This window comes from Atractosteus spatula, chromosome 6, assembly GCF_055471065.1.
Source record: "Atractosteus spatula isolate fAtrSpa1 chromosome 6, fAtrSpa1.hap1, whole genome shotgun sequence".
Classification (NCBI taxonomy): domain Eukaryota; kingdom Metazoa; phylum Chordata; class Actinopteri; order Semionotiformes; family Lepisosteidae; genus Atractosteus; species Atractosteus spatula.
The window spans coordinates 16,731,684-16,875,862 of NC_142711.1; the positions used below are offsets into that span (position 1 = coordinate 16,731,684).

The following is a 144,179-nucleotide window of genomic DNA, read 5'->3' on the forward strand; positions in this document are numbered from 1 at the left end:
AGGTGTCCCATGTGTATAAAAGGTGTTAATACAGTAGGTTTTCTTACTCCTCTTGCTTCTTAACCACTTTCCACTCACCACAAAAAGCCCTACACCTGTGAGAACATATGCAGTACAGTGTACTAACACTGTGCATAGGTTTCTGTGATTGGCCTGTGTTTTTACAATTCGTCACATCCATAGCAAATTTAAATTATGGAAATAAATCAATATCAGAATATTTATTTGTATGCGTTTAAAGGCTGTTTCCTGGATTTTGTGTGAAGTCATGCATTTCACTATACTGTACATTTCTTGTGTTGGTGCTGGGCAAACCTAAAGAGAAATGTAACTGGCACTGATCATCAACATGGGTTGGTACACATGCCTTTGTTATCAAATTCAAATACTTTCCTCATGGCTTCAGTCCACATTAATATGCAAATATTTATAATTGCTGTATGATGCATAATTTCTAACCAGTTTAGCTCTGTGTTTTCGGCAATGATGCAACTGAACCTTTTCAGAGGAACGAAATAATGAATTCCTTTGAAACTGACAAAACATTCCGAGTTTATTTTTATCTGTAAACTAAAATACTTTTCTATCCTTTCATGGGGCTCCAGGTGAAAACTCTCAGGTTATATGTAGTGCCAGGAGTGTGTTTATGATGATAAGTCGCACTTGGATAAATACCTAGGTCATTCATTTCTGAAGCAAGAAACATCATAAGCAACAACAATAATAATGGTTCAAGTGGGTATCTGCGTCAGCATGCGTAGGCTGCAAAGGAACAAGCAATATGTTTATTTCATTCTGAAAAGAGAAGAAAGAAAACACAACGTTTCGGTCGTGGAGCCTTCTTCAGGTGTCTTCAGCCTTCCTCACACCTGAAGAAGGCTCCACAGCCGAAACATTGTGTTTTCTTTCTTCTCTTTTCAGCATGGAATAAACCTATTACTTGTCCCTTTACAATAATAGTATAACTCTTCAGAGGGAGGAAAACCCCAGTATTTGACTAACTATGATCAAATAAGTGCTATAAATACCAAACGGGCTGAAGGGCCTCTTTTTGTTTGTAATCTTTCTTATGTTTTTTCTTATGTTCTTTCTTTGATCAAGTCTGCCCTTTGATCAAGGCCGTAAACAATCGTTGTGGCACAGAGCAAGCCATGGGTTTTATTTATGTCTCCAAGATTTTTAATTTCCTTTGCCTTGTCTGTCCACTACTTGTTCCTCTTATCACAAGTTCTTTGAGCCTCTGCCTGTGCTTGTTGGTGAGTGAGGGTATACTTACAGAGTCTTGGTCACCCTGTAATAAGAAGAAGGTTTTGTGCTTGTGGAACATAAGCTCCTTCATCGTCTGATTCCAGACACCAGTCTTGGTGTTGTCTCATCCACATTGGCTGGATTCCCTCAAATCCAGGTGTCTCTTTGTAGGCATTGGTGGTATGCGTCTTGACTGTTTCCCAAGTGGCAGGCACATTTTTCTTCTGTGCTCTATTCAGGTTTGAGAGCTTTTCCCTCATGCACTCTTCAAAACATTCTGTTTTGATTGGATACAGTGCTTCCCTAAGTCCCAAAGTAGTGTTAGGGACCCAGCATGATAGCCATACTTGAACAGATGAGCCAGTAAATTATGAGCTCCTCTCAGTTCTCTGGTTATGTGGATATCTTTGTGATTCAGGACAAAGACAATGACATAGTCAAGTGCTAGTGTTGAGCCATGGATGTTGCCAGGATGGTTCCTGTCTGTTGCCTGACAGGATATTGGTGATGAGTAACCATAGTCTATTCATTTGGTAAGGAGAAGAATACCTTTGGAGCTGACATTTCCATGTCCTTCCTTGCCAAAGATACTATTGGTATTTCTTTAAACTTTTGGCATCTCCAAGTAGATTGAGTCCTCCTTTGGAATTCCAAGAGAATTTGGTCAAGAATCATACTTGTTTTATTGTCTGAATCCAGAGTGGGGACATACTGTATGTCCATTGTCATTGACCCCATAAAGAGCACCCTCCACAGTATGGAGTAAAGTGAGATATTGTCTAGGCTTTATTGGTAAAGTCTGGCTCTAACTATAGGATGAATGATGATCATCCACTTCTGTTAACTGGGGTTTCATTGTCGTACTTTACACACAACTATGTTTCTATATTCAATAGATTTTTGTGGAATATTGTAGTCTTAACTTAACATAAAAGTGTTTTTATGTTCTCTGTTGATTTGTATCATGTGGGAAGATGTAATACTATAACAATTATACAACAGGAAACACTGCAGAATGTTATATTCAAATGAAGTTCCCTGGAAAAACATCCTGCCTCGACTGGCCCAGCACGCTTAGGTGTGCGTAACTTAAAACCCCATAAAACAACACAGTCCTCCAGTTATTCTGTTTAGAAAAGACTGACCTTTGAGACGGGCGCAGAGAGAGGATAGCCAACAACAGCAGTAACTGTACCTTGCTGGATTATAATTGAGGACCACAATTTTAAAGGGGACTGACCTGCCATGGCCTGGGTTTCTCTCACAGGCATCAGCCTGCTACTGCCTGTAATGCTAATGGTGAGTAGAAACGGTTATCTCTTGAAGTAGAAAATAAGGGTGATTGTTTTCGTTTCACTATAGTTTTATTCAGCATGCAAAAATAGCACTCGTGCGCAGAACTGTGTTTTTCATCTAAGCCTGAGGCATTCATCAGCCTGAGACATCAGTATTCACAATTCTCAAAAAGGCATGGACAAAGACAACCCAACGAGCAGCTTCAGAGAAGACCCAGCTAGAAGACAACTAGAGGACACAAATGGAGACTAGAGAGACATCTGAGAACAGGAGACACATTCACTGTCAAGCTCCTCAGAAACGTTGTTTCTAGACCCTGGGTTTTTTCAAGAAATTATTAGAGGTGATCCAGGCATCCATTCACTGCTAGCAACCAAATGGGCTACTGTAGTTGGGGGAAAATGTGTTAACCTTAATTGCTACACTTTTCAGATGAAAAATAAATGGAAAATTCTGTTTTCAAACAAACACATTCTGAATGCTACACGATTACCCCTAGAATTCAAAACGTTCTAAATATTTAAATGTAATTTTCATTACATTTCACATTTTTTAAATATTTAATATTTACAAGTCATCAATGATCACCAATACGGTCTATAATGAGGTCCTGTATTTAAATATCTGCTTTCAAATCTTTGCTTTTCTCGGATACCATTGACCAGTTACTGCTTTAGGAAAGGATTGAATATAAAGGTTGGTTCAAAGCTGTTTCCGTGAGAACTTTAATCATGGAAATGCACTGATTATTATAGCTTTCAGAATTCCTGTTGTTCCTGAAAAAATTAAATTGGCAATATTATTTTTTTTAAATGGTTATGTTACACTTGCTTTCATTTGCAATGATGCAAGCACAATTATATCATTGGATCATGTAATTTCACCAAATGTTATGTCACCAGTTGTAAACTGATATCTACAGAATTTGCATGTATTAATTGGGTAATGGGGACTTTTTCCCTTTTATCCTTGACCTTGGTCTTTATTGCAATCATAGGGAAAGTGTTTATATACACATGCACAAACGCAGTGTAACACTCTAGTCTAGTGGATTCTAACAAGTTTTTAAAATAATTATTACATAATTTGACAAATCAAACAAATTCACAAAAAATGAACAGAAAACACATACTGTATATATTATAGGTGCTGGTACAAAAGTACACAATAGATATGTAATAGCAAGTAAAGAGAATGTCAATACTTAACAATAATTCTAGTAATTCATTATCTAAATTTATCATCAGTTTATCATGGCTGAAAATAATTTCTCTACATTTTTGTTAGATGTCGAAAATGTATTATTCACCTTTGAAAACTGGAACCTTGGTTATAGCAAGTCAGAAACGAAGCATTCGTTGTCTTGTTTTCTCCTAGCAGTGCAACATAATTTATTTTTATGGTAAAAAGCTACATCCCTGTAGTCATGTTATACTATCTTCGTAAAACAACGATTGGACAATCTGTGTTTGAATAAAACTGTTATTTTAATTCAACAATTCAATTAACGAAGTCATTGTGTCAAAACTTTGCCCAATTGTCATGTGATGAAGTGGTTTCATCTCGTAAACATGAGAAATGTATGTGCTGGTCTTATTTCAAAAGGTGTTGAAAAACAAAGTCGAGGCAAAGGAAATTCTCCAGAGGCAGAAAAGGGAGTGGATTATTCCTCCTGTAAATATAACAGAGAATGAGGACTACACACATAAGGACTATATTGCCAGAGTAAGTATTTGTAGTAATAATAATAATAATAATAATAATTATTATTATTATTATTGTGATGATGATAGGAACCTCAAAACATTGGCAACTTGTAAAACAGCAACCCATCCTGTGGTCAAACACATACTGTATAAAGGACTAGAATTTGGTTAATACATGACTCATAAAATCATATTATTGTTTGTTCCACTTTAATTGACCCTATTTAACATGTTTTCTAATGTTACAGCTTTTGAAGTGGTTGTTGTGGTGTCTCAGTGGTCATGGGGGTCCGGTATTTGTGGTTCTCAGCGTCAAGGCAAGAAACGGGAACTGAGTTGTCTGCTGAGCAGTAGGAGAACTGAAACACATTGCTCAAAGTGTCTCGAAAGTTTTAACTTGTTTTAGTTCAGCTAAATCAACGTCCTACAAGACGAGCCACAGCACCACAAGACTACACGATGGGGAAATTAATTTAAAACTGTGAACAGGGGGCAGGTTTATTACACAAATGTCTCTGAAATAATCTACCGACCCTTGTAGTCAAAGTCACCACACTGGGTTCTTTAATAAAAATGGCTGGATGAGATCTTCAGATACAGCTATGGAACAGGATGACCTGGAATAACTTGATTTTAATGGTCTTAGTATGAGCTAAATCTTAGACCCAATTATGTGTTAGTTGTAAGATGAGACAACAAATGCATATAAACAACTGGGGATAACAGGGTTTCTTTTCTGTAAGAAGAAGAATGGCCTCCCTAAATCTTGTACTTAACACATACGACGTGTGATAAAATACCCACCTGAAACAGTTCTGATCAGCAACGTGTGCAACCTGGAAGAATTACAACAAGCTGTTTACATCTATGAAAACTGCTGCACATCCCTGTTTCTCCTTGAAGAATTTACATTCTGTACATAGGAGAAGAAGTAATTGAGATAGAGGTCCTGGCGAATACCAAATTCTTGGAGGTTCTCAACCCAAATTGTGAGAGCACCAATGTAACTTGACATTACATCGCCAAACCAAACTCCACTCAATATCTAAAAAAGCTCAGGACAGCAGCTCTCAAGATAATTCCATCACAGATTCTGAAGTTCAGGCAACAGGCACGAAATCCTCAATAACCTCCAGGCCCGCCAAAAGTCAGTGGAGACTCTGTTCTTGGAAACACTTAAAGTGACCAAGGACCCTGTGCCCAACAACAGTATGTATTTTCTTTTGGCACCAAAGGGTCATCCAAAGAGCAGACTGCAAAGGCAGGTGGAGACCCACCTTTTTGTCTTTGTGTTTGGATGAGCAGCATTGGTGCAAACAACGCAGCTCTCCACAAGAAACAAATTCAACAACCTTGAAAAATGAACAAAAAATCAGTGGCATTCTTGGGGGAGCCCACCTGAACCCACTGAACAGTGAAGACATACACGTATGGTTGTGTGTTCCTTATGGTACTGCTTCATGTTGGTGATATTTAAGGGTTTTCTTGCATGAACAGCTCATTTCAGGTTCTGACATATAATGGCTCTAACCGTGATGGCAAGCTACAGTGGTCCAGAGACAGCAAAGCAGCCCGAAACCTTGATACTCCCCACCACCATGCTGGAGGGTCAGGATGGAAAGCAGTTTAAGTTTTGCCACATAAAATGTTTCTCTTTGTACCTAAAATTTAAGTATTTTGACTCACCTGTCTGGAGAAGACTCTAGTCTTCTGGATTATCCAGATGATGTTTGTCAAACTTGAGACAGGCAGCAATGCTATTTGAAAGAGCAAAGGTTTAGTCCTGGTTCTCTTCCCATGAAAACCATCCTGACTTTTCCTGATGGTTAACATTGTCCATAGAATGACTGTCCAGAACTCTGTACTGCAGGAAATATGATATTACATTGCTGTCCTGACTGAAACCTAACAAGCTGGAGGGCAATTCAAGGAGCGTGGAGGTGACTATATCTTCTTCTTCAAGGGAAAATCCGAGGAATAATATAAGATTCATGGATTCTGCCATCAACAATGAAATCCTTCCAATGTTCCCTGTTGGAATCAATGACTGCTTTATGACTCTGTCTAAAGTTAGCAGGGAATATATGCCTATGCTCTAAATTCAGACAATGAAACAATGGAAGTTTTATGTGCCAATAGAGAATAGACAACGGAGAGAGTAGGTGGGGTGGAGTGGTGGCTCTGTGGCTAAGGATCTGTGCTTGTTGCTGGAAGGTTGCTGGTTCATATCCCGCAGCCAGCAGAGGAATCCTACTCCGTTGGGCCCCTGAGAAAGGCCCTTAACCCCAACTGCTCCAGGGGGGCTGTACAATGGCTGACCCTGCACTCTGACCCCCAGCTTCTCTCCCTGTGTGTGTGTTTCATGGACGGCAAGTTGGTGTCACGTATGTCCGAAAGGACGAACCGTGGAATGGCAGGAGAGCGATAAAGACCCTATGTGTAACAGCAAGACGGGGGTTAGCCCGGGCTCAGCAGTTCAGGAGAAGCCATATAGAAACCTATGCCCTCAGGCCAAGGACAGGAGTGACCTGGTGCTAGGCGGGTCTCAGGGCAACTGAACAACAATGCTGAGCAAGTGGCAGAGCAGAAGCAGGAAATAAATAGGCTACACAACAAGACACACCAGAAAGACATGAATAATCACAGAGAACTAGGAACAGAAGGAAAGTAGAGCGCCCTCTAGGTGTAATGAGTGTTGGGGTATGTGAAAAGACAAATTCCTAATGCAAGAAACTGTATATGGCCAATAAAGTGAATTTGTTTTAGACATTCCTTTTGGAGACTACAGTGTCAGAGTTGCCAGTCTATGAAAAGAAACCAAAATGCACAGAGCACGTTCTCATCTTTACCAATGCCCTGTTTTTCCACAATGACGCACAAAATATCCTTTCAACATCCACAGTCCGAATATTGTCAGTTTCCATGCCAAAGAAAGCATCTTCGGAAGGGAGAAGACAAAAAGACAAAAGCTCTAATGCGTCGATAACAAACAGAAGAAACATGGCCACAGTATGTAGAAAGACCTCAAGACGATTACCTCCAAATTCCTGCAAAGAGGCCAAATGTATTCCATGAAACAACAATATTATTTTGACAAAATTGACCATGTGATCAACAAACCTTATATCAATATAAGCATAACTAAAGAGGACATAGCCCCTAAGCCACTCACTGCCCTACCCCCACGTTTTGTCATACCATGGCCTAAGGACTGAGAAATACAGTGCATGTTTCCAGTACTGTACATTCTAATCCTAATGTGTTCAATAATAATGATTTGTGTTATGTGTATGATAGGATGCCACTAGGAAATCCAGGAATCCTTATGTGTTGAAACAGTGAATGCTTGTCTTTGAAGTATTTTTACAGACTGAGAATAAAACTGTTTAACAGCAAAACTTTGAACACTCATAAAATAAGGAAATCAAAAAAAAGATTGTCTTCCTGCAACTCATACACAATAATTTATAGTTATGCTCTTGTACTTTTGAATTAGACTATTTTTTTACGCAGTACAAGCTAAACAACATACAGTATGTCATCTTGCTAATTTTAGCTGGTATCTGCTTATTCATACAAGAATACCTTCTAAGGTGGGAAGATAATTGGTGTCTTTAAACATAACAACTGATTATGCCATCAGGCAGTGATTTCTTAGTTGAACTGTTAATCAGCTGTTACGAACTGGCTGAATTCTTTTTCAGTTGAATTGTTAAATTATTATTTTGATTACCTGGATCACATCAATAATAACACTACATGGAGAATGTTCTTGGCTTTAGATTCGAACTGACGCTGTGCCTCTTTCTGGAAAAGTCCTATACTCGATACATGGGAATGGTGCTGATCAAGACCCTTTGAATGTCTTTATCATTAATCCATACACCGGATATATTAAAGTAATGGACATCCTGGACAGGGAGAAAATCGCAATGTACAATGTAAGTAATCTTTTTGCAATTTAAATTTAAGTTATTGCTGATAAATGTGCCTGACGACTCACAGTCATTCCTCACCATGAAAACAGCATTTTATAATACAGTACTTTGAAATCATGGTTTTCACTATGTTTATTTTGATATCATTTCTTTTCAGCTTACAGGGATTGCAAAAGACACAAAGGGGGAAATCCTGGAGAACGAGATTAAACTTCGTATTGCAGTTATAGACGAAAATGATTGTTCTCCCGTGTTTGAAGAAGACAAATATGCAAAGGTGTATGAGCTGAGCGAAAAAGGCAATGGATTCTATTCTATTTGTTTTTGTTTTAGCTAGCTAAGCTAAAAATGCTCATTCAGAGTGTGCATGAGGTTAGGGTTTAATTTAAAGCTCAGTTTGGCACACCATGTACTGTAAGTACTGAGGCACATACATCACATCCCACACTTCACAGCAAATGCATGCAAATATATATATTTTTTTCATTGTCATTGTATTGTGTGATTTGACATGAGGTATTTTGCATCTGGCTACTTCTGAAAGGAGCTTCCCTAGAAATTAAACCAAATTGTGCCACACTGAACTGAACATGGGCATGATCTTACTTGTTCTGATTCTAAAATCAGTGGATAGCCTTTATACAGTATAGCACCTAAGATCGATGCACCAGTCAGTAACACATGCACTCATAGAATAACTGTGTATGATGGATCAGATACAGTATGCAAAGACCTTAGTTTGAATTTCATGAATGTTTCAAGATTTCAAGGCTAATGTTTTTTTACAGGAAGATCCCCTTATTTATTTCTTAAAATGGACAATTGCCTTCATTACCCAAATAAACTGAACAAGAATTTTTAAAAACTCACTTGATTTTAAGGCACAAAACCTTCCCAACCTTCCTATTATGTGTTTCTTTTATGTTTTAATTCACATTAAAATTTTGGCTTAAAAGGAAATCGCAGATAACAAGATTTTTAAATTATTTTAGGTACTCCTGTTGCGCGAATGACCGCCACAGATGATGACGACCCCGCTACAGACCACACTAAAATTAAATACAGCATCGTGAGCCAGTCCCCACCAGAGCCACAGATATTTGGCATGAATGAAACAACAGGCATGATTTCTGTTATAGAACCTTGCCTTAATCGAGAAGTGAGTACCATTTATGTTATACAAGATTGATTGAGATGTCCTTACAATTATGAAGTAACTAGACATATTACATGTACTTTCTTTCAATAAAGCATCTTTTTGTCTCTGGTTGCATTTGGATATTAAGGAAATGTTTATATTTTTACAGACGGTTTCAGTATTATTCCATTAATAAATTCAAACACCAAAATCCTTAATTTGGCATACTATTTGAAAGGAACACACACACAGTGCGTTTACAATCCTATGACAACACACATATTTACAAAGATGGAAAAGTAGAAATATTTATAAGGAAAGTAAAAGTAGCTGTCTGGTTTCCCTACTAGTTACAGAACTTGTCAGTAAAGTGAGGACTAATTGTGAGGCCAATTAGTCAAGGGAACAACAGAAACACTGGAACAGGAACTGTTCACATTCCAGTCCTCGGTGTCAACGAGAATGAGTAATGCACTTTACTATGATTTAGAAGACTGTAGTTGCAAAAATTGCCGAGCCTGTTGGTTCGGGAAAGCAGCATGGAGTACTGATTTGGGCTGTGGACAACCAACCAGAGGTGTTGTGAGTTCAAATGTCAGGCTAGATGCTGCTGTTGTTGTGGGTGTTTCACCCGGGCTTTTCCACCTAATGTCCTGCTGGATGCTCATCAGTTCTTGACTGTCAATTTAATCCCAACTGATTTATCTGGTTTGGTAAATGAGCACCACTGATGTGTGGCCCCTACTTACATCCCCACCCGGATGATCCCCAGAACGTTTGGATTTTCTCCATGCTCACACTTAGCAGCAGTCTTGGTCCAGACACAAAGCTTTTTAGTCTGAAAAGTTGAAGAGCAACTGGTAATAATATGTTATAGTGCAGTGACTTGATATACTGCATGAAGATCTGTGGACTGTCAAATACCTGTAGCTGTAAAGGCCCATTGAGTTTGTCGTATATAAAGTGTTCTTCCAATGTTTATTTCTGAGTACATAAATACTGTCTATTTTATGTAATTGTTTGATTTTTTTTACCTTTTATTTTTACAGGAACAGTCAACCTATACTTTGATTGTAAAAGGCACAGACATGGATGGAAAAGAGAATGGAAACACTGGAACTGGAACCGTTCACATTACAGTCCTCGATGTCAACGATAACTTCCCTACACTGGAGAAAGATGAAGTAAAATATATTTACAGTTTCTGTGTCTTTTCATTGCATTAACTCACAACTTTCTATGTTTTCACTGTGGCTACGATGGTTTCTACACTTCTATGTTTCTATTATGCTACACTTCATTGTAGAATCGGTTAGAAAGAATCGGCATTGATGAGTACATTTCAAACCTCGATAAAAGTTATATGTACACAGTAAGTTGTAAAAGGTCTGATTTACATCACAAAACAGATGAAATTTCCATGTATGCGCAGCACCGTGTTCTGTGATTCAGAATGAGGAAACAAAACTTCCAGTGACATGATGCGGCCCCATGACATTGTAAACAAGAGGGCCTGTTAATACAATTTCAGTTCCACAGAAATATTGCATACTGTACTTTTGCAGACAAATACTACTTACTTGTTACAGTAACTCTTCGTGCGGATCATGTTAGAGCATTTCTGTGGTGAAATTTCTGCTGCACAACCTGTACTTTTTTACTCATATATCACATTAGTCATTACAGTAACTAGTGAGCAGGAAGGGCGGCATCATATGGCAATTAGTGGGAAACTGAATGCAAGTTTGCAACAACATGGCAACTAACAGTACTTTCACAAAATTCATGGCTTTGTGGTTAATTCAATATTTGTACATTTTTTCTGTAACATTAATGAATTTATTTTGTTACAGAGATTGAAATAACCAGTCTGAGAAATTTAGACTGCAGTTCCCCTTCAATATCAAATATTTAATATAAAAAATGTGAAAGTTGAGAGCATACTGTAGGTTTAAATCTGCAGTTAAGTTCCAGCCTGGTGATGCGACTAGCAGGTTGTGAATGAGAATCCCAAAGCGCAGGCATGCAATGAGCTCACCACCATTGGAGGTATAATCTTGCAGACTGTCGCACCTTAGAGCACAACTCCGACCCCTGCTATGTCCCAGGGGCCTGCAAGCTTCTACTGACTTTGTTGAAGGACACTGTATGTCTCTGTGGAACTCATAATGTGTCAAAAGGGAAGGTGGCCTAAACAACCTTTCTGCATTATCACATAGTCCATTTGTGGATACAAGGGTCACTCCTGTGAGCCAAAACACAAAGATGCTTTGGTGATTCCAAACCAATAATACAAAATAATTGGGAATTCTGAACTTGTGACTTCCACACATTCGTCTGGGTGCTAGTACTTGAGGTTAACTACTCTCCCAACTCTTCTTTCAGTATTCTGGCAGTGTGGATGAAAATACAGAAAATGTTGAAGTCATGAGGATAAAGGCCTTCGATAAAGATCTAGAATTTACAGAAAACTGGGAGGCAGTGTTTGACTTTGTGTCAGGAAACGAAGGGGGCTACTTCAGTTTTACAACGGACACTAAGACTAATGAAGGAATCTTAATGTTAAATAAGGTAGGCAGTGTGGTTTAATAAACAATCTTAGTGTACTTAAAACTTTATTTATTCTGCACAAGTATGTCATAAAACCATTCAGTTCCTGTTTTTTATTTCTTTCTATGTACAATTGTTCATAATAACAGATGTTTAATATATGAAGGTCAGTTTTGCTGTCTGGAACCACGTATTTCATACACAGAATAATATCGAGGCCTAAATCACATCAAAATGAATGGTGTTTTACATGAATAGGCAATCGTGTAATGGGCATTGTTTGACATGTGGTTTCTTCTTTCCTCTCTCAAACGTTAAAGGCTCTGGATTATGAAGCGATACATAGCCTGGAACTCAGCGTGGCTGTTAGAAATAAGGTGGTTATTCATAGCGGAGCTGCTGCAAGTTTCAGTTCAGGAAAGAAAATGTACCCACTTAAAATCCACGTTAAAAACCAGCCTGAAGGTCCCAGATTTATTCCTAAGGTAAAGACTGTCTCAATTTCAGAAGAGACAAAAAAAGTGAAACTCAATAGCGTTATCACGAAATACCTGGCTGTTAACAGCGATACCGGAATGACTGCGGAGAGAGTCAGGTTGGTACAGTTTTCCTGCTCTGATTACCAGATTTCCTTTTTTTTTACAATGAAATCCAAAGTATTAAAAGAAATCACAATTAGTAGCATCTGCCATTTAAAAAACAAATCTATAGCTATAGTTGTTTTATTATATAGCAGGCAGATTTGGGACTCCTACAGTAAAAAGGTTTCAAGTAATGATAAAAAGTAATAAACGTAATAGTGCTATAAGACCACTCAGCTCGCCTTGTTCAAAATCATCTAGCCGTCTAGCAATGTACTGAATTCAGTAACATGCCTAGCTGTGTAAATCAGTACAAGTAACACCAGGTCACTTTCAATAAAGCACTAGTTAACTCCTTTCCTCCTGCTGTAATCTTCATCTCTAGGCTGTTCTGCTGTTGATGCAGGACATATGTCTAGATCCTTTCAGTATCCTGAGCATCTCTTTAAAATTTTACTTGCAGAAATATTATACTGCTTTATACTGTTAGATGGTTACTTATATCCCAAATTATGTTTTACACTATTTATTGTCTGACAGCCGTACTCAGTAGTACGTGGTATAATATACTGCAGTTATACATTTTATTTTTTGTCATCTCTCAAAGAAACATATGGTTGTCATAAAAGGTGCCTAATGCATGTTATATAACTGAATGTGCTACTAAACAAAGAGTGTGGTTTTGAAATAGCATATGAAAGCAAAGCTTGGTACACTTCTGGTAAAGCTTACGGGTGTAGATGTGCTTGTGTGCATTGAGATGGTGCTCCATCATGAGGAAGTCTTGTGAGGTCAGCCAGCCTGAGGGGAGCAGCCATCTTTATGGCAAAACTACCCACTATCTCATGCTCCATCGACACGCATGCAAGCATCTTGTCTGACATTAAGTGGACAATGAATGAGGCATGCTTGCCAATACAATATTGCATTTAAACCACCTGCATCATAAGTGATAGCGAAATTCCCTTAATTTAGTGACCTGCACACAGATTTCATTGTTGCTGTATCATTAATGTTATTACAGATATGCAAAGGCATTTGATCCTGACAACTGGCTGTCAATCGATGAAAGTACTGCGGAGATCAAACTGAACAAGCTGCCAGACCGGGAGTCCAAGTTCTTGGTTAATGGCACATATTACGCAAAAGTAATGGTCATGACTAATGGTAAGTAAAAGCAAATTGATGGGAGAGTGAAAGTAGCATCTGAGTTATTGAACCTGTTTCTTGTGGTGGACACGTACAGCAAGCAAAAGTAAATTAATGGGAAATGAGAAAAATGTGTGATACCCGAAGCAAGGTTCTAATTCAAATTTTTCTCACTTAATATTTAATTTGAAAATTTCTTGAATTTTTTTTCCAATGCATTTTCTACTTATTAAGTTTAGAAATCATTTTCCTTTTCTCATTAAAACTAATGGCACTGGCAAGAAGTCAGCTCTTCTCCTTGCAATGTGTGGAACACGATTATGTCAAGACCAATGAGAACGCAGCAAAATATCAAACTAATTGAAGGCATCAGTCTTTGTCCCTTTCAAAAACATTTTAAAAAACAATCCTATTTCTAACTGACTATCAAACGAGCTACAGTGATAAGCTGAACGGGCTCCCCCTGTTTTCCAGATTTACCTGCCAAATCCGCCACCGGTACGATTGCTCTCCAGGTGGAAGACTCCAATGACCACTGCCCAGTTCTGACCAGTACCTCCCAGGTTCTGTGTACTGAGAGCACAGCTGTGTTTGTCACAGCTGAGGATGAAGATGCTGATCCCAATGGACCTCCCTTTGAGTTTGAAATCATTCCTGAAGGTACCAAGGGCACATGGATGGTTGAACCCCTAAATGGTAAGGTTTTAGACCGCATGTAGTTTTAATTTATGTATGTGTGAATGTGTGTAGAGGGAATGCTGGGAGCTTAGTAAAAGAGATTCCTTCTAGTGGTAATCAATTTAAAGGGGACTGCAATGCTATTTTAATATTTCAGGAATAGAAAGAATCAGCATTGATGAGTGCATTTCAAGCCACAATAAAAGGAAAATGTACACAGTAACTTGTAAAAGCTCCCATTTAAAGTTAAAAAATAGAAAGGAAACACAACGTTTCGGCTGTGGAGCCTTCTTCGGGTGTATGAGAAAGTGTGGACCTGAAGAAGGCTCCACAGCCGAAACGCTGTGTTTCCATTCTTCTCTCTTCAGCATGGAATAAACCTTTACATGTTATTTAATATTTTGTCAATTATTTTCCCCTGTAACGGACCACATATTTTTTCTCTTAAAGATACCACTGCAATCCTGCGAACCCATGATAACTTGTGGCCTGGTTCATATGGGATTGCTGTGGAGGTGAAAGACCAACAAGGACTATCCTGTCCTGATAAGCAGGTTGTAAAGATAGACGTCTGCACCTGTAATGAACAGAAAACCTGTGAGGCCACAAGAAAGACAACAGGTGCTGGACTGGGATTTGCTGCCATGGGTCTGCTCATCCTTGGGTTCCTGATGCTGCTCTGTAAGTGAACAGTCCATCAGTGCTGTACTCTGTAAGGTCTTTTTTGTAAAGGTGATGCTACTGTAGGTGCATCCATCTGGGAAGAGGTTTGCCCACACTTTATCATAGGACCAGTAAGTGCTACATGATTACCCCAAAGGGGTGATGTGTCTATAGCTGATGTTCCCAGAGTCACTGTGGGGAGTTCATAAAAGTGAAGGTTTATGTGATTATTTTCAAGAAACCTCAGCTACAGTACTATCCTAATGTCTGCCCAGCAGTAGACTGGCACCCCATCAAGGGCGTACCCTGCCTTGTGTCTGTTGCTCTCCGGGATAGACTCCGGCTCCCCCCCCGTGACCCTGAATTGGAAGAAGCAGTTGGAAAACGAATGGATGGATTCTATCCTGAATTCCCCCAAGGAAATGTCAGACCTGGTACTATAGTTTTCATTCTGGAAGAGGAGTACTAGCTTATGATGCAGTTTAACCAGTCAAATACAATTTCTATTTAGATTTTTTTCTGTTAAATTTGGAACTTAACAATGTTTTAAAAAAGGTTTAAAAGTTCAGATGTATTGGTCTGTGCCTTCAATTTGGTGGGGGCATCCCATCCTACTTGTGAATTTCCTTGTGAAATGTAAGAGGGTTTTATTTGACCAACTTATGTGCTTTCATTGTACATCAGTGTCAACCAGCAGTCTCATACTGTATATCACTGTGATATTCTTTTTCTACAATGTACCATCTTTGCACAATGATACCACCAAATCAATAGGAGGGGCTGGATGGGATCTATGATATACAGCAATATTTCAGTGATCTGAACAAGATTAATTCAGAAGTACCCATAACACATCACATTCAGTGTTGTGCAGTATAAAATACTCTTTTTTTGTAATGCTTGATATGAGCGTAAGATTCACGTGTCTATATTTCCATGCACCTTCTTTAAACAGATATGTTCTTTAGAAGTTTACCAGAATACATCATTTGTGTCTAAAATGTGTGCAGAGGTGTTATTTATTGTCTATGTCTGCTCAACAGTGGTGCCTCTGCTGCTGCTGTTCTGCTCGTGTGGCGGGCTTGGGGTCGGAGGAAAAGGAGGGGCTTTTCTTGACATGCCTTTTGACACCAAAGAGCATTTGATTGCTTATCACACAGAAGGACAAGGCGAAGACAAGGTACCCTTGTTGCTATAAATTTATCTGTCTGGTCATGCATGGTTTAGGACAAAAGTACATTATACAGATTTTGCACATTGATCAAATATTCTTTATATTGTTGAATTGACCATCCATGACTGTCCTTGATGTAAAAGTATGATGAGGTGATTCATTAGTGAGAGCTGATTGGTTGAAGATGATGAGAAGATTTAACCTAACAATGGTCAGGTCTGGTGACATTTTAAAAAATTTAAAAAACTTATTTGTCCGTCTTATCAAGACAATGACACTTATTGTGCCATTGGATGTTAGAGCCTGCACAAAGTTGCCTCTGATGGACTCTCCTACAATGCAGGCAAGATATCTGTACTGATATCCATCAGGGCTGTCTACACTACACCTTGATTCACCAGTGAGTCTACTGCATACTGTACATGCAGAGTGATATGTTAATTGGTGTGAAGAACAGACCGATTCAGAGGGAGGTCCAAGCATAATGGTCTGGGCAGGAATGTTTAGTCATTCCCGAGCTCCCATCTGGAAATCTTTCATCCCCTCTGTCACCTCACTCCCAAACACTGTCAAGTTACTTTTTTTTTCTCAAACACTGCTCTACCGTCTTCTTCATTGGTAATGTTTTGTTTGATTTTGTTGTATTGGACTGTGCTGTAAAACAAACTTCCCCCAGTGGATAAGAAAGCTTGAACTGAAACTGAAATGAACAAAGACACATAAAACACACACTCCTTCATCATTTGCTCTAAGAAACATTGTTTAGCTAGTCACTTCCTCTCTCTACAGGATGCTGAGAATTAATTCACATCTTCTTCTCATGTATGCTCCTATCAAGACTTTCCATCCACACTTCAGTTAATCCAACATGACACTGTTGTAACATTAAATAAAGCTAAAATATATAATGTTATAACCCCAGTACTGACTCCTAATCACCTATAAAGTTCTGAAACTTGGTTATGTCTATACATGTAGATAAGAATGTGCATGTCAGTCTTTTAATTGAATCACTGAAATACTAGTCATCTAATCAAATGAAGAAGAATAAAGTGCATTTTTAAATTCTCAGTAACTATACTGCGATGTGTTTTTTTTACACAGGACATACCACTTCTGAGTGCACCTTTGGAAATTGTCCCTGGAAGATTTTATTTTGGCAAAGAAGAGTGGGATTTCATGAGTAGTAAGAACAACTTCAGGCACGACAATAGACAATTTGATAGAGTTTGGCATGACAATGTCCATGTGAAAACTGGCAACATGTCTCAAGAAGAAATGCTGAAACAAATTAGGTCAGGAACTACTTATTCAATACATGAAGATTCCTATGTTGACACAGCACTCTCTGAAAGATACTTGGAAAATTACTACACACAGGTAATTGACTTAAATAAATCCATTAATCTCATTATTACAACACTGTATGTGGGGTTATTTTATATATGTGTATAGGTGTATCCACATTGCTTATCCTACATTTAAAAGAGGGGAGATACTGTTCATAAGACTCAGAACTACCTTGAAACTCTATGGCAACATTCTGATGTCTGCCAGCTTGTCTCATGCCTCAAGTGTTCCTGCAGAATGGTAAGGTTCCTACCTATAATTAATATATTTGGGTCACTATGATTGTCTATACGATGTAGAGGCTATGAATAAGAGAATAACTGTACCTCCAAAAGTATTGAGACAGAAAAGTGAAGAGTTATTTTGCTTTTCAGTCACACAGGGTGTATATGTGATAAAAGGATTACTATGAATAATAAGCACAATGTGCTTCTATGTTTTGGCTAAATTTGCCTACAAATGTTTTATTCATATTAAAACCCCTGCTGAATGAAACCCCTACATTGTGGGTGTGTCTGATAGTGTAATTCAATTAATCAACTAGTAAGATCCATTTAGTCCGAAATAATTTCCAACAAGCTGAGGAGAGGTTACATAAAGTTCTGTTATGATAAAGTTGTCGGAAATGGAAGTAGGGTATTTTTAACATTCTGGACTGTGTAAATAAGTAAAATAAACGTCTAAACAAGTAAATAGATTAAGTCATCAGTTAGCACTGGAAATTTAGGACTCAACTGGAATGAAAACCTGAAAACCTGCAGAGTTTCTGCAGAACCATACAGAATATGGTTAATGTGCAGATTAAGCTACACATGGGTGAGTGCTTTTACTAGTCTACTGTATATAGTAGACTAATAAATGTATTTATATGTATATAAATACATTTACTAGTATATGTATTTATATTGAAACAAAATTACTTATTTGGTTCTTGTTGTCTTTTCTTTGTAGAAGTCTAAGTACATTACAGAGCATGACAATAAAAGAAAGGAGGAGGCGCTGGTTTTTTACTTTGAAGGACGAGAATCCCCTGTGGGTTCAGTGGGATGCTGCAGTTTCATTGAAGGAGACGATGATTTGGAGTTCCTGAACGACCTGGGACCCAAGTTTAAGACCCTTGCCGAGATCTGCACGAGTAAAGAAAGCAAAGCGGAAGACTCGGTCATTCCATCAAGGCCTACCAAACAGGATAGTACTGCTTTAAGTCATGCAGTGAGCAGTGAAGAAAATGTAGTGACAACTGAAACTAAGACACCCAGCCCAGTTTTGCCAGCCATGATCCAGCAAAGCACTGAATCACCTTCTGCCATTTTTAAAACCACAGACATCAGAGAAAATGTTGCAGTTTCCAATTCAGCATATGTCACCCAACAGCCTGTCTATTACACTACCACCCCAGTGGTTCAACCCACTCGGTACATTGTGGAGCCACAGGTCCACAACACGGTGCTTGTCTCAGAAAGGCCAGCTTCTCCTAATGTGCAGGGTGTGCTGCTGGTGAATGAAGGCCCAGGCTCTGAGAAGGTCCTGTTTCAGGAGAAGAGAGTGGTGTCTGGCTCTGCTGTGCAGGGCGGAGCACTGGGTGTCCTCCATTGCACCTTGAACAGTGGTGAAATCCCAGGCTCTCAGAATGTGGTGTTAGTGGAGAGGAAGGATGGGTCAGGGCAGTTTGTACAGGAGGGGATTGCTGGGCTTAATCAAGGAGCCATGCACAGGGTTGGACTGCCAGGCTCACAGAATGTGGTGTTAGTGGAGAGGAAAGTTGTGTCAGGACAACTTGTGCAGGAGGGGATTGGTGGTCTTAATCAAGGATCCATGCACAGGGTTGGACTGCCAGGCTCACAGAATGTAATGTTAGTGGAGAGGAAAGTTGTGTCAGGACAACTTGTGCAGGAGGGGATTGGTGGTCTTAATCAAGGAGCTGTACACAAGGTTGGACTTCCAGGCTCACAGAATGTGGTGTTAGTGGAGGGGAAAGTTGCATCAGGGCAGGTCAGAGGTGAAATATCTGGAAAACAGAGTATGATGTTTACAGAAAAAGTGGTATCATCTAGCTCAGGTGCACAAGGTGGAATGATGAATGGAGGTTCCTTTTACATGAGTGATCTGCCTGGCTCTCATAAAGTAATTATGAAAGAGAAAACTGTCTCTCATCAAAACATGCAAGACACCAGTTAAAAGACGCATATCTTGGTTGTGATTGGCGACAATTAAATGCATTCATTTGATTATATTAATAGTATGTTGATTTCATAATGTTTGAAACACCTTTCATGTGTTCTAAATGTTACATGCAGTGAAATTTTCATTTCATAATAGGGCAGTTCCTTTCAGTCCCATAAAGCTCTTATATAAAAATACATCCAGTCTTAAAATCTGATATCATCAACGTTTTAGTTCATGCTATGATAATGTTCAATACATGTTCAGTGTTAAAGGTTTGTTTTCTACTAGGTTTGTGAACATAAGTCTGTGAATGTAAAACTATTGCTATCTATGGAGGATTTACACATAGCTTACTTTCTAAGAGTTTGTGCAAGAGTTTTAATCTGAAATAGTAGTGCTTTTACTGTATATAATTAATTTAAAAGTAATTGAAAGTTATACATCCAAATAGACATGACACATGGCATAACAGATGTACTCACTGTGAATAATGTTATTTTTATTCATTTGAAAGGGGTTAATATGAAAATGTTTCAGTAATGATTAATTACTGAATGGTTCTTATTTAAGCGTTCTTAATGTGCGTTGCCTCGCTTTAAGTATACAGTATATACTACTGCACTTCTTAATTTAGCATTCTCACTTCAAAGTGCTTTGGCGCAGTAGGTGTTAACCCAGTGATGGAGTAAACGATATACTGTATATGCAGTTTAAGAGACAATATAAACAGAGATTGAAAATTTCGCGCAATAATGAAAAGAACTGCTTCCGTGACAGAAACTGCGAGACTAATGTGTTAATCCAGACACTTCCAATGTTTTACACTTGCTAAATAAAACAATAAAATCTCTTTACCGTTTTAGACTTATGTTTAAACTTTATAAAGTCTTAAAGAAAATTAATAAAACCGTAAAAGTATGCTTCCCTGTAAATGAAATGCAGTGCAAATCATTTGTAAATAAATCTCCGTTAGTCATTCAAAAAACAACGAAAAAATATCGTCAATATCGCCACACCTGAAGAAGGCTCCACGGCCGAAACGTTGTGTTCTCTTTCTTCTTTTTTTCAGCATGGAATAAACCTATTACTTGTTCCTTTGCAGCCTACGCATGCTGACGCAGCTACCCACCTGAACTACTATGTTTAATATAGTTCAGGTGGGTAACTGCGTTAGCATGCGTAGGCTGCAAAGGAACAAGTAGTAGGTTTATTCCATGCTGAAAAGAGAAGAAAGAAAACGCGAGTAACAAAGGATTTTTTTAAACTTAAATCTGTTTCATACTACCTTTTTGTGTTGGATTAGACATATTTGTTTCTATTAACAGATGTTTTATTTTTAACGAAGTGTGTGGTGAAGGGTTAATTAAGGTAATTAAGCTCTAATCACGTTACAATTGTTCTCCTTTCAACTTGTAATTGTTTTCTAAGTTTCTTTCAGTGTGTTATGTATTTTTCTCGCCGTACCCGTTTTGTACACCTTGATACTGTTTTTGATAGTGAAGGGTGATTTACTTGTTGTACCTGGAATAGACTTTAAGCAGTAAAAATAAAAAGATATGTACTCTGTACAAGTAATTTAAAAACCTACACAACTGCAATTGTAAAAATCAACACAGTAAAATACTGTAATAGAGACGGTGAAAATAACAATCTTTTTAGCACAATCTTTAATTACAATAGAAAAGATCATTTACATCGTAAAGCCTACTGTACATTTAACAATGTGCTTTGATTTGTCCTAACTTTTCTCTGCTCTTTTAATCCAACTTCATTAAGCAATATGTTTATGGTTTCTAGATATGCAGAGGTTTTTTTAACAGTGAACCATTTGCATGCTATTTTAAAATGTGTTTTTACACCACAGAATGTTTTTTTCCAGAAATTACCTGAGCAGAAAAAAAACCGTTTGTTGTTCCTCTGACCTTCTAAGCATTTCTATTGTTTTAAGGTAATACTGAACATTTCTTTGGCACGGTGTGCCTTTTGCTTACTTTAGAGAACTTTCACTTTCTCTTGAAATAAAGTTTTCTCTCTCTCCTCCTATGTCAGTAGGCGCTTACGTTTCCAATTAAGTTGTTTTTTAGTCAGTTCCAACATCTCCCTTTCAAAGTGGGGAAGAGCTCGCTGGCGTGTGGTTCTGCTAAGTCCTTTACGACGATATCTCCCGACACCTGTGCACACTCCTACAACATTACAAGAGCAGTGCTATAACAGGAGTCATCAAAACGCACGAAGCCACATTGAACGAGCTTTTGGAATTGTAAAGCAACGCTTTGCCTGTCTGTCATTTGGTTGGCGTACCAGTCCATCAAGAGCCAGCATCATCGTCATGGCATGTGCAGTCCTACACCACCTTGCGATTGACTGGGATGAGCCGCCTCTTCCGTCTCCAAGGCATGCAGCACACTCTGGCCGTTTCAACACAGTCGTTACTGGACCACAGCCACAGGACAGAGAAGGGACAGTGTACCGAAAAACTATCATAAACACTTTTAAGATGCCAAGTAGGCTTGCATTTGCCTGCAGATATTATTCTCTGTACCACCCATTTCCTCATTATCCCTGCTTTCCTCTGATAACCACAAATATGGAGACCCATCACAATAAAATATTTAACAAATCTATTCAGACTTCCAGATTTGATAGAACACATTAAAGGCTCACGCTGCATTTATATAACTATTTGCTTAATTTCTGTTCTCTTCCCTCCCTAGGATATCTTAAAATCCAACAGCTACTAATAATGATTGACATTAAACGTACTGTAATTATTAGTAAATGACACTTTTGTTAATACACACGTATTAATAAACTTCATTATTAATAAATGTGGTATGAGTGTTAAGCAATTTTAGTTAACCATTACAATAATTTTCCAAGCGACGGATTCATAAATTCAATACATAGTGACGATATTATATTCGGGAGCCTTCTAATGCGATCCAGCGTTACGCCAAGTACGGTATTAAGCTGCTTAAAACCATATGAAAAGGTGTTTTAAGTTAGTCCGCTACTTTAGTCACCGCTAGAGGGCAGCAGTTGTCTGTGTTCGTTGCAATTGAGAACAGGTTTAGCACGGTGCTGCGGACCAAGCACAGCGGCAAAGGTCGTTGCAAGTGGTCTTAAGGTGGAGCACAAGTTTAAACCGCAGCTGCGTACTAAGCACGGGTTGAACTGCTGTTAGTACGCTGCTTTCAGTTCGTTGTAATTGACCCGTCAGGGTTTGAGCGAAAAACGAATGAAACAAGGAACATGGCTGTCCTAGAGCACACCCTTCTTGATTCACCCAACAATGAAAATTCACACGTCAGCATTGTTGACCTAAAGGACAATGTAACGTCGGGAGAAAGAGAGAAACTGTTTAACCCTACAGTATGCGGTTTTCCAGACGAGGTGGAAGGCGGGGTAAAGACACAGAAGGAGAAAACAGGGAGTACTCATCCAAAGCTGTAGTTGTTAACTAGTGCAAGTCGTTAGCCAGAAGACCAGAAAAGCAACAGCACAAGGGCGCAACCTGAAGTCGTAGTCGTACAACAGATCAGGACATTTAGCCAGTGGATCAGCTTGGGAATCATACAGAGACACAGGGAAGACACGAGAGAGAGAGAGAGCTCCGCTTGTTGACCCAATACTGAGCGCTGTGAGGAGGGTTAAGAGTCCTTAGGTATTCTGGAGTTCTAGGGGTGCGGTAGTGATCGAGGAGTGTGATTAGGTCATTCGTCCAGACAGCATCGTTTGCGGGAATTGACAGGTGCTTGATTATGATTGTTCTTATTCTGGATTATTCTGATTAGGCGGAGCTGGTGACAGACAAGGCCAAAGCCACACTGAGCCGTCTGTCAAGAAGAGGGAAAATGCCCTTAAGTGTCCCAGTTAAAGTAGAGATTTGAATCTTGATGATTAAAGTCCGGAAGAACTTGTCACTTTTGCAAAGCAGGTAGAAACGTCCAAAAATACTGAAAGCAATAATTTCTGCCAGAAGTGCCTTTGAGGAATACTTAGGGTGATAAATAGTGTTTTTCTACCCCTTAACCTTCTTCATATGTAGCAGAGCTCAGTTTGATCATTAAAGCTTGAATAAAATTTAAATATATATATATATTATTTTTAATTCATCATAATGTTATATTATCCAATAAGGAATTCCTTGTTGTCTTTTTTTGGAGGAGAACAAAAACACGAATCTGAATAGGTTCAAGTGGAGAGTGTGCCAGCTGCAAGGGATCAAACAGTCTCCATGCTGAAACCTACGAACAGAGAAGAGCAAACAATATTCCAACTTTGGAATACCTTTAAAACCTGTGGGAAATGTGGTGCCACTTGCAAACCCTGGCAAACATCCTGTTGTTTGCACTTCTGAATGGCTTTACTTGCTACTGCTTGTGTGAATATGACGCCAGTACAATGGGATTAACTGTTTTCATTTTCAGTTCTTCTCGATGTTTTTTTTTTAAGTTTGCAGTGTTCCAGTCTGGGTGTGCTACCCCTGCTGTAGTACAAATGTAATTCCTTGGAAGTCATTTCTGAAGCACAAGGCATTTTACAACAGAAACTATTATGTTCTACCACAGTGATCATTACATGAGATTGATACGTCACGGGAAACAACAATAATACTTATAGAACATTACAGTAGCTGTGCTTTAACAGGTTTTGGCATGCTTTATGCAGTGTTTGCATTTGGGAAGACAAGAAAGAAGAAAACAAGTCTGGACAGACATGTTGGAAAACATATTTAAGTTTGATAATTCCCTGCTTATTGTGCTTGACAAAGAGTAACCAACAAGCAGTGTGTTCATGATCTAGCATTAAGCTGCATGTCGATAACCGAGCACACGAGGTTAGTAATTCAGGGAAGTGATCTGAAAGAAGAAACAAGCATGGTGCAGGTTTCTCGTACTGGCATCAGCCTCTTTCTGTTTGTAATGTTGAGGGTAAGGAGAACCGCCATCAGTTGTTTCTTTTTTATTATCATTTTTTATATTATTAAGATTTTAAATAGGGAGAACCGTTCATTAAAACAGTTGGGTAAGCGTTACAAAAAAAACATACTAGTTAATTACATATTCATTTTTTTGTCCATAGGGTTAACGTTTTTGCCAGTACACAGTGCCAAGGGGAAATCTGTGTGAGGCTTGTGGTAATTTAACAAAGTGTAAATGCAGGGCGATTTCCCCCCCCCCAATAGTTATACCCTTTCAAGCAATTTCTGTAAATTCTGAATTTCTTCTGGGGTAAATTTGAATTTCTTCTGTCAATTGTGATGACAGCTGCATCATGTCCTGTGCTTGTTAATATGCTCAAGAGCAAGAACGTGGAAGAATTCTGTTTCGGGAAAGAAGAGCAAGAAAAAGCAACGCATACAAACATAAACCGTTTACAAAACTATGTGAGCTCACAGCCTGAGTGAAAAAAGAGGTAAAGAGCTAAGTTAAGGTTTAAAAGATGAGAGGAAGCTTCTGACCAAGCTGGTTCGCACTAGCAAAATGTAACCGTGGTTCTCATTTCTGAAGGGCCCTTTTTGTGAATGAGTGCTCCACCTAATCTACTAAAACAAATGTTTTGCTTGCAGTTTCACCCACCATCAAAAGATGTGTGAACATGTTTTATGTCACAAGGGACAAGAACGTAGAAGAATCAGATGCTTTGTGGATGTTTGAGTAATGTTGGAGGATAGTTCTGGCTTAAGCCACTTGGGTAGAGGGCAGCCCTCTGGCCAGAGGATGAGGAGGCTCCAACTCCCAGCAGAGAAGGACCTTGACCGAGGGGTAACTTGCAAGATGAAGGTGGCTGGAGGAGGAACGCATGAGATGGATGTGAAAAGAAGTGTTCGTGTTAGACATTCAGTATAGCTACGTATTGTCAGCAATGATTAGGAGCAGATGGGTAGGGTTGACTTGTTGTCGTTATCCCTCCCGAACTTCCTTTTACTAAAAGGTGACACCTGCACACTCCTCGGAACACCATGCGGTTCATTTCAAAATACGTTATTTTTCATTTCCGAAACTTTGCCTGGGATAGCGGGGTTGGAAAAGGTCTTCTTCATACGCTGTGCTTATTTAATATTTAAAGGCCTTCAAAAACAGCGTGGAGGCTATGGAAAACGGGCAACAACAGGAGCCTGAAAAACAGTGGATCTTGCCTCCAATTAAAATCACAGAAAATACGGACTACAGAGAGAAGGAATGTATTGCCTGGGTAAGTTTTTCAAATGCCTTTCTTAATGTTATCCTTGAATGTAGACTTTTCTCCTGGAAACGTTTTCTAGTGAGTGACCGATTACAAAGATAGTTCCTGACAATACATACTGTAAACACCTTGCCACTTCTATTTAGAAAACCCATAAAGAATTTTATTGTACTGGAATTTTCCCAAGTTTCGTGCTCTCCTTTTATGGTATTAATGCTGCAGTTGTGAAACTACCAGGGTTTAAATATGCTCCTTATTTTCAATATAAATTCAATTATGACACAAAATAAATATGCTAAAATGTACCGTAAGTTAGAATTCTACTTTATATGGCAAAAATAGATTGTTTCTTGTGCACAGTATTAATTATGAATGTTGAGGAGCAAATGGCTGTGAAGCTCTGAGTTAAATCTGTGAGACAGTACCTGGAAAATACTAGTGGAGTGACACTAAAAGGCAGGGTCATCCTAGTGAAATAAATCTGAGGGAACAACTAAGTGCTGTTTTTGAGGTCAGAAAAAGCGAAGTTTGTTCGACTATTTTGGGAAGAATGTTTGACTAAGATAATGCAGTGGATGTTTTTAGTGTATTTTCTTTGAGATTGTGCAGTCTGGAAGTCTGTTTGGAGTTATTTGGAGTTACTGAAAAAGTGTTAAGCACACCTTTTCTTTCTGATTCTCCTACAAGTAATGGAAAAAAACTCAATTCCCCTTTGCCATACTGCCTCCGTTTTTTGGTGATTTTGTTAATCCTTTATTTTTCCATTTGCTATTTAGAAAAAACAACCCAATGTATTTACATCGGTTGTTTTAGCTCTTCATTCAACACAATGGTATTACTGGAGACACATTAACTGTGCGTGCCTATTACCTACTGACTGGCAATCTTTGGGAGGTGTCGCGGTTGTCACTTGATACTACGGCAACAGGTTCAAACGCATAAACAACACCCTGTTGTACCTAATTGGTAATGACCAGAAACAAGAAACAGGAAGAACATGAGAGAGTAATTCAAGAACAAATGGAAATTTAGGGCCGGATGCAGTGTGACAGAGGCTCTAGAGGAAGCTCAGGAGCAGATAGCCGGTTGTAGGGAGGAGAGGTAGAGAGCTCCAGGCAACATAGAAACATAAGAAAAGGTGCCAACGAGGAAGGCCACTGAGCCTGTTCGCTAGATCAGAGATTAATCATTTAGCCAGCATGGATGATTAATCATCATGCTAGCAGCCATATCACCCTGCAACTCACAACTGGCAGCCCACTGAAGCTAAGCAGGTGTGAGCCTGGTCCGTACCTGGATGGGAGACCTCCTGGGAAAAACTAAGGTTGCTGCTGGAAGAGGTGTTAGTGGGGCCAGCAGGGGGGTGCTCACCCTGCGGTCCATGTGGGTCCTAATGCCCCAGTATAGTGATGGGGACACTATAGTGTAAACAGGCGCCGTCCTTCGGATGAGATGTAAAACTGAGGTCCTGACTCTCTGTGGTCATTAAAAATCCCAGGGTTCTTCTCGAAAAGAGTAGGGGTGTAACCCCGGTGTCCTGGCCAAATTTCCCATTGGCCTGTACCAATCATGGCCTCCTAATAATCCCCCTCTATGAACTGGCTACATTACTGTGCTCTCCTCCCCACTGATAGCTGATGTGTGGTGAGCGTTCTGGCGCACTATGGTATTGCAATATTCAGGTGGGGCTGCACATTGGTGGTGGTGGAGGGGAGTCCCCATTTCCTGTAAAGCACTTTGAGTGGAGTGTCCAGAAAAGCGCTATATAAGTGTAAGCAATTATTAATTATAATTATTATCCCAGGATCTCAGCTAGCTGTTGTTTGAAGGAATCACATGGCGGAATAGCTTGTTCTTTGTGTAAAGAGTCTTTTTTGTTCCCAGTTTTAAAGCACTTCCACATAGTTTCTGCTTGTGTCGTCTGGTTCATGTTTCACTGCTCATTCTGAAGACCTCTACTGTGCTGAAAGAAAACCGCTGAGCTGACTTTGTCCGTGCTTTGAGGGTTTCGGATATGTGGATCAGTCCAGTTGCTTCAGTCTTTAAGTCCCAGCATGTATCTGATTGCTATATCATTTACTGTATATGGCACAGTGATGCAGTGCTTAACACTGCAGCTTCGCAGCGCTGGAGCCCTGGGTTCAACTCCTGACCTGGGGTGCTGTCTGTGTGGAGTTTCTATGTTCTCCCTGTGTTTGTGTGGGTTTTCCCCAGCTGCTCCGGTTTCCTCTTACAGTCCCAAGCCATACTGGTAGGTTAATTGGCTTCTAGCAAAATAGCATAATTGGCCCAGGTGTGGGTGTGTACCTGTCTGTGTCTGTCTGCCCTGTGATCGACTGGCATCCCCTCCAGAGGGTACCCTCTCCTGTGCCCGTTGCCTGCTGGGATAGGGTCTGGCTCTCCCACGACCCTGAATTGGATGAAGTATTAGGTATTAGGTAAGTCCAAATACAGATGCAGCTGGTCTCCTCAATTTAAAAATTAATCACTTATCTGTTTTCTCTGCTTCGTGTTTTTTAGAAATCTCTATTTGTTATCTATGCATTAGCAATTCTGCAGTAGATTAATGCTCCCCCTGTCTTGTTTCTCTCTTGTTTTCTTGCTAATATTGTTAATGGGATGAAAACATGACACCTAAGTAGCAAAGGTTTTTTTAATTATTTTGTTTCAAATGCAAAGATGTTTTGTATTGCAGAAGCCAGTACAAAACTTCCTGGCTCAAAATAGGACTTGGACCGTAATATTGTTGCAGCAGCTGCTACTGCAGTACAAAAGACGAGGCAGTATGAGTCATCTTGCTTATTTGACTGCTGGTAGCTTATAGATCCAAAAGCATCACACAGATTTTTGGAAGATCCAAGTGAACTAAATTCTATAGTGTCATAAGGTAGCATGTTCCAAACACTTCTCTTTTAAAGAAAAAAACAAATTGCGTTCTTTCTTCACTTTGCTTTCACTTTAAAGCCTTTGCTCAGTGAATTTCAGGTACTTGTTCTGTCCACATTGTGCATAAAGTACACAGTATGATTTAGTTATTAATGTAGAATATGATCTTTTTACCAAATATTGTCAGTATGCAATTTAATTTTTAGATTCGATCTTCTTTCGAGCAAGACACAAGAGTGGTCTATGGGCTGGAAGGCAAAGGAGCAACCGAAGATCCTTTCAACGTATTTATTGTGAATAAAGATAATGGTAACATCCAAGTCACAAAGATCTTGGACAGAGAGAAGTTTGCAAAGTACAATGTAAGCACGATTTTATCAGTTCCATTTTTTTTTTCAATCCCAGATGACGAATTGTTATTTACAGCAGGTAGATTGCCCTCTTCTTAAGAAAGCCCCATCGTGTCACTGTGTTTGTGTTCATTTTGTCCATTTCAGCTCACAGGAACAGTGAAAGATCTGCATAATAAACTCTTAGAGGAGCCGCTGGAGATTCAGATTATTGTTGAAGATAAAAATGACTGTGTCCCCGTCTTTAAAGACAACCAAAAAGGAGAAGTTCTTGAACGGAGCCCGACAGGCAAAAAAAATATTTTCTATATTTCAAGTTTTATTGGTTTTTTTTATTCACACATTGCATTCCAGATTTCAAGCGCTGTCTTTGCACTTGTGACACATCTCTTTACTTACTTCTTTTTGCTCAGCTGGCCTCCACAGGTCCTCTGTGGCCTAAGTCATTAACTCACTGTGATGGGATTCCCTGTGTGACACAGCAGGCTGCATGGCCCTAGTGTTGGGTGGGTCTTCTCTTGTCAAGGGCATACTTGGCTTGTGTAAGTTTTGCTGACACTGCGGGGCTCATTTTGAGACACAGAAGATGAATGGTCTGGAAGTGCACCTTCAAATGGAAGGTATACCAAGACTTACATGACAAATTTTTATGAACTTTCCAGAACAAAACTACAAACACCTACTGTAAAAATATACAAAGAAGGGCAGTTCACACGAACAGGTAGAAGAGGGGGATAATTAAATGTGCTTGAAAATCACCTTGAGCTAAGGTCCTCAACCTGTGGGGTGCATTCGAAACCGGGGTGAAAACATGGGATCTGAATACCAGTTGCTTCCGCTCAATATACAGTAGCTGCATGCTGGCTGTGTAGAGGGAAGACACTGGGAAGATTTGGAATTGTGAGCTGCACTGAATATCAATTTCTGACAATCCATTCATTCCCTCTGGCCTTTGAGTCTCAAGCTTCCACTTAATTAAATTATTTACCAGAAAATTGAATTCTGGAAGGCAAAAGAGTGTGATTGTGTGTGGGGGGTTAAGATCTTTTTCACAGTTTGATGTATATTTCTGCAAATGTCACTCCTTCCTAATATTAAGAAGATACCTAAATGGACTTCCAGCTGTACCTCTTTCCAAAGCCTTCTGCTCATTATCTAGTAGATGATGTTTCTGTCTGCTTAGAAAAAACAACTTAAATTAAGAACCTAAGACTGGCTACAAATGAGAGGAGACCATCTGGCCCATCCAGAAGCCATCTGGCATTTGGGCTGATCAGCACCCCTGCAAGCAGCCTTGTAATTTTGGGGTGGCACCTGATATTGGGATGGTATGCCTGAGTATGATGCCTACTATGTAGAGGTCTGCATGGGCATGAAATTGAGGCCCGAACCCAGTCCGTACCTGAGACCTTGAGACCCGACCCGACCGAGCCCGAATGGTACTGCCAATTTGAAACCCGAACCCAAAATCTCTTTTCCTCTCGGAGCGAGGAGACACATGTGGCACACACGGAGGTGGATTCTCACAGACGTGGTTTTGCAATGCTTTGGTCGGCTGCTATGCGTCTGAGTTGATAGAAAAGGCCGTGCGCTAAGAAAAACTGGTATTTTATAAACCTGTAATACTTTTGAAAGTGGGGAACGGCTGATAACCGTTAGTTAGGAAGGCTCTGTTTCACACATAATTCATTTTCACTCATTAGAAAACAAACCCGAACCTGTCCCAAACCCAAAGTTGTAAGTGAAAAACCGACCCGAACCTGGCCCGAAACCCGATACTTTGTCGGGCCCTGTTGGGCTCGGGTCAGGTAGCAGACCTCTACTACTTGGCCATGGTAGGTCCCATGGTAGTGTCAGTAAGGATAGGATTGTTCACGCTGGTATTCTGGCTAAATTCCACTTTAGGCTTGTTACCTTTCTCTCCTTAATTTAATTTCTGATTCTAATGGTGATCTGCTGTGAAGTGGAGCTGCTGGTGCACAATGTCCAGTCGTGCACTGTCCAAGTGTGTGCTGCGCTTCAGGGGTGGATGAAGTGGCTCTCCTCTACATGTGAAGCACCTTTGGTGTCCTTAGGGATGAAAAGCACAAAGGAATTTCAAGGACTTATTTTCTCCTGCACTAGTGAACAGACATGGGATCACAGTTAGATTGCTGTAGACCGCAGTGATGGACTTCGTGACATTTGTAACATTATAATCTCTGAGGCGTCAAGGTTAGTGATAAACTTCTGAATTGGGATATGAGGTAATGGTGTTTGGGAGAATGTTATCAATCATTGGTTCCTCATACATATTTGGGTGGGATTTCTAACATTTATTGATGGCACAGAATGTGCAGAGCCTTGGCACAGCTCAAAGAGAGATACAATGTATGACATTGCTGCCAAGACTGCCTTCATGCCATCAGAGGATACGTGAAAAAATGTTTATTGATCTGGTTGTGAATCTCTTACACAATGAGCTCCAAAGTGCCTTACTGCACAGTTTGTATCATTTAGTGGAGTAATACAGCATTCGCAAGTGTCCAGCCAGAACCAGCTATTGTCACACCCTCTACCGCTGGAGGGCGCTCCTGCTCTGTCCTGTTCTTAGTTTCCCTGTGCTGTTCTTGGTCTTCCAGTGTGTCTTGTTGTCTGGGGTTTTATATTTCCGAGTCTCCCTATCCTCTTCGCTCAGCATTGGGATCGGTTGTCGAGAGGCTCGCCTCACCAGGTCGAGAGGCTCACCTCACCCAATGTCCGCTACCTAAAGGCTCTCGTCTCGTTCTGACTCTGCCCGATACCTTGAGCCCGGAGCAAAGATCCGTGTTTGCTTCGATCCTGCCACTATGCATACGGTCCTCCCGTCTCGCCGGTCTCTCTCCACGGCTAGCCCCTGACTTCCATGACAGTTATTCCATTTGTATTCAAAGCTGCCCACAACCTGTCCACATTAAGTCCATTTCACTCTATTCAGTTTGCGCAACAGTCCTTAGGGTCTTAGCCTCTCTGGAGACCTGAACAAAACCTATTCTTCAGAATTCAGAGAGTCCTGATTTTTTTAATCTGGTGGCAAAGTGAAGGCTGTTTTTGTTTATTTAATTACTCTGTTCTTACTTTTACAACATATCAAATTTTGACAAAATAAAATGTTTGTTCATACTTTTAGGTACTACCGTTGTGCAAATAACTGCTACAGATGATGATGACCCTGCTACCGATCATGCCAAAATTACATACCGTATCACAAGTCAGTCGCCACGATACCCAGATCAGATGTTTAAAATAAGTGAGAGAGGCATGATTTATGTTGATAAACCTACCCTTGACAGAGAGGTAAGTATTTTGGTTAAGTGATTTTATTTTAACTGCATTTCTCAGATCACTCTATTTCCATTTTGCCGTGCTAATGTAAAGTGATAGTCCATATAGAATGCCCTTTAGCACAATCCTTTTTCACAGGTAAAAGCAAATGATGGAAAGCCTAGTAATGCTAGTATTACTAAGTATTAGTAATAAAGAATTAGGGCTCATTGCAAGCACGCGCCCTTCCCCCATAAAAGCAGATAAATCATACATCGCTTTCAAAATCATGTGGCACTTTGACTTTTCCTCTGATCACACTTCATGGCACATGTAGCTTTGTGTGTTTGTTGGTGTATAACATCCATCAATTTATTTGCTAAGCACTTTCTGCAGGTCAGGGTCACAGGGGAGCTGGAGCTTATCCTTGCAAGTGCTGGGCATAAGGTGGGGTCCAGCCTGGACAGGACACTAGTCCTCCTCAGACACACACACAGAACGTCTCTAAATAGATCCAAGGATTTGAACCCGGGGACCTAGTGCAGCAAGGCAGCAACGCTAACAACTGTGCCATCATGTTGTGCCTTGGTGAATAATATTCCAAAAAATTCATAATAGCTCCATGCTCAATCAAGCCAACCCACTGAGATATTCTGTTTCTTTTTCCTGTCATTTCTTGCCTTTATGAGAGTTTGTTCCAACATGGTCCCTTTCCATTTTAAATTAAAAGGACACATATTGTACAAAACATCCAGACTATCTTAAGATTTTATTCAAATGGTTCCAGATAACTGGTGGTCGATTTTCTTTTCATTTCTGGATACAGGGATTTCTGGATATGCTATCATGTGCTGCTGGAATGCATTATTAGATCAGATTTGTTTTTTCATTAGACGTCTGTTCACTTTATATTTGTCTGCAATTGAAAACATCTTTGAAGACATGATTATACCAATATTTGTCAATATGTATAAGATATAGGGCTGTCAAGTGGGTAGTTTGTCTGTATATTGTCTCAGTAATGACTTGTCTTTATGTTTTATAGAGGCAAAATAACTATACTTTGATTGTACACGCTATAGACATGAATGGAGCACCCAATGGCAACACTGGAACAGGAACTGTTCACATTACAATCCTCGATGTCAACGATAATCCTCCGACGCTGGAAAAAGATGAAGTAATAAGGATTTTAAAATTTGATTTGTTAGTAGATATAATATGCTTTTAAGATTTTCATAAATCGCCCAGCATTCAGAATCTTGGTTCATAAAGATAAGCCTTATGTCTTGCCAAATTCATCATGGATTGTGTATCTGGTACTCAAAGGCATTTCAAGAGTAATAAATAATATACAGTACTTGCAAACTTGCAAATGATAACGACCGTATATGACGAAGTGACATATGGCTCTTCATGGACATTTTTTGAGTAGAAAATATGATTACTTTTTGTCTTCCAGAATAAGCATAGCCCTACCTGAGCTTTGAAAGGATTTATATGAGAATGTTAGATTTCACTCGAAGGAGACATCAAAGGTGGCAAGAAAGGTTGTTTTTGAATTCAGTCTTCATGGGTTCCTACATGTGTAACCACAGTGAGCTATGATGTGGTTTGCATTTAAGTTCTAGGATATTTAGAGGTCATGGGTAAGGTTTCATTTGTTCATACCAGAACATGTAATGCCCAGAAACAATCTGAGAACACTTGGGTGTTTAGAAATGGCTGTGTAAGCGTCACCAGACAGATGAGCCTCAGCTTTGTTTTTTCGGAGGACCTCTGGGGACCTCTTTTGACCTGTTGATTGGCATGATCTGTTTCCATAAGCCAAATGGTAAGGACCAATTTCACAGTGTTTCTGACCATTATACAGGACATGGGTGTACAGGCTCACTCTTTGTTTTATATGTTACCCAATTATTTAATCACCGGATTAACCCTTTAATTGTGCTAGGTAAACTAAGGCTTCCCTTTTTATTCCACATCCACTGATTCATAATTATTTTTTTGGTTTACATACCATTGCATTTCAAAAAACACTGATATGGTGGTATATTTACACCATTTTGGTTACTGAAGAAATGACAGGCTTCGATTAAACAAGGGTATCACGGTAACTCTTCACTGAATGCAGAAAGGGTTGTGTATAAATGGAATACATTCAGACTGCCATGTTACTCTATCAAAAATTGTACTTCTATGGGACCGAATTGCTCTTAAGGTTCGATGCAACAGTGTTGTAACCATTGTGAGGGTTGAGTTGTTTATTGTCAGCATTGAAAAACAAAGTCACTGAATTTTGGGTAGGCCAAGTACAGAATGCCTTGAAATAACTCAATGACGATAGTGCTGTATTTTCTATTTTTCTATATTCTATATTTTTGAATATTTCCATTGGGTATTCAATGATCAAAATCATCTAGGACTTCTTATATTGTCAATATCTCAAATATTTGTCTTTCTGGTCAAAGGGAACAATTTATGTTTATAAGGAACAGGTAACAGGTTTATTCCATGCTGAAAAGAAAAGAAAGGAAACTTTGGCTGTGGAGCCAAACCCGTTACCTGTTCCTTTGCAGCCTACGCATACTGACACAGCTACCCACCTGAACAATTTATGTTTATGTTTATATACAGTATATATCATGTAATATACTGTATATAAGCGTGCTCAAGATAAAATTTTCACAATACTCATTCCAAAACAATCATACAAAGTATTTATTTTCTTGTTTATTTGGTTATTGTTCATCGTTTAAAGTTAATACAGTGTCTTGTTTTTTTCTTTCAGTATTCTGGCAGTGTGAAAGAAAATAAAGCAAATGTTGAAGTCATGAGACTGAAGGCCTTCGATAAAGATCTAGAATTTACAGAAAACTGGGAGGCAGTGTTTGACTTTGTGTCAGGAAACGAAGGGGGCTACTTCAGTTTTATAACTGACACTAAGACTAATGAAGGAATCTTAATGTTAAATAAGGTACTGTATGTACAGTACTGTATTATGATTTGTTATGCAATTGATACAGTGTACTGTAGTTGGTCACATTTGAGTATTATTCCTTTACAGATGTACATTAAGACAATGCAGAGTTCATATTCTCCTTTTTATTTGACCCTTTTCCCTCCATATGTTAATGTAGTGTTCAGTTAGTTATGTTAGTGATAATACAGTAATAGCTGTTTGGTAGCAGAAGGATATTGCTGCTTCCGATAACTATTTTAATGAAGGGCCACTGTGATGGATATAAATCATGTAGAAATGAGTGGTTCAAGATATAATTGTAATGTACTTATAATTAAACATTCTAGTATTGTATTTTTATTTTATTTCTCCTTCTTCTGAACTTTTAAGCCACTAGAGAACGAAGCTGTCCGTACCCTTGAGCTTGGAGTTGCCGTTAGAAATCGGGTGGCCTATTATGATGGAGCAGAATTCAGTCCAAGAAGAAAAAACTATCCCGTTAAAATTCAAGTTAAACCTGAAGGTCCCCTGTTTATTCCTAATGTAATGGTTGTCTCAGTTTCCGAGGAGAGGAAAAAAGTGATCATCAACAGAGTAATTGCAAAATATCCAGCTTTTGATCGGCACACTCGGAAAATTATTGAAAAAGTCCGGTAATATTTTATTTTCTTTCTCCGATTACCAGACTTCTTTTTGAAAAGTGTGAAATCAAAAGTGTTGTACTAGCATTTCTATGTGAAAATAATCACAGGTTCTTGGCTTCAAACGTTGATAAAATGAAGGTATCCGCTATGCTGGATTTAACCTCTGCTTATGCCATCTCAGTAGGTTCTGCCTGATTTCTTGAGGTACGACCATGTTTAACTGAGCTTTATAACTATTCACAATTTTGAAAGACTGACAGACCTATAGATATTGAGGAGCTGTATGAGTATATACAGGATATTTGTAATTATAATTTCTGTGGAAGGGCTCATTGTGGAAATAATTGTTCAGTCTTGCTTTGAGAAGTGTTAATTGTGTGCTTCAGCCTTTTGACTGGAGTACAGAAACCTTCAGGTAACTCAAAATTGTAATCCAGTAGCTAAAAGATAATTAACACTGTGTTATTAATTTCTAATGTATCTTTTCATTGGCACCACCAGTTACAATTATAAAGTATCATTTTTTCTTATTGATTATTAATATCATTCACTATTACTGTTAACTAATACTTCTTTCCATTAACAATGTGAATGTGGCTCTGTATTTATTTACTTTCATCAATAGTTTTTCAACATCCTGCCTTTGGGAAAAAAAACATTACTGCCATAGCAAACTGCCTGTCACATTTATTTACTACAGTATCACACAGCAATGATGCTTTTCATCTAAAAGAAAAAAACATCTCAAATCACTGATCTGCCGAGAAGAGAAATGCACCTTGTTATTTGATGTGCTTATTTGTTTTTGGGTGGTAGTACTAAAAACACTACTGAATTGACATTTCTCTTAACTGGTACAAAACAAAGATGGTTACTAGGCGATGTGTTGGATAATTAACAGGTAGTTTCTTAAATAAATACTCATTATTAAAAAAACAAATGCTTTTCGACAGTTTTTCAAAGCTTTGTTGTTTGAGGCTTCTTTGTCGTTTGTGGATATGGCGGCCATCTTTACAGTACCCCTATTAGTGTGACATGCAAAAAGACATGGTACTAAGCGGTCAGTGAATGAATCATACCCTTCTCTATAACATTGCACATAACACATTTTTTAAATTATATTAATGAGAATAAGATTCTCTATTTGTATATATCCTGTTTACACACAAACACATAACATCATTCATGTTATTACAGATATGCAAAGGCATATGATCCTGACAACTGGCTGTCAATTGATGTAAAGACGGCAGAGATCAAACTGAACAAGCTGCCAGACCGGGAGTCCAGGTTCTTGGTTAATGGCACATACTACGCACGTGTGTTGGTCATAACTGAAAGTAAGTACAAGAAAATCGATAGAAGACTGAAAGCAGTATTCTATTCATGTGATGTGCATATACATGTTTTTTTTGGGGGATTCTCAAAATGGTAAAATTAAATGTGAATTTATGGAGGAAAGTGGGGAAAAAAGTGTGAGTGCCAATTCTAAAAAAACAGAAAGCAGCACTTTTTGTAATAGCATTGAACTGATTATTTCATAGCAAAAATGAAACTAGTTGGATTCTGTCTTCACTCCTTTTAAAAAATATTTAAACAACAAATCTCACTTTACCAGCTACCTATTGAGCTGGATGGATTGAAGTGCCTCTTTTTGTAATCTTTCTTTTGTTCTAAACTATTTAGCAGATTTCCCTGCCAAAACCGCCACTGGTACGATTGCTTTCCAGGTGGAGGACCACAATGACCACTGTCCAGTTCTGACCAGTACCTCCCAGGTTCTGTGTACTGAGAGCACAGCTGTGCTAGTCACAGCTGAGGATGGAGATATCGATCCCAATGGGCCTCCCTTTGATTTCAAAATCATTCCTGAAGGTACCAAGGGCACGTGGAGAGCTGAAAAACTGAATGGTAAGGGTTTTCCCTGCAAACAAGTTTTGGCTGTGGTGTGGGAGTAGGGATGGGGTGATTAGAAAAGGAACTTTGCATCCCAGGTGTCGTAGGTTTGTGGTGTCGTCAGTGAGGGATTCACCATTGCACCAATGAGTACTGAATCTCTTCCCACTGGTGCTCAGATGTCCTGTGTGATTAAAGAGTTTGAGGCTTAGAAGAAGAGACATAAGAGGTACAATTGCTGTTTTCAGATTAGGTGCAGTGCACTTTAGATTCATTCACACTCCCCCATGAAACAGGAACCAAAAGCACCATTTAAGAGAATGATTTGTGAATTGGTTAACATGTCTCACTAGGAACAATTCTAGAAATGTACTGTAGTCACCATAGCACTACACGGAACAAAGTCATATTTGTCATAAATAATTAGTGGAATTCCAGAAAAGAAGAGGACCAATTTTATTCACAGCTCAAAGTATTCCTTTAAACAAATCTACAATAATGTTCTGCTCATTAGAACTACAATTTAAGACTTTGGAATTATACCAAGGCCTCTGGAAGGACTCCAGTGTCCCTGTCGTATTAAAGGAAGTAATAGAATACATTTAGCAGTGGCAAGCATCATCGTTCTGAAGGTCAGAGAACTCTCTGGAGTCTGCAGGCTAAAGTTCATTAACCTCACCAGTTGGGTGATGGCTATACAGGAATCAACAAGAACTACAGCTTTCCACCGTAGTGTCCATTATGAGGAAATCTGGGGCTTTTGGTACTGTGGAAACCCCTGCCAGAAAGAGGACAATTGTATCTTGATACCACAGGCTGTGAGACAAGTGCTTAAGGAGGCGGCCGCAAATCCAAAGACAACAGCTGGAGATCGCCAACGCCAACTGGCATCTGCAGGATACAAATTCGATGAACAACACCTGAACGAGAATTGGAACCATGTCTAACAGTCCGATGAGAGGAAAATTAAACATTCTGTGGCATGTCCATCAGTGTTATGTTAGATGTAAAAAAGGTGAAGGCCCTGCTGAGAAAACACTCATGCCCCCAGTGAAATGTGGTGGGGTCTGTCCTGTTTCAGCATTGTTCTTCTATCTATAGAGACTTAAGAAAGGGGGAAGCATGAATTCAGGATATCTTGGCCAAACACTTGTTTCCCTCTGCTAAAAAAAACGAAGCTTAGCTGAAAATGCACATTCAGCAGGGCAACGATCCAAAGTATACATCCAAATCTAGAAGGAAGTCCTGACAAGTCCTGACTGGAATTCTGTTCAGAATTAGCTAGAAATTCGAGAGAGCTTGGGCAACTCTGCCAAGAAGAAAGGGCAAGAAGCAATGCCTACGAGCAATGTTGGCACAGACTCGCCCAAAATCACTTGCTGCTGAAATTGCAGCCTCAAAATTTTGAGCTCACTGGTCTGAACACTCATGCACGGCACAGCATTATAATATCTTTATTTTCTAATTTAATACTTACGACTGCCCACTGTTGAGCTCTTATCAAACTGAAGCTGTCCTTGGTTGCTTACTCTTGAAAAAACAATGTAACCCTGAAAATGTGCCTTGTTAGAACACCAACTACATTTCATCTGGATACTTCTGTTTACTAGAACAATTGATGACACTTGCATACGTCTAGTTTTCTTATTATTTCTTTTTTTCATGTGTTTAACTCCTCACTGCAGAAAATGGGGTTAAGTGACTGTGGGTGCATCCGCCATTGTCTATCTGAGACCTGAAACAACATTTAAGGAAGCCAATCCACACTTTTACATTCAAAATAAAGACAACAGCAATTGTATTATATAGAAATTAAAGGTGACTAATCAAAAATCAAATTATTTTCCTTGTAAATAATGCATTATATATATATTTTTTTCTCTTTAAGAAACCACTGCAATCCTGCGAGCCCTTGATAAATTGTGGCCTGGTTCATATGGGGTTGCTGTGGAGGTGAAAGACCAACAAGGCTTTGCCTGTGCTGATAAGCAGGTTGTAAAGATAGACGTCTGCACCTGTAATGAACAGAAAACCTGTGAGGCCACAAGAAAATCAACAGGTGCTGGACTGGGATTTGCTGCCATGGGTCTGCTCATCCCGGGGTTCCTGATGCTGCTCTGTAAGTGAACAGTCCATCAGTGCTGTACACTGTAAGGTCATCTTTGTAAAGGTGATGCTACTGTAGGTGCATCCATCTGGGAAGAGGTTTGCCCACACTTTATCATAGGACCAGTAAGTGCTACATGATTAGGAAGAGAAGGAAGGAGTTTGTCCCACAACACAAGGTTAGAAGAGAGGTCTAGATTTGCCTCCAACCAAAATCACTGCAACATTCAATCTATTTGATTGGTTTCTCTTGTCTGGACTCCATGGGGGCAGATTCTCCTTGGTTATTACTGGGTGTCCAGGTTTACTGGTTTCGCTTGTCCATTAATTTCATAAACGAAGTTAACGATGCAGTTTAAGTTTCATATAAAACAAGAAAGATGTTTGTGTCAGCAAGTGAAAAGGGTAAAAAAAACCTGCATATTATTTATCATTAAGTATCCTAATGATAACGCAAATTGACCAAAGTTTAATTTTCTCTGTGGGTACAATTCCTGTCTCCCAAAATCTCACTAATAAGGTTGCTGCTGGAAGAGGTGTTAGTGGGGCCAGCAGGGGGTGCTCACCCTGCAGTCCATGTGGGTCCTAATGCCCCAGTATAGAGACGGGGACACTATACTGTAAACAGGCACCGTCCTTCGGATGAGACGTAAAACCGAGGTCCTGACTCTCTGTGGTCATTAAAAATCCCAGGGCGTTTCTCGAAAAGAGTAGGGGTGTAACCCCGGCGTTCTGGCCAAATTTCCCATTGGCCCTTACCAATCATGGCCTCCTAATAATCCCCATCTATGAACTGGCTACATTACTCTGCTCTCCTCCCCACTGATGTGTGGTGAGCGTTCTGGCGCACTATGGCTGCCGTCGCATCATCCAGGTGGGGCTGCACATTGGTGGTGGTGGAGGGTATCCCCATTTCCTGTAAAGCGCTTTGAGTGGAGTGTCCAGAAAAGCGCTATATAAGTGTAAGCAATTATTAATTATTATTATTATTATTATTATTCCAGAGGGTAGTGAGATAGTTATTCTCCTTTGTTGTGATACAGTACATGCTGCATTTGTACTGTAAGTGTGAAATTGTAAACATGCAGCTGAGCCCATTCTGATTATTATATCCTTTTCCTGCAACAAGAATGTAATGCATAATATAAAATGAATAGTATATAAGAATTGGATGGGATTTGTGTTGTATTAAATTTTGTTTGGGGGTCCGGACAAAGTTAAATTCATTTTCTATATTAATTAAATCAAATTAATTAAATTTGTTATATTCATAAATAATACCTTTCCTGTTCTACTATTTGATTTCTAAAAAAAAGTTTCTAGCTTCTTATTATATATATATATTATATAATATTATCAGTCGTGTTCTGTAGAATTTCATTGATTGGCTTTGTCTTCTCAACAGTTGTGACCCTAATGCTGTTAATTTGCTCATGTGGAGGGTTTAAAGGGGGTGAAATTGCAGATAATCAATTTGTTACTGAAGGGCTATTGATGCCATTTAACACAGAAGAAAAGGGTGAAGACAAGGTAAGTGGTTTAATCTTGCTGCATCCCGTTGAACAACGATGGTGACGCTCATGCGGTGTACAGTATGTGTATGAGTTAAGTCATGTAAATCAGCCCTTAATTGTTGTATTGGGTGTAAAATATCAAAGGGCATCTCAATCTCTCGCAACCCACACAAAACCAAAACCATCCGTCTATTTTCGAACTGCCTTCTCTAGTACAGGCTTGTGGAGGGAGCCGAAGCCTATTCTGGCAAGCGACAGGCGCACCACTGGATACATCCTGAACAGGATGCCAGTCCATCACAGTTGCACACACAGACAGGCACACACTCACACCAGGGCCAGTTTTCCCCAAAGCCAAATAACCTACCAGCCTGTTTTTTGACTGTGGGAGGAAACTGGAGCATCTGGAGCAAACCTACACACATACAGTAGGAAGATCATACAACCTGTACAGCATGCCAGTTCTGAAATAGATCCCGGGCTTCAGAGCTGCACAGTGCTGCTTGAATTATATGTTTTTAAATATTACATGAATTCAGGGTCCTAATGCCCCAGTATAGTGGTGGGGACACTATACTGTAGTGGGCGCCGTCTTTTGGATGAGACGTTTAACCAAGGTCCCGACTCTCAGTGGTCATTAAAGATCCCCGGGCATTTCTCAAGAAGAGTAGGGAGTTATCCCGGTGTCCAGGCCATATTTCCCCCCTCGGCCTTTACCGTGGCCTCCAGATTGTCCCCATGTATGACTGGCTTACACTTGCCCTGCGATGGACTGGTGTCCTGCCCAGGGTGTACCCTGCCTTGCGCTCGTTGCTTGCCAGCTAGGCTCCGGCTCCCCACGACACTGTATGGTATAAAGCGGTTTGGCAAGTGACATGACATGACATTAATTCAGAAATTATGTCTGTAAGGCATAAGGATCATACATTTCTAACTATATTAAGAACATATTTTTGCGCAAAGTCCCTATTGCTTCACCTGATGGAACAAGGGTCACAGTAAAGCTAAGCTGATCACCATCTGCCATATTCGGATTGGTGCTTGTGAAAAGAAAATAACTGATTACATCATAAAAAAGAATACTGGCAATCTAACCAAACGAAGGAAGAATAAAGTGCATTTTTAAATTCTGAGTGAGTGAAATTATTATTATTTTTTCTACACAGGGTGTTCCATGTCTGAAAGCACCTCTGGGACCTGTCTTTGGAATATCGCGTGTAAAGACAGGAGAGGGTGCTGGTCTACACAGGCAGTGGTCAATTAAAAAAACATTCAGAGACCTGGATAAAAGATTTGAAGGGTCTAGGACTGATAACATCCACGAAGAAGCTCTTAGCAAAAAAGTTCTGAAAAAATCGCAAAGCTCTTATTCAAGATTCGAAGATGTCTGTGTTGACATAGCACTCTCTGAAGTGTTTTTGAAGGCTTACTATTCACAGGTAATTAAATAAATCGCTGATAATCACTGTTATCAGCACTGTATATGTGGCCATTTAATGTTTGTGTAAATGTGTGTCTTTATCATGTATCCTTTATTTTTTAAAAAGTGTCATTAGACTCCAGGATGCAATACTCTGACGTTTGCCATCTTTCTTCTAATGTTATCCTTGTGTCTCAAGTATTCCCGCTCTGTGGTAAGCTGTTTGTACCATCATATGTAAACTGTACTATTTGTTCCATAAGCAAATTTCAGTTACAGAATTTTTAGGGTCAGTGGATTTGTGTCACCATGAGCCTCAAGGAAAAAGCAGCTCTGAATAATGGATTGTTTATAGAGGGGTGAGCATTAAACACTAAGCTAAAGGAAAACACAAGTTTAAACAACTTAACCACCTGCTGGAAAGACAAATTTCTACAAATAAAAATGCTCTCGGTTGTGTTACGGTGATTTTCGATCTCACCTTTAAGTATTAGTCAAGGTTTCTGTGGAAAATTCCCTTTGTGCAGCCTGTATGGTGCAATAAAAACATGGAAAACCTAAAACTATGTTCCAACCTGCAGCCCTTGACTGTTTTCCAAAATCCAAAATGAATTATATTTTAAAGAAAAAAAATCTTCCAATTAACAACAATAGATTAATTTCATCTTAAATGAGAAGAAGTGCTTCATTATAGTATTTACTTGCATTTTAGAATCCTCTTGTTTTTGCTGTACTTTTATGAAAGCTGAACAAAGAGATCACTTTATTGGCCATATGTAATTTCTCGTATTAGGAATTTGTCTTTTCGTATACCCCAACTTGCTCTCCTTGAGACACAGACAGGGAGAGAAGCTTGGGGTCAGAGCGCAGGGTCAGCCATTTATACGGCACCCCTGGAGTAGTTGGGGCTTAGGGCCTTGCTCAAGGGCCCAACGGAGTAGGATTCCTCTGCTGGCCACAGGATTCGAACCAGCAACCTTCCAGCCACAGGCGCAGATCCTTGGCCACAAAAACCGCACAAAAACATCTCAATAGAATCTATGATAAGAAGTATTAAAACTGCTTTTAAAAACAAAACAATGAAATGCAAATCAGCAATTGCAGAAATGATTGCTTGTACATGGGTGGGTGTGTTCAAGGGTGGCGATGCGGAGATAGGATTAAATGAAGCCTTCATAATTTATATGAAATTATATGAAATTAATTAGTGAGATAAATAAAGCATGTTTTGTTATTGTCTGATCCCTGTACTAAGATCTAGGTGTAGGGCAGAAGGACACCAGAGCTGCTCTAGACAGGCAAAGTAATTTGGTGAGCGCTTTGTTTGAATATTTGCATCTGCACAGTTACTGTGCAGTGCTCTGGTGGGCACGTCCAAGGAGAATGATTTCGGCCAGTGAATTTCTGTCAGTGTGTCTGTAGAAAAGAAACTGGTCCAGTTCACGTCAGCAACTTTTATGTGTCGTCTGTCATGTCTAGACAACAGTAGCAAGCCCAGTTGTCTTCCTCAGGGGAGTTTGTGCGTCTCTAATGTGCACCACAAAGGAGGCAATGACAAGAGATGCTGCTGGTATGTTGGTACCCATGTGACCAAGGCTCCAGGGATGTCTGATCTTCTTAAGTTGAAAAGAATCCCGTGTACACATATAGTACGGTAACTGGCTCCTCAGCTGATTCCAAGGAAACATGACTTGTGCTGGGGTGCTTCTACATACAGTATTGTGAACAGATAATTAAAAAATAATACTAGTACTAGTCTAGTACTTGTCTTCTTTTTCGTTATAGAAGTCAAAGTATGCTGCAGAGAAAGCCCTGACAGTAACAGATGGCGTGCTGGTTTTTGACTCTGAAGGACGAGAATCCCCTGTGGGTTCAGTGGGATGCTGCAGTTTCATTGAAGGAGACGACGATGATTTGGAGTTCCTGAATGACCTGAGACCCAAGTTTAAGACCCTTGCTGAGATCTGCATGGGTGAGAAAATGAAATTGGATGTTCTGGTCACACCATCAAAGCCTGATGCTAAGAGCAGTAGTCCCATAACTCACTTAGTGAGCGGTACAGAGAATATGGTGACTACCTCGAACAGGGGTGAAATCCCAGGCTCACAGAATGTGGTTTTAGTGGAGAGGAAGGCTGGATCAGGGCAGTTTGTGCAGGAGGGGATTGCTGGGTTTAATCAAGGAGCCATGCACAGTGTTGGACTGCCAGGCTCACAGAATGTAATGTTAGTGGAGAGGAAGGCTGGATCAGGGCAGTTTGTGCAGGAGGGGATTGCTGGGTTTAATCAAGGAGCCATGCACAGGGTTGGACTGCCAGGCTCACAGAATGTAATGTTAGTGGAGAGGAAGGCTGGATCTGGGCAGGTCAGAGGTGAAATATCTGGAAAACAGAGTGTGATGTTTACAGAAAAAGTGGTATCATCTAGCTCGGTTTCACAAGGTGAAATGATGAATGCAGGTGCCTTTCACATGAGTGATCTGCATGGCTCTCAAAAAGTAATTATGAAAGAGAAAATTGTCTCTCATCAAAGTGCAGAGTCTTAACTCACCAGTTCTGGTTAAAATGGCCATGCCACGATTGTAATTGAGATTTGATAGCTATTTTTTCCTTTGTAATCATGAATTGTACATTGATTTTAAAAAAGCTGAAACACATTGGTTCATGTTACAAAAAGGTAGTTCAATTCACTTCAAATGAGCTCCTATCTACAAATGCATAATCATAACAATAGCTTAACATTTTAGTGCAGTTCCATACATATTTAGTCCTGCATGTGCAAATTAGTCTATAAATGAAAGTAAAACTGTTAAATATTGCTCTCGGCTTTCAGGAGTTACAGTGACTAGGAGTTTAATCTATTACATTTTAAAAATATTATTCTTCTCTGGCTTTTAACTTGTAGTTACTTTCTAAGTGCATGCTTTGTATTATGCCTGTTTCTTTTAAATGTATCTGCTTTGTACACCACTCAGTAATTTGAATATAAAGGGAGCTGTTTAAATATTTTTACTATTATTTCATGTTCCATTACCTAGTATTCACATGAAGTAATACAATAAAAGTTGGGTATTTACTGACTACAGGGTATTCAATGTCTATGTATTTCAAAGATTTGTTGGACAACATTAATTGGCACATAGTTAATGATACCGTATTTACAACAAAAATATATTTTATTATTTCATTTCATTTTTAAAAGTCTTTTTGATCATGGATAAACTGCCACATTAGCCTGGTAAAAGTATGAATGTTTTATTTTAATAACATTCTTCAATCATTATAAGCTTTGTACTTGTTAATGAGACTGTTCAAATACAGTGTAGCTGTTGTAAATTTTGACTGTGTGATTTTGCTTTGCTTAATATAAATATTTGTTTCTCAACAAAACAACTATAATTTTGATTTTGACATTTTATTTTCAATCTTTTTTTAAATAAAAATAAAGATAAAGAGAGTTTTTGATTTGAATTTCAGTAGATGGTGGCACAGTAGTTAGCATTGCTGCTTTGCAGCACTGTGGTCCTGGGTTCAATTCCTTACCTGTGGTCCTCTGTGTAAGCTCTCTCTGTGTCTGGGTGCTCTGATTTCCTCCCACAGTCTATAAACTGGTACTGATACTAGTAAGTTAATTGGCTTCTGGGAAAAGTGGTGCTTGGTGTGAGTGCACGTGTGTGTCTGTGTCTGTGTGTGTCCTGCAATGGACTGGCATCCCACCCAGGGGGTACCCCGCCTTGTGCCTATTGCTTGCTGGGATAGACTTTGGCTCCCCTGCAACCCTGAGTTGAAGAAACTAGTAAAAAGATGGATAGATAGATTTTCTTTATACCAACATTTATTCATAACAACATTTTTTCATACTGAAGGAAATGGTATCATCGTTGATTAACAATAATTCCTTGTCATAGTATTGAACTGCACCTCCCACCACAATATAACATGCAGCAGCCATTTGGCAGCCCACAGCAGACCAGGTTAAAATCGCTGATCATGTTAAGGCGGAATTTTAGGCAGGCAAGACTGTGCAGATCCTGAGTGGAATTTAGCCAGGACACTGGGGAAAATTCCTCGACTCTGCACAAAGAGCGCCACGGGATATCTAATGCCTTTGTTATGAATTTACAGAGTTCCAATTTGGTCTCAAGTGACCACACCACCTTTTGCTGCTTTTTGGCACAACAGGATTACTCGGAGGCTATGTTGCCAAACTCCGAGTGGGACATGAAATGGGTTTACCTCTCGGCAGTGCAGGCCAGCTTTGTGGAGGGACTGGAGTACAGCGGACTCAAGCACATTTTTGTCCCACCTCGGCCATTTAGCTCTGTAGCTCTTTCCAAGCTGCTCTTAGCCTGACAGTTGCATCCCTCGCCAGTCTCTTCCTTGCCTGGCTGCTCAGGCCGGAGGGACGGCCTGATCTAAGCAGTGTCTGGGTGATACCTACTGTACGCTCCCTCCATTTCTTGATGATTGAGTGGACTGTGCTCACTAGGATACTGAGAAACGTAGATATTTTGGTACTCATCTGATCTATTCTTTGGGATTACTTGATCCCTGACTTGCTTTGAAAGCTCCTTGGTCTTCATGGTTCAAGGGGGAACTTTCAAACAGCTCTTTTTAATTTCGGGGTTAAAAAGAATCAGCGACGACGAGTGCATTTCAAACCACGAGGAAAGTAAAATGTACAAATGTAAATTTGAGTAAAACCTCAAAATTACACCACAGTAGACTAAATGTTCAGGTATGTGCAGCTCTATATTGCCATCATTTTATGGGATTCAGCATGGGGCAACAAAACTTCCAGGGACATGTGGCAGCCTTACTACATTGTAAACAAGCAGGCTTGTGAATACATCTCTTTTAATCCAATAGAAATATTGCTCTCGACTACGAGACGGTTCTGCAGACAAATATTACACACTTGTTAACTCTGCATGCAAATCACATTGGAACATTTCTGCAGTGAAATGTCTGCTGCACAACCTGTACTTATTCGCTCGTACATCACATTACATTAGCGATTACAGTGACTAGTGAGCAGGAAGGGCAGGTTTCAGGCACAAGTCTCGCGAACACTCGCTCTCGCCTGTGATGAGACCTGCAGTTTGTGACAACATGACGACTTATCAAATCTTTAATGCTTTTGTAGTGTATTTGTTTTAATATAAAGAGTAGTCTGCAACATATTAATACATTTTTTATTGGAGTTGCAAGCAGTACTAGCTTTGACTGAGCTAGATTAACAATCATGCTGTATTTTTAGTACTCCATGTGATCCACTGTCTCTTTGCTTATGCCCAGGTTGAGCTTTTAGCAGCTGTAGTTTTCGAGCTGCGGATCTTTCATTGCTATAAAAAATATCACTAAACAGATCTAAGAAAAGTTATTACTAGACCTGTGTCAGGAAATCTGTTTATTTTCTGAATTCTTCTATGGACTTTAGGCTTTTCAATCATGCAATTTATGTTTGCTAGGCTAAATAATTTATTTTTTATTTATTACTTCATTGCCTACATTTGCAATGTTTGTCTGACTTCTGCTCATCTAGCAGTGTAACTGACTAAGGAGTTAAGTTATTCATTTAGTTCTTCTTCAGGAATTCTGACTCGTTGAGCATGTCAGTAATTCACAGACAATAACAATGTGCACAAACAGTGAATTTAATTATTTTTTGGTTGATTTTTATGACTCCTTAACCAGGGTTGGATTCCAGTCCCGGACTCCTTCTACAGCATTTGGAGTTCGAAATCTGACTGCATGGCTTTTCACCAGGTGCTGTGGTTTCCTCCCTCAGTCCAAAGCCACACTGACAAGGTTAAGAACCCTTTCTAAGCTGACTAATGGCCTCCGATGGATTGGTGTACACCACTACCTTTCTGGGTATAATTCTGCCATTCAATCTACGCCTTTTAAGAACACATTTGGATACATCAGTAAGCCTGCACTATGATAATCAAGCCTACAGAAACAAACACATGCATGAGCTTATATAGCAATACACTCGGAGAGAGCAATGTTGCAGGGATGAAAAAGGACACATTTACAACATCGCAAACATGAGCTTCTGATGCAAAATTCAGATCAAAGATGACATCAAGATTCCTGACCTGTGTATTTGGATGGATTCCAGCACTGTCATTCATCAAACAAGGAGAGACGATCAGCATAACTCAGTCTTGTCAGAGCTCAGAAGTAAAAATGTTTTTTACAAGAAAATGCTTCTTGTTTGATGTTTGATTTGGTGCAAAGAGAAATATGGATGTTAGCAGCATAGAAATGAAATGGAGACGATACTTCTCTGATGTCTTTAATTCACTTTTTCTAACTGCTATGTTGGAAATTATTTTAAGGTGTCATACATATTCAAAGTTACAAATGAAATCTGATGAGCACCAGCCACTGGGAGGCAGCAGTCTGCATTTATACAGTATTTAAAAAAGCTGTTTTGGTCTGTTCCTTCACCCTATAGTTCCTTTGTCACTGTCGGAAGCTTGAAGTCTAAACTCACAGTTACAATAAAAAGGCTTTCTTTAGAATGGTTTAATTTATATTCAGCTTGTTTAGCTTTAAATCAAACTGGTGCTTTGCTACAGTGTCCTGCAGTGAGATCTAATGCAAAATAAGGCAATCCCTGAATCAACTAGACAGGTGCCTGAGGAGATCTGGAGTGATCAGCCTACATCTGCCTGGGTGAATCTAGTGATGGCAACACTAACGCTGGCTGATTTCCTAAATGGTCAAAACCCTAGTTCACCCGTGCAGTGGGTAGGTCAGGTTTAAGACCAGAGGCAGATGATCAGGAAAGAAAGGAAACACCTTGCTGTACCAGAGGAGTTCCGGCTACACAAGCCTTAGACTATGACAACACAATGCAAATTCAAAGACAAACAATGGAGCAATAACACATGTTGACAATATCCAGTTTCTAGAGGTATTTAGTACATTTCCTGTGTGATAATCTCTGTTAATAAAAATCAGCGTTTGCCTTGCTCATGGCTACAATTTCTTATTTTTTGAATCTAGATTAGTACCAATAAAGGGCAATGCAGTGCCCAGAGGTTTGATTATAATTTTAGAATTAGAGACCCAGAATGTATGTACCGTATATATAAAGTATATACCAGTACTGGTAGAAAGTATATAATAGTATGTGCTGTATATGTAAAAAGAATTAGATAAAAAACAAATCCAAACAGAACAAAGTGACAATAATGAAGTACCTTTTGCTAGTATGAGTTGTGCCCAGTTGGAAGAAATTGTTTTCTCTCAGTCACAGAAACCAAAGCAAAGCAGATGCAGTAAGACGAACAACCCTCTCTAACCAATTCAATCATTTGCTTTGATCGGGACCAGGACAGAAAATGACCAAAGAGCAGTCAGCAGAAAATCGTCAGTAACCCTAACATAAGATGTTTGAAGATTAAGCATCAGTCTGGACCCAGTGGTCTATACATCTTATTTGCACATAGAAGATCTGGTACCTTCTGCACAAAAGGTAAGTTAGATATTGGTTGACATTTATTTAAAATTCATTAGTTAAATGTTTACGTTTTAACAGAGGAATAATAAGTGTTAGTTGAAGAGCCAAGAAAACAATTCCACACATTAATGATTCAGTGATACTATGCTGACATTTGGAGAGAGAATTGCAAAATGTAGACAAAACAGGACAGCAGAAATAGGATAGAAGTTACACATGTAATATTTTATTTCAATGAAGATTTCAGAAAGCTGCTGGCGAGACACTACATGAAACTCGACAGATGAAGGGAATTGAATGCTGTTAGAAAGATATAAATTTTAGGGTGAAATTAATAGTAGAGTTATTCACTGAATTTAAGAGATGATGATTGTGGATTGTGATTGTGGATCCAGGATTACGTTCTCTACTAAAATGCTCTGACCTCAAGACTGTCAGTTCATCATGATAGGACTGTTGTTTGAATATCATTTCAAACTAATGCATGTACTATGTACAGACCCCATTTTAGGTTAACAGAAACAGTATGTGGTGAAATTATTTCAATAATGGCAGGACAGAAGCTCAAAATAAGCATCTAGTCGTGAGTCTATGCATCTCTTTTAGTAATGGTAGCAAAGGCACAATTACAGAAGGCAGAGATAAAGCTTCATGTCACTGCAGATCAATATATTGACATATATCACTATAAGAGTAATACAGATTCTTTAACTGCTGCTAGTTAAAGATTTGGGGCAGACAGACTACAAAGAAAGAAACACCAAAAAAGAACAATTTCTGGCTTCATCAAAGAATGCCATGGAACACATCCTGAAAATAGGATATAAGCTTTAGCATTCTGCTGTTCTACATTTATGTAATACTGGTGCAGAACAGACCTGGACTGAACTTACAGTTTTCATTATTTGAAAAATGTGTATTCAAAGGCATGTTCAGAAAGACAAAGGATTATCACTAGGGGATTAACTAAAGCCAAATCTCCTTTTTATAAGTTTCTTACAAAGCACTCTTGCATAGGTTACTTATTCGCCTGTTATTTACTGAGTCAATAATCAGTGTCAGCAGGTTTCTAATCACATGGTCAGTGGAAAATGCAGACAAATATAGTGGAACATGGTATAAAAATCCACAAGGCAGTCCCAGCATTCCAGAGGAAGGATCTTGCGCCGACATCAGAATGGCCCGCACTGTCATCTTCATCTTCCTGACCGCAGCGATCTTTCTTTGCGATGCAGCGCCAGTGGTAAGTTCACTTTGCGATGATAAAGGTTTCACTTTATGGGGTTTTCAATGAGGACTAAATATTGAAAATGTATCTAGAACCATTAGTAATGCAAAGACTATACATTTATATTGAGTGGAGAGCTGTGTCAGTGTGTTGGCTGCAAAGCACCAAGTAAGCTTCTATAAGCAAGACAGTGAAGGTGAGAAGAACACTCATGATTTCAATTCAAAATACTCATTTTAGCTTTTTTTAAATATCATTGAACAACTAGGTATTAAAAACGGTATTTATTTAATCTTATAAATAACACTTCAGAACTAAAACCTAAGCACCTCATGTTTTGTTTAAAATAATACCATGTAGGCTCATTCAAATGTAATGAGAAATCGCTTCAGGTTTAGTCCAATGAAACATGGGAGCGTAGGTACTTACATGACAACAGTAACTAGGCTAAACACGAAAAAGTGTCACATATTGCACATAAAGTCCTTTGGAATATGTTAAAAAGCTAAATGCAACATTACAACACAAACTTAAAAAGCAGCCTTTCTCAAAGGAAATGCAAACTGCAAAGATGCATAAATAATATATAGTTTTTGTCATTATTTTTTTCTTTGTCATGCGGTAGAGTCAGAGCACTGCTTCACTGTGCCTGGAATCTATGGGAGCTCAGTATCATGTATTTTCCCTTGGAATTTGTGGGCTATGATGGAGCAGTTAGACACTGAACCTTTGGAATGGTCTGTGAGACAAGTTGTGTGTTACAATTCATGAGAATCCAAATGTTATATATTTTTCTGATACATGGTGTTATTTAGCAGAAGTTCAGGAGTTCAAATTCTAATGTCACACTCACACTTACACTCTGTGTATACAGTACATACATATACCGGCTGCCTATGTGCATCTTTTCTAGTGCCCCCCTTCCTCAAACTTCATCATTGTAGCTGCCTCCCTGGCTCATTCCTCATAAGTGAGGGGGGTTGTGACAGCGCTGATCTTTAGCTAGCATTGTCAACGTCAAAGTATTAAGTACATTATTCCTTTATATTTGTTGTCTGTTTTAGACACTATCAAAATTTGATCGAACTTTGTGAAACCTTTAAGTTTGCTTCAGGTTACCTGAAAATAGGATGCTACGTCATCTAATTCATTTTTTCTAAAAATTTCCTTGGCTGTACAATGTTGCAGAATTTTAATTTTTCTGTTACAGTCACCACAGTACCACTGAAGACCATACAGGAACATTTTCTTATTCAAGAGAAACAAAAGAAAAGTTTTTCAAAACTAAAGAATAGAAATGTACATTTAAACTCACTTTTTATTGTCTTATCTGTAATATTTAAATTTTTTCAGTCCAAAGGCTGTTCTTGATTTGCAAGGAATTACGTAATGTATGATTTATCACAATTGAAGAATTTTGAAAATAAAGATCACAAGAAAGTCTAATGAAAATGAAAAAGAATTAAGAATAATTAAATATGCATAGATTTGTGTTAGAAATTGTACAGTTATTACAATAGATTGGGCACTGCAGGATAGGGAGCGTTCTAGAGGTTCTGTTCTTCACTGAGACATTTATCGGGAATCTACACAGTGCCTTGAAGTGTTGGGGTTACATTATAACCAGCAGCTGTTTGTAGAAAGAAGGCACTTCGCTAGTAGGCACATTAGATGCTGCACATCAGTGAGGAGATGGAAAGATGTTTCTTTGGCATTTTTAGCAACCAGCCTTTGTTATGCTACTAAGTTTTCATTCTCTCTGGAAGCATAGGCCTCTTCAAGGTGGCCTTCCAGGCTCAGCCGAGCGGAAATCTCCCTACATGCCTTCCCTGGTTTCTTCTATCAACTACACATCACTTTCTAAACACTCAAGAGTTATTCCGACATTCCACACTTCCACTTTAGGTACAGGTAGCACTTAATACTATTCATTATTCATTACAGAACGGCACAGTGGTGCAGAGGTTAGTGTTGTGGCATCGCAGTACTGGGGCCTAACTATTGTGCCACCGTGTCACCCACCCTGGTAGTAATATATGGGACTGAAATGCATAATCTATTGGTTGTGTCAGTTTTCAGTAGGACTGGGATCTTTGGATTGGTCTCTGGTCAGAAGATGATGAATACTATATAATGTATTGTGATAAGTTTAACATCAACAGCTTATGGGGTACATACATGCTGTTGTTCACATGTTGTCAAAGAGTGAACAGATGGGTTTATGAATTAAATAGCATTCTGCTTTGGAAAAACAATATACTGAGCTTGAGTCATACAAATTCCTAAAAATGCCAAGTGCTCAGTGTTTGGTTTTTAGTAGCGTTAAAATCGCTCAAATTAATTAAAAATCTGCATGAGTAGTCATTGAAAATGACTCAATTCTTTATTTATACAAGAATGATGAAAGAAAACTTGTCCTGCCTAAGTAATGATCATCTCCTAGGGGCTATTGGCATGACTGGAATGCGATCTGTCTGTGCGAGAAGTTGTTCGGGGAGTATGTGATTCCACAGTTAGCAGACTAGCACTGAGAAGCCAGTCTCAGATCTCCATCATGAGATGCAGGACATTTGCTAGAAATCAGAGAGTCACCACACTGACCCACAACCATCATATCTGGCTGATCCGTGTATGTAAACACTTTCACACTGTAACAAAACCAGAAATTCCAGGAGGAAACAACCTGCACGACAGCACTGCTGCTTGCCGTCTACAAGGAAACAATCTGCGTGCTCCAAGACTGTCCTGGGTTATTAACGGACAAAATCTCCTGTCATCTGTGGGCCACTGTGGATCTGAGGAGTTGATGGAGAGTGGTGGAGTGTTTTTATCACCACTGCACTTGACAAGGCTTGACAGAAGATAGCGTTGAAAGATGTCATGGTGTTATCCTGACGTTTGCATTGTTCTGCTATTATTGTTCAAGCAACGGGTGGAGGAAAGGAATCTGTTTCTGGTGACTGAGAGATATCTTACTGCTCAGAGATGCATTGACAAAGTCCCTGAGCCGTCAGCCAGCTGGGCAGTGCGAGGATCCACAGAGCTGGCATTCGAATGATGTGACTTCAGGAAAAGAGCAACAAGGTGTGGTAGCCAGCTTCAGTTCCTACCAGCCCAGCCGATTCCAGCAGGAAATCTGTGAGACCCACTTGAAAAACCCATCAACAGGAGACAACCACAACCAGCCAGCCTGTCAGGATCTGCCCTGAACGAGTGCGGTCTTGAAGACGATCTGCTCTATGCATCAATACTGCTAGGACAGTGTTAATGCTCAGGGTGGTCACATCAACTATGTAATGTGTAATCATGATCTTCTGATCTTTAGTTTTGTTAATGTTTACTGTGATTTTGATAGCTGTTTACAATATTTCAATAAATCTGTTAGACATGACTATTGGGAGATATTTCTTTTGTATTCTAGGACCAGGGTGACCACAGTGCCAACGACAAGTGTCCACTAATGGTTAAAATTCTTGATGCAGTCAGAGGAATGCCAGCTGCCGCAGTAAAGCTAAAAGTCTCCAGGCAAGCAGAGGACAAGACTTGGAAGGAGGTTGCTACTGGGTAAGTTGTGTATAACAACAACATATCAAACCAAAGTTTTTAATGAGCTCATTTTGTTCTCAGTGCATTTTGCAATGTGTCTCTACCTGGCTGCTAAGCAAATTTCCCATCTGGGACAATACAGTAAGGTTAAGTAAAAAGACACTGCTCATTGATATAGAAAGTGCTTAGTCCCAAATCTCTAAAAAATGTCGTTATATTTAGTGTGAAAAGCATGTCAACTTCAAGTCGCGATCCAGCTCTCTTTACATGCAGAGTTACAGATGCAAAGGGAGAGGTCCATGATTTAATCGGAGAAGCTGACTTTTCTGCTGGAGTTTACAAGGTGGAGTTTGACACCAAATCCTACTGGAAAGCTGAAGGCCGGATCCCTTTCCACGAGGTGGCAGATGTAAGTGACATGTAACAGATGAGACTGAACACTCCTAACCACTTCCACCAGCTCACTTCCTTAACAAACGTGGAAAGCACGGGGAAAGCCGTGGCAAATCCACTGCTAAAGACATCAGAGAGGAGGCCCTAATGTGATATTTTCACAAGACACAAACGCAGGCAAACAGCAAAATATCTAGCATATTTCTGAAATTGTTTTTTAAATATTAATGTGAATATTCTTAGTAGTTCCAGCCATTTGCTATCTTCTGCCTCGGATTTTACACATACTGCACACAGGTTTGATTTGGGCTTGGGTGCACCATCACATTTATGCATCTGCAGCTGAGGAAAGGGTCACTACAGGGACTAAATCCTTAAGAGCAAGTCCAGACACAGAAGAGCAGGTTAACACATGACCATCCAAAATGGGCACCGTTCAAGCCATCTCTGCCGCTGACAAAAGATCCCGATATCCAAGATCTGACCATCCCCAAACCGAAGCCCGATCACTGCAGAATAGTCTGCGTGATGAAGTGCAGGTGCCTCTTTGGCTTGGAAACCTCTGAGGGGTTTGCCTGCGACCGTGGATTAGAAATGACAGCTGGCCCAGCCTATCCTCGACTTGCTACACAATCAGTGACTCCTGTAACTTCCTGGAAATCCTGTAGTTGTCACCGAGACCTGCAGATTCCTCCTGTCAGCGCTACCCCACCTGCAATTGTATGCGACACTCTGCGAGTAAAAAAAAAACGAACGACTCCCAACACCATTCACTGGGCTGATTTGCCCATTCCCATGCCAGTATAAGAGCCAGACCCAGAAGCAAAGCTGACTTTGATGAGTAACGTTTCTCACACGCAAACATTTGCCACACCCTTGACGTGCCTGTGGACATTATGCCTGTATGTTCTGTTTTCAGGTGGTGTTTGAAGCCAATACTGATGGTCACCGCCACTACACTCTCGCTCTTCTCCTGAGCCCCTTCTCTTATACAACTACTGCTGTCATCACTAAGGCACACGAATAAAACTGCTTCTTTCACACGAACTCATGTCAACGCTTAAAAGAACCACACCATCATATCACAGATTCACCTATACAGGAAGGTGTGAAGGTGCCACTTTTTTTCAGCATTTATTAACATAAGAAAAACAATCATACACGTATGTATTCCCCCTCTCCCCCCCACATATACCAATAGAGAGGTGATAATGACCTTTGCCAGAAACACCAGCACAAAAATAAATCAGCCAGCTCATACAATGGAATAGAATTTTCATTGCTTTGCTATCATTTATGCATTTATTTTCATAAAAGACATTAATGATAAAAATATACAAATATTATATAAACAAATAAGATGAATAGTCCACAGGGAAATTTATTTGCAGAGGTGTTACTCCACTGTTTCAAAGCAAGCCATTACAAAGTGTAATTATGCAGTTTCAAAAAGGTAAATCTTCACAGGAACAGAGCAGCGAGACATTTAAACTGGCCTAAAGACAGATATCCCTCTTTCACATACAGATATGTCAGGTTTATGCTTGATTGTATTGTTTAAATGACAGTTACACATGACCAATTTAACAACACCCAAAAGGCCATTATGTTGCTTGGAAGCAAATTTAAAATGTCCATAAAACAGAAGTTCATTTGCCCCTATAAAAAGAGTTAAAAATGCCTGCTGGCATTTTATTGCAGAATACATTGCATCTCCATTTCCAATGTTTTAATATGTTTTTAAAAAAAGGGCCAGTCCAACCGTGCAATGGGAATTGAGATCATCAATGAAACAGAGCAGAAATACAATGCACGGAAAAAAAGGTCAATTACATCACAACAAATGAACATGTTCTCCCAGATTTACAAAGAACTTGCTACAATGGCTGCTTATATTATTCCGGCCAAAATATGTATGGTCTCCAAGAGGATTTCAAGCCAAGTGCTGCATGAAACATTCGAAGTTGAGAGTATTTACTTTTTTGAAGGGTGTGAAACTGAGATTACAATGGCCATCAGTTGAAAACTCTTTAATCCTCACTGCATATAACCTCAGTAAGCAAATTTAAGACTAAAGATGTAAACACTGGAGATTGTACAGTGCACATTGTCAAAAGGCTTCACTATGGCAGAATGAAACAGCTCAGTTTTACTGCAAATGTGTTTCCCATGAACCCTGGAACACCATTTTCTCTCTTCTTGACACAGCTTTCAAATACTCAGAACTGTTAGAGCAGGGCTCCATTAAAACAAATCTAAAAAAAAAATGTGTGCACTCGAATTTCAATATAGAACAATCCAAGCCATAGATCACAGCCAAGTATGTAAAAATAGATATATTTTTAACAGTACAGTAGGAAATAAAACACCAAATAAACCCCGCAAGGCACAGATACATGAATACTGCAAAATTGAATACTCTATATTACAAAGGACCTTGAACGGTGAATATAAGATTTCTGTAAATAGGGATAATTAAGCACAAATTGTGTGGTTATGTTAAGAGCTTGGGGTATATACAGGTATGTTAAAATTGTTATGCCAATCAGGAATCATAACTAACCTCTATACCTTAGTTATGTTATGAGCAAGTAAACTCCAGGAGCTATGCAATGTTGCAAATGTTTGTTTAATTGAATTTCTAAAGATCAGTTTGCTTAAAATGTGTTTTCGGTTTTGCACTTGCATGGTTTCCAGAATACAATATCGAACTCAATCAATACTTGATGTTTCAAAACGTGCTGTTGGAAGATTTCCAATTGCCAAATACTTTAGAATACTTGGTTCAGCAGGTGTTTAAAGTCATTCCCTTATTGTACCTAAACTAACATTTCAGTGTACTCTGTCCTTAACAGATCATTTACAAGCAACTACAGAGTTTCTCAGAGAATACTGTACGAACCACAGCAGAAACTGCTAGAAATGCAATCAAACTGCTTAGATCTTGCTCCTTCCTTGTAACATGCAGAAAACCCTCACTTTTGAGCTAATGAGAGCCACTTGGATATTTTCTATGTACCAATTGCATGCTCCTTCAGCTTTGAAACAAATTGTTTATAAATAAATTAAGAAAAAAATTACTTTGGCTCAGCTGCCTGCCTAGAATGTCATTCTCCCAATATCTACCTCACTGATACAGGCATTGACATTACTGGTTTGGTACACTTTGTCCACGTAATATTATGTTAGGGCACTGTGCAAATGCGGTTCTGCTAGAAATTTCAAAAAGCACCAACTGATTAATAAAGAGCGTTAATTATTTATGAAAACTAAATAGCAAAAAACGATCCATTTTTTTAAATCTGAAAACAAAAGGCTGCAATAAATACAAAAATAAAACCATTTACACTTTTTTTTTGCCATTGCGAGTAGTGCTCAAAACCTTAATATTATAAAGTTCTCACGGCCCAGATTTATTCTACGTGCCATTCAAGGACAGACTGAGTGTCCTCTCATTCTGGCTCATCTTGAAAGTCTTAACAGCTTAAAGCAGAAATGTAGACTCAAGTCATACTCAAATCTACAATCCAACCTGTGAAGTTTTTTTGTAAGAAACATTCTGGCATATAGCAGCGCTGGAACAATAATGCTAAGGACACCGGTCCTCCAGCACTCTGTGACTAACCACCATGCTTTCATTGTACAAGTCATCCTACATTTACTTTACAGTGCACTTCAAAAACAGATTGAAATCAGTATATGCAACAAAAAGGCAAAATTAACACAAAATGATATAGAAACATTAAACAAAAGTAAAATAAATTAAGGCATGCAGAAAACGTTGTCAACCTTAAGTCAAAACCTCTGCTTACATTGATATTGTTGGCCTTCCCCATATAGAAGACCACTCAAACGGAACTTGCACAGGATACCTAGTAAGGCTGTAAGAAATTCGTGATTTTTTTGGTCCAAAACATTGGGGGGGTGGGCACAGGTTGTTTTTTTTGCTGTTTTTGGCACAGTCAAAAAGATACAGACAAGTACACAAAGAGACGAAGGGTATATCTGTGTGAGACTGAAGTCCTGCCTCACTGGTTTGTCAAGTCAGCGTTTGAAATGTTTGAGAGGTGTGGAGAACTGGCAACTCGCAGTCATAACCAAGCACGCACAACAGTCGCGCCCGCAAAACGGCAGCAAAAGGGTCATTTTCGAAATTCCACCATAACGGCAGGACTTGCAAAAAGTCGGAACTATGAACTCAATCCACAGTCGAGCCAGACGGCCCTTGCTTTCCTCATTCACGAAGCATAATGTACTAGTAAAACACAGACTCAAAGTCCACACTGTACTGGAAAAAGCCCTGTACACTAGTTTGCGAGACCCTCACTAATATTTGCTTCTCCCAGCACAATAAACACCAGGTAAAAATGCAGAGAGGGAAGGTATTTTCTTGATTTTAAACAATATTGCGCTGCCGCTCAGAATCAGTTTACCATCTAGAAATTAAGAGCAATTTTGGCAATTATTTTGCAGGTCTTAGGAACATGCCTCTCACATTGCTGATGTTTAAAAAATAGTACTTTCTGCACATTCATTGAATGAGTGTTTTAGAATACAACGCAATGCCTGAGCATATAATACCCCTGGTGACTATTCTCTAGTGTAGTATGGACTACATTCTGTTGCTCCTTTGACATTTTGCTAAACTATTTTTGTTGGATTCATTTAATGTCTTTCATCATTAAGTGTCCTTAATTACCACGTGTAAAAACAAGGCAAAATGAAAAAAGATCATCACTGAATAGTTAAGAAATAAGGCCGTGCCAATCTTCTACTATCAAAACATACATTTTTACCTCCGTTTTTGTTCTAAAACGGTTTCCCCAACAAATTCTTGGCCTGTGATTCTCTTACAGCCCCAGTTATTCAATAATGTGAAAAGGTTATAGCTGCCAAAAAAAGATGCATTGGAATATGCTTAATAATTTGCTAAATTCTTTTAAAAAGGCCTGTATTTACACATGTTCTCTTCATGCAAATGGTCTCTACAGTACACTATACAGCCAGAGGAATGGAAAATCCTTACATATGAACAGGAGTGCTACTAAAAAGTAAAAATCCCCAAAAAACAAAACAATTACAACACGTAATGCAAATTTACATCACATATACAATCACCTGCACTTTTTTTTTCTTAAGGAAACAAATTTTTTGCTGCAAATAAAAAAAAAAAGTGATATGTAAAAACAATAAATGTTAGGACAAAGTTCTCTATTGGCTCCTAATGTAACATTAACTTGTTTACTTTAGTGGCTTTTCATTTGAACAAATATGGTGATACAAAGCCTACAGTTTTCTTTAAGGCTATGCAGTAAATGTCTTATTTGCTGATGCTGGCATCCTTCCTTTTATAGTGTGACGTGAGTTTATTAGCAAAAGCCAGCACAGACACTTAACATGCAATGACACACACGGAATTGTTCGATTACACAGGCCCTAAATCCGCTCATAAAACCTTCACAAAATAAATTGGCAATGTTACACCATGCTCCAAATACTGCGCGGACATGGGTTTCCACCCGCGATCTTCATCTGTCCAGGAGTGCGTTCCCGCTCGAAGCTGATGACGCTTCAGTAGTCCCCAACAGGAGCGAGTTCCGGAGTGAGGTTCACAGTTATATTTTTATACAATTTACTCAAAGTGATTTCTGGGGTGTAGTTCAAGTTATTCAGACCATCCAGGTGCTGCCGTTCTTTGGAGTACCTTAATAACTTGTACCTGCAGGATTAAAAACAAAACAAAATTCAAACTGTGTTCAGATAAAATGGCTGATGTTCTCAAAAGCGGTTCGTAATGTGTTTACAGACTCCAAACGTTTCTCACACCTTACTGCTAAATCAGGAAAACACCTGGAGTTGTACACGTTGATGCTCTGAAATACTGGCAGTAACAGCAGAAGCTGCGATATCGCCAAGGTGGGATGATTTAAGAACTGGCCGAGATTTATTTGAAATGTACACGAGTCTTTCCAAGAAAATTCAATTCACGTTCTTTTGTAGACCTCCTTGTCTTCAGAGTGGTCGATTTTTCTTGGCACTTGAACCCATGTCATATTCCTGCCATGATGCTGAACCCTAAAATCACTTTACACCCGTTATCCCTTGTTTGACATTTCATATTGATCAGACCCCTCCACTTCATGTCATGGATTCGGTTTTAGAAAAAAAAAAACAGATGTAATGTTCCCAAAACAAAAGCATTCTTAAAGTATATCTAAGCAATGAAAGAGCATTTTAGAATGGCACATATAGCAAACATCGTTTTCATGATTCTCAAGTGGAAACATCTTTAATTTGAAATATTTATGATATGTGATATGGTGAAACCTCCAGCTTGTGGAATCCAACTTTCAGACCATAAACCAAGCAAACAAAAGTTTACATATTTTAATGATAATACTGGGCAGACATTTGGAATAGAAAACATCAGAAAAAAGAATGGTGGTTCAAATTCAAATAATGGCAATTAAAACACATTTAAACATGTTAAACTCTGAATTATTTCATATCTTCCAGTCATCACTTGGAAAATAAATTCTTAGCTTGTGGAACTTGGTATTCAGCATAACATACTTAAGTATGAAGTCCTACAAAATTACTTTGCAAAATGAAGCTATTAATTATATCAAGAATACACTGTTCAGTGTATTAAGGTGTACGAGTTATATGCAGTATATGCTCTGATGCTTACTCAGAACAATCAGACTTGTAAGGTATATTTGTCTTTCCAATGTTTTCTTATACGTATGTTTTCCTGCTCTATTCTTATATCATCATTATTTCAAAAACTATTCTTGTTGGGCAGCACAGTGCTGCAGTAGTTAGCATTACGGTCTCACGGCTGGTCTAACTGGGGCCCTGGGTTCAGTTCCACACCTGGGCTGCTACTGGTGTGGAGTTTGTATGCTCTCCCCAACTCTGTGTGGGTTTCATCTAGGTGCTCTTATTCCCTCCCACAATCCAAAGACAAATGGGTAGGTTAATCAGCTTTAGAGAAAACTGGCTCTGGTCTGAGTGTGTCTGTGTGCTCTACAATGGACTGTTGGCCAGTCCTGGGCGTGTCCTGCCTTTCTCCTGTTGCTTCCCAGGATAGGCTCCAGCTCCCCTGTGACCCTGAACTGGATGAAAAGGATAAAACTGGATGGATGGATCTATTCCTCTGTTAAAGCTTAATATCTGTCCATTGGGTCGACTTCTTATAATCACTAAATGCTGAACACATATGACTCATTTAGCCACGTCCTTTGTCACCCAGGAATCCCTGTTCCTATCCTAGGATATTTAGCCCAGATATATTCTTCTCTCAAGATGTCACCACACTTGTATTTGCTGGTAGCGTAGAGAACCAACAAAATGTCACAAGGTACATGGACATTCGAATGGTGTGGCCCAATTCCATGAAAACGTCCTATTCTGCAAAGAGACTGGGATAACTGATGACGATATTGGTAACGGTTTCCTGAGCACAGCAAACACTGTCTCTTCAGGTTCTAAATACTTTGATGTCTGGAAGTTAAAATGAATAAGTGATTAACTGGACCAATTTACCCATTCTCTCCTTAAATTGTTGAACTAGAGGAAGGATGACTAAACATTGGCCCTGATGAACCCCAGATATTCCTCCAGGTCACCCCTGAATCACCTGTTATATAAAGATTAGAAACACTTGCTTAAGCAACTGATCAATCCAAAAAAAATGTTTCAATGCAGGAAACCCCAGGCCTTGAGGGCTGAAGGTGAAGGATATACTGGTTTTTGTTCCTAATGATCTCCGAATTACTTCATTGAACACACCACCTGCTCGATTAATTACAGTTCAACTGTTCAAGACCTTTAGAAACTGACGATTTAAAGGCTTCCAATAAAACCTGCAGGACTAGCTCTCCCCAGCACCAGGGCTTGAGACCCCTTGAGACCCCTGAGACCGACATGCTAAAACAACACAGCAAAGCACGTAACAGAACACGTTTCTCCACCAACATGTTCCTTAATGACCTGATAAACCATTCTACAATTTAATAAGTATGAACTTCTCTAAAAACAAAAACAGTTCTCTATAGTTAAATGACCATTAAACATCTACCAGTACTATAATTCCCAAATAAAAGTAACTGTACTATTATTTCCTCCTAATATTATCCTAAAATGTTCTTAATATCTTAACTGGTAAATGAAGATAGGTTCTTTCCAGAAACTATATTGCATTTCACGTTGATTACAATATATTTCATATTTTCCATCAGAAGAATGTAGTTCATGACATATAATAAATAATGATAATGATGATGATAATAATAATGAAATACTGGGCCTCACATTGCTCTTACAAAAGTCAATCCTGTTTCATTTTGAATTTATTCATACTATATATTCAACATATACAAGGTCAAAGGTTTTCAGTGTTTCATAATGTTTTTCTGTCTCTTTTATGTTGCTTTTCATTGACAAAGCTTATCTGGTTTCTTTAGGTATAAGTGAACATCATTGAGATGAAACAATTATTAGATGCTGTCAATTTCTTTCTAAAGTTGATCTACAGGCCTCTTCTTTCTTAGTGTGCGCAACTCAGCCCCTGGGCATCAGCAGTACATCCTCCCACACTGCTTATCTGGCATTTTCTGTTTCACTTCCCTGTCACAATTGCTCGCCTTTGGACCCTAGATTCAAGCTGTAATAGACAATGTAAACTGCCAAGTCCGGTCCTACTATGGTCTCTCATCACTAAGTGGTTTCTTCTTCTACGTATTATCACCCTCTTCTCTCATCTTTTGACGATCACCTGTTTACACCTGGTCTGGGTTCTCCCACTTCTTGTGCCTCCTAAATCTCCCCCCACAGTCCTCTGCTGCGACACTGGCTACCTCCAGGACTGCATCGTCTCCAACCACCGACTGCCAGCCAGCTATTCAAAGCAAGCCTGCATATCCTACATTATGCCATCAACACTGGACATACGCTTGACAATAGCCATTACCATTTAGCATTACTTGGCAAAGTAAAGAACAGTAGGTTCTAGCAGAACAGCAGAATAACTAAAAAAATGTTAGTTTTCAATTTTTTTCTGTTACTATTAAATAGCTGAAGTCAAACCAAAAGGGAACCGGGAACATGCACTAGATCTCGACTACAGAAGGCGTGGGACTCAGCAACAACTCGGCATTACATATCTGAAAATCCGATACTGACCTCCCCAAGAACTGTACTTCTCCTCGATGATGATGTGGAATTGATTTGTATTTTCCTAAGTCTCCCTCAGGCCTCGTCACGTTGAGTCCTGCATATTGCACTCTGGAACAGAAGGTGTTACGATTGAAATTGGGGAACATTTACACATAAAAGTTAGGAAAATCTGGTCCGTAGTCATTTATTTACATTTCTTTGCATACAATAGTTTTGTCACTGCTGATTTAAATTGAACACACAATTGTTTTCTGAATTGCATTTCAGAATGCAATTTCATTCCTTTTGACATATAGGAATATACAATATATATGCAATATATTCCTTAGCAATCCTGTGACATCAATGTACTTCTCCTTAATTTACCAATTTTTTTCCAAAAAATGTTACCGAAGTCCTCCTTTTACAAGTAACTTGTTTCACATTAGATACCACTTGTGTTAAAATGGAATTTATAATGAAAGTTTGGGAGGAGGGATGACCGCAGTCAGGTGCAACTGGTCTCAGCTGTCCTAAATCACAGTCCTTCCTGTCATGCTCACGTTGAAAGAGCTATAAATGGTATATGCAAGCCCCTTCCCTCCTTCGTATTTGCTTTCCTACATCCCTCCTCTACTCCATCTCCGCTTCCTCGCTCTGAATGGAGTCTCAGCCTCCTCGCCCTCAGACCTTTTAGGGAGAAAACCACACCACACCACTGGCTCCTCAGACAAGCAGACACCACATATCTGACCCTGCAGCTCCTCTTGTACTGAGCAGGATTACCGTGGCAACAGCACAGCATCAGTAGGGTAGAACTCACCTGTCTCATGACCGTCTAAACCCAGCTCAGCCGAGCAGGTTAAACCAAGTTTATTATGACGAAAGAGCTCAAACACACTTTGTGGGTGTTATTATTCCTAGTGCAGTGCCTTGTGCCTCAGTGAAGTCGGATGAAGGAGGCACGAGTGCCCCTCACAGCAGTAACCACATTGTAATCAGAACCTGAATCTGTCACTGGGAAACCCGACTCAACATCACATCAGCTCAGCTGTCAAAGAGCGTGCACCTGATGGACAATGACTGCACAGAGATTCCTGCTGGTATTTCCTCGATTCCTCCCAGCAAAGCACATCAGCCCATTCAATCTGATTCCAAAGGTTTGTACGAGTGAATCATTTACTGTCAAGCCTGGAAAAGTGAGGGGAACATCATGCTTCAGACAGGAGGGGAAGCACAGCAGTCTCTTTCACATAGACACTACAGAAGCATAGTCTCTGAGCTCTTCTGATCGCTTTCGAAGTGACTGCAAAGTCGCACAGTTCAGATGAGACAGATTTCAGCCCCCATTCGCAAAAAGAAAACAGAACCGATAGCAACACTTTACTGCAATCTCTGGCATGGAGGTCTAGGACCCCCTGTAATAAAGTCATTAAAACTGGGGAGAGTGAAAATCTGGGACAAGCCAGCCGCTGAAAGGCTCAGCTGTTGCTTCTGTCAGACTAGAGCAGAAAGTGGACAGGAGTCCATGTCAGCTGGCTGGTGTACAGACAACAGTGGCAGAGGCCAAAAGAAAGAAAACAAACAGAAGGCAGACTGACTGTTCAGACGGCCAAGGCTAAAGGTCTCCTGACCTGAAATAAACTCCCCATCAAATCTCTCCATTTCACAGCGAGCAGCAACAAAGTCTTTAAGAAGCAGGCACTGGAAGAGGACATGAGCTGCCTCTTGTCGTTACTGAGCATCACGAAAATGCACTGCTTATATACATATAATAGTTATATAAATATTATACTAATATTATACTATAATAATAAACTATAAGTTCTTATTATTATTAATAATAAAACTGAAAAAATATCAGGAAAATGTCCATCTTCCTTGTATCAGGTGCATGGGACTTTATTGGATATATCACAGAGTACTGTGAAATTCACAAAATGGAAGCATTTTTTGGAAGCTGCAGATCTCAGGCACATCAGGTAGAACTCAAAATACTGCCACCACTTGAGTCTTACACACCGCTGCTATCAACATGCTGGTGAACATTATAGCTGCTACAATGTTACTGTCTCCAAGAATCATGATGTCATTTGTATGTCATTTTCAATGTCAATGTTATGTCACCTGTTGTGTCATTTGTCGTGTGAGGAAAACACACAAGTTAAGCATTTCATTGCACTCAGGTACATATGACAAACTTGAAGCTGTTAATGCAGTCACATGGGATTCTGTCCAGAATAAGGACAAGAGCTCATTTACTGCTTTCTGGGCTCTTGGGTGTCACAAATCATCCCAACTCTTCTCTCGCGAGTCAGACAAGCCCTCACTGGGCCTCTCTCAGGGAACCTCTGCACTGCAGCCTGGAAGCTAGCGGGCACAACGGAAATAACAATTCTGAATCCGCCATTAAAAACAAAGACGCGCTTTTATTTCACCCAGAGGGTCCTCCAGAGTTCAAAATGTCCAAAAGCCCATGAAAAACCATGACTACTGAAATCCATCCCAAAATAGTTAAAAACTGAGCCATGTAATAAAACAATCTACAGTCTGCAGGGTTTTTAATAAGCAGCCAGCAGCTCCGTCACCCTGCAGCTCTGGTCTGCCTTAATACATCTCAGAAATTTCTGACTTTTCCAACCAATGAGTTCTTAAAAGCAACAACGAGCGCATAATCGTGCAGGTCTCCTTCATGCTCACTCCCGCCAACCAGGAGGGACTATACAAAACCCTGATGAATCACTCAACAGGCCTGACGCTTCCAGCGGCGATGCCAACTCACACCACCTGTCTGTTCAGCGATGAAGGCTGGGGAGCAGTGCACAGCGCAGGCAACGACACAAGCACATGGTGCTGCTTCCAGCGGGATCACAGATCCGGGCAGCTGATACCGGACTTATGTTTGTCCAAATCCGAAAAGTAGAACATTTCGCTAAGCCTTAACTTGAATTTGAAACATGCAGTTGGCAACAAAATCGCCCCCAAAACGGTGGCCCTGGGAATCTCTTATGAGACAACACATCAGTAAAAACAAGTAACCTATGGAAAAACATACAAAGCATCTGGGTTCAAAAGCTTTTTCGTTGTCTCTGCATCTTCACAGAAGATGTACTTCTATATACTGTTCCAGTATTTTTTGGATACCACTGCTATATCACCTTCCAGTCCACGGCCATCTAACTTGAAATGATATATGTCTCGTTGGCCTGGAGTGCGCAAACATCTCCTTTCCCCAGTAAGCTCCCTTGCCAAATGCTGATATTCACTCCATACAGTATGTCTTGCATGATGATATGTAGCACTGTCACCTAATGGCATTCTCAGCTGTTCTGCTGCTGTTTAACAACTTCTTGATTTATGGAACAGTCCCACATTGTTGCACCCGCACATCACTGTACTAGCTCTAATTTTTCCCTGTAGGTGAGACCTAAGCTTTGGTGCATTCCCAGAGTCTTGATTTTGATAGTAAACACGCGGCACAAGGCATCAGTCCGGCAGCAGAGTTTGGTCAATTTTGGAAAGCTCGGCAAAGGAGGAGGAAATATTCTGTAAATCTAAAAGTTGAAAACATCCAAAATTCACAATTTTAAAAGCAATACATTCCCCAGCTTTGTTACCACCTTCCCTAACTAATGGAGTGGATAGCTCTGCTGCCTGATAATTATTTAACAACTGCTTACTAATTGGTAAGAATAATAATACAATAACGACATGTGAAAATAAAATCACAACAAGTATTAAGGAAAATGCTGTGAATTCTGCTTTCATTACTAGAACAGAATTTTGCAAATGTAATTCTTGGATCACTACAGTTTTACATTTTTACTTTAATCTGACACACGATAAATGATTTAATAAATGATCTGTAAGATCTCTGCCTGGAACTGCACTCATGAGTTCAAACACTTTGCTACATTCTGTTCCAGCACTGTTCACTTTGAAGAGGGTGTCAATACTATGTGTATTGGTGTGTTTGCATACACTACGGATAAGGGATAAGGGACCTCTTCAGAGACACTGCTGATGACTCACCTGTTCCAAAGATCATCGTCCTCTCCACCCCAGCCCCAGAAAGCATTCGGAAATCCATTGATCTTCTGGAACTGCTCCACGGTCAGCCCACTCACCCCTCCAAAGAACTCGCTGTAGGGAAGACTGGGAAGGAAACAGCGACACTTAGGCACACTGATGGAACTTCTTAAACAAACGGGCAGAAGAATGAGGTGTTGGAATAATTAAGTAAATGGATAAACTGTATACTAGATAACTTACCTTACACATCAAATAATTTATGCACTTTTGGAAATAATTAAAAGAAATAATAAGAATGCAGCACCTTACCATATCGGTGAAGCACTAGGCAACAGAGAACAATGCTGAGCGTGTGGCTACTTCAGAAAACAAAATTCACCGCTTTATTCAACACACTTCCAGTATATTACTACACTAAACAATCCAAAACACTGACGGACACTTCACATACACTGGCTTCATTTGGAGGGGTCTCGCTGGGATTATAGACACAAAGCACAAGCAGAAGTGGGGACTATTGCCCAGGATATATCCAGCAAGGAGGGCTGTGTCATTGTCAATTACAATGACAAAGGCAAGTTATTTTAACTGGCATCTGTCAGAGATAAAATCTCCTCAAATTTACCTCCTGTGTTAATAACAGTTAATAACGCAAGCCCCACTATGTCTGGCTATATCCTGTGTAACCTACTATGACGCTTATCCTCAGGGTCATGAGCTGCATGTTGGAAAGAACTGGGAGAACAGATTAAGAGCAACCAAACCAACTCATTTTCTCAAGACAGAACATATCAGGCACAGCAGTGCATATCAAGCGGATATGTCGCAGCTCCAGAGAGCCCCACAACATCTTCTCAGGCTCAAGCTGACCCTTTTTGGGTCCCACAGGCTGAAGCTTGTACTGCTTCACCCGGGCAAGCATGTTATCAGGCCTTCCAATGAGTCTATCTTCATATGGCAGGCTCGGCAACCTTTTAACGTGATATGGAACAAACATTTCAGTCCAAATGATTACAAAGTCAAGCAGTGCCAGCTTAGGTCTGAAAAAAGCGAGGGAATGAAAACAAAACAGAATTAGAACAGAGGAGGAAAGTGAACAAGTTGGACTAGAAACAATATCCAGAATACGGATCAAGGTTGTTATATATTTTTGAGAATATCACTGAATGTCTTCACATCCCAAGCAAACATGACAAACATTATGTTTCTAAAAAGCCCAGTCAAATTAGCACTTAAAAGTACACTTCAAATATGAGTGTACAAGCTGAAATAGTAGTGTTCCGCTTTTATTTGCAAACGAGAAGGCCCGTTTTATTTTAGGATAAAAAAAGCATGAGAAAGCAGTGAAACTTACTACACCGCCCTAACCTCAGGCTGAAGTGAAACAGCCAAACGTCTTTCCAAAATAACTAGCACATCACCGCTTGGAAAATACATCTGCTGTCTGATTCAAGTTGTTGAAAACAAGCTGAAACGTTTGGAGATTTTAGTGAGTAAATGAAAGAGCTAACCGTTTCGTTCGGGAATTTGAGTCAAGGGGACAGCACGCGAGACTAGAACCTGGTTTTAAAAGAAGCAGGAAACGGTCATAAAAGCTAGGAACTGCTCGATAAAAACGAATAAAAAAAAAAGAGCCACTTACATATACATATACTTGTCGAGTTTAGCAGCAAAGTGCCGGGGCATTTGTCCACAGCCATAGTAATTCCGATCGTTCTCTGGGATGTGGTCCACGTCGTGGAAGATGAGACAGTCCCAGTCTAGGTCCTTCATGGCCTCCTTGAACCCGACGTTGAACAGCATGGCACGGTTAAAGGGCTGGGTGCCAGTCTAGCGGAGCAGGTACAGGTCATTAGCCAAGAGTGACGCACGAAGAACGGAGCAAACCTTCCCTTCAGACCTCAGTGTATATTATTACTAGCTAGAATGCCATGCATTAGAAGTATCATTTCATGCGTTTCCTAAGGTAAACAGGAAAAAAAAATCTAAGTTCTGTCATTTTTAAGAAGCTGAATCCAAACGTACAGTATATCCTCGATTTAACGGACTAATTGGGGGGGAGGGGTGTCTGACACTGCTGAATGTCCGTTAAATCGCGTCTTTATGAAACCAAAAGTCCGAAAAATATATTTTTTGAAGTACAAAGCCACCCGTATTTACGTGAAAAACGACCAATTTCGCTATACATTAAATAATAATACATAATAATAAATATTAAACATAATAATAAATTACCTACCCTATTTTAACAAGAAAAAAAAAACTGAACATCCGACATATCAACCAGACTTTTATGCGGAAGTACCGACATATCAACTGGAAAATAACGGGGAAGTACCGACATATGAACCGTAGAACTTTGTCCCTTAAATCCGAAATCCATTGAATCAGGATCCGTTAAATCGAGGATTTACTGTAGTGGGGATTTTGTTTCGTGTCCCAAATGCTTTCGAAGCCCCCCTTTGAAACCATTAAGTAGTTAAAAAGCTCTGAACAAAATGTGCGGGAAAAATAAGGAAATAGTGACATTTCTAAAACTGACCACTAGATGTCAATGACTGCACATAAGATGAATTTCAACAAAACTGCAAAGATGCTGCACAGTAGCCTTTTTTTAAACCTGTATTTTGGTTCACCTTATAAACAATCATAAAACACTGCAGAGAAATTTAGTTCCGGGGCTTGATTTTTCCAGTAACAGCTCTCAAAATGAGAACAGTCTCACCTGCTCAATTACATAGATGGCAAACTGCAGGCGCTGTCGCTGGAGCATGGGAATCAGGTGTCGAAACAATATGGGGAGGTGTTCATGGCGGTTTCGGAAAGGAATGAGGACTGCCACCTGGAAAAAGCAATTGTACAGACTGGTTACGAATTATAATGCAACTGCCCTCTCACAAATACAGTATCTATGATTGCTTCAAACTCCTTTTTCATGACTATTTTCTTCTGTCATACGACTAATAGCATATGTATGCCAACACTGTGGGCATGGGGCAGTTGGTAAACCTTGTAAATATAGTATATTTCTGGAACATATTAGCCGGTGTGGCAGGTTCAGCTGCAGACTGGGGCGTCTTCTGTGTGGAGTTTGCATGGTCTCCTCAATGTCATGTAGGTTGTCTTCAGGTGCTCTCTGCTTTCCTCCCACCTTCCTGCCTCGGGCCCCGCCAGTCCGGGGTACCAGTCCCACCTCGGGCCCCGCCAGTCCGGGGTACCAGTCCCACCTCGGGTCCCGTGTGTCCAAGGTACACTCTAGGCTACCACAGCCCTTATCACAAATAAGTGACTTCATTATAATGCTGGACAAGCAGGCGTGCGATTTGTCTTTCTTATCAGTTATAACTGGGAAAATTTCTAACAATTTATTTGAATTTCTAAGAGTTTGCATTGCTAAACATGCAAGAGCTTAAAATGATGTATTTTAAAAGAAGCACTTGTCTTTGAGTTCAAACAGCATTACACTCAAGACTACAAATGCAAATACTGGCTAGTGAAGACAATCACTGAAGCTGGTATTATGCTCATGGCTCCTTATTCAACAAGAAGCGGGCTGTTAAAACTTGTTTTGAAATCGCTAAACAAGGAAACGTTCAGAAGAGTTGTGCCATTTATTATTTAACTGATGCTTTTATTCCACTTAAATAATTTTTGTAACTGTTTATACAGGTAGGCATTTTACCAAAGTCTTCTTACAGTGGCACAGCTGCAGATAATCTACCCAGGAAGGTAAACAACAGCTTTCCAATACTAATCCAGTTCCCTAACCAGCACACACTGCTGCCTGCAGCCTGGACTGGAGCTATTAGTCACAGCGCATCCAGACCAAGCACAGTGTGCCACAGTCTGAACGTTTTTTAGAGAAAAGCCTGAAGGCACAGCACATTGTAGAAGGGTCATTACTAACCTTCCAATGAGGTTTGCAGTCTTTTGGCTTCCAGTGCCCGGCGGTCTGAATATCCAGGGACTTGCAAAATCTCTGGTGAATTTCTTCCATTGTTATTTCTGTCATATTGACATCAATACGACCCTCTGGAAGAAACAAGAGGACAGCATTTTTTGTCAAGGTTTACAATCCGGTATATTAGTCTTATGGTTCCCAAACACCAGAAAGTTGCAGACAAATTACAATTACCATTACTCTATTTCACACTGTGGCACTTCAGAAAGTCAAAAGGGGCTGAATACAGATAATGACAACATCTAAAAACTCAGCTAACCACAATCATTGACGTGTCAAATTGCTAAATTTGAGGTTTTTAACTTCAAGACAATTTTCATTCAGACACTTGGGATTTAAGCTAAAGCCTCCTGAAAAACAGAGATTATTTTTCTGATACATTCCTTTTGCAAAACAAAACTAAATGTTCAGAGGTGCAGACTGATAAGACTTAGTGCCTTTCAATCTTCACCAGCCTCAGAAATAGATCTTGTTTTCTTGCTTACATAAAATTTCAAGAAGTAAAAAAAAAAATCTGTTTTAAATCTGGAAATAATGTAACAAAAATGTCTAGACTCTGCACTAAGTACTTCAAAACTACAATGTGCATATTTAGGTTTTCAAACAACTGCTCTTCCTTAAAACTATAAGTCATTTTGAAAAGTAAGGTTTGAATGACTTTGTTGCCTGACAAGTAAACATAAGAACAGAGCATTTTAAGTCAGGCAAAAAAAAAGGCATTTTGGGAACTGATTTAATACCCCCGACACCTCTGTTCAACAAAGGAAACATGTGCCAAAGATAAGAATGATGCTTTGCTCTATTTAGTCTCAGCAGTGCCACACAAATCCTGATCCTGTCTACAAACTGTATATTACAACACCTTCCAATACTCACTCATAGAAGGTAACTTCTCAGGACAAGGGAGGTTCTGGGCATAAGTAAAATTCTCTGGAAGGTATGTTGTAGGTTGAGCGATATATTCACTGGAATTACTGCCATCAGGGTAATCTGAGATAAGAAGATTTGGAACACACAATAAGCATTGCTTCATGCTGGCATCTGGTAAATAAGTACAACTCTGACTTCCTCGTTTTCAAACACCGTGGTCTTCGTTAGTTTTTCACATTAACTTCAATTCCGAATGGTTCACATAGGGGCGATACTATAAAATGGTAAAAAAGAGGAAGAGTGAAGGAGGGGCTGCTGACATTCTCTCCTGGGGAAAAAACCTTAACAGCTACAATAAAAGTATGTATTTTTTATACTTATGTATTGTCTAAAATTCCCTGGGTGTGTAATTCTTAAAAAAAATGTGTTACATTAATGTATATTCCCACAAAGTTAAGCATATTATACAAATATAATATTAATGTTTTTGTGCAATTCCATCTATATGTTATGCATCTCAATAAAGAAAAAAGTACAAAGTGTTGAGGTTTCAGCTTTTTTAAATACTGCTCATGACACAATGTATAGCAAAAGCTGAGCTGCACATCAATTTCTATTGTGCATATTTCACAACCCTCCATATAACTACATCTATAATGTCATTACCTCATATTCTTCAGTTTCCACACACACAAGCCTAGCTGTCTGACATGTGCTTTTTTAACATTAAATCATTAAGCACAGCATGGAACTGGCTAATCAGAGCACAGTGATGTTCTGAAATTGCCTGAGGAACACCCCATCCAACTGCAGCGAGAAATTATGTACACCACAAAATCAGACACACTTTAATGAATAGCAATGAACGAATAGTACTAATGAATAGCAATTGAACTACAATTAGCACTTCTTTTATTCTGTTAGCAAAAGTACAAATCTCTTAAGTGCATAACATTGGTGCTTTTCCTGGCACGTCACATGTAAAAAATGGCATAATTGCTCTGAAAAAGATAAATTTTTAGTCCTTGCCCATAAATCCAGCATCGCGATTTTACTTTTATAGCACCAGCTGTTGGTGCCTAAGCTCAGGAGACAATATAGTTATTGGAGGCCAAAAACATACACTTCAGTATTCATTATTTAAATACATCCCTAATATGGAAAATAACTGGATATGGAAAATTTACTAGTAGCCTTTGGATCACGGGTGATCCTGAAATATGTCTGAATCGAGTCAGCTAGCTCTTATTCCATCATGGGATGTTCGTACAGTAAGCATCCACTCGGATCAAATCCAGAGCTCAACCGGCTGCCTGTGTCCTTTCCTGTGTTATCGCCCCCTGCCCCTCACAGGCATTCTTCTGTCCCAGATCGACATGATTCATCGGAGTCATGGGACCATCCTCAAGCGCTGCGGAAATCCCCGGATCTGCAGGACATTCTCGTCCCCGGTTATGAACGCCCAGCAGAGCGTTGTTCTCCTGATGTCTAAGCAATCGGGGGAAGTTGGTATCTCTGACATTCTGAATCTTATTTTAATCTCATTCCTGGAAATGCTCTTCAGAGGGAGCATGTCTCCCCCTCCGCCTCTGCTTAGGAGCACTGTTAACGAGCGAGTTAAGAACAATCGCTAAGACAAGACGAGCAACCAAGTGATGCTTCAGTGTTTAACGTGCATTAACCTTTCAAAACATAGTTCACTTTGAAACAAACAACAAAATCTCCTTGACTACAGGCCTTTAGTGCCATCTTCAAACCTAGGACTACCATCTTCGAAAACATGTGCAAGATTATACTGTGTATTTACACGGGGTCTGGTCAAGCATCACAAGAAAATCATCTCGGATGAAAGGTAACCCACCTGTGCCATTAAGAGTGCTGTTCTTGATCGTGTACAATCTGATCATATGTCCTATTGTTCTGACGTTGTCCCTCAGCATCATTCCTTGGGCTTGAACCATGAAGAAGTAGGTGTTTGCTGAAAAACAAGAAATTAAACATGTTTCAATTAATTGCACAAATACATCTCATTAAAGATTATAATAAAAATTTAAAGTAGACGGGTGTTTTTGAATATGTAAAATAAATGTAACTCTTTGTCATTCTACAGAATACCAGTTGCCAGCAAAGGATTCTCTTTCAGCATCTCAGCCTGTCAGTAATATAATCTTTTTTGGTAAACTTTCCATATGCAAAGTAAAATACACTTCATTGTCATTCATCATAAATCCATTAGATAGTACAGATCATAACAGAGATGAATTTCTACCTTGGACGACAGCAATTTAGAACATTAACCATCCAGACCACTTCCGGTTTTTAAAACCATACAGAGTTTAATCCGAAAATTGGCAGCTATAACAGACTTAAAAACCCACACCTGTTGGCAAAACAAGGTCCAGGCTTATTCAAATCAAGACCAAGGTCAAGGCAAGATCGACTTGAAAGCAAAAAATAATGAATCTGTCATTTTCATTAGTGATCATCAACACACTCAATCGGTAAAAGAACCCCCAAAAACTGATGTCCCACGTAGCAATAAAATAACAACACAATTAAACAACTCTGTATCCATCCACTAAAAAGGGTAATCAATTCAACTCAAGACGAAGTGATCTCACTGGTATGACTTAATTATGGAAGAAGGTGTAACAGCTCAAAAGGTTACACGCACTGTAGCACTGTTCCAGGTATAAGATATTTATTTAGGCAAAGCATATCTAGTCTTTAACTTAAGATCTCTTTATACGCCTCACAGTACCAATACAAAATGTACAATGTCGTAAATCCATTTCAATCCAATCTATGGCCATCCAGGGCAAAACGTGTTGAGAAAAACAGCCTCATCTCCAAACGCAGTTCGCCCAAACAAATAAAGCACAAGAGGTGCGAGTTTCTCAGGAGTGACTCTGTACTGAAATAAACCTATCACAAAGGGCAGCACGCCTCCGGTGGCAGGAAGAAAAGGCAGGGGTAGAAAAAGGAGATGTGGCAACTGAATAATTCAGGACGAACCGCGTCCCGCACCACTCAATAGCTGTTCACAGCACAGCCCTCCTCCTGGATCCACACGCACCACACGGCTCGGCCCCGCACTGGTTCAAACGGCAGGCGGGACTGAAAAACGCACAGGCAGCAGGGCGCCGTATCAAGAAATACAGAGACCTCAAACTGGGGGTGAGGTCATGACTTGTAATGAATGTCACGGGCCACAAGCAATGCAGGCCCTGGACCTCAGCCCAGGACTGGCAGGAGTGGCAAGAAGATCCAACTGCTGTACGGTATGCCTTGTGGGAAGATCACATACAAAGGTAAGCCTACAGAACAGCAACTGCACTAGTCTTCTTGAAGAATATCGCACACGTGGCCGAGGCAGACAGAACACTAACCCTCCCCACACGGTAACGTCCTTGACCTGCGCCGCGGTGTCCTCGCACAGGGAGCGCCACGAACTGTGACCGCCGGGGGAGAGAGAGGGCACAGCGTGTCTTCGTCTTGCATAATCTGATGTAAATCTCCACAGAGAGACAGAGGACACTGAGCTGCCAGGAAGCCCATTACATTATATTCTATTAATAACCGCAGGGACACAATAGCTGCATTCAGTGAGGGCCTGCCGTGGCTAATGCAGTTCTATTGCATTTCAGTGTACATCAGGACACATTTTGTGTGCCTGAAATATTCCCATATTCTTGTTTATTTAGTTGTCTTTACCACCATGAACCTAAATTAATAAATGAATCTTGCAGTGTCGCACATACACACTACTTTAAGAATTACGCATTCAGGAAATTATTGCACAAACCATCTCTTTTTACTGAAAATCAGCTAAATATCGACGAATTCTTCAAGATTATAATCATCTATTAATTAAAAGAGAATATAATTATCTATTAATTAATGATTAATTAATGTCTATTAATCTATTTAATTGACACAATGAAAAAATAAGATTAAGCCAGGTCAAACGGAGATTTTGAAACCTGTCAAATGCATTTTCTCCTTTTGAAATACTTGAGACTCGTGAAAAGGAGTAGTGAGGTCTGGACGTGCCCCGCCTGGCAAGGACTGGAGCTACACAGCACCTGTCCTGCAGGGGTGCCAGGTGTGGCTCTTGGGAGGAGATGTGAAAACGGGTCATGAAACATCCCGCATCACAGACTGGAAAAGGAGGAGCGTTAGCCCCAGAGTTAGGCCTGGCTAAACTCCGCTCTGGGTTCAACCAGGGCCGTATCTGCACAGTCATAAGGGACAGCTGGGAGAAACCCAAGAGAGGTGAGGCATGAAGCTCTTTTCAGTCCATCACTGTGATCAGGGTGGGAAAAACAAAACACAGGGGAACCATGGTCACAAAATAACCATCTTAAACTGATGTTTGGTTCATAGTACATAAGAAAGGTGACAAGCACGAGGTGGCCACTTGGCCCATCTAACCTGTTCAGTAGTTAATTGACTGAAGAATCTCGTACAGCTGTTTCCTGAAAGAAATCAATGTACCAGCTTCAACAACGGGGCAGCTTGTTCCACCACCTTTCGCACTTTCAGACTGGTCTAAACAGTTGAGCATTACTGAAAAATTCACTTCCACACTTCCTGCAAGCTTAAAATGGTCGGATGCCACAGCACAGACCTGGCCTTTAGGACATCCGATTAATAATGCGACACAAATGCAAGATAAACTGTCGAAGGCAAAACTTCCTACGGGTGCCCTGCCGTTCTCCCACAGTCTAAAAACATATATGCTGGCAGGTTAACTGGCTTCTGGGGACAACTGACCCTGTGCAAGTGTGACTGTATATTTGTGTCACGTGATGGACTAGCGTCCCGTTGAGGGTTTATTCTGCCTTGTGCCTGGAGGAAACCAGAGCACCCTGAGGAAACCCACATGAACACGGGGCAAACAAAACATAATCCACACAGATCGCACCCCAGGAAGTGAACCTGGCAGCAATACTAACCGCTGCACCGCTGTGCCAGCCATACCTACATGTTTAATGAATGTGGAAGCGTGAATGTGGAGTCTGGGTCTGGGTTACAGTGCTCCGTCACTAGTGCCGACTTACAGAGACTGATGACCCCCTGACAGCAGGGCAACACGCTGATCAAGCCCAGGGACCCCAGGAGCCGCCCTGCCTACGGTCTTGTCCCGATGGGCCGATTCCTGTGGCGTAGCACACCGCTGTCTGCCCCGCGCCACCACGCCTATCTTGCAAGTTCGGCCAGGGAAGCCCCACACCACGGCCCGCTGGGATAAGCCGAGGGAAAGTGTCACATCAAGGGGACAGAATCCCACAGGACAGCCTCTCAGTCTGTTCCAAAGCCCCCGGCGCAGATGAGCAGCTCGCACTGCTTCTAGTGGTGGGCGCTCACGCTACTATCACAGCAGGCCCGCTGGTGATCCCAAGAGACATTCAGCATAACGCATTTACTCCCGTCCGCTCTGCTCAATACAATACCAGTGCGCTTGCTGTAAAATGGATGGCCAACTGCTTCGTCAGCACTGTCCGGATCTGTTGCAGTTGTAAGTGATCAGCTCCCTGTGATGCTCGGTTTATGAACTAGAGGAAAAATATGAGGTGTGGAAGACCGAGTGAGAGGAACTCTTGAGAAGGGTCAAGACAGAGCCAACGCGCGGGAGAGGTTTTCTGTTGGCGCCCAAGACAGCTGTCTTCCTGCAACTGAAGCCTGTGATTTTTCACAGCCCTGTGTGTTCAATCAGAGAGAAAATAAACAGACTGCAGGATGCCAAATGGCATGCTCCTGTCCTGTTTCGTTTGTGTTTAAAAAGACTTCCGACAGTGTCCTGTGCCTTGTGTGTTCCTTTGATAAGTTAAAGAATCGCCCAAGTTTCATGTATAAAAGGGAAAGTGAAACCCTGACTCAGTGCTATGCTCCCCTTCAGCTGACTGAATAAAGATCTCCGTTTGACAATTTCCTAACCTGAGTGAAGACTGAGTTTTCTTTGACAGAGGTGCGTGTAGAAACTACTGTGTTTCTTATGTAGGTCTTTAGCTCAGATTCTCAAAAGAGCAGAAGTGGTTTAATAATAATTATTATTATATTATTTATATTATGTTTAATAATATAAATAATAAGAACACTCACCACACATCAACTATCAGTGGGGAGGAGAGCAGAGTAATGAAGCCAATTCATAGAGGGGGATTATTAGGAGGCCATGATTGGTAAGGGCCATTGGGAAATTTGGCCAGGACATCGGGGTTACACCCCTACTCTTTTCGTGAAACGCCCTGGGATTTTTAATGACCACAGAGAGCTCATCCGAAGGACGGCGCCTGTTTACAGTATAGTGTCCCCATTGCTATACTGGAGCATTAGGACCCACATAGACCGCAGGGTGAGCGCCCCCTGCTGGCCCCACTAATACCTCTTCCAGCAACAACCTTAGTTTTTCCCAGGAGGTCTCCCATCCAGGTACTGACCAGGCTTACACCTGCTTAGCTTCAGTGGGCTGCCAGCTGTGAGTTGCAGGGTGATATGACTGCTGGCGTTTTGGTTTGTTACTCAGAGATATCAGACAAGATCATCTGCTCCTCCTTTGCCTCTTGGGCTGATCACAGCTCCCGGCAGCCATCAGTCTCTTTCAGATCCCCGTCTGAGCCTGAGCAGCGCTGCAGGTTTAAGGTCACCTGTCTCTTTGCTCATCAAACACATACGGTCTGAATGAGCACCAGGGCAGAAAAGCGTGAGGCTGACAGGACCTGAACCTCCACTCGGCTGTGACTGAGGTGCGCTAGCAGCGCCGCTTGATGCCGGAGCAAAGGAGGAAACGGCAGCTGCTCGTTGATGTTGGGAGTTCAGATTGCATGTGTCGACAGTGGGGACTAAACCACACACAGGAGAGGCGGGCAGACACTTCCCTGCGTGTTTTAAACACATCCATTTCTTCACAACACAGTCCTGTATGAATAAACAACGCAGCTTCATATTGCTGAAGCGCATCGCCATTTGTTTACCACAAACACGGAAGTCTTCCTCTGCCTTTGCCAAATCAAAGGGGAAAAACGGAAGGTATTGCATTACGAGAATAAAATCGGGTTTAATCATTAACCGCCTTCTCCAAAACAACCCCGGTCCCCTGGAAAACTACATTTTAGTATCTTTTTTTTCTAATCGAGTGTAATTAAGAGAACATTCGAGAGCATATTGCTTGATTTTCGCATTTTCTGATACATGGAAAGGGAGGGGGAAAACGAAGGAAAGGCATACAAGTCTTGGTAACACGAATAATTTTTCTGGCTAATAAATGTTTTTAATAGCATTTTAAGAGTTTTTATACAGTTTTCAATGTCTCTTTGTTATGAAATCCCTTTTAGTCATTTTAACAAAAAAATGAAAATGAAAAGCATTTTATTTTTCACTCACTTTTAATGTCATTTTGCGACTGGTTTACTTCCCCTGGTTGGGGTTTATTTTCTTTGCAGAAATCATCGGTTTCTTGTGTCTTTTGAGGTCCAATATTACTAGCAAGAGAACTAGAAGTACGATTAAGTTCCATATTTCATTAAAAATAATGGTTATGGGGCATAAAAACGTCACTTGAACAACGAAACGCAAAGATTTAACTGGCGCGAAAAGGCACACAGGCGGACTAATACGCAACGCGGGAAAGTACGGGGATTTTTTTTTTTGAGGTGGGGACCCCCGAATAAAGGAAAGCATGAAGTACGAACCCGCGAAAGCGAGGTACAACTGTGTAGCTCTGTACACATCAGCTTTCCCTCTGGCAGCCCCACCCTGTGAAGTAACCTCTTTCCTGTACCGGCGTTCATTTTCAACTAGAGGCACAGCCGCAAACTGTCCAACTGCTCCCGTGAGCTCATCTTTTCATTCGCCAGCGGTGACCTTTTCATTTTCTAGTGCTGGCAGCGTTGTGCTGTTAAAAGGTCCCCAAGTCCAGCGTGTGAGCCAAAACTACGCGGTTCAAGCACACAGTGCAGATTACACACACATCCCTGTCGTCAGCAGAGGAAATTTGGCAGAGGAATGCCTGGGAAAATTCTCCAACTCTACAGCCAACTTCCATCGCTTAACAAAAGAAATTTTCTTTTCTTCACAGTTTCTTGAGCGTTTTTCCATTTTTGGTAGACTTCACCCCAAATAAAAACCCAGCACTTTAACAATACAGCAACAACATATCACACGAAGGAACTGCGTGCTCAGCTGATGACGAACCATTTTCCAGGGCACCAAAGATGAACCTAAAAACTTCCCCCTGGCAGCTGTGCTGTGCAAATTCATTAAAACACCTGGACAGCTTTCACTGCTGCCACATTTCTACACTCAAGACTGATTTCGCCTTCCTATCAGCTAATCCTGAAATACTTACAAGCCCATCAACAATGTCCTGGACTGGCTGATGTGCACCCAGCGCGATAAAGCCTAGGAAGTGCTAAGTGTGTGCTAGGAAGTGTAAGGAAAACAATCATCCTTACAGGTATTTAGTGCTTTTCTGGACACTCCACTCAAAATGCTGTACAGGTAATGGGGACTCCCCTCCACCACCACCAGTGTGCAGCCCCACCTGGATGATGCGACGGCAGCCATAGTGCGCCAGAACGCTCACCACACATCAGCTATCAGTGGGGAGGAGAACAGAGCGATGAAGTGATGAAGGGGAGATTATAAGGAGGCCACAAGGGAATTTTGGCCACCTACCCTTTTTGAGAAACCCTGGGTTTTTTTAATGAGAGACAGGACCTCAGTTTTATGCCTCATCAGAAGGATAGTGCGTATTTTTTTTAAACAGTATAGTGTCTCCATCACCTTACTGGGGCCACACAGACCACAGGGTGAGCGCCCCCTACTGGTCCCGCTAACACCTCTTCCAGCAGCAACCTTAGTTTTTCCCAGGAGGTCTCTCATCCAGGTACTGACCAGGCTCACACCTGCTGGGCTTCAGTGGGTAGCCAGTGGTGAGATGCAGGGTGATACAGCTGCTCCATGGCTTGACAAACAGTGTGCACTAATTCCAGCTTTCTTTTAGTGATGTCCTCTGACCTGCCAAGAAGCAGAACCCCAGTATTCAGCTTCTTGCATCTTTTCTCTAATTAATATATTCATCCTGAATTGATGAGCTCTACTATGGTAGGAGTAATCCATGCCACCCTACTGTATATCACTGTTATATACATATCGGACATTTACTCCAAGTTAATTCAAAGGTGCCATAATGTCCTTGTAGTTATGAAAAGGGTGTGCATGCTTGGCTTCATGAAAGGCAAGTGAAATATATTTGCAAGTGCCATATAATGATTTTCTGTTGCTTTGCATTCTCATCGGTTGAGTGGATGACTGGATTGGCCCTGCTGACTCAGATTTGCATTAGAAATGCATCCAGCTACATTGACATGCAAGTCCTGGGTGAGTCTGGCACAATTTATACCACATTTCTCTACGTTCAGAATTAGTTTCCAGCCACAGTACTTCATCAGACAGTTTTTCCAAAAACGCTTTGTTTCCTCACATCAGATGTAGCCTTAGTATTTTTTTTAAAGACGGGACACCAAAGAATTCAGTGTGTCGGCATGAACTACAACCCTTCAATCAGAGAAAACTGATACTTGTAAATTTTATCAACAAGTATTCATGTAATAGTACGGCAATCTGACACTGGCCTGGGGTCATTCCTGTGACCTGGCTTGAGTGCATTTTAAACAGACACCTGCTGTACGTGACATTTCAGAAATAACTGAAAGCCAGGGATATTATTATCAGGAACAGCTACAAGCAGACGACTGGTAATTTTCACTCATAAACACCCATTCATGGTTATAAGAGAGTACTCTAAGACTCTGTAATACTGCTGTCATTCAGGTGGACACTGTGGGGGGTGGGCCTTCTCCCGGTGTTATCCTGACACGGCTGTTTTCATCACACATTAAACTCATCTCAAACCTTCACTGAGCTGTGCTGTGCTGTGACTCCTTACTTCACTACACAATCACCCCGACATAATATTAACAGACAGACCTATCAAGCTAGTTAGCTTGCTAATAGCTATAGCTACATATTTGGATGTTAGTCAAATTAGAGAGAGCACAGGAATTTTTTCTAGCAGCCAGGAAGATGACTGAAAATTGTGAGCTAGCGCTATTTCATCTCAAAATACTGCATTGCACTGCAACATTAAGTCACGCATATTAATATGCATGTGCGTAATAAGTGCATATTATAAGAAATTTGATTTCATGCATCTTGTCATCAAGAAAGACTTGATGCTGCACATTTGCTGATTTTTTAAATGTTTCACAAATTTTAGCCCTGCGTGTGTTGTGTAATGCTATGCAGTTTTGTACTATCCTTATACAGCTCCATAAGCATCATGCTGTAGTGGGGCATACTATCTTCACAAGAGAAGCCAGAACTGCTTGAGCCCAATTAGGTTGATTTACTCTACATCTAGTCAGCCTAATGAAAGCATGAAAGAGGCCCAAAAAAAAACACTTGGTTTCGTAATTAAGAGTGCAGAACTGGAATCGCACAACGCAATGTGAAAATGACAAAACAAATTATTTAACTAGTCAGACTCTGTTGAAATATTGTACTCATCTGGTCACCATGTTACACGAATGTTAACTGCTGCTCTGGAGGCAGGACAAAGGACAGCAACACGGCTAATTTAACATGAGATATTCCAGTGGGGCGCTTCGTCAGTGTCCGTTGGATTCAAAGGAACAAGTACAGGTTAATTCCACACTGATAAATAGAACAAAAGAGTGTAAAAAGCAAATATGAAAATACAAAGCTCTTCACCCCTCTTCCCCCTGGTCCCCTTCCGTGCTTGCTCACTCTCACCTGCTCTGTGCCACCCTCCTCTGTGCTTTGTATCTGCCCTACCTTGCTCTCACACACACAGGCCCTACAGCTCAAACACTCTTTCCCCTTTCTGCTTTTAAACATGGAATGACCCTTGTCTTGCCCCATCACTCAATTAAAAACAACTGATTCAAGGAGCTACATCTTTCCAGCCTGCAACACAGAAAACTCCATGGGAATGACATACAACACAATGACCAGAACAGGAAACAAGAGAGAATTCCTTATACGGACCAGAGGACTGGAATCCCAGCCATGCAGCTGCAACGGACTTCGCACATCTTGAGGAATTCTTAGATCCTTTGCACGTTTTGCAATACAGTGAGAAAACGGGAGTCAATGGCCTTCTCTTGTTTGTAACTCCAACGTTCCTTTAACAAATGTACCACATCCACCCCTGAACAACAACGACAACAGGATTTCTTTTCTCTCAGCTGAGAGAAGCACCTTTGCACTCAGATGGCTTTTAAATACAGTTCAACTTAGATCTGATATGCAAAAGAGGGCAACGTATCCTCTTCACAGGATATCAGAATCTTCTACTGGCTGTGAAGGGAGAGCCTTGAACACAACCACAGCTCGCAAAGCTGTGAATCATTTATTACTACCAATGCAGTGGAACCGGAACATCGTGTACAGCTTAATTTTGAAGTCAGGAAAGCCAGACACGAGCAGAAAAATATGCATCCATCCGTGCATGCATTTTTGACCATATCCACACGATATAATCAGGAATTCGACAATTCATTTTGCACAGTTAAAACTGGACACAGATCAAATTGTGTTTTAAAGGTATACAACTGATGCTTCAGTGCAAGGAATCCCCCCATCCCAGCTAACGGGCGCGCAGTCAGAGAAAGCAGACTGTTGATTTGTTATTATGGAAGAGGTTTCACTAGCGAAGTCTTGTTCTTCCAGACGTGTCATTTTGGACTGTGCTTTGTTTTGTTTTTTTACTCCCCGTTGGCCTGTAAGTTTAAGATTCGTCACGAACACTCCTTTTTTTGCCCGAAAGGACAAGGCATGAAGTGTGAAACGAGTTGCGGGTGCTTAAGGCAACAGTCCTCTTCACAGCTCATGTTCAGTGCAATACACCGCCTGTATACACAGAAAGGAAAAGGTCTGAACAATTGAATGCGCTTCACGCCCATTTCCACTAGCTGCTGGTCTCTGTGGCTACTCCGCGCACGAAGTGTTTGCAGAACTCTGCCGGCTTGACTTCAAATACACAACGCACAGATGGCAGACTGCCGTGGCCCGGCTCACCCAGACCAAAGAAAACCCTTCCTTCCCAAGACAAAGATAAATAATTATGGAAGAGAGAGGCTCAGACCAGAAACTGAATTAAAAGCCACCTGGACGCAAATCGGGATGCGCCACATAGACTCGGAGGAAAATAACTTCTCCTTAGAGCTTTGAAAACAAGTGGGTGGAGATCACAGTTTACAGTCACACATACAATTACTGATGGGAGTCCAAAATCCCACAGTATCAAGAGCGCATTGTTTTTTGGACCAACAGGCATTAAAAACAAGTGATTAGTGGAACCTGCTACATGTGTTGCCTTTTTAATGGCTCTCTATAATTATAATCAGATATATATAAACTACATATTATATATAATTCTAGAATATATATACTATACATTAGATCTTCTTGTGCCTCCCTGGATTTCGTTGACTTAGTAACAATAGTATATTTAGCATCTTCCTGTATTATTCTGAACGTGAGGAACAAGTAAATGTTTATTCCAAGCTGAAAGGAAACACAAGGCTTCACCCGAAGAAGGGTCCACAGCCGAAATGTTGCGTTTCTTATCTTCTCTTTTCAGCGTGGAAGAAACCTTGACCTGTTCCTCTGCAGCCTACGCAGGCTGACGCAGCTCCCTGCTTGAACTTATTCTGAACATGTACTGGGTTATAATTCTCTTACTGCCACCAATCAGGACCTTAATGCTTCACCTTTTGAAAACTTCTGTGTCTACAGTATATGTCTTTGTATTTTAGTAGTTTTGGAAAGGTAGTAAAAATTATCCAAAACTCAGTGAAATTCAACACACTTCGTTAGGTTCATTGGTTTGTGCACGCCAAGAACAGGTGCAGTGGTTTTCTAGATATCAAACATCCAAAATAATACTTGGGGTCCTAAGAATTCCAGGAATAACTAAATGTATATTCACCTTAAAGGATAACCCCCAGACTCTTTTCTGGAAGACACAGACTCTTGATGCAATGTGGATAAAATATTTTAGTCCTGAGGGCTGAGTCCTGGTCAGTACCTGGATGCGAGACCTCCTGGAAAAAAATGTTGGTTGCTGCTGGAAGAGGTGTGAGTGGGGCCAGCAGGGGGCGCTCACCCTGTGGTCCATGTGGGTCCCTATGCCCCCAGTAAAGTGATGGGGACACTATACTGTAAATAGGCGCCGTCCTTCGGATGAGACGTAAAACCCAGGTCCAGACTCTCTGTGGTCATTTAAAATCCCAGGGTGTTTCCTGAAAAGAGTAGGGGTGTAACCCCGGCGTTCTGGCCAAATTTCCCATTGGCCCGTACCAATCATGGTCTCCTAATAATCCCCATCTATGAACTGGCTTCATCACTCTGCTCTCCTCCCCACTGAGAGCTGGTGTGTGGTGAGTGTTTTGGCGCACTATGGCTGCTGTCGCATCATCCAGGTGGGGCTGCACATTGGTGGTGGTGGAGGAGAGTCCCCATTACCTGTAAAGCGCTTTGAGTGGAGTGTCCAGAAAAGCGCTATATAAGTGTGAGGAATTATTATTATTACACATCCCCACAAGATCAAGCCTGTTAAGAAACTACCAACCTAACAAACTCGGCCAAAAATGATCCATTGCAAGGCTGTTCAGTTCATTTTGCATTAAGCAAATAAACGCATAAAACAAGCAAGGCACTTTCCAGTGTTAGACCAAAAGCAGGTAAAACAAAACCTTTTACACCCTAAAAGGAAATGGAATTTGTGGTGCCAGTTATTCTACTCAATGAAAAAAACTCAAATTCAACAGACATTGTCCGATAGGTATTGTACCCATTCGGGCTGATCAAAACAAAAGCATTTAATTGAAATAGTTACAGCAAGACATGCAGATGAGATTCCCTTAACGTGAAGCAGCTCATCCTTCAAAATCCTTCCCTGCTCTCCTCGAGACCTACAAAGATTCTTTCCTCTATACAGATGAAAGAAAATCCCACGTTTTTCTTTACTTAAAAGGTTCTAAATAATCACATACACCACAACAATGTTATGTTAAACATACAGAACACTGAAGTCATCTTTAGATCGCTGAAATCATCTCTGCTATCAGGTAGGAAATCAGAATCTTCCCCAAATCTAAGCATGAGTCACACTAAAGTTTACAAATACAAATCAAATGGATTTAACATCACCTGCTTCGCCTAACACTGTAATGACAGGTTAAAAATATAGTTGTTTATATGAGAGATTCTTGGTATGCAAGAGCTTAAAGAGAGAAGCGCTCTGAAGGAATGAATTTTGAAGGCTCACAAGATAATCTCATGTTTAATTCAGCACATGGCAGGATGTTTATAAATGCAAATGCTAATAATCTACATGAAAGAGCTCATCCCTTCTGGGAACTTCAGCAAACTGTAACAGGCTATTTCATCTGTGGATCTGCTGTGTAAACACTGCAATTTTACTGCGTCCTGCTCTGGGAAACTGGGATATCAGTGCCAAGAAAAACAACAGAACTTCTAAAGGACTTCAAAACTGACCACTTCCAGCTCAGAACACCATAAATAAAGACCTGAAAGCCAAAAAGGCTTCTAAACTGTGGAAGTTACCACTTATTTAAGCAATAATACTGTACATTAAGCCAATATTTCAAACACAAGAATGGGACAAGATAAAGGGAACAGATTGTGCTCCACCAAAATTTGCATTTCAAAAGGACACTGACTGAGCCGACATCACAGGGCCGCTGTCAGAGGACTAGGAGCTGTCATCGATACTGCATCCCTGGTTACAGTCAACAAAGCTCGGAAAATGAGCAAAGCCCATCAAACAATGCCTGATGTCATACAACAAAGCCTGCTCTTGACAAGGACAGTGCAGGCCATGGAGGCAGCGCAATATGGAGGGATGGGCACCCAGAGGAGAGATAAGTGCTGATGTGCGGGGGGAAACCACCAGACAACCTGTCTGTTTTGCGACGCTGACAAAAACAGGTTCTGCGCGAGACGATGAAGTGGCACTACGAGTAGCAGTGTCTTTAAACCCTCTGCGTCTCTGGTCCTCGCTGCCTTCTCACTGTAACACCTGCCTGTGCCAGGACAGGACGGCTCCAGGCAGATCTGAGCCCGCCTGGCCTTGCTCTCGTCCCCAGATCCTTCATCTCACCAGCCGAAGGACTGGCTTGGGGCTTCAGGAGTGACTGCAGAGCTGATCACCCAGGCCAGAGCGACACATGGCTCCCCAGCAGTAAGAAGGTGAAAAGGTTCTCTAAAACCGTATTGGGCAACAGCGATTTAGGAGGATAATTCATATGCAAGGGCAAAACCTAGGAACCATCACCATCCTCTGATATCACGAGGATACAAGGCCTCTTAATTAGGCACTGACCTCCCCTAATGAATCTGGTGTCAGTGGCAGAGGTCTGTGGCAACATTAAACAATGTCATTTTAAGATATCACTATTTCTTTCTGACCCATTACAGTCTAAGAAACTATATTGTCCCCCAGGGGAAAATATTTATGGATACACAGCGTTTCTGTACATCTAAACACCTCCACAACATTACACATCACAACTATTTCACATGCACAGCTCATAAACAACATAGTCACGATATATTACATATATATAATTCGTAACAGCATAACCAGTTTAAACTGACACAATTGCATTAACCCCTGCCATTTATTTGCATTAACAGAGAAGGGAAGAAATAAATATTTGGATCTATTTGAACGTCAATAACCCTACAAAGAAGCTGACATTCAGAATTAATAAAAATGAACAGGATCTGACATCACGTTTCCACCCCTCCAATCACGGACTGTTCAAAACAAGTGTACAAGGAGGAGTGCTGCCTCACTCGCACAACTTTCACCACTGTTTGGACCAGATGGGCGATTGTGCACTAATTATGGGACCAACCAAACCCCACTGTTATATCATATCTAATAAGACTCTCAATTACAGCATGGTAAAAGAGGAGCATTCTGTCCCAATCCAACCGCTCGTCATCTCTGCAAAAACCGGGGACCCTGCTTTCCTGTGCAGTAGTATTCTACAGGAAACCAACACTCTGCGCTTTAAGGGGTGTTCAGTCAGGGGTAGTCAAAACAGACATTCACAAGGTACACCTGTCATTTATCCAGGTCTTCTTATGAAAACTAGGAAGGTCTAAATCAACTAACATTACTCATTTGCAAAAAAAAGAAATGCAAAGAAACATGTCCATGGCATTCGTGCAGACCGTTGCCACAACAACTGGAGCTGCAAATTCGGAACAGGAAGTATGCTGGTCCCACGCTCTAGACAGCAAGCCATGAGCTCTTATCGTGCCGGCCATCTCCCCTTGCACCAGGGAGGGCACACTGATCACACCGCCTTCACGGATGCCGAGAATACTCTTCCCTGCAGCTAAATGAACGAACGAATGTGGTCTTCAGTTCCGCAGCTCCGCCAGCGCCCCACCTCCCGGGACGCTGGAGTTCGGAAACACCAGCAGCTGGAATCTCCCTGTACCCCCCTGTAAGCTCACCTGTACCCCAGGGTACTTGAATCTGTTCATGCCGCGGAACTGATCCAGCACCGTTCTGCCGATACGCTTAGCTGCTCGAACACTTGCTGGCACAAGTTTTTTCTTCGAAAGCCGCCAGCTGCATCTTCCACAGAGGGTTGGCAAGTGCCATACCTGAGAGGAGCAATGATCAACTGCCCCTGTGCCCTGCAGGACTGCCTCGGACTGCTCTCCACAGCCCCCTGCGCCCTGCGCTGCCTTTACAGAACGACATCAATGTCACCCCCGACGTTTACTGACAGAACCTCCCAACATCACCCTCCTGTCGGGCCAGGAACACGAGTGCTCCCTGCGATGTGTGTTTGCATAAACTCGCAGTCAGACTCTCCCCTAAACACACACAGGTCCTGGTGTCAAGACAAAGGTTAGGGAAAGAGCAGCAACAAAGATTGCAATTCCTTTCAGAGAGAACTGAACTGAATCACAGAACACAGGCACGTATTCGGGCACATACAGCTTCTTTCACCAGTCCACTGAGATTCTGCGATGACAGTATTGTCCCTGTGGTATTCTGTAGACATCCTACAATAATGACAGCAATTGTATGACGAACGTGCTTTAGAGATATGCAAGTACCCCACATCTTTTTTTAAAAACGTAACTCAAGAAAACACTTCAGGTGTCATCATTAAGGAATACATATCAGTAACACAAGATCAGGAGGTCTTATACTGGGGGCTCAAGAATTATTGGCACCCTTGACAAAGATGAACAAAAAAAGTTGGATAAAACAGACAGCTCAGATAAAAAGCTGTATTTTACGCCCCCAAAACATGGGAAAACAGTAGGCTTTTATTCTAATACAACAATTTCAAATGTTTTTTTAAACGAGTAATACTAGTTTTTCTCAAAAGTCAAGTTATTGCATTCCTTGTTTCTTGTACTTGGTGCAGCCTCCTCTGGCACAAAGCCTTTTCCTAGCATGTTTAATAAGGCTGGAGCACACATAGGGAGAGACCTTAGACCACCATTCCTCTGTGCTTAGCGACTGTCCTCTTCAATTCAGACCGCGGGTTTTCAATCAGATTTAAGTCTGGAAATGGGAGAAGGCAATCGCAAAACGTTGATCTTGTATTCAGTCAAGCGTCTCTTTGTCGAATTTGAGGTGACTTGAGGGTCGTTGTCGTGCTGGAAGGTCCACCTGCGACCAAGTGGCTGCTTTCTGGCCAGCACAGCCCGATCCTTAGTAGAGATCAGGATGCCATCGATCTTAACAAGGGGCCCAGAGCCAGTGGCAGCAACACAGCCCCCCGACAGCCACCCACCACCACATTTCACAGTGGGTACGAAGGTTCCTCTTCTAACCCCAGACATACTGATGGGGCGAGAGGCCAAAGAGTTCAATTTTGGTCTCATCTGACCAGAGCAGCCGGTTCTAATCAAAGTCCCAGTGGTGTCTGGCAAACTCCACTTGTTTTTTGTTGGCACGAAGGGCTTTCTTCTGGCCACCCCCTCAAAACAGCCTGTTGGCATGAATGTACCGTCTAATTGTTTGTTGATGTGGAGACCTGGTGACTCCAAGATGCCACCAGATGCTGCACGTCTCCAGCTGTGACCCTGCATTCTTATTGGCCCTCCTCACCATCTTCCTCCCTGCGTGTGGGGACCAGATGCCCTTGTGTCCTCTTCCTGGTAGTAAACCACTGTTTCACTGGCTCCACGCTTCTTGATTATTGCCCTAATAGTACTAAGTGGGATATTGAACTTTTCATGCATTTAACTTGATTTGTGAAGATCAGCCACCATTTGTCTCTTTCGATTCGTCAGTTCTGTGCCTTTTCCCCCCATGGCGATGGATGACACAAGGCTTTCTCGTGTGTGTTACCTCTTTTTTTATACTCTAGTGGGAAGAAAAAACATTCCTTTGGACTGAGATGTACTTAAATAAGCAGGATTTCACTGAAGATTACAGGTCGTTTGGTTTTCTCTAAAAATGCAGGGGATCTGATTCTGACACTGATGTTTTTGAGAAGAAAATAGTATGACTCATTTAAAAACATTCATTTAGAAATGACTGTATCAGAATAAAAGCCTGTAGTTTTCCCATTTTTGGAGGCATACAATATAGCTCATCTGTGCTATTTATACTTCATCAAGTGCCAATAAATCTTGAGCCCACTGTATTAATTCATCTATACAAATGAGATGAAAATGCAGGGAACTTCTGATAATTTATTGAATTACGCATACGATACGGCCCCAAAAGGACTGTTTATTGGGGATGACAGAAGGGGAGGAGAATGACTTTGAATAAGTCATGACTTTAATAAGCACACTGGAAGGGTGGTGTCAGTTGAACATTCTTCATAATAATGTTGACAAAACCAAAAAAACTGTCTACTTGTGACAGTAATAAGTCATATTTTCAACCTCTCTCCCTCGGTTCAGTGTTTCAGTTACACCTAGGCATAGTAACAGATGAAGATTTAAACTTTGCCGAGAATACCAACTGCATTTTTAGGACAACTAGCCAGCATATATTTTTGATCAGGACGCTGAAAGGCTGGGGGTGAGTCAAAACGGTTTAGAGAGGGCTTACAGAGTGTTGGCGGAAATCATCCTTACTTTTGGTAGTGTGTTATGGCAGCCTCAGCATTTAGAGTAAAGGAAACCGGCTAGAATTGTTAACATCGCTAGGAAAATAACTGGCCGAGCCCAGAAAGAGCTTCAGGAGCTGTACTCTACTGCAGTTCAAAGGACAACCCATCTGATCATCGACGACCCCCCCCCACCACCCTCTTCAAGCCCATTTCCAGCTGCTGTCTTCAGGGAGGAGGAGGTTCAGACAGCCTGTGGCCAGGAGAAATGGATATATTTCTCCTCCCTGTGGCGCCGGTATCTCGAAGTGACTGTTTCTGTATGAAGCGATCGGATTAGTGAAGTGACGGTGTGATACCGGCAGAGCGAGATGGGTGTGTGTGTGTGTGGTGTAACATGTGCAAGACTATCGCTTGTCCTGAATGTGTATTTATGTTCAGAGCTATTTGTTTCTGTAAGTGTCTACGGTGATGCCAAAGACACATTTCCACCCTTCCGGGTGGACAATTAAGTTTTATGAATAAATGACCAGGCCGAGTGACAGGACTCAGACGGACGGACTCCGAGCGCTACCCCATTACATGTCCCCCCCCCCCCACCATGCCTGCTTTCCACAAGTGACGTCTTTCGCGTTTCTTACAGCACTCAGGTAAAATTAGGAGCGTCTTACCTATTCCGGGGGCCACGTAAATGAAGTAGAGACAGGACGTGGAGAGCGAAAAGAAAAAAATAAAGGCTAGGAAGGACCGGTTGGACACTCGCAGCAGCCTCCTCAAATTTACCATCTTTGCTCACAGCCGCCGATCACACAGGAATAAAAATAATCCCATAAAAGATTTTTTTTTGTTTTAAAAAAGAAATCCTTCAACTGTTTACTCCAAAGGCGGCAATAATTATGTTTAAAAGAGTCATTTAAAAAAAAAATGTAACTGCCGATACAGTTCGCATCCTTTATGCCGGGGGATGCAGTAAAAAAAAAAAATGCTTTGTAGTCAGAAAACCCGAATTGCTTTCCTGAGCGAGAAATTTCCAGACTGAAAGCGGGCCTCGTCAAACCCCGCGGAGCCCACACTGCGATTGTCGGAAGGGCATCGTGGTGCCGATCACATCAGCTCAGCGAAACGGAATCTGTTCTTTTTTTTTTATTCGTCAGAAAAGCAAATGGACATATTCCTTCATGTTTAGATTTTCTTCTTTCCTCCGACAGTGAAGAAGTGTAAAACGATCCTGGGGGGGGGGGGGGGGGGGAGAAACTGGTCTGTGTCGCCTCCTCCCACTCACCGAATCGCTGCTGTTTTCCCAAATAATCACTGAGTCCGACCCGAATCTTGTCCGGAATGGCCCGACGGGAGGTGTTGGAAACACATCGGATGAAGCAGGCGGTTGCAGATGCGCCGAAAACACATTTAGGGTTGTAATTTAAAGAACCGGATCCCCCCCAGAATTAAGTCAGGTCTCGCTCCAATTCATTTCTGCGGGTGCCATTGCGGACTTTGTTTCCGGTGGGTGTTGCCGCCGGGCCCCTTCGCCCCCGCCCTTCCTACATTCACCATGGCAACCGCTCAGACTGCAGTGAGGAGCTGTGAGGTCATCCCGCTGTGTTCGGAGTGTTGTCACGTGACCGGCCCCGCCGCGCCTGTGTGCTGACGTCAGTGCAGCGCGGCCCGTCGCCCCGTTACTGTGTTGCCGAGGGGAGCAGCGTATTTGCCATGAGCCCGCTCGTCGTGTTGGGGTTGGTGAGACTGCTTCTGCCTTGAAATACAGGCGAAACGTTAGGGAACTTAAAACTTAATTAAGACATTTAGGTTAGTACAAAATAAACGCATGAAGGCTCTTAGTTCGTTTCGTTTGTCCCTGTATGATTTGTATTTGTCTTTACATTTATCAATGTCTCTTACTGCCTGCGGTGCGTTTTCGTGTTCTTTTCCTCGATTCGCACCTCTGTAAACGCTTATTTCATGGATGTAAGCAAGTGTAATTGGATCACATTAAATTTGTGGGACTAGTTCTCCCGGTAGAATATCAACCCGTGTCCTCAATGTACACTTAACAAAATGAGGAATCATTCGATGTCATACTGAATCAGACTTCCCAAACAGTAAACAGGTTCAGAATAAAGGAGTACTGGATTATGGGCAGGTGCAGTAAGTGGATTATGTATAAAGTAAGAGGGGTAACGTGTAATTATACGGGCGTAGTGTGCAGTAATTGTGGGGAGAGTACAATTACAGGATCTGGTGCAGTGTGCAATCCTTTAAGAGTGGTGTGAAATTAATATGTGTAGGTAGATGTCTTATGTCATATAGGATTTGTGAGGTCATGTTTACTTCTACTGCTCGTAGGTTTCCGTGTGCGCTTAATGCAAAACACATTTCTGAGAAATTAAATATTATCGTAAAGTCACGTCGCATTTTTCAACAAGTGCTGGCTAGCTGATTCAAACGTCCTCTTTCCTGCAGTGTTAGACATGTAAGTTCACTAGACGCGCTTAACGGTTTGAGTTTTATATATGAAAGTAAGGTTTTCCACAAAACCACTCGGATACTTAAGATTGACAGTTGGTAGGGTAATAATTAGTATTCTAGCTAAAAGAACCCAGTACAAGCACATTGCCTTACAAGCCAGAGATCTCTTCATTGTTGGCAAGTCACAGTGAGTTGCACACGCTTGTTCAAACATCATTCTCTGCAATGTCACATTTTAATGCATCAGAAATATATATATATATTTAACTGTACAAGGAATTGCATTGCAGTCCTAGAAATGTTCAAAATCCTGAATGGTGTTGACAAAGTCAACCTGGTGGCTAAGGTTGTGTTCAGCCATGAATCGAGGATCACAGAGCACATGGGGCAGTTGTGGGGCAGTGCATTTAGACCTGTGAACAATATGCACAAAGGCTTGTGGGCACCTCAGCAGCCGTTTCCTTAGAAGGATCCTTCAAGATCCCTGGATCAACAAACTGATAGCAAACAGAGGAATGTTGTGGATTTATGGAGCAATTAGATGATGTCATACTTAACATCTATGATGTTAAACGTTTTGTGTTCTTACTGCATATGAGTGCAAACACTTTTACCTAAAGCCCAGAGTAAAATATTATTTTTTGATTCAGAAAGTATTTCATTTTCAGTTCATTTTCATTTCAGTATACCTTAATTATACTGCAGTCATTTACAGCAATATGACACATATTCTGACAGATGATGAAAGAAGATGAAAGTCTAGAACTTGTCTACTAAAACCAAATAGATGGACAAATTAAAGAATTCATGTATGTGGTCTTGGAAGTTTGAGGGAAAAGATGATGAAGTATTGTATATCAAAGTAAAGGAGGACTATACTGAAAAGTGGTATACTGTAGATTCCGAATGGCCAAACCAATATAAAGTGCCTTGTTCTATTGATCAACCTTGTATTTCATGCCTACTTTTGATAAATTCTATTCTGCTTCCCTTCTGTGATACATAGACCATAGTTTCCATCTGTGTCATCCGATTGGATTTTAAAGATGTAACATGAATGTCAGTGAGGTTGATCAGGTCTGTTTGGATGTGGTCATGGCTTTTTTCAATGCTTTCTTTATGTGCACATACCCTCAAAACTGCACTACACAGTTAATGTATTTTGCATTCTAGTGTAACAGGTCTCAGGGAGTGTAAGATGAGACTGTAACAGTGATGTCACTGGGAGATCAAACCCTTTCAAAGAACGAGCTGCACTGAGCACACCTACATCTTCACTCATTGTACAATAACTGGTGTATTTTTAGCTTTGCCAATCTGTGACTAGTGACACGAGTTTCTGAGTAAAATGGACTCTTATTCATGATCTCACAGTATACAATGTGGACACAGAGAATTTGAACACATAAGAACATAAGAAAGGTTACGAATGAGAGAAGGCCGTACGCCCATATCACACTCAGGCGTGCTGTGGATATTTATTGGGCTCACAGTAAATAAGTGCAATTGGCAAATAACATTGGCAGCCGGAGAATTAAAATGAGTGATGTAGTTGAGATTGAAGAAGTGACAGATGCTGTTGGGAAATGGACAAGTGCTGTAAGCAGTGTTGGTGGTCCAGTAGGAGGCACTCATCCCTCTGGACCTGAATTTATGACCTATCACCCCAGCAGGCTTACTGAAGGATGTGTAGCTACTGTACCTCAGATGACACTAAACCCAAGTCAACACTGCTTGGTGATTGCTCTCTACCTAAGAGTATGGGTGTTATGCTCCGTGTCCTGGCAAAATCTACTTTGAGCTTGCACAATATGGCTTCTCCAAATCCCCTTATTAATTCTATTGGTGAAGCTCTTTTTCATTTTTAAAGACTGTCAAGCAAAGCCCAGGATGGTAGTACACTGCAGTGGTGGATGAAGTTAGTTTCTTCTGTATGTAAAGCGCTTTGAGATCCTTTGAACTGGAAAGGACCTCATAAGTTCAATTAGTTACACTGATCATTAAAGGGAAACTATTTTCATATTTCGGGGTTAAAAAGAATGAACATTGATGAGTGCATTTCAAACCACAATAAAAATAAATAAAAATAAACAGTAACTGGTAAAACCTCCAATCTACATGTACACCTCAAACGAGATAAAATTTCCAGGTATGCGCAGTGCCATATTCTTCAAATCAGAACAAGACAGCAAAACGCCCGGTGATGTATTGTGGCCCCATGAGATTGCAAAAAATCAGACTTGTGAATCCACCTCTTTTAATCCAATAGAAATATTGCTCTCGACTTCCAGACGGTTTTGCCGACAAATATTACTTGCTTGTTAACTCTGCGCGCAGAGCACATTGGAACATGTCTGCAGTGAAACGTCTGCTGCACAGCCTGTCCTTATTCACTCGTACACCACATCACATTCGTCATTACAGTGACTAGTGAGCAGGAAGGGGCCACATCACGTCGCAGTTCATGGGAACTTTCAATGGCGCCTGTGGTGAGACCGGGGGCTTGCGACAACATGGTGATTTACAGTACTTTCGCAAAGGTCACGATTTTGTGCTTAATTTGAAAATTCTGTCATTTTTGTCTATAACGTCAATTAATTTATTTTGTTACTGAGTTTTAATAACTGGCCTGAGAAATTGGGAGTGCAGTTCCCCTTTAATGAAGCTGCTCCTCAGTTCTGAGAGTAGGCAATTCCGTCATTGAGAGGTGAAGGTGTTGAGTGAAAAGGCTCTGGGAAAAGAACAGAGAGGGGAACACAGAAACACAACACAGAACGTCTAGGGGAATAGGGGCAGTGGATAAGGCAAGATGGGATGTTGACACAGATGAGAGGTGACACAGGCAGGAGTAGAGTAGTTGAGACTTTGGTGGGTGTGAATTAGGGTTAGGAATAGTGCAGGTAGCAAGGGAACAGCACGAGAAAAGCAAGCAAGAGGAAATACGAGACAAGTGACAGAATTCAGGATGAGCTGGAGTGCATGGATAGCACTGGCAGGGAGGACGGCGAAGAGGGAGTAATACAATACAGTGTCTTCAGAAAGTATTCACCTCTCTTGGATTTTTTCACAGTTGGTTATGTTACAAAATACATTTACAGTACATGGGACTCTGTCTCTGATCTACACGCATTATTCTGTGATGTCAAAGTGGAATGAAACGTTCTTGACACTGTTTTTTACATGGAAGTTGAAAGAACACACCTCAGTGTCTCGATCTGATAAGTAGAATGCCTGAGAGGAAAGACAGGATTTCTCCTGCCAGGCTGGGACACAGCTGGACTGGACACCCACTGCATCAGAAGCAACAGGCAGGCAAGAAGATAAAAGCTAGAGCTGAAGGCATGGAACACAACAAGGGGGGAGGCTGAAACAGGACTGAGGGAGGAGAGAGGAGAGAGAAGAAAGAGCCTGAAGCTGACAGCACAGGCAGGACACCTGAAGCTCACTGTTAGACGCTTACTTACTACCCAGTGCGACTGTTTTAACTTTGTTCTTGTCTGAAGCTGGAGGAGAATTCAATCTGGCAGTGAATGCTTAAATGGGAGGACATATATGCATTATGCTTTTGCACAGGAATAAATAATGTCAAATACTTGTATGCTGAAGAGTGGAAAGAAGTAAAAAAACAGCATTTCGGCTGTGAAATCTTCTTATTGAGTTTTCACAGCAAAGTCTTGAAACCCTTTCAGATTAACCCTTGAAATGGAGCGAGAAAGTGAATCAAATCACCAGCTTGTCACTTAGGAGGGCTTTGATTCCACAGAGCAAATACACCTCTTTTGTATGAAAGAGAGAAGCATGTGACAGTGAACCCTGCAGCATGTAGACGTGACTGTTTCAGAAGAATGAAGAGGTCGCCTTCCAGAGGACAGTCCTTTCAACAAGAGAATACCTGCAGGTAGATAACATGTGACAACATAAACACAAGGATGATACCATACTCTAGTCCCAGAAGGAGGGACAAAAAACATTGCAAAGGGTCAATTTAATTTATTTCATCTAGGGAGGCAAACGTCTTAATATTATTAGATATTAATATCACTTTTTCATTGCCTTTAGCACCCTCCAAAGGGCTTTATACAGGTCTATGCAGTGTAGCATTAATTTCCAGTCATTCTGCCAAACAAAATCAGCTCGAATTTCTTCTTGTAAAAGCACATAGTTACAAACAGGGAATATGAAAATAGAGCATATCAGAAATAGGCCAAACATATTAATCAATAACACCTCACACCTGAAGAAGGCTCCACGGCCGAAACGTTGTGTTTTCTTTCTTCTTTTTTTCAGCAGGGAATAAACCTATTACTTGTTCCTTTGCATATTAATCAATAAGCCAATTAAATAATCATAACCCCCAAATTATAAAGATTTTGCCATTTTACCACAGGCAGTTGGTATAATTGGAGGCACCTGGGTTCTTTGTTCTCTGGTACAGCTTTCGGGAAAAGAAGAATAATTCAGGTGCACTGGGTTAAACATTTATTAATAATAATAATGCACACACCAAATACCACACAACATACATGATAAGCTATTGATAAGGCATCCCAGAGGCCTGTGTTTTCAGCAACCAGAAAACCCTAGACTTCTACCAAGTATTCAAATCCTGTATAACACAGGCCAGCAAGAGAGATAAATGTGCTTTATAAACTCCCGATTCCAAAAATGCATTCATTAACCAGGAGAGATTGTTTTTAATTGAGGGATTCTCTGTACAGGAAATCAAAGTTTCCATATAAACAACAGAATGGCAAGCTCTCTCAAGGAGGTTCAAGTCCTTAAATGGAATCTGGTCTTTATGGAAGATCTGGACAAGGACCTCTTCTCCTTCTTTCTCTTCTTGTCCTCCTGTCTTCTCCCCGCTCTGTCTTCCTGCCATTTCATGCTGTGATCCCCGACTGTCCACGACACTATATTTGTTTACCCAGAGCTTAAGTAAGCAAGGCAAAGCAGATGATTCCTTTGGTCAGTGTCTCACACCCAGTACAACTCAGTAAACGCTGTAGCTCCGTTCTTGCTTCGAAGTTCCCTGAGTCCTTGACATTAGCCGGGTGTTAACCATCATCTCTAGATTCTTAAATATACTTCAGTAGCTACTTCCAGGAACCATAATAATATCACATCAAAAATAGGTGTTCTATCTATTTTAAACTTTTACAGTAAAATATTGCCTTGCACTGCGATCTGCTGATGGGAATGTGCAACAGCTCCCCCTGCTGTCTAGCCACACAGAAGCCACCTGTGTTGAACAATGAATGGGGAAATGTCCCTGGTTTTTCTGTTTTATCCATTATTTCTAAAATTCTTAGTTCTGATATTTTTGTTACAATAGTAATTATGTTACATTTCAAATGTAGAACATTTTTGTAAAGTCCATTTTGGATAATCTTGGATTGCAAGTCTTTGTTTAGTTCATTTCCTAACTTTTGTTCTATATTCTATTTTCAAATGGAGTTTTATCCAAATATTTTATTGAAAAAGTGAATTTTTCATTGATGGAACGTATAACAATACCTAGCCTACATTTTTTATACATCCGGTATCAACTTAATTATCAACATTTCTCATTTTTTCTCTGTTTTGGTACAGATGTACAGCACAAGCACAAGGTTTTACATCAACAGCTCCCTGGGTACAATGTTCATCTCAAGTCTTATGATTTCATAAAAATATTGCTCAGTGTGCGGTATCTGAAATAGAAGGAGCTGTACAATCTGCCATTCAAAAACCAAGATTATAATTAATGAATGAACAGCAAAAAATACCATTATGCCCTGCTGGGGTACTGATAGACATGTTGTTGCTCTCGGCGTGATTAAAGGTAGCCCTCTGTGAGACAGGTTGCCGGGAGAATGAGAAGCCCTGCTTGAACATCCAGACGCTTCATGCAGAGAAGCCAGGAAGCTGACTCTGTGGGGGACAGGCTACATCCTGGGAGCCAGAGGATTACCACACTGGCCCCTGACCCTCACAAGCTGAGTCCTGTACACCCTCACTTGCAGACCAGGAGAAACATAACCAAGCAGAAATAATAGACGTAATTCAGGAAGATACAATCCCAGTAGCAGCAGAATGACAGCAGCTCACTCTCTTCTCTGTTCCTGTGTAACATTGAAAACCCAGAGGCTACGTTCTGTGGACCAGAAAACACCAGAGGTGGTCGAGTGGTGGTGAAGGGTTTCATTTACCATTGAATGATGTTTTGCTCTTGACAGACCTGATGGAAGACAGCATGCATGGAGACATTGTGAGGAGAATTGTGCTGATTAACAGAGGGCAATGGTGACTTGATGGACTGGGGAGGATTCTTCTCCCCTATATTTCTTGAGCCAATGTTGTTCCAGCATTCCGGTCCAGAAGTGCTGATTTTGCAGCAGGACAATGGAGGGCCACACAGTCGCTAGGATTACAGTGGCATGAGTTCTCCTTACCTGAGTACAACAGGATGTCATTGGGACCAAGTCACAGGTGTCATCAACAGGAGACAACCTTGACTGGGAAACCTCTTCCATTGGCAGCAGTTATATACTGTTGGAGGAGTGGCAGGACATCCCACTGCATGAGATGCGGTGCTGTGGCTTGTCGTGTACCTCGCTGGTCTGCGGTCGGTGAGAGTCTGGGATCAAATCCGCAGAATAAACTGCTCTCGGTGAAGGTCTGGGTTCAAATCCACTGAGTGCATGGCCTTGGGGTGGAGCGGTGGCACTGTGGCTAAGGATCAGTGCCTGTGGCTGGAAGGTTGCTGGTTCAAATCCCATGGCTGGCAGAGGAATCCTACTCCGTTGGGCCCCTGAGCCAGGCCCTTAGTCCCCAACTCCAATGGCTGACCTTGTGCTCTGACGCCCAGCTTCTCTCTCCCCGTCTGTGTGTCTCATAGAGAGCAAGTTGGGGTATGTGAAAAGACAAATTCCTAATGCAAGAAATTATATAGGGCTAATAAAGTGATCTGATTTTATATGCAGAACCAGACTGGGACAAAGTGGTGATAATAGTTTTGTAAATCTATTTATATTGAGCCCTGACTTAGAAAATGGGAAGATGGATATTTACATCAATACTCCATTACATTACATATGAAACACAAATATATATTACTATTCTTTTATTTGATTTGTGTCTGTGTTTCAGATGTTTGAAATCCATAATTTCTACAAATTGAGTATTGCAATGGTACAGTATATACTGTACCAATACTATTCCGTCTCTTCTGGGAAAAAATAAAATGGCATGTTTGCTTTAATAGTGTAAAAGGGCTGATAAAGAGCTTCTGTTCCTAAAAGAACCTGAATTAACTTGCCTTAAGTGGTATGGACTATTGCAAGACTGTAACGATAATAGACAAGGGTTTCCTGAACTGTAACCCGATACTTATGACTCATTTTGCTTTTCACGTCACAGCTGTTGGTCCAATGAAACTTTAATAAATAAGTTCCAGACATGCTGTTTTGTGAAAAGAAAAGCCCAGCTGTGGAATATGAAGCTGTGGATATAAGATGTTGTTTGCCTCTCTTCAAAGGTATTCTAATGAGCAGAGAAGGCAGATCAAAGCATGAAAAAGAATGCTGGGCAAAGGGAGCTGAAAAATGCTTTGTACTGTCGTTCAAAAACATCAGCGAGTTGGGCTCAATGACCTGGGTATAGTCACACAAGTGCTCCAGTAAAATGTGAAATTAATTTGTGATGTTTTTGGCAATCAGAAGCAAACACGAGTGACAGTCAGTGGCAGAACATGACTTAATCACAACGCCAGTGTGGGTTTGATTAGAGCTGTAGAGCAGACCTACCCAGCAGACACAGCAACAGAGGCACGAGTCACAATTAGTCTCTTTCCTACAGTACATGTCCGCTGTAAAAGGGATCCACAAAATCTATCATCACACAGCCCCCGAACGTCTTCATTAGTCCGATGTGTGCAGTCTTGAGTTTGCAGACATGAGACGCTGAATATGTCTATAACTGCTTGGCAAGTTTATGCAAATTGTTCAAAACAGTATGTCAGGAAATATTTTAAATACAGTCGCAGAGCATCAAACACTGAATTCATTTCTCATTGTTTGGTTGGTTATGTAACTAGGAAATTTCAAGTTTGTTGTGCCTAATAATATAAATTCTCTGTAAACATATCTTTATTCAGTACTGTGATGAAGCGTTCGGTAGTAGATGTAGCTTTTTGTTTTTCTTTTATCTGCAGAAGAAAAAAATAAATTATTATATTTTCATCTGAAGAACCTGACAGGATATACTATATCTGCAGTGGAATGGCATAAAGGGCCTCCAAATAAAGCTAATAGCAAAGTCAAAACTGTTATTTTTGCTTTATAGCAATTCGTATTTGCGATCATGAGATTAGATTTGCATTTGGATAATAAGCACAATATATTATAGATCTAGTTTAGGGGAATTACCTACATATATTTAAGTATATTACAATGTTCAATCTAGTGACTATTCACTCAAAGTAAATTTCATGAGTCATGATGTCAGTATTTAGATGCACCTTCCATTATAACAATACCTGCATGATCTCTGCAACCCGTTCGGATCAGAAACTCTGTGTGTATTCGTTTGAGATACTTTGCTAAGAGCTTGCTGCGGCCATTTTGAGGTCTTGCCTATTCTTGGTGTATTCTGACTTCAGTTTCTTGTTCAGCAATGAAAATTCTGCTTCACTGGATTCTGATCTGGAGATCGATTTGCCAAGTTTAAGCTTTTACACATTTTGTTTTTCCTGGTGAACACCTTGGTTGCTTTAGCAGAGTCTTTTGGGTCATCGTCATGCCGCATGGCAGAATCACTTAGCTTTTCTATGGGTGAGTTTGAAAATGTCTTTTGTAAGTGAATTGGCCATATCTACAGCACAGTTTTACAGGCTGACCTCTTTGTATATGTCTCATATGTGGTATTTTACTTAACATTGCTGCTGTGGAATTAATCATTTGTTTCTACATTTTCAGAAGACCTTCAAACCCTACAGTTGTAGCAGGCCTGCACTAATTACTATAGAGAAACAGTGACAACGTCCTCTTAAATTTCTGATCTGATGTGATTGTTACTGAAAACAACAGAGGTTGCAAATAAATGTTAAAGCTGGGATACAAAAATGCATTGGGATTATTTAAATTTTAATCAATAATTTAAAGATTATGACAGTTTTAGACACACCAGTGTCGACATTGTTTGTGATAATAATCCCCAGCACCCTGGATTAACAGTTGCATTATACTTGTACAGTATATACATTTGCATACCTTCAAAAATGTTTTGGAGGGCCCACTTCTCGTGTTTTCTGTTCACCACTAGATGTCAGTGTTGCACAGCAGGTCTGTGATTTAGTCAGTACTTCGAAATAATAGCCACTATTTTCTATAACATTTATAAAATAGTATCTATACATGTCTATAGAACACTAAGCAAACTCTATTTTTTTTTAGTAAAAGGACTTGAGACAATAATCAAGACATTTAGTTTGAGTATGCCTCTCTGTGAAACCCCTAACGTTAGTCAAAATAAAAACCAAAAAAATCTGGTTTAAGTATTTATAGGAGTAAATGTATAGTGTGTGCAACCTTTTTAACAATGGAGTTTCACTATCAGAAATATTTAAAATAATTTAGTTGAAAAGATCGCTAATATATTGGCAGGTGTAATCAAAGAAGACTAGACAGGATGTAGGAAAACCAAAACAAAATATGACTTTTTGACAGGGAACAAAAATAAATTAAAAAGAGAAAATTCAATATTTCAAGTCAGTAGACATTACTCTCTACCTCTCTCTATTGCAACAAAAGCAGGGGACTGATTATAGCTGATACAGTTTTTAACAAAACAAATCTACATTTCATTCATGTGAAGTTTGGAGACATAGGAATTTTCCTTCACCACTGGAATCCTTCATTCACAACTTATCAAAATCACAGCTCTTATTCAAGAAATAGATACAATAATACAATTTCAAATGTCTAATTTTACCACCAGTGTCTCTCCCTCAAGCACATGCAGACTAAAAACAAAACAAAAAGCAGCCTTCAGCATTCATGCAGAGATGACTTTGTTATGCTCTACGTTGTACTGTAATACTCTCTGCAAGTGGTGATCCTCCTTATTAGCTCAATCCTCAGTTAGGCTAAATTGGGAGCCAAGCAGAATTGAAATAAGTTATACAACATAATTAAACAACGGTGTATTGCTTATTTATGTGTATTAACCTGCAATGCATGACTAATCCAACGATATCCTTTTATATCCATCACCATCAAAATGATACAGAAGGGAGAACATTTCACACCAAGTTTATTATTTTTCTTCACAGAGAAAGAATGAGGTTTGATTTGTGTTTGCCTTTAATCCTGTTGGTAGAAGCACAGTTTCACCACGGTCAATAAAGAAGTGGCATGGCACTTGTATCAAATGAAGAGATTCAATAACAGTAGGATTTATACTTCGTTTTTTTAAACCATCTCTTTCAGTTTTAATTAAACCCCATGAAAGCCAAACAATAATTAGGGGGCTGTTTGTTTTGGTGTAAACAGTATAAGTGGTCTCCAAGGATTTGGACTGTTTCGTCAATCATTTTCTCATAAATGAATTCCATGTTTGTATAATCTTGTTGAATTTAATTGAGAACACTGTCGATTTCAAGTAGCTCAGTTGCTGGCAATCCTTTGCTCAAGGAATGCAAGATCCTCCAGATTTATTTTCATTTAACTAACTATTACATAAACAAGCCAATTACTTTATACAGGTATGCCGAAAAAAATTGAAATTGTCCAGGATTAAAGTATATTAGGATTCCTCTTAAACACGTAGGACTGTACTGTGCCTAGTGTCACGGTCGACGTCCCTCCTCTAGAGCGCGCTCCACTACTCCTGTCATTAGGTCTTTCTTTGATTACTGTATGTTCTTGAGGTGTGCCTTGTTTTGCCTCCCTCTATTTATTCCCAGTGCCTCCAGTGCTCAGGGCTCGGCATTAGGGTTCAGATGTCACGGGGCCTGCCTACCACCAGGCTGCTGGACGCCTGAGGGCACAGGCCTCACCCCCGACATCGCCTGACCACTGAGCCCGGGGCCTGGAGGACCTCATCCCATGATCCCAGGACTTCCGTGTTCGTGTTTCCCCCCTCCCAGGGGTTTTAACCTTGTCTTGTCTCAGGATGGATCTCACGGTATCGCACTCCTGGACTGTGCCCTGACCCTCCTTTGGACCTGTTCGGATTGGGAGGCCTCTCTTTGTTCCCCTGTTCACCCGTTCACGCACTGTCACTGTTATTGTGATGCACTACTAAACCCCTGTGTGATTTCCCCGAACTACGCCTCCTGTTTCCTCCACCTCATACCACTTCGCACAGGGCCTAACATAACACCCGCGACGGATTGTGGAGCCACTCCGTAACACCAAGGGACCCAAGGGCATCATCACCTGCAGAAATCAGAATGCAGGAACCTGCTGTCAATTCAGCACAATTACATCTTGGTTTTTTAAAGAATACAGAGGGAATTCATCATCCTCTTCACCCATTTTGCCCGTGATAGAATGTGGGACACGTTGAAATGTCACACAATCTTTGTTTTTCCAAAGCTGTGCATTTTAGGAGCTGAGGTCCCACCCTTCCACAATTTGTGTCTTTGGCTTTGTCTACTTTGCTGATGACCCGGCTGCTCCTGCTATTCCTACCACTTACCCTACTGTTCCCTTTTCTTCTATCTGAGAGTGTAAATATTGCAAAACTGAACTGAATCTGAACTGGCATCACAATGATAATGACTCATAGAGTAACTGAGAGGGGGCCACGTAGCTAAGTTGTTTTTTTAGGGAATAAGTAATACAAGCTTCACATCTAGCTTTTTCTTGTAAGTAGTGACTGGACCAACCGCATGGCTTGTAGCTTGTTCCATTCGCCCACAACTCATAGTGTAAAGAAGCGACTATTGTTTTAAAGGTACTGCCTTCAGCTTCCACCTCTGTCCACTGCTCCATGTTTCATGGCTGATTCCGGAGTTCAATGTTTGATGATTTTAAACACTTGAAGCAGGTCCTCTCATAGTCCTCTCTATGTCTCAGATAAAAAGATTTAGTTCATTCGACCTGTCTTTGCAGGACGGGTTAGTGTACCAGTATGAATGTAACATTGTCCTTATAATAAACTGTAGAACAAATATCACACCAGACACAACACAATTATTTTAATTTTTTAAACAATATTCCAACACTGACCTGCGAACACCAAGGTGCAAAAAAAAAGACAAATAACAATACACAACTTAAAATACCTTTAAAACAGAGTAAAGAGAACTATCTTAGAATCTTAGAAAACTTGTTAGGACCCTAATAATGAAATAAAAATTACCTACACAACTACCCGTACTTAAACTCAAAGTCTGGGAACTCAAAGGAATGTTTAGCGTTCCATTTTTAAGAACCCATTTTGGAGACATGTATTCACATTTTCTATTTATTTTACATTTAAAAAGCTGAATGTGTAGGTTTGGTACATTGTATATCCAGCTTTGTCATCCTTTAGATCACACCTAGTGCTCTAACTCACTTTGATAGATATATAGGGATTTATAAAATAAACCTCCACCTTAATTGATATATTCCTTACACAGCTAAGCTTAAGCATGTTCAAAAAAATTAAAAAGCAAACCTCTTTACTAATTTAATATTGGTTAGGACATTAAATCCCCTGTAGTCACTCATCCAGTTCCAAGAGTAATGGAAGCAATTCAGCACTGAAACAGCACCAACATTGTAGTGAGAGCAGGCCAAGGACTGCTTTTATATCTATTAACTGCAGAAATACATGAAAACCCTGAAGCCACTGTATAGGAAATCCAATTACATCTGAAACCATTAGAGGTCCTGATTCCAAATAGCAATTTTTTATAACGATATAATAATTGTAAGACAACTTAAAGTAAACAGTACTGATGGTTTGCTGTTTGTGATTTCCGAGGGTGGCTTTTTGAAAAGAAATTTTAAGGTCACGATGCAACACGTTTCAGAATCATTTACAATACCAGCTCTAAAGTTTTGTAAATCTATCTGCTGTAAATCTGTTTGCTTTTCCCCCAGTTTTCATTTCTGTAATGTGTCACAGACACCACAGGAACCAGTTAAGCCTCTGTTCCACTTGTCAATCGGCAGATGTCGTGACAACAGGATCAGGCTACAGATCGATTCCACCTGTGCATAATTAAACAAGCATTTTACCTTAAACTAGCAGGGTAATTTTAGTCAGCCTGGACAGCAATTCCCCACACAGCTATAGAATCTCATCTCTTGTCTAAGTGTTCTGGGCACTTTGTACTTACTTCATTGTTCTTCCCCGGCTTCGTACTACACTTGACTATACTCCTGCGCTTTGCCTGTCTTCTCTCGTGTTTCTGCCTGGTTTCAGCTTTACCTTGGATGGACTTGTGCCTCAGCTTGCTTCCTCGACCTCTCCTGCAGATCGCTCTCTGCGTTATAGCCCTGTACACACACTTGGATTCAGCTCCCTGCTGCAGACTGCTGCACTTACACTGCTGAAATGGTGTTCAAAATAAGCATTTAACCACTAAGGCACCAAACCACTAAGGTTTGGCTCAACTTATTTTTATTTTTTCTTTAAAATAAAAAAAACAATACAAAGTTCTTACTTTTGAACATTTTGTCTTGACTTGCAAGTCAAAACAAACTAACATATTTCTGCCAGAAACATTTTCCAGGAAACAACAAAAAATCCAGCATTTCAAAGGCATCACAAATGTCTATATGTTGTGGAAAACCTAACCCTAACCCTAGTTCAGGGATTTCTAGACCATATCTACTTTGCCTAAACTTGAGTTGAAAATGTGCTTTGAAACTAAAATGAATCCATCGTGAACAGCTGCCAATAAACAATGAATATCAGTCGTGATATTTTGTACTGGCACTCTGAAGTACATCTGCAGCTTGATGATTCATGGTCTGTTTTATGCACATTTCCAAACATCTGGCTTTTCACTGGATTTGAGGTCAAAGCATGTATTGAAGATGCTTGTGCTGAATGGAGGTGATGAAGATGCTTTTCTTTTGCGATTTAGATTCAGTTTAGCCTTGAGTCTAGGATTAATGCCATGCTTTCTATTTTAACTTGATGTCTGTTGTGCAACGGAAAATAATTGTTGAATCTTCATACGCCTGTTGCACTGTGGGTACTATAGATAAGTACATGCAAAGAGAATACCCATAATAAGAAATGGTGAGACAGACTGTGGGGAAAAACAAAGCCAGTGTATTAATAGTGGTTACAGAAAAATTATAGCTGTGCAGTCAATCACAGCCAAGGGAGAAAGATCAAGTTAAAAAAACAGGACCAACATAAAAAAGTCAATGAATAACGATATTCTAACTTACTGTTCTACTAAAGGTTGTATCTATTTATTCTATTTTTTCATGCTTCCTTGGTACTGTACGTTAAATGTTTCTGCATTAGAGTCTTGGACATATATTTAACATATACATCTCTATTCATTTTGTTGTTCTGAAATTGTTTACATTAGACAGAGAATTCCAGATGGTAAAGGAATGGAGCCAGGAGCTAAAGACAAATTCTTCAGTATATCCTCCTCAGATGAAAAGAGGGTGTCACGCCCTCTACTCACCGCATTCTCACACGGTAACGCACCCACACTAATTACACTCCAGCCCTGAGCACTTCTGCCAAATGACACCGCCCCTGCAAATCGGCCAGCCACGAAACTTCTTCAATCAATGCGCCTTCTTCCTCGCACAGTACTTAAACCCTTGTGAACCCTCTGCACTTCGCCTGGTATTGGTTGTTCTTTTGTGCACCTACCTCGCCTTAGTTTCTGTTTCCTTCTTGCTCTCTGTTACCTACCTCGGAACTCACGTTTGACTATGTCTACTGCCGTGCTCCTTCGGATTTGGAAGCCTTCTTGATTGACCTTCACCTTTGGATCACGGAACTGCCTTTTCGACTATGACTTCAGCCTTGCTCTATTCTGGATTGGAAACCTACTCTGCTAGCTTTTTCTACGAACCTTGGATCTCGACTCGGACTTAGCCTCTCGCCTAGCCCCCTTAGGTACCGCATAGGGTTCATCCTCCCGTTTCCTCAGCGGGTCACTCGTGACAGAGGGAGGATGCTCTTGTGGGTGATTGATTTCAAGATAGAAATTCTTCACTTTTCAGTGTTTTCAGTGTTGTTTTTAACACGTTTCTTTCCCTTGTAAGTGATGCCTCAGGAAGAGTAAAATATGAACAATATTAAGATTAATTAATTATTAAGATTTATTATCCCTTTAAACTGTCATTCATTTCTGGTTTTCCACTTCATTCATAGTGTTCCACTTCATGGTAATTGAGTGACAGGAAATATTTTCACGCCATGCTTGAGTGAAGCCACTGAATTAAAAACAAACTAAAAAAAGCAGCCCAGAAACAGGAATCAAAGCTCTCAGGATCATATAAATGCATTTTATACTATTAATGAAGCTTTACCACTCTTGTTAAACAACGTAATTGGAATCTCCTCTTGTACATATCTATCCCCCAAGACGTCCTTCATGAATATGATAATAGTCTCAGAACAGCCTCATTAGTTAGTAATTTGTGCTTTACAAGCATATTAATAATATTAATAAAGTCACTAAGGCTAGAATTATATTCAAACTATTATGTTTCATGAATTAGAAATTTACTATTAGAAAAAGGTGTAATCTCATGTCACAAATGTACTTTGATGAAGCAGGTATAAATCTAACCTTTTAGTTGAACATACAATTGCTCATAAGGATAATATCTCGACCTTTGCAGCTGTAGATATCTGGCTCTGACCTGGTCTCCTGACCTGGCATTAGAGAATTTTGGAATGGACACCTGCTGTTGTACGTGACACCACAGCAATAGCTGAAAGGCAGGGCAACATCTTCAAGACTAGCCACTGGGCCATGAGTAGAATGTGGAATGTAGAATGTAGAATGTATTACCAGGAATGAATAGAAACCCCCATTCCTGGTAATAACATGGCTGGACTGGGAGTATACAATAAATACCTCTGTAACAATGCTGCAATTCGGGGCTCTGTGGGAAATACACCGTGTGTGGGTCTCCTTCAGTGTTCTCAGGAAGTGGCCATTCTCGTTACAATTAAACTAATCTCAAACCTCCACTGGCCTGCGCTGTGACTCCTTGCATCCCTACACAGCCACCCCCTCGGTCGCCTTTTCACCAGGCATGGGTGTCCCAGCCTCCCTGTCCTGCAGCCGGGAGCTTGGCTCTCAGCCAGGCGGGTCCAGTCAAAGTTTTCACTAAATTCAATAAACGATTCTACCGTCACACAAACTTCGGCTGCCGTCATTCCTCCTGAACTGCAATCATATCTCCTTGAAAGCGGAAATTGACATTTTAGACAAATGGGAAAGAATAAGGTAAAGATACCTTCCAGGACTGATGTATTAAGAGAGAAGAAGACAAAAGAAATATTGGCAAAAGTAAAAGGAAATTCCTAATACTTACCCTTCTTACAATAGCGGGGTAGTGCAGTAGTTAGCACTGCTGCTTTGCAGTGCTTTGGCCCTGGGTTCAATTCGTGAGTTGCTATGTATATTACTAACTTTTTTACTGTTCAATTTGAAAAATATTTTAAAATAACTTCAAATCACTACTAGAAGGAAAATCCATATTGAAATTCAGTATATTAAGCAGACATTTTCCATTCGATGCTATTCTATAGCACACTAATTAGCGAGAGCTCGTCTCTGACCTGTCATTAGTGTTCTCCTTTAGTGACTAGCTCATTAGTGAAAAAAGAAAAAAAAAACAGCATGTTTACTTTTCCTTTTAGTGACATTATTATTCTTTTGCAATTACATGTGGCTTGCTGCCTCTGCACTGTCAATTTGTTTTAGAGCAATCCAAAAATAAGTGACAGGAGAAGAAACAGACCATAGCAAATACCCAAACTTGGTTTTCAAATAATTGTCCATATAACACTTGATATTATTGTGCACACCAGGCCTGGTTTGGTTTTGTTCTCGCTGTTCTTTTCTAAAAATGGAAGCAGAGGGGAGATGGGCAGTCTTCACAAAGACCTGGCAGGTTTTCAGGATCCTATAATTACCTGCACGTGCGCCTCTGCTGAAATAGAGGCAAGAGCCTGGGTAAAAATAGCTCTCTCTCCGAGGAGCCGAGTCTTAATTATCTGCAGAGAATAAAGTAGGTCAAGTGTGCAAGTGTGAGCATCAGCCTCTCGAGCACAGACGCCACACAAAGCACCGTGTTTAGAGAAGCACTGCTGAACACGGGTCATGGGCACGTGGTGCTCCCTGAAATATTGTCTTAATTAAACCTGTGATATGGATGACATGTTTAGGTAAGAACAGAATATCTGTCTCCAATCATAGCCTTTTAGAAACAATGTTAATAAAGTACTGTGACAAAGTCTTGACTTTTAGTGACACAAAAGTGACGAGTTTTTTTGTCATTGCCAAACAATGGCCATTCTTTGGAACTCACTTCTATTGTGTTGATATGGTGTTTAGAAAACACGGCCTTCCAAAATATGAGAAAATCGCTGTTGCAGTTGTTATGGTTCTTGGGGTTTTCGACCTTGTCGCTCCTGCCCTGCCAGTTCGTCCTTCAGTGCCTGGGTGTGAACCCGAGTCTCCAGTGTCACGCAACAGGGAACTTGCCGGCTGAGCTAAAGGAGACTTTCCCCAGCCCAGCCGGCTGAGATCCCTGTTATACGCAGGGGCGTATTCGTTACACAGTGCATGCCCCTAGTGCATCAGGGAAGGCAACGGCATACCTGGTTAAGGTATCAGTTCAGACAGGCTCAAGAGTTTACTGGCAGTGGTTGGCAGGTTAGTAAACACCAACAGGCATCACAATTCAGAATTCATGAAGCTACAGAACCAGCAGGCCAGACTGCAGGTTACGTGTCTTGTGAAAATAGCATTGAGTGATTCCCTATCTACAGTATAGAGACATTGGCAAGATGTGTCTGCCATTGTCACTGAGCTGAAGATAACAACTCATTCATAGACAGTGAGGATACATCTCATCATGGCGAGAGTTCAGTGATGAATTATTTCAATTTTCAGTTTGACATGGTCCACTAATACATCTTTTAGTGGAATACGAATGTGTCATTCTCTGAATGTGAAGAGTTTTTCCTCAGCTGCCATCTTCCATAACAAGCTTGCGGACCATTGCGGTAGTTCCTTTGATTATAGAAGTCAATTGGAACTGAATTTCAGGTGGGAACGAAATCTAACTTCTATGTGTCACATGCTCAAATGTCCTTTTTTGTCATTGTTGAAAATAATATTTTTCACTGACACATTCTCATTCTGCTGCTCATTTCATGTTGTGATTGAGCTTCAGGTCAAAGCTAACCGGCAGCCATGAAATCAAGCAACCAAATAAGGCATCTATATTTAAAAGAAGTATCTGAAAAACGCAGTGCTTCTTCTTATGTCTGATGATGAGAACTCTTCCCAAGAGCAGTTTGTTGAATGTATTCCTGTCATAAATGCATTAAAGAGAGAAAAAAAACATGGTTGCAATGTCTTAAGCACAAAAGGCAAACACCCACCTCCTTCCAGCTATCATGGAGACCTAATTAGGACGTTAATAGCTTCACTTTGGATCTCTGGTTCATCTGAAAAGAATGTGTTGTTGGTTCCTTCTATTTTATACCAACAAGTTTGAGTCAGTTTCTTTAGTTTACATTATTTTGAATGTTTTCAATCTTCCAAATGTTATTGAAGCACCTGCAGGAAACCCCTGGGGGTGACACGCTCAGGATCTTTTCTTTATCAGGACAGTGCTGCTTTGAGACCCACCTGTCCCCTGGCGTCCTGGGAGCCAGCCCTGAGAGCCATCCCTGGGCATCCCAAGAGACTTCTTCCATCACACCCGTGTGGTGAGGCGGCCAGCAAATCCGCCCGAAGCCACTAGAGGGCGCCACTTCCTCTCAACTCCACCATTTGAATCAGTTTTAAGAGCTTCCACGAGCATATTATAAGAGAAATGGAGACTCCCGTGTCCATTCTAACCCTGCGCAGCTTTTCTGAGAATTTTCAAAGAACGGCTTTAGCAGAGAATGTGAGTCAGTTTGAGAGTTCAGTAGAGATAGTGCTGCTTGAACAATCTTTCTTGCAAAAACATATTTTTCTCTTTGAGCAGATGTCCCACCTACTAACAGAACGGGGTAAAGAGAATTGTTCCCATACTATGCTGTATGCATTTTGAAACCTCTGTGAAAGAAGTTTAGTACTGACTTCCTTGTGTCTTAAAGTTTCGATTTTCCGAGTTCATCATAGAAGCTACTGTAGTTCCATTTTAAAATGGTGCGAAAATAAAGACAGAAAATGTTCCTGGAAATATGAACTATTTCGTTATTTAATGGTTTTGCGCCAAAAAAAACTGCTGTCATGAATTCCATCACACTTAGTAATGTAGAAGCTAATCTGGCCGTCCTATTCTAAATGTAGTTATGAGATACAGACATAAAATGTCAGCAAGATGAAAAAGAAGTGAAGGGATTTAGCAGGACATATTCTGTTTGTGATCCACAAACTTGCCCAAGGACCATAAAAGAGAATTTTAAAGTCATTTTCTTTAAAGTACACGTATTCATAAGGGCAACAGTTTAGAAATGTTCACTAAAGTAGAAATGGATAAGGCTTCAGCCACACCAATTAAAAATCGAATCCAAGCAAAGGATTATATAGACATAAAAAAGCCTTTCTGATATGTGATAAAGGTTAAGGACGTGTTATAACCTTAATGCTAGCTTCATTTTTTTATTTTCCAATTAAGGCATTTAGAGTGTATCAATTGATTACGTATACTGTACTGTACTATATAGATGTGTGTAAGTTTTTTTAGTTGAAAATTCTTCCTCTAGAGCTGAAATACTGTGTGAGAAAATGGACACATTCTGATTTGTGTAAATTGCAAGGTACTAGTCCCACATCCAGGTCACCAACACAGCACAACGGAGACTCATTTCACAGCACAGTTTCAGGTCACAGGCTTTTCTGATATGGTTGCAGCGATAGACTGCTGTTTTTTTAAATTGCTACTTGAAAAACAATTACAGAGATCTTTTTTTACGTAACACCTAAATATTCTGTTTTAGTTGTTAATGTAGTTGTCCTGCACAGGAGTTACAGTAGAATCAGGGCACATCACATTCTATTAGCTACTGTAGGTAATTCACATCAGAAACTCCCCACATAATTCATTGCATTCAACAGGATATAACTATACTACCACTAATTAATGCTAATAATAAGTCTCTTCCAGCACTGCACACCAGCGGAGAGCAATTCTTCTTGGCACCTTTTGCTCAAGCTGTCTCAGGTTGTCCGAGGGTGTCTTACCGTTGAGAATTTGTGGAGAGGCCTAAGTCAGGATATTCACTTTCTCATTCTTCAACCACTGCAGTGTGGTTTTGGCCTTGTGCTTTGGATTATCTTCCTGCTAAAAGGTACCAGTCTAATCTCTCAAGCAGACTGAAATCCGTTTCCCTCTTAGGCTTTTGCTTTTACTTCGCTCAGTCCATTTCCCCTTCAGCTTCTCAGTCTCTATGGGGAGAAACGGGGATCACACCGCCATCACACTTGACTGGGAAGGTGTCAACTCGGTGATGTGCTGTGTTTGCACTAGATGTAATATTCTGCATCTAGACCAAAATGTTCCGGTTTTGCTCCCTTCTGACTAAAAAACAATCTTTTACAGTGTTACTTACAGTAAACACTCTGTTGTCAATTTCTAGCAGGTTGTGAGATGTTTTATTTTCAATAATGGATTCCTGCCTGGACAATGTGTCATACAGTTTGATTCATGGGTATTTTCTACCTTCTCAGTCATTGAGTTCTATAGCTTTTTATACGGTGATGTTGGCCTTATAGAAGCACCCCTGACCAGTTAAGTTTGGAGAGTTAAGCCTGGATGTGAAATTTAAAGAGAGGGCCTGATCTAGGCAGTGTCTGTCTGGTACGATGCACCTTCCTTTTCTTGATGATTAATTAGACTGCTCTCACTGGGGTATTCTATATTTTGTGTAACCTTTCTCTGATCTGTGCTCTCCAATGACTGTACCCCTGGTTTGCTTTGAAACCCCAAACTGAAGGCTGACCAAAAATTCAGAGACCAGCGTACTTATTCGAATTCATGAGAACCACTACTGCTGAGCATAGACAGAGGCCATTGTGTAGCTCATTAAGGTAATTCTGTGAAACAAAGTTAATTTAGGTTTGCCACAGCAAATGGTTTTAATACTGATTCAGTCATGGCATTTCCATTTATTTTTCATCTTATCTATTTACTTCTTTTTTGTTTTTGCTTTGAATGTATGGAGTAGGTTGTGCATGTGTGTGTATTGAAGATTAGGTTTCTAACCTCAATGAAGAGCCTCTCAGAGTGTTGTACATGTTGATGATAAGTCATTTTGGATCCTTTACCTTATATTCTATTTTACAACCATTTCTTTCAGGTTATTACCCCATTAATTTGAGGTGAGAGACGATTAGGTGGAACTAAGTTGGTGGAAGTCATCAGTGGCCAAGGAGTAAAAATGAACTTGTGTAGCTGAAAACTTTCTAAAATCAAACCTGCAGGATTAAGTTGTCAACTTAAAAAGAATGAGCCAATCACTTAATTACAATACATGTAGAAAGTGCTAAAAGTGTAAAAGTGATCAAAGATATTTTCTGGAAGTGAGCCTTGAGAAATGACAAGATCTAAAATGTGACCTTTGTTATGAGAGGGCCCAGACATATAGTGTATTAAGGCTTTAGCAACCACCTCTGTGACATTTCTTTCAGAATTTGACAATATTTGGTAATAGGCAAACAGTTGCACATTAGAAGAAAATGTAATATCTAATTAATGTGTCTAATTAATCTGTTTCTAACACAGTTTAATTTTACATCACGTAAACGAAGGCGTGTCCTTACCCAGGTTTCCCAGCTAATTAAGACATAAGTTAAGTATTCTTTTTTCAATTGCTTCCCCAGTTTGCCTTGAGGGGGACATAGAAGAATCAACATACATACTGTACATATATCTGTAAGTGCCCAGATCTCTTTCAGGTGTAGTGTCCTCAAGGCTGTGTGCTCTCCCCTGTCCTACACATTCTGTAAACAGGCAACTGCAGAAGCCTTTCTGAGGACAGACCCATCATGGTGTTTGGTGATGACTGTCATTGCTAGTCTCCTCTAACATGGAGACACTGATCAAGGGCCTGTGGTGGATTTTTCTGTTGAATGATGTAACAACTCCTCCTTTAATGGCTCCAAAACCAAAGACAAGATCATTAATTATAGAAAGGATCTCCCAGCTACAAAACCTGCAGTCATTGAGGAGCATAAAGTTGAAATCGTCAACAGCTACAAATATCTTGGCGCTGTTGTTGATTACAAACTAACCTTTGATGAAAACACGGGTGCCAAATGTAAGAAGAGCCAACAGTGACTGTCATTCCTTAATAATAATCCCTAATTAAAGAAAACTGCTCTTTTAATCTGTTTACTACAAAAATAACACCTTGTTTGGTAACCATAACACATGCAATAAAAACAGACTGCAAAGGAACAAGTAAAGGTTTATTCCATGCAGAAAAGAAAAGAAAAGAAACACAACGTTTCGGCTGTGGAGCCTTCTTCGCGTGTCATAAAAACAGACTGATCAGAATTGTGAAGGTAGATGGAAAAACTATTGGTGCTCAACAGCCACAGCTTCTGACATCTACAGAATGTCAAACAAATAGTGCAACATGCATATACTCCCATCAGACAGATCCATGGCAGTGACGCAGCATCCAACTCAGATGGTGCCCAGCCCGGGTGCCACCCGGACATGTGGGGAGATGAATTTCTCTACGTGCTCTTGTTTTCATATTGTAAGGAACGCTCCAGGTTCTCTGTCAGCAGTGTGGGGAATGACAGGCTGGAGACAACTTTACAGGCTCTCTGACAGCAGCTTTATTTCAATTTATTTATGACAGTGGTGGCATGTTGATCACAGAGGCAGAGAAAGGGCAGGCTGGATGTAGAGGAGAGATTCCCTATTGGACACCAAGGGTAAATAGCAAGAGGTGAATTGGATTTTGTAAGTGTTTTGATGAAATAGGACAATATTGAAAGTTGCACTGTACACATACAGTACACTGTACTAATTACTATTACAGGGATGAGATAACGTTTGTGAACCTTTGGAATTATCTGTGTTCCTGCAGTAATTGCTCCTAAAATGTGATCTGATCTTCATCTCTGTCATACTAATAGATAAACAATTATCTGATTCATACAATATCAAACAATATCAAACAATTTGATTAAACAAATAAGAAACTAACAGTTGTACTTTTTCCATCTCTATACTGAACACATTAATCAAACATTCACTGTCTATGTCTTTAACTACAATTAGTGCAGGAATACAAAGGGTTCATAAACGTCTCCTCACAACTGTATCCCAGTTTACTTTGAATTCGGATATTCATATTTTTTTATTACATTTCTAAAGCTAATGTTGATGCTAATTAAAATTCCTCGGTTGGAATTGATCCAATTTCTCTACTTCACAGACCATGCTGTTGTTGGACTCTGAAAACGGTGTAATTACTTGTGTGGAAGTAATTGCTGTATGTAACCCAGTACTTGACAGATGTGTGTGTAGCAGGGCTCCTCAAAAATGTCTACAGCTGTTGCTCTGGACAGATGTACACCTGACCTTGGGCTGCTTGATGTTTGGCAGAAGTGTAACTCACCTGCTTAAGATGTTACATTTTGTTCTGCCAAAAATATATCTTTCACTAGGACTGATTGCATTTCACATTAACATTCCTCTTCTCTTAATTTTAAAATGTGGACCTTCTACCACGTGTACTCTACCTGGACACTTACTGAAAATGGCACTTCAGCAACTAATCTATTGAAGAATGAGTCATTCTGACATACAGTACAGTACATGTCAGTCTTATCATAGTGATTTTTATTTCCTCTGAGCCACAGCTCAGTGAGTCATCCTCTGACACCACTGCAGCCATTTCCCCTAGTTCTCCCTTGCAGAGTTGGCAGTGTAGGAAGAGAGGAAGGACACAGTAGCTGTAGCTCACTGACTTTATAACTGAATTAAGGTCCTTAAAGTCCTGTGTAACTGGTAATACAGTTGTTATGTCCACCAGCAACCTTATTCTATCCTGCAAATGACCTCTCGCCAATCAGGCCACAGCTATGTGTAATTCCAGCCAGCGCCAGCGTGCTGATCAATTATCCAACCACGAGACCACACTAATGACCGCACCCTCTACTTCCCGGGATATTTAATCCCTCACTACCCTGAGGTTTGTGCTCGGTATTAGTCACTTTTCTAGGAGCTCCTCCCTTGCCTTTCTTAACCGAGATATTCTATTCCTGACTGAACCTCTGGCCTTCGATACTTGACATTCGTCCCTCGACTTCGACTTCGGCCCAGCGTCTTGAATAAGTAGCCATCGATTTCCTTTCCCTTCTGCCCCTTTTCTCCGACCCTTCGAAACCCATAGAATAACGCCCAGGATCCTTCCTCTCTCTCTCGTGGACACATCAGTCGTAACAACAGTTACTGTGAGCAGGCTTTGGGAGTAGGGCATGGAGAGGAGGAACGGCTACTGCTGTGCAGCTTGGGGTGGTGCAAAAAGAGAAAGAGGTAAAGGGTCTCCTTTTATAGAGGGCAGGGAGAGGGGAAGTGTGCTTGAAAAAAGGGTAGAGATCGGATTACTAACAGGGCAGAATGCCACTGCATTATATTTTTAACATATATAATGAATAAACACGTTGCAGTCTAAAAATATCTTTGCTCAATAATACATCACTATTTGAAAGCACATATAAAACAGCATGGAGGATTAATACATTTGAAAGTATTCAAGTTTTGAGGGATCATGACTTGAATTAAACATTAACATAATTCATTTCACCCACACCATGAAAAATGGATAAATACCCTAAATGAAATGTCAAGTTTATGAAGAAACTAAAACTTACTTTAGTGCAGAGATGATTAAAAGAAAGTGTCTGTAGGCTGAGATGAAATATTCTCAGGTATATTTGGGTGGGTTTTCTCTTGGTGTTTCCACTTTTCGGGCCAAAGGCATGCTGTTTAAATTAATTGGTGTTCCTAAATTTTTCCCAATATGTGTGTGTTCATGCCCAGAGATAGACAGGAATCCTGTCCGGGGTGTATCCTGACAAGCACCTTGTATCTGCTGGGTTGGCTTCATTTCACCACAACCCTGCAGTGAATTCAGCAGTTATTGAAATTGCATGGGAATTTTATATTTAAACTTCAAATACTTGAAAAATAGGCAGTAACAAATGTTACTTCAGCAAAGCAAAGGAGCAGCTCGTCTGAAATGAATCCTAAGAAATGAAGTTTCTTGGAACCTGAAGTTTTGGATTCAGATTTGGAGTAACATATTTTAATGCTTATATTTCAAGTATTACCCAAATGCAATAAGGTGTACATGCAAACATTCATCTTAATTTGTGCACCAATGCTTCAGGTATAAGAATGTTTCACTGTTTTTATACACATTTCTGCTTTTTATTTAATTCAAGAATTTCTTAAAAATAGCACGATTGATTTATTAAATAATCAATAAGTGGATTTAATAAATAGCATATTTTATTTTGCTGAATATAAATTCACATGCATGCTACAACAAGTGTGTTCATTAAACTATTAAACTATTTGTAAATACTGGTAATTCATTTTAGATGCATCTAGATGAGTACAATTGATAGGAGATTTATATGGGTAAAAACCTAGTTCTATTAATTTGCATCTGAGCAACAAACTACATTCTGTGCCAACAAATGCCATTCCTTCTCTGTATCTTTCATTGTGTATTGTTTTTTTCAAGAAGATTGCTAAATTATACAATTACAGGATTCTAGCTTTAAAAGCTTTAGCCGTTTAGAGAGAGAGAAAAGCATAATTTCCTTGTTTTGTTGTCATTGGCATTTGATAATGAGAACAGCATTGAATATACATATATGTACTAAACAGCATTCACCCCTTCCAATTTTGTTGAATTACAAATGATGTAGTGCCCACTTAAAGTGAAGAATCAAATCAGAAAGAAGCAGGTCCTGACACCAGCTTGCTATCCAAGCAAACGATAAAGAGTAATGAAAGTTTCAGCCCCAAAAGCCAAGAAATACCAAACATTACACTGTAGTGCTTATTTTATTCTCAAGAGCACATGGAATTGAGTAATAACCAGATGGCAACCTTAAAAAAGGTAAGCAAATATTAATCCCAATAAGAAACACAAAAATTACAACACAAAATAGCTGTGACTATAAATAGATTTTTTAAAAGTCTATGAGTTATCAGAACAGATATCAAAAAAAAACTTTCTACCCCTACAGCACGAAACATCTTTAAAAAATCGAAGGGGATCCTGCTTCTTATTAAATAAAGAATCTAGCCCAGGACTAAATGTATCTCACTAAAGGGATGCTATCAAGTAAATCGGAATCAGTTCCCCTATTCTAAACATTGCATCACTAACGAAGGAGCGAAGTCTATAGCCTGTGGAATCCACAACATAGAAAATCAGAATTTCCACAAATAAGACAAAAAAGACCTTTAAGAACTGAATGTTTCTCTTTCAATGTCAGAGTCTATCCCGGCAAGCAATGGACCCAAGGCTGGGAAAGAAGGCTTAACAGCCGAAACGTTGTGTTTTCTCTCTTCTTTTTTCAGCATGGAACAATCCTATTACTTGTTCCTGGATGGGAAATGTTATTTATGGAAATGGGAAATGATATTTGTGGAAATGTCAGTCCTTTACAGGGCACACACACACACACACACACACACACACACACACACACACACACACACACACACACACACACACACACACACACACACACACACACACACCACCAGGGCCAGTTTTCTCAGAAGCCAATTAACCAACCAGTATATCAGTGGACTGTGGGAGGAAACACATGTGAACACGGGGAGAAAATAAGATGTCCACACAGAGAGCAGCCCAGGACACTCTTATGCCCGTTTGTACAAGATTTAACCCCTTCCCACAATGTTCGCCACGGTTGAACTTTAACAGATACAGATGCAGCCATTCAAAACGAGTGGGGTACGCTGCGGTACAACGCGGTGAGCATATCTCATCAAAACGCGTCATACCATATGCATATACCATATGCAAATTAGTTTATGTTAATACTATCCGGAATCACCTTGTAAAACCGGCAGGTGGAGCTAATAAAGCTTAACCTCTCAAGTACAGTATTTGAGCTGTAACCAGAAAACGCCGGTTTCGAATCCTGATCACTGCGGAGGGACAATCTTTATTCAATTAAGAATTTAAGTTGCAAACTCTTTAGACTTTTAAATGTAAACTGTGTATTACAGCATGTTAATCATCATACATTAAAAAGGTGGTATATTTTATGAAAGGACAAAAGTACACAACCTACCTTTATCATAAATATTTTAATTATGCAGAAAAAATTTATGCATCAAAGTCTTTGCCGAAGATATTACTAATACAGATGCAGCCATTCAAAGTGCGCGGCACAGACACCGCGGTACAGATACCGCAGGTATGATGACACGGGATACCGCGGTGCGTGATTGGTTGACAGACAGGGGCACTCGTGGTCCGTTGGTCTGTCGTAGAAAGACTTACTGTAAACGTCTTTACTGTGCCCGTTGTAGATATTGAATTTTACCACTGAAGGGAAATCTTAGTAGCTGAGCATAAAAAGAATAGGAGCATACTGTAACGCGTGTGAAGGCCATAAACGATATTAATTTTGGAATGTAAACATACAGTATATAGCTGGTCTTGGTACTTTAAAAAAAAAAATACACACATTCCATTTCTCCCTAAACATTGTAAGCTTCGAAGTCTTTAACTAACGTGATACCGGAGTCAACAAGCATACTTTTAGAATTTGATTAAAAGGGAATATAATATGGAATCGCGTATCTAAAGAATTTAATAACGGTATGATTATAGCCGTGTACTGCGGCAGGGCTGTGTAGGGCTGTTTCGCCTACCTGATCATGCGAGCTCTCTTGTAGCCTACTGGTCTAGGTGCGTGACTACCAACTGGCAGGTTGTGTGTTCGAATCCAGCTGGTGCTGAACTTTTATTTTAACAAACATTTCTTCGAAAAAATAGGTAAGCGATATTATGGACAATCAGTTGACTTTTATATTTCAAAATATCGCAACATGATCGATATTTGCGATATTTTGAACATATCTTCCCTTCTGACAGCGGTTCCCGCTTCTATTGTGTGTGTGTGTGCAACAGTAAATTTTTATAGAGAAATGGAGGCTGGACAGTATGCGTTACAATATAAACATTTATATTGATTTAAATCGTGTTCTGATTTAAATCGCAAACGCGTGTTTAATTATGTGTTTTTAATCATAATCAGGCTAATGCATTTCTACATTTTCTGTATGAACCAGCTTAGAGGTTCATACAGAAAGACAGCTTGTGTTTAAATTGAGTGTAAGGTAATTTATGCTTCTAAAGTCATGGTCAGTATTATTGTACTGTGCTGTACTGTGTCACATTATTTTATAGCGTTTTTATTGCGTTATTAAATCCGGTGGCGCTGTGTTAGTTTCCTGACTCACATTATTTAAACTACCACATTGATCATTCATCTCTAAATAAACTTTATTTTATATAGCGTTTTAAGCGATTAGGTAATTAGATTGCTCATAAACCTAATCGCTTTTTCTACATAAACACAGCGTGATTGCTCTCTGAAAATGCTTTTCCTTTATTTTTAAAGTAGGCTCAGATTTCAACTATAGATCGTATTATTATAAACTTTCTTGGAAAAATGTATTTTATGTAAACCATGTTTGCTATTAATTCATTTAGGGCTAAAATACGTTCATTGTCTTCCAATCGAGTCGAGTTGACATTGGAAGCCTGCCACACCCGGACTGTTAAACCAACGCATTAGCACGTCAAAGCCCATTGAGCCAGTATTGGCTTTAGTATCCCCCCTTCTCCCCTTAATTCAATTCAAGGTGTTTTATTTGCATGACAGATGGGTACAAGCAGTGTTGGGTATGTATATTGTAACGCTTACGGCAGACAGGCACTGTGTAAGAGCCGGCGCACCAGAGCAGCGCACCGAGGGAGCGTCTGCATTTCTAACTTAGTTTTTAAAATTAGTCAAGCAATATGAAGCATCTCCTTTTACTTAGTGCCTGAGCATAAAAAGAATAGGAGCATACTGCAACGCGTGTGAAGGCCATAAACGATATTAATTTTGGAACATAAACATACAGTATATGGCTGGTCTTGGTACTTTAAAGAAAAAAATACACACCAGTATTCCATTTCTCCCTAAACATTTTAAGCATCAAAGTCTTTAACTAACACGATACCGGAGTCAACAAGCATACTTTTAGAATTTGATTAAAAGGGAATATAATATGGAATCGCGTATCTCAAGAAATTAATAACGATATAATTATATTCATGTTGCAAAAGAACTGCAACGGACATAAAAACTCCCTTGCTTTTAACAGAGCGTTCCATAATTTCTAACTACGAAAATGCCAGGTGAAAGGATTTGTAAACATATTTTGTTAAAGCAAGTCAGTTTTTTCCACAACACATAAAAGACATTTTTCCAAGAAAGTTTAGCCTTTGTCACTAATGAAACCACTAAATAAAGACATAAATATAGAAATCTTAAGATTTGTTCTATTTAATGTTGGTAGCAGGATGAACTGTCAGAGTGTATATTTTGTCGCAGAGTTGCTGCAAGATGTTAACAGTGAAAAAGGTATTTAGAAATGAGTTATTTCAAGATGAAAATTTTCAGAATAATTGCAAATCTAGCAGGATAGAGAAAGCACAGAAAACTGGCAGTTAGATTGATCAGATTAGTATGAAAAGTCATTTAGCAAAGGGAATTAGAAGAGTGACAAACTAGTATACTTTAGATCTTTTTTTCTGAACCAGGGACAATCTGATCATGTTTCCCTATAACAATAATAAAAAACTTTATTTGATATATCACCATTAAAGGTGGCATCTCAAAGCAATACAGTAGATGTAAAAACAGATAAAAGGACCACAGATTACAAAGTAAATGCATATAAGAAAGACAAGCAGTTAGAGGTGCTACCAAAATTAGAAAATGAAGCAGATACAGACACTAAGTCTTCTGAAAAGAAAGGTTCTGAGGTTAGATTTAAACTGGCCTTGGTGTGTGTGTGTTTGTGTCTGTCTGTCCTGTGATGGACTGGCGCTATGTCCAGGGTGTATTCTGCCTTGTGTCCGTCGCTTACTGGGATAGGCTCCAAATCCTCTGTACTGGATAAAGAGATTAGAAATGGATGGAAGTAAAGGCACTGTGTGGATGGAACTATACACAGTGTTAGAAACCCACTATGAAATGGCAGCATCTGGCTTAAGGAAACAGCCTTTCCACCTCTCTTGCACATCAGTATCCATACCTAGTTATTTAAACAAATTGCCTCTAATTATAAACATCTTAATATGCTGGCTCTGTGGATCCGCATCAGCTATGTTTGCCCATTCCTTCAATTCATGTGCATCCAACACACAGTTCAACGCTAGCAACTACACAAAATCTAAAATATGAGCTCTACTTGCCACTTACAGTACCAACAGTACCAGCTAACTTTAGTAGTGACATTTTCATGGATCTTTTTAACAATAAAATTTACAACATCAGACTTCAGACACAATTAAACAGGCCTCAAAAAAGTCTGGTACAAACATTTTCAGCATGGAATAAACCGTTACTTTAATGGTATAAACCTTAAATGGATTCATATTCTCAATAAGATTTGGTGCTCAGTAACATGACTTAGAAAATGACAGAAGACATACGTATCATGCTTATCCTTCTATTTTTCATAATCGTAAACTCCTTAAGGCAGTTACATTTTCTCTGTTCTGACCTGGAGTTACAGAGAAATTTAAATTCTAATAAGAGATTTGTAATGAGGAAAGTCATACCAATCACTCATACAGTACCAGGATTTGCAATTACAATACAAATACTTTCTTTCTGTATGTGTTTATTTTGCAGTTTGAGTCTATGGCATTCCTTTGGGGGTCTATACTCCAAGGCATGACTTTTTTATGTATAAACATCAGTATTTACTGCTATTAATTACTGTACGATTTATAGTTGAAATCTGAGCCTAGATATAAAGTTAGATATAAAGTTAAAATCTCGACAAAGCAATGTAGGAAATACAGAGAAAATAAATCCTTTCTGACATCTAAAATCAGTTTCGATCAAGGTCTCTAAAACGAACAAGAAAAAGAAGATTTTCGGAGGGAAATTACGCTGTGTTTATATAGAATAAGTGATTTATGAGCAATCTAATTTCTTGTTCGTTTAAAACAGTGAAATGTCAGCTGTAAAAGATCGCACCAGAAACAGCACTCTCTCTGCCTGTCATAGACGTTCAGGAAAGGCTGAATGAAGTCATGTCAAGTACAATAATTCGGAGATCAATAATAACAGTTGTAGGACAGTATATAAGGAGGATAAGGATTTTGAAGTTGACTCGAAATCTGATGGGTAACCAGTGCAAGGACTTGAAAACAGGTGTAATGCATCCCTGATAGGATTCTTGCTGTCATATTCTGAACATATTGAAGATTGCTCAGTGTGGATTTAATTTCCTCAGTGAACAGGATGTGCATTTATTAATTCTAGAAAAAAACTAGATTTCTCTAGTTCTTAGTTTCTCTAGTTCCCTTTAAAATAAACTATTATTCCACAATGCAGAGTATTACATGGCCAGTATTTACACATGATATTTGTGATTTAAAGAAATTAACACAAGCAGCTTTTGGAGATTTAAGTGTTGGCTGAGTTATTGCAGGATAAAAGACTAGAGATGTTGGCAAGAAGAAGATAGTTTGGGGAAAGCTGAGGAATACACTTATAACAAGAACACTTCCTAATGGGGTTAGGCATACTTTTGATGAAGATGATGAAGTTAACAGACTATATGTTTACATAGATACTGAAATAAGGATTGTATTTTAGATTATGTGTAGTTGCTGGCATTGAACTGTGTGTTGGATGCACATGAATTGAAGGAATGGGCAAACATAGCTGATGCGGATCCACAGAGCCAGCATATTAAGATGTTTATAATTAGAGACAAGTTGTTTAAATAACTAGGTATGGATACTGATGTGCAAGAGAGGTGGAAAGGCTGTTTCCTTAAGCCAGCAGTATAAAATATTTTATTCTCAGTGAGATGCTGCCATTTCATAGTGGGTTTCTAGCACTGTGTATAGTTCCATCCACACAGTGCCTTTACTTCCATTTCTAATCTCTTTATCCAGTACAGAGGATTTGGAGCCTATCCCAGTAAGCAACGGACACAAGGCAGAATACACCCTGGACATAGCGCCAGTCCATCACAGGACAGACAGACACAAACACACACACACCAGGGCCAGTTTTCCCATAAACCAATTAACTTACCAGTATGTTTTGGAGTGCGAGAGGGAGTCATATCACACATATGGAGAAAAACCATGTAACCCAGAGAGAACATGTAAACCCCACACACACAGGATGGCAGGAATTGAACCTAGGACCCCAGTGCTGCAAGATAGCAATGCTAACCACTTTGCCACCATTATAAATGGATGGATATCTTAGTTATCTTTCTAGTTCACAGGTTTGCATGCATAATTTAATTTTGAAAGCCACTGAGACATCAGGTACTACTGTTGTATTTATGAAAAAGAAACAAAACAAAAAACATACTAACAACTGTGCCATCCTACTCCTTAGCTAATACATTTTATTATTCATAAACAGTTAACATTGTTAGCAAAATATTTTGAATTATATTTAACCCTATTTTTTCTTTAGTTTTGTATTTAACTTATTATATGATAGTCAGACTTAATGTATATTTGAACAATGAAAATATATTTTTACAAGATTTTACATTAAGCACTTAAAATTAATATGGTTAATAATAGTAAACTGTAACATGCTGTAACAAGATCGGTTAAACTGCGAAGAAAATGCTTTCAGAGAAAATGTTTCAGGTGTGAAGAACATAGATCTCCAATGCAATTTCAACCAAACCTGTTCCCACACACCCTGCCCCCACTACCATTAGAATATACACAAAGCACTCAAATCTTTCGAGCTAATGATCAGGAGACCCGAGAGAGAGCGAGAGAAACACCAAGGGGTGCGGAACCAGGGAACTATTTACATGGAAAACGGGCGATCTCCCCAGACTGTCCGCCCGTTTCACTGTTACCTGGATACCTCTTTATTTAGAACTCACAAACACTGATTTTTAGTTTAGAAGGATTCAAGTAGGGTTTTAGATGAAAGGCAGAGACCTTAATCAAGCCCAAATCACAATTGAACCCATTCAGAGCCTACATTACATTTTAGCGTTTCATTCTGAGCAGAAGACCCTCACACCTGAAGAAGGGGGAGGTGTTTTTCGCTGGAAATCTCACCTGCTTCTACTTTACAACCGGAGTGCTGGCTGTGACGAATTAAACCGGTTTTACAAGTTTCAATCACAGACCATGTGACATGGGAGTCAGGAAACTCCACCGGATTTGATAACGCTATAAAAACGCTATAAAATAATGTGACTTGGCACAGAACAAGTTTACAGCACAGTACAATAATAAATGCTGACCATGACTTTAGAAGCATAAATTGCCTTACACTCAATTTAAACACAAGCTGTCTTTAGCCCTCTAAGCTGGTTCATACAGAAATGTAGAGATCCAGGCTCAGAACACACAGCTTCATTAGCGAATACATATGCAGGACAACTAGAGAAGACGTTTTACAGAGGATGGATTTTTAGAAACATCCCATCAGTGACATCACTGAAGTCAACTCCTAGGTACTGTAACTGTCGTGTGGATAGTTTCACAAGAATCAGACAAAGGTTTAAGCATCGCTTGTTCTAGATAAAACTGCATAAAAAAAACAACAACCCATAATGTACTTCTTTGCGGCTCTGTTTGCCCAAATCATATATTCACAACGTGAAATCTAGAAAATAATATTACGTAACCAAAATCCGCAATATGGAAACAGAACCTGTGTAATTGTTGATAGATGATGTACTCGTAACATTTTTTCAAGACGAACTACAACATTTAAAAAATGACTTGTATGTACTTGATATCTCTAATCAATCCACGGGTCCCAGCACGAAACGAAACTAAAACGCATACCGTTTCGCGCTTCTTATTAGTTGCTCAAAAGTAATTTGACCTTATGAAATGCATAATATAAACCTAGAAACATATACGTGAGCAGTACTTAAGCACTGTAGTATCGGTGTTAAGACATACCTCTCAAATACTGTAAATCAAGTTAAAAATATCTCAAGACAGATTCTGGTCATAATGAAACCATGTTTCGTGTATGTTTTCTTTAAAGTACCGAGACCAGCCATATACTGAATGTTTATGTTCCAAAATTAATATCGTTTATGGCCTTCACACGCGTTGCAGTATGCTCCTATTCTTTTTATGCTCAGCTACTAAGATTTCCCTTCAGTGGTAAAATTAGATATGAATAGTCAATACTTAAACGGGCACAGTTAAGACATTAAATATACATATACATACTGTATACAGTACAGTTTGCATACGGTAATATGTTTATGTTCCTAAATCAATCTCTTTTATGAGCATGTGAAAGGCATGGTGAATCACTGTACTTTGCATGATTGGAAACAAATGCGTGATTGCGAAATGCTGTGCTGTTACTTTTACAAAGATGGTCAATGAAAAAAAGAATGTTGACCAGGGCAATACTTTGAGTTTACACTTACAGCTTGTCCAAGGTCATTCATTATTAATACTATTAGTAATATCTTCGTTAAAGACTTTGATGGCCACAGCTCAAACATGAGAGGTTGAGCTTTATTAGCTCCACCTTGCGGAAATTCCGGATACTATTATTTTGCTTGTCGTATTATAGGAGAATTTACAGTAACTCGCGGTATTTACCGGTAGCTTGCGGTAGACTGCGTACAGCGTACCGCAAAATAATGCGGTATCGCCCGCGCATTTTGAATGGCTGCATCTGTAGTATTAATAATAAATGACTTTGGATGAGCTGTAAACTCAAAGTATTACCCTGGTCCACATTCTTTGTAACCGTCTTTGTAAACGAAAATACTTTATTTTTTCATTGACAAAAAGTAAACCACAGCATTTTGTTGCGATCACGTATTCGTTTCCAATCATAGTAAGGTTTGAGAATCTCCAATTCACCATGCTTTTCACATGCTCATAAACAATATTAATTTAGGAACATAAACATATTATGTAAACTGTATATTGCAGATATTGGTAGTTTAAAGAAAAAATACACACCAGTATTCCATTTCTCGCAAAACATTTTAAGCATCAAAGTCTTACATGTGGTTATTTCGGAAATCTTCAAATTTTTTATGTTTCTAAATATCACAACATGTTCATACTGTACAGATGCAGCCATTCAAAGTGCACGTTACAGACATATACTGCAGGTGGCGTCGCGCATTGTGACGCAAGATGACGCGCGGCACCGCGGTACGTGATTGGTTGACCAACAGGGGCACTCGTGGTCCGTTGGTCTGTTGTAGAAAGACTTACAGTAAACGTCTTTGCTGTGCCCGTTGTAGATATTGAATTTTACCACTGAAGGGAAATCTTAGTAGCTGAGCATAAAAAGAATAGGAGCATAGTGTAACGCGTGTGAAGGCCATAAACGATATTAATTTTGGAACATAAACATACAGTATATGACTGGTCTTGGTACTTTAAAGAAAAAATACACACCAGTATTCCATTTCTCCCTAAACATTTTAAGCATCGAAGTCTTTAACTAAAGAGATACCGGAGTCAACAAGCATACTTTTAGAATTTGATTAAAAGGGAATATAATATGGAATTGCGTATCTAAAGAATTTAATAATGATATGATTATATTCGTGTACTGCGACAGGGCTGTGTAGGGCTGTTTCGCCTCTCTCTTCATGTGACTTCCCTTGTAGCCTACTGGTCTACGTGCCCAATTACCAACTCATGGGTTGTGTGTTCAAATCCAGCTGGTGCTGGACTTTTCTTTTAACAAACATTTCTTCGAAAAAATAGAATAGCGATATTATGGACAATCAATTGACTTTTATATTTCAAAATATCACAACATGATCGATTCTAAGTCATTTTTTATAACAATGAATAGTCACCTTCTTCCCTTCTGACAACGGTCCCTGCTTCTGCTTCCTGCTTCTATTGTGTGTGTGTGTAATAGAGTAAATTTTTATAGAGAAATGGAGGCTGGACAGTATGCGATACAATATAAACATTTATATTGATTTAAATCGTGTTTTGATTTAAATCGCAAACGCGTGTTTAATTATATGTGTTTTTTTAATCATAATCAGGCTAATGCAACATAAATTGATACAGTATCTCTGTCTTCTAGGTATCTTAATAAACTTTCAGCATAGCTTTCTACCCGTTTAGATTTATATTTCTTGGGATTTTGGGATCAAACGTGGAAGGATTAGATTGTAATCGTTTTTATTTTTCAAATACGTTTTAGAAAAGTGTAATCTATACCTGCCCAGACTGTACGCCTTCCTAAACCCTGCCTTTCACTAGTGTCCTGCTCTTCCCCGCGCACCCCAGCCGGGCGCTCTTCAGCCTGTGCCCGGGACGAATGTATATTTTGATATTTACACCCGGCGCGGCACCGAGGGAGCGTCTGCATTTATAACTTAGTTTTTAAAATTAGTCAAGCAATATGAAGCATCTCCTTTTACTTTTAAGTCCCTTAAATACATTGAGCACAGCTTTCTCACCACTTAAGATTACTTTTTGATACCATCCTTACACAAAGCAGAAACTTTCCGATGACATAAGGTACAAGTGGAAAGATTACAGATTTTAATCGTCTTTAATTTTGTTACGTTATACGTTTTAGGAACGTTTCATCTAAACAAACACCATAAAACTATTCTCGATTGTATTTCTGAATGTTATGTTACACCTACAGTAGTTCACTGCTTTAAATACATCGAATTAAGAATGTTAGGTGTAGCACTTTAGATCTTTTTTTCTGAACCAGGGAAAATCTGACCATGTTTCTCTATAACAATAATAAAAAAAACTTTATTTTACATATCACCTTTAAAAGTGGCATCTCAAAGCAATACAGTAGATCGAAAAACAGTTAAAAGGGACCAAAGTAAATACCAGACAAACGCAAACGCGTTTTTAATAAAATGCTTTTATTCATTCAGCAGAGAGTGAGAGGGACATCCAGCAGAGAGAGAGACACACACCGGTTTCCATTGACAAAATTGTTTTTTTTCAATTCCTCTTGTCTAACAGGAATGTTTTGTTTGTGGACAGACTGTTAGACTGTTAGACACCATGGGACTAATGGTTTCCCGGAGATTGCAAGGCAAGGCACTTTTGCCTCTGGACCCATCAAAATTTACAGACGTGGTCCACCCCCAGTAAATTTCAAAAGTCACAAGATTTCGAAACACGAGGGCGGCATAGCGGTCGGCTCTTGCTTTCCCGTCTATGCCGATGCACTGCAAGTACAACCCCCCCTCCATCTCCTGAGTGATGGGTAACAGTTGGATATCTGGGAGAATTATTCGTCCCACTGGCGTCTGTGAATTCCGCTCTGTGAACGGTGCTTCCTGGGGGGAGATAGACGGCGGGGACAGCATCAACAAATTCCTGCATGGTGGTGAGCGGAGAGGCCGGGATGGAGTGTCCTGAGGCGGTGTGTGCTCTGCGGGGGGCACAGCTTCCGCCAGGCATTGCAACCTGCACGGCGGGGAGAGGCACTTTTCGTGAGACAGCTGCTCAACTGTTTGACTGCTGGAACATACTGTCTCCTTCCTCTGCATTTTCAGGAGTGTCTCTAGCCTCCCAATCCTCCCCAGTAATGCATCGTACTGCTCCCGCTGCTGCCGAAATGTCTCCACACAGGTGCTGCTTCTACATGTTGGCACCCTGGCCAGTGGCCGAGAGCGGAGACCCACGGCCTGTGGCAAAATAACATAATTCATGTAAGAAATAAAGTCACACAGTAGTATTCATCAGTCGTTGAACAGACGTCAAAATAAACTTTTCTTTTTTTCCGTCTTACCGCTTTCTTTTTTACTGTCCTGGTGGTAGATTTCGAAGATCGTTTCGCCCGTGCGGTGTGTTCTTGAAGAACAGGCTACGAAGAAATAATTATAATTGAATTTAAAATTCAAAATGGCAATAATACCTTGTAATATGCGCTGTAATCGCGTATTTCAGATGAAGTCTGCTGTATTTGCTTACCCTTCGCAGAAGCACCCCGTCTCTTCCCGTAAAAGGTCTTGGTCTCCATACTGTACTGTGGTCGCTGTAGTGCAGGTTCGCAGTTTTTTTTGTGATGGGAGCTCACCCAATCCCTTGGTGTATTTATGCTATATTCACATGTACGGCTAGAATGTTCATTGTCTTCCAATGAAAGGCGGGTGCCTTTTGCCGAAGTCGGGAGACATTAGAGGCTTGCCACACCCGGACTGTTAAACCAACGCATTAGCACGTCAAAGCCCATTGAGGACCCGGGCGCAATAATTGTTTTGTCCCTTGATTTACTGATCTGCATTAATTATGGAAATCGAGTTCCTGCTCTGTGCAGACGACCTGGTCCCGCTGTCGCCCACAGAACAGAGGCTGCGCCAGAACCTGGCACTGCTGGAGCAGCACTGTCAGACCTGGGCGCCGACAGTCAATCTGGACAAGACCAGAGTTATGGTTTTCCAGAAAAAAAGCCAGACCTCAGGGAAACAGGTACAAATTCACACTTAACAACACATTAACACCTAACAACGGGAGCAGGGACGAATTAGGCCAGTACCCACTATGTTAAACATACAGAAAAGAATATTAAAGTATTGAATATTAGTATTGGCTTTAGTATTAGCCATACAGAACATTAAAGTGCCCCTTTTCCATTCAGCCTGAGCCGCTGTGTCCTATCTTCTGACAGTCGCCGTTGTGAATGTCTGTAGAGTGTATCTTATTTTTAGTACTATATTTTTGTATTATATTCCCTATTAATCAAACTCTAAGAGTATGTATCGGCTTGTCCCCTCCTCCCGCCCCTCTCTGTGTACAGTAGAGCCTCCTGTCCAGCCAGCACATGTCCACAGACATTCACAACAGCGACATATCATAAAACGTTTGCACATATAGTTAAATTATTAGTTGTTTTCGGGAAGTTAAAAAAACCACTTGAACTACTTATCCAGTCTCTCGAAATAAAAAAACTAATAATAATGTAACATGCCACTGTTTGTTCATGAACAAAGTTATACTGAGATTTCCTTAGATACGCGATAAAAAAAAAATTAAAAAAAAATTGAATCCCCGGTGGAACACATTCCATAAGAATCAGCGCTTTTACAGTACTGTAAATGTTTATATTGTATCGCATACTGTCCAGCCTCCATTTCTCTATAAAAATTTACTCTATTACACACACAAACACAATAGAAGCAGGAAGCAGAAGCAGGGACCGTTGTCAGAAGGGAAGAAGGTGACTATTCATTGTTATCAAAAATGACTTAGAATTGATCATGTTGTGATATTTTGAAATATAAAAGTCAATTGATTGTCCATAATATCACTATTCTATTTTTTCGAAGAAATGTTTGTTAAAAGAAAAGTCCAGCACCAGCTGGATTTGAACACACAACCTGTGAGTTGGTAAGCGGGCACATAGACCAGTAGGCTACAAGGAAAGTCGCATGAAGAGGGAGGCGAAACAGCCCTACACAGCCCTGTCGCAGTACACGAATATAATCATATCGTTATTAAATTCTTTAGATACGCGATTCCATATTATATTAGCAGAAAAGCTTAAAACTACCACTTTTTCACACGCTATTTCACATGCTAGTTAAATACTTCGATGCTTGAAATGTTTAGGGACAAATGGAATACCGGTGTGTATTTTTCCTTTAAAGTACCAATTCCTGGAATCTGACTGGCTGACACCCTTCTGAAGTGGTTCCATAAAATCTGGTATACGGAAAAGAAAGCATTGATAAAAAAAGCCTGGATTCTCATGTATCTCATACAAGTATCTTTTAATACAGTCTTTGCTGTGCTCTTGAGGATCCTTGTGATATTTTGAGCTCTAGTTGAATGATAAGTGTCGCATTTTAAATCATTTTCGTAGTTAAAAATTATGAAACGCCCTGTTAAAAGCAAGGGAGTTTTTATGCCCGTTGAAGTAAAACAAAATGCCTGACGAAGTATGGCTTGGACAGATTCCAAGTGCTTGTACAAATGTGCTAAAGAAATTGTACTTTGAGTATACAGCTTGTCCAAAGTCATTCATTATTAATACTATTAGTAATATCTTCGGTAAAGGCTTTGATGCATAAATATTTCTGATAAAGGTAGGTTGTATACTTTTGTCCAACTGAGCAATCTTGCTTTCATAAAATATACCAACATTTTAATGACTGATGATTAACATGCTGTAATACACAGTTCAAAATTAAAAGCTCAAATGCTGTACATGAGAGGTGAAGCTCCCCCTGGCGGTTTTACAAGGTGATGCCGGATAGTTTCTGGCATGACGTCAAAAGACGCGATTAACCGTGTGATACTGCGTGATACCACGTGATACCGCGAGTTACCGCGACAAGCCCACCGGGGTATGCCGCGAAATACCCCACCCATTTTGAATGGCTGCATCTGTATGTACACCGCGGTACCACAGGGTGCAGGGCGCAAACCCACATGAGCCAGAAAGCGCAACATCATTAATACAGTAAAATCCTCCGTGTCGCATTAACAAGTTTAAAAAGAGGAGACAATTTACACTTTAACTCTTCAGTTCAAAGAGAAATTTCACCAGATTGTCCAATAATTGTAGTGCTCACATAAAAACCACTCAGTAATTGCATATTTTAAATGTCTTTCCAGCAGCAGGTTTAAAAAAAAAGCAATGCCACAGAATTGAAACCCTTTCACTCTAGATACATTAAACAATAACTATGAAATGGTAATTGACAAGATTCTGACTAATTGGGAGTCATTTGTGGACTTTTTAGAATACAGTTTTTAAAGCAGGGATTTGGAAGTATGTTCCAAAAGTGTCCGAGGTAGGGTTAGGGTTAGCGTTGGAACAACACCTACACATTTTCTAATGCATTTGCTGTGCTTTAGGATGTATTTGCAGTGCAGGAAAGGTGTTGTTTTGCTGTTTCCTCGAAAAACAAATTTGACCCAATTTTGCAGTTTTTGCTAAGCGTGGCTGTCAAAAATGGTCGAAAATCAAAATTCTCAATCAACACTTTGAACATGATAAACATTCTTCTTTTCTGTTTTTAAAATTAGAGGAAAGAACAATTTTGGCCCAACCTCTCTGGTAATTGAAATGCTCACGTGAAAACCACTCGATAATGGCATATTTGAAATGTCCTTCCAGCAGCAGTTTTGTAAAAAAAGCAATGCCACAGAATTGAAACCCTTTCACTCTAGATGCATTAAACAATAACTGTGAACTGGTAATTGACATGATTCTGACTACTTTGTAGTCATTTTGGACTTTTTTGAACACAGTTTTTAAAGCAGGGATTTGGAAGTCTGTTCCAAAAGTGTCCGAGGTAGGGTTAGGGTTAGTGTTGGAACAACACCTACACATTTTCTAATGCATTTGCTGTGCTTTAGGATGTATTTGCAGTGCAGGAAAAGTGTTGTTTTGCTGTTTCCTCGAAAAACAAATTTGACCCAATTTTGCCGTTGTTGCTAAGCCGCGCGGCTGTCGAAAATGGTCGAAAATCAAACTTCTCAATCCACACTATGAACATGCTAACCTTTCTTCTTTTCTATTTGTAAAACTAGAGGAAAGAACAATTTTGGCCCAGCCTTTCTGGTAAGTGTAATGCTCACGTGAAAACCACTCGATAATGGCATATTTGAAATGTCTTTCCAGCAGCAGTTTTGTAAAAAAAGCAATGCCACAGAATTGAAACCCTTTCACTCTAGATGCATTAAACAATAACTGTGAACTGGTAATTGACATGATTCTGACTACTTTGTAGTCATTTTGGACTTTTTTGAACACAGTTTTGAAAGCAGGGATTTGGAAGTCTGTTCCAAAAGTGTCCGAGGTAGGGTTAGGGTTAGTGTTGGAACAACACCTACACATTTTCTAACGCATTTGCTGTGCTTTATTATGTATTTGCAGTGCAGGAAAAGTGTTGTTTTGCTGTTTCCTTGAAAAACAAATTTGACCCAATTTTGCCATTTTTGCTAAGCCGCGCGACTGTCGAAAATGGTCGAAAATCAAAATTCTCAATCCACACTTTGAACTTGCTAAACTTTCTTCTTTTCTATTTTTAAAACTAGAGGAAAGAACAATTTTGGCCCAACCTTTCTGGTAATTGTAATGCTCACGTGAAAACCACTCGATAATGGCATATTTGAAATGTCTTTCCAGCAGCAGTTTTGTAAAAAAAGCAATGCCACAGAATTGAAACCCTTTCACTCTAGATGCATTAAACAATAACTGTGAACTGGTAATTGACATGATTCTGACTACTTTGTAGTCATTTTGGACTTTTTTGAACACAGTTTTTAAAGCAGGGATTTGGAAGTCTGTTCCAAAAGTGTCCGAGGTAGGGTTAAGGGTTAGGGTTAGTGTTGGAACAACACCTACATATTTTCTAATGCATTTGCTGTGCTTTAGGATGTATTTGCAGTGCAGGAAAAGTGTTGTTTTACTGTTTCCTCGAAAAACAAAACAAAAAATTTGACCCAATTTTGCCGGTTTTGCTAAGCCGCGCAACTGTCGAAAATGGAAAAAATCAAAATTCTCAATCCACACTTTGAACTTGCTAAACTTTCTTCTTTTCTATTTTTAAAACTAGAGGAAAGAACAATTTTGGCCCAACCTTTCTGGTAATTGTAATGCTCACGTGAAAATCACTCGAAAATGGCATATTTGAAATGTCTTTCCAGCAGCAGTTTTGTAAAAAAAGCAATGCCACAGAATTGAAACCCTTTCACTGTAGATGCATTAAACAATAACTGTGAACTGGTAATTGACATGATTCTGACTAATTGGGAGTCATTTTGGACGTTTTTGAACACAGTTTTTAAAGCAGGGATTTGGAAGTCTGTTCCAAATGTGTCCGAGGTAGGGTTAGGGTTAGTGTTGGAACAACACCTACACATTTTCTAATGCATTTGCTGTGCTTTAGGATGTATTTGCAATGCAGGAAAAGTGGTGTTTTACTGTTTCCTCGAAAAACAAATTTGACCCAATTTTGCTGGTTTTGCTAAGCCGCGCGGCTGTCGAAAATGATCGAAAATCAAAATTCTCAATCCACACTATGAACATGCTAACCTTTCTTCTTTTCTATTTGTAAAACTAGAGGAAAGAACAATTTTGGCCCAGCCTTTCTGGTAAGTGTAATGCTCACGTGAAAACCACTCGATAATGGCATATTTGAAATGTCTTTCCAGCAGCAGTTTTGTAAAAAAAGCAATGCCACAGAATTGAAACCCTTTCACTCTAGATGCATTAAACAATAACTGTGAACTGGTAATTGACATGATTCTGACTAATTGGGAGTCATTTTTGACTTCTTTGAACACAGTTTGTAAAGCAGGGATTTGGAAGTCTGTTCCAAAAGTGTCCGAGGTAGGGTTAGGGTTAGTGTTGGAAGAAGACCTACACATTTTCTAATGCATTTGCTGTGCTTTAGGATGTATTTGCAGTGCAGGAAAAGTGTTGTTTTGCTGTTTCCTCGAAAAACAAGTTTGACCCAATTTTGCCATTTTTGCTAAGCCGCGCGGCTGTCGAAAATGGTCGAAAATCAAAATTCTCAATCCACACTATGAACATGCTAAACTTTCTTCTTTTCTATTTGTAAAACTAGAGGAAAGAACAATTTTGGCCAGACCTTTCTGGTAATTGTAATGCTCACGTGAAATTCACTCGAAAATGGCATATTTGAAATGCCTTTCCAGCAGTAGTTTTGTAAAAAAAGCAATGCCACAGAATTGAAACACTTTCACTCTAGATGCATTAAACAATAACTTTGAACTGGTAATTGACATGATTCTGACTAATTGGGAGTCATTTTGGACGTTTTTGAACACAGTTTTTAAAGCAGGGATTTGGAAGTCAGTTCCAAAAGTGTCCGAGGTAGGGTTAGGGTTAGTGTTGGAACAACACCTACACATTTTCTAATGCATTTGCTGTGCTTTAGGATGTATTTGCAGTGCAGGAAAAGTGTTGTTTTGCTGTTTCCTCGAAAAACAAATTTGACCCAATTTTGCCGTTTTTGCTAAGCCGCGCGGCCGTCGAAAATGGTCGAAAATCAAAATTCTCAATCCAAACTATGAACATGCTAAACTTTCTTCTTTTCTGTTTTTAAAACTAGAGGAAAGATCAATTTCGGCCTAACCTTTCTGGTAATTGTAATGCTCACGTGAAAACCATTTGATAATGGCATATTTGAAATGTCTTTCCTGCAGCAGTTTTGTAAAAAAAGCAATGCCACAGAATTGAAACCCTTTCACTCTAGATGCATTAAACAATAACTGTGAACTGGTAATTGACATGATTCTGACTACTTTGTAGTCATTTGTGGACTTTTTTGAGCAGAGTTTTTAAAGCAGGGATTTGGAAGTCTGTTCCAAAAGTGTCCGAGGTAGGGTTAGGGTTAGTGTTGGAAGAACACCTACACATTTTCTAATGCATTTGCTGTGCTATAGGATGTATTTGCAGTTCAGGAAAAGTGTTGTTTTGCTGTTTCCTCGAAAAACAAGTTTGACCCAATTTTGCCATTTTTGCTAAGCCGCGCGGCTGTCGAAAATGGTCGAAAATCAAAATTCTCAATCCACACTTTGAACATGCTAAACTTTCTTGTTTTCTATTTTTAAAACAAGAGGAAAGAACAATTTTGTCTCAACCTTTCTGGTAATTGTAATGCTCACGTGAAAACCACTTGATAATGGCATATTTGAAATGTCTTTCCTGCAGCAGTTTTGTAAAAAAAGCAATGCCACAGAATTGAAACCCTTTCACTCTAGATGCATTAAACAATAACTTTGAACTGGTAATTGACATGATTCTGACTAATTGGGAGTCATTTTGGACGTTTTTGAACACAGTTTTTAAAGCAGGGATTTGGAAGTCAGTTCCAAAAGTGTCCGAGGTATGGTTAGGGTTAGTGTTGGAACAACACCTACACATTTTCTAATGCATTTGCTGTGCTTTAGGATGTATTTGCAGTGCAGGAAAAGTGTTGTTTTGCTGTTTCCTCGAAAAACAAGTTTGACCCAATTTTGCCAGTTTTGCTAAGCCGCGCGGCTGTCGAAAATGGTCGAAAATCAAAATTCTCAATCCACACTTTGAACATGCTAAACTTTCTTGTTTTCTATTTTTAAAACAAGAGGAAAGAACAATTTTGCCTCAACCTTTCTGGTAAGTGTAATGCTCACGTGAAAACCTCTTGATAATGGCATATTTGAAATGTCTTTCCTGCAGCAGTTTTGTAAAAAAAGCAATGCCACAGAATTGAAACCCTTTCACTCTAGATGCATTAAACAATAACTGTGAACTGGTAATTGACATGATTCTGACTACTTTGTAGTCATTTTGGACTTTTTTGAACACAGTTTTGAAAGCAGGGATTTGGAAGTCTGTTCCAAAAGTGTCCGAGGTAGGGTTAGGTTTAGTGTTGGAACAACACCTACACATTTTCTAATGCATTTGCTGTGCTTTAGGATGTATTTGCAGTGCAGGAAAAGTGTTGTTTTGCTATTTCCTCGAAAAACAAATTTGACCCAATTTTGCCGTTTTTGCTAAGCCGCGCGGCTGTCGAAAATGGTCGAAAATCAAAATTCTCAATCCACACTTTGAACATGCTAACCTTTCTTCTTTTCTATTTTTAAAACTAGAGGAAAGAACAATTTTGGCCCAACCTTTCTGGTAATTGTAATGCTCACGTGAAAACCACTCGATAATGGCATATTTGAAATGTCTTTCCAGCAGCAGTTTTGTAAAAAAAGCAATGCCACAGAATTGAAACCCTTTCACTCTAGATGCATTAAACAATAACTGTGAACTGGTAATTGACATGATTCTGACTAATTGGGAGTCATTTTTGACTTCTTTGAACACAGTTTGTAAAGCAGGGATTTGGAAGTCTGTTCCAAAAGTGTCCGAGGTAGGGTTAGGGTTAGTGTTGGAACAACACCTACACATTTTCTAATGCATTTGCTGTGCTTTAGGATGTATTTGCAGTGCAGGAAAAGTGTTGTTTTACTGTTTCCTCGAAAAACAAAACAAAAAATTTGACCCAATTTTGCCGGTTTTGCTAAGCCGCGCAACTGTCGAAAATGGAAAAAATCAAAATTCTCAATCCACACTTTGAACTTGCTAAACTTTCTTCTTTTCTATTTTTAAAACTAGAGGAAAGAACAATTTTGGCCCAACCTTTCTGGTAATTGTAATGCTCACGTGAAAATCACTTGAAAATGGCATATTTGAAATGTCTTTCCAGCAGCAGTTTTGTAAAAAAAGCAATGCCACAGAATTGAAACCCTTTCACTCTAGATGCATTAAACAATAACTGTGAACTGGTAATTGACATGATTCTGACTAATTGGGAGTCATTTTTGACTTCTTTGAACACAGTTTTTAAAGCAGGGATTTGGAAGTCTGTTCCAAAAGTGTCCGAGGTAGGGTTAGGGTTAGTGTTGGAACAACACCTACACATTTTCTAATGCATTTGCTGTGCTTTAGGATGTATTTGCAGTGCAGGAAAAGTGTTGTTTTGCTGTTTCCTCGAAAAACAAATTAGATCCAATTTTGCCGTTGTTGCTAAGCCGCGCGGCTGTCGAAAATGATCGAAAATCAAAATTCTCAATCCACACTATGAACATGCTAAACTTTCTTCTTTTCTATTTGTAAAACTAGAGGAAAGAACAATTTTGGCCCAGCCTTTCTGGTAAGTGTAATGCTCACGTGAAAACCACTCGATAATGGCATATTTGAAATGTCTTTCCAGCAGCAGTTTTGTAAAAAAAGCAATGCCACAGAATTGAAACACTTTCACGCTAGATGCATTAAACAATAACTTTGAACTGGTAATTGACATGATTCTGACTAATTGGGAGTCATTTTGAACGTTTTTGAACACAGTTTTTAAAGCAGGGATTTGGAAGTCAGTTCCAAAAGTGTCCGAGGTAGGGTTAGGGTTAGTGTTGGAACAACACCTACACATTTTCTAATGCATTTGCTGTGCTTTAGGATGTATTTGCAGTGCAGGAAAAGTGTTGTTTTGCTGTTTCCTCGAAAAACAAATTTGACCCAATTTTGCCGTTTTTGCTAATGCGCGCGGCCGTCGAAAATGGTCGAAAATCAAAATTCTCAATCCAAACTATGAACATGCTAAACTTTCTTCTTTTCTGTTTTTAAAACTAGAGGAAAGAACAATTTCGGCCTAACCTTTCTGGTAATTGTAATGCTCACGTGAAAACCATTTGATAATGGCATATTTGAAATGTCTTTCCTGCAGCAGTTTTGTAAAAAAAGCAATGCCACAGAATTGAAACCCTTTCACTCTAGATGCATTAAACAATAACTGTGAACTGGTAATTGACATGATTCTGACTACTTTGTAGTCATTTGTGGACTTTTTTGAGCAGAGTTTTTAAAGCAGGGATTTGGAAGTCTGTTCCAAAAGTGTCCGAGGTAGGGTTAGGGTTAGTGTTGGAAGAACACCTACACATTTTCTAATGCATTTGCTGGGCTATAGGATGTATTTGCAGTTCAGGAAAAGTGTTGTTTTGCTGTTTCCTCGAAAAACAAGTTTGACCCAATTTTGCCATTTTTGCTAAGCCGCGCGGCTGTCGAAAATGGTCGAAAATCAAAATTCTCAATCCACACTTTGAACATGCTAAACTTTCTTGTTTTCTATTTGTAAAACTAGAGGAAAGAACAATTTTGGCCCAACCTTTCTGGTAATTGTAATGCTCACGTGAAAACCACTTGATAATGGCATATTTGAAATGTCTTTCCTGCAGCAGTTTTGTAAAAAAAGCAATGCCACAGAATTGAAACCCTTTCACGCTAGATTCATTAAACACTAACTGTGAACTGGTAATTGACATGATTCTGACTAATTGGGAGTCATTTTGGACTTTTTTGAACACAGTTTTTAAAGCAGGGATTTGGAAGTCTGTTCCAAAAGTGTCCGAGGTAGGGTTAGGATTAGTGTTGGAACAACACCTATACATTTTCTAATGCATTTGCTGTGCTTTAGGATGTATTTGCAGTGCAGGAAAAGTGTTGTTTTGCTGTTTCCTCGAAAAACAAATCTGACCCAATTTTGCCGTTTTTGCTAAGCCGCGCGGCCGTCGAAAATGGTCGAAAATCAAAATTCTCAATCCAAACTATGAACATGCTAAACTTTCTTCTTTTCTGTTTTTAAAACTAGAGGAAAGAACAATTTCGGCCTAACCTTTCTGGTAAGTGTAATGCTCACGTGAAAACCACTTGATAATGGCATATTTGAAATGTCTTTCCTGCAGCAGTTTTGTAAAAAAAGCAATGCCACAGAATTGAAACCCTTTCACTCTAGATGCATTAAACAATAACTGTGAACTGGTAATTGACATGATTCTGACTACTTTGTAGTCATTTGTGGACTTTTTTGAGCAGAGTTTTTAAAGCAGGGATTTGGAAGTCTGTTCCAAAAGTGTCCGAGGTAGGGTTAGGGTTAGTGTTGGAAGAACACCTACACATTTTCTAATGCATTTGCTGTGCTATAGGATGTATTTTCAGTTCAGGAAAAGTGTTGTTTTGCTGTTTCCTCGAAAAACAAGTTTGACCCAATTTTGCCATTTTTGCTAA

The 144,179-nt window shown here is 40.0% G+C and overlaps 3 protein-coding genes and 1 pseudogene across 4 annotated transcripts; 3 read left to right on the forward strand and 1 right to left on the reverse strand.

Moving 5' to 3' along the window:
* The first annotated feature begins 2,205 nt into the window (after window positions 1-2,205).
* Window positions 2,206-20,487, forward strand: LOC148832330 (desmoglein-2-like protein). The gene is made up of 14 exons (XM_088919771.1): window positions 2,206-2,547; window positions 4,150-4,269; window positions 8,033-8,191; window positions 8,346-8,487; window positions 9,181-9,347; window positions 10,376-10,510; window positions 11,712-11,897; window positions 12,197-12,471; window positions 13,482-13,624; window positions 14,081-14,302; window positions 14,735-14,965; window positions 15,991-16,127; window positions 17,226-17,501; window positions 18,423-20,487. Exons 1-14 carry the CDS (start codon window positions 2,494-2,496, stop codon window positions 19,647-19,649), a joined length of 3,474 nt encoding a protein of 1,157 aa, XP_088775897.1. The 5' UTR covers window positions 2,206-2,493; the 3' UTR covers window positions 19,650-20,487.
* Window positions 20,488-25,300: 4,813 nt separating this feature from the next.
* On the forward strand, window positions 25,301-45,448 carry LOC148832331 (desmoglein-2-like protein; annotated as a pseudogene). The gene is made up of 13 exons (XR_016091235.1): window positions 25,301-25,405; window positions 25,710-25,835; window positions 28,919-29,074; window positions 29,210-29,351; window positions 32,160-32,377; window positions 33,390-33,524; window positions 35,136-35,321; window positions 35,697-35,959; window positions 37,148-37,290; window positions 37,637-37,861; window positions 39,735-39,965; window positions 42,796-42,905; window positions 44,672-45,448. The product of XR_016091235.1 is annotated as a desmoglein-2-like protein (transcript).
* Window positions 45,449-51,486: 6,038 nt separating this feature from the next.
* Window positions 51,487-58,143, forward strand: ttr (transthyretin (prealbumin, amyloidosis type I)). Its single transcript, XM_088918264.1, has 4 exons — window positions 51,487-51,604; window positions 55,011-55,153; window positions 55,409-55,544; window positions 56,448-58,143. Exons 1-4 carry the CDS (start codon window positions 51,539-51,541, stop codon window positions 56,553-56,555), a joined length of 453 nt encoding a protein of 150 aa, XP_088774390.1. The 5' UTR covers window positions 51,487-51,538; the 3' UTR covers window positions 56,556-58,143.
* b4galt6 (beta-1,4-galactosyltransferase 6) lies at window positions 56,639-94,219 on the reverse strand. Its single transcript, XM_088918263.1, has 9 exons — window positions 93,382-94,219; window positions 75,412-75,528; window positions 73,557-73,670; window positions 72,627-72,751; window positions 71,445-71,561; window positions 70,362-70,549; window positions 68,720-68,842; window positions 64,715-64,816; window positions 56,639-61,247 (listed from the first exon to the last, which is right to left on the reverse strand). The coding sequence occupies exons 1-9, from the start codon at window positions 93,494-93,496 to the stop codon at window positions 61,100-61,102; spliced, it is 1,149 nt and encodes a 382-aa protein (XP_088774389.1). The 5' UTR covers window positions 93,497-94,219; the 3' UTR covers window positions 56,639-61,099.
* Window positions 94,220-144,179: the final 49,960 nt, after the last annotated feature.

Excerpts from the sequence above, each read along its gene's own strand:
- LOC148832330 (XM_088919771.1), top strand. The coding sequence starts at position 2,494 with ATGGCCTGGGTTTCTCTCACAGGCATCAGCCTGCTACTGCCTGTAATG. Across the intron at positions 8,488-9,180 it reads GTATGAGCTGAGCGAAAAAG|GTACTCCTGTTGCGCGAATG; the intron begins GCAATGGATTCT and ends AAATTATTTTAG. Across the intron at positions 14,966-15,990 it reads TGGGTTCCTGATGCTGCTCT|TGGTGCCTCTGCTGCTGCTG; the intron begins GTAAGTGAACAG and ends TCTGCTCAACAG.
- ttr (XM_088918264.1), top strand. The coding sequence starts at position 51,539 with ATGGCCCGCACTGTCATCTTCATCTTCCTGACCGCAGCGATCTTTCTT. Across the intron at positions 55,154-55,408 it reads TGGAAGGAGGTTGCTACTGG|AGTTACAGATGCAAAGGGAG; the intron begins GTAAGTTGTGTA and ends CTTTACATGCAG. Across the intron at positions 55,545-56,447 it reads CTTTCCACGAGGTGGCAGAT|GTGGTGTTTGAAGCCAATAC; the intron begins GTAAGTGACATG and ends TTCTGTTTTCAG.
- b4galt6 (XM_088918263.1), bottom strand. The coding sequence starts at position 93,496 with ATGGTAAATTTGAGGAGGCTGCTGCGAGTGTCCAACCGGTCCTTCCTA. Across the intron at positions 75,529-93,381 it reads TTACGTGGCCCCCGGAATAG|CAAACACCTACTTCTTCATG; the intron begins GTAAGACGCTCC and ends CTTGTTTTTCAG. Across the intron at positions 70,550-71,444 it reads CCATCTATGTAATTGAGCAG|ACTGGCACCCAGCCCTTTAA; the intron begins GTGAGACTGTTC and ends CTGCTCCGCTAG.